A 135278-nucleotide genomic window follows, 5' to 3' on the forward strand; every position below is an offset into this window, starting at 1 on the left:
GACCTCAGCCTGTCATCCCTGTCTGACCCTGGGCCTTCATCCTGCGATGGATGCTAGCCATCATCAACATGAAATCATAGGTTCATAGAATGATTTGGGTTGGAAGGAATCCTTAGGATCATCCAGTTCCAACCCCCCGCTATAGAGAGGGGCACCTCTCTCTAGACTAGGTTGCTCAAAGCTCCATACAGCCTGGCTTTGAATCATCATACAACTGATTGAGTTTGAAGGGGCCTTTAATGTTCATCTAGTCCAATTCCCTGCAGTGAACACCCACAGCTCCATCAGTACTCAGAGCCCCATCCACCCAAATCTTGGATGTCTCCAGGGATGGGGCAGACACTGCCTCTCTGGGCAACCTGTACCAGTGCCACATCACCCTTACAGCAAAAAAACCTCTTCCTTCTATCCAATCTAAATCTAAATAGCGAGAGGTCACAGAATGGGCTGTGTTATCTTGGCCCCATGTGTCTACCAAGTGTCCAACCAAGTGTGTTGCAAAAGTTGGCCCCATCTCATGGTCCTGAGTCATTCCAGCATCAAGCAAAGTGATGTCCTAGCCCTGAGCTGGTACACAACCAAGGGAACAAACACCACAAAAGTGGGGAGCTCCTGCTGGGAACTGCTGTGTCAGGGCTTGGCCCTCCTAACATCATCCCCATCATCCTCCCTACTGCAGTGCTGGGCTGCACGTCCCAAGGTGAACAAACAACTGCCCCACAACAAAAAGGATATGAGCACCCGCTGAAAAAGCCAGGACCAGTGTTTATGCCAGAAGATGCACAAACATCTCAGATGAACTACCCTGACCTCCAGAGGAGGCTTATTTCTGCTTACCTCTGCATCCCCGGGGTAGCCCATAGCAGAGTTATTCTGGGATCCTGGTGCTGTTGTTTCCGCCTAATGCTATTTCCTTCAGTGCAGGGTCAGAGCCACCACTCTCACCATTGAAGATCCTGGGTTGCCCATGGTCCCCGGGATGTCTGGGGCTATCTGCAGGAGGACATCGACCAGAGGAGGAAGTGTTTTGACAGGAGCCAATGGTGCAGGAGCCGGGGAGGCTGGAGGGTGCCGGGCAAGGAAGAAAAACAGGAAGGTGATGGTAGATAAGGAGAAGAACCTGGAAGAGAAATATAGAGGAATCATGGAGGAAAGCATGGAAATTGAAATTCTGGCTTCTCCTACAGCAGATATCATGCTGCAAGAGGAAGCCACCAAGACAAAAGTGGTCCAGAGAAGTCTGTCATTGCATTAAGAAAATGGGCCCCAAAGGTAGGTGTGGGGTGATGTCCCTGATCTATGGGACAGGGTTTGGTGGGAACCCACAGTTTTGAATGAAACATCACATACCGTCACATAGCAAAGACTTGTGCCTACATACCCAGTCTGTTCAGCCTCAGGGTTCCCTTTGCATGTGTGCTAGTCATGCTAGAACAGAACAACCATGTTTTCCTATTGATTTCTATGGACAGCACCACGTTCCTGCTGGCCCCTCAGACCTATTCTCTGAGTATCACCTTAGAGCAGACTTCTCTTGCTTGTTCTGCATGACAAACTTGTCCTTTTTTCAAGTTTTTCCAAGTTAAAACACTGATCTGGATTAGAATCATAAAATCACACCACTGTTGGATTAAAAGTGAGCGATGCTATCATCAAATCCAGTCATCAATTAACAGTGCCAAATCCATCACCAAACAATGTCAGTAAGCACCACATCTACACATCTCCCCAATAGCTCCAGGGAATGGGACTCCAGCACCTCTCTGAGCAGCCCATTCCAATGCCCAGCAACCCATTATGTGACAAAATTCTTCCTGATATCCAATCTAAACCTTCCCTAGCACAGCATGAGTCCATTTCTTTGTGTTCTTACCATCTTACGTCCTGATCACAACTGTCTCCTTTGCTGCAGGCCTTCCCAGAGCACAGATAGGTGTGATGAGGGACATGTAGTATAGTGATCCTTCAGAATTGTTTCTTAGTCCTTGGGATGCTGGAAGTGTGTCAGGTCTAAGATCTCTTCACTCCAGGAAAGACTTTTTGGGGTGGTCCCCGGTACGTATTGATGGCCAGTCTGTGTTCCAGGCTTGTTCAGCTCAGTGCTCTATAGATGGGGTTGAAAGCAAGGACTTCATCTTTACTGACTGCTCAAAAAGACTCACTGCTGTGTCTTGGGGTTGCCATGACCATGTCATTGTAATTCCTCTCCTTGTGCTTTCTCTAGGATCCCCATCTCTCTGTCACAGGGTGGGACATGGCATGATGATAATATCTGGGTTATGGGAGCCAAAGTCTCCTAGCATTTCCAGGCATGGCATGGGAAGCCATGAGAATGGGGAACTCCAGGGGCTGTGTGGTCTCTCAGCATCCCACTGCTGCTTTGGGTATCTCTGGGTGTGTGCTGTAGTGGGTATCATGCATCCTAGTCTGGTGGGTCTGGATGTGGACGCGTGGTCCCACTGTGGGCATGACATAATTGGTGAGGTATGGGGTGATGCTGGTTGGGATGGGCAAGGGTGAGATCCCTTTTAGCCTTTCAGGTGGTAGAAGACAACCCTGAGACACGGTCTGCTCCTTGTAGTGGCTTTTCTTCTTCCTTACAGAGGGAGAAGAGAAGGTGGGGAGCAGGGGGTGGTGGCAGCCAGGTTGTCCTCTCCTGGGGGGTGGGGAGTCTGCATTTGTGAATGGAAATTCGCTACCATGTCCTTGCTTGGGGTTGTTATCTCTGCTGCTATTTTGGTCAACAAGAATCAGGCAAGCCCTTGCCAGACCCTGGAGAGAGGAGCCAGGAGAAGCAACAGGAGAGGGTGGGGAGTTGGGGCAGCTCCTCTGTCGTCAGAAGACGCCAATCCCAGCCAAGGTCTCCGCCAGTCCGGAGATAGCGGGGTCCTCTGGAGACGGGGCTCGGCCCGGGGTCATTGAGCTAAGTGGGATCGGTGACAGGCTGCACATGAGCGCTGATAAGAGCCGGATAACAGTAGCCAAACTCCCACGGCCTCGGCAGGCACGGCTGGGCACCCTGGGGACCAGTCAGTGTGGACCCCCACATTTGTTTTCACTGTAGTGGGGGAGGGAAATAGGTTCGCATCCCTCCCAGGAGGGAAAGTTGCATGGTAGGAGATTGAAATCACTTTTCTTAGACTTTCTTTTCTATTATTATTATTTTATTTTTTTTTCCACAGGAGGGTTTTCGTGCAGAATGCTTTTGCTTTTCAGTTTGCTCAAGGGAAAAAAGTAAATACATCGGAGCCACAGGATGTTTCTGTGGGAGGATTAATTCTGTTCGAGTAGGAAAGAAAGTGGTTCTTCAGTAGCAATCTGTGCCCCAAGATAGCCACTATTATTGTAAAGATACAATACAGAATATATTCTAATATATTTCTAATACATAGTGTCTGACACCCTGGGCGTCTCTGTCAGATCCCAGGTGATCTAGGTTGCCCTGGCTGGAGCTAGGGTGGATCAGAGACACGTGAGGTCCCCTCCAGCCTCATTGCTCTGTATCTTCATGAGCATTCATCTCTGGGACACTGCATTACCTTTGCCTCCATTTCCAAGTGGGTAAACTGAGGCAGGAAGACTTGAAGAGCCATTCAGAGGCAGGAACAGAAACCAGCCCACCACGTGATAGATCAAATGCTGCAGCTGAACAAGTGCCAGACCTTAAATAAAGAACTTTCCCTTGTCAACCCTTTATTGACCTCTCATTTGCTGGGATATTGGCTCAGGCAGGCACAGCCAAGAAAAAAATACTGTTTTTTTTTTTGATTCAGCATTTATTTCACTGCCTGGAAGATGGATCAGCACCAGAGATACTACTGGGCTGGAGCAGAACCCTCTTGATTTTCCTGCATGTACTTACTGATGGCATGGCTAAATGAGTCAAAAGCTTTGGTTTAAGATTTCTCAAGGAGGATGAGTCATTGGAGGAACCTCCCCTCCCTTCTCCCCATTGCTCATACAAATGATTCCTAGAGCTAATCCATGCATGGCTGAATGCTAATTTGGGATCTCTCTGCCTCCAGAACCACCACCACACTCAGCAAATGTTACCCTACGCATTTTTTGCCAATATATTTCTGTCCTGTTTCTAACTCTGGCGCAGTTGTGGGTTGGTCCATCCGAGTTGGTTGAAGTTCCTCTTGCCTTATCCTTTCCATGACACCAGAAGTTGAACTCTTACACCTGTACCATTAGCACATCATACTTCCCTGGTGCAGATACCACCCCTCAGAGCAGGTCACTCTACTTTGGTGACTCTCAAGAGAGAAAATAGTGAAGAATAAGAAGCATTTGGGCAAGGAAGCAACTGGAGGTGTCTCTGGACTCTGCCATACTCCTCCAGTCCATCTGTGCTGCTTATCTTCTGGATGGATGAGTTTGGAAAACCTTCTGGGGCCCTAAGGGAAATTCTTCTACTCTAATGTAGATATATACTCTACAATACTCTTCTAACCCCCAAAATCCCACCTATAACCTCACTCAGCTTCTTGCCCTACAGACCAACATGTGTTGCCATCACAAGCATTGTCAGCTTGAGATTTCTATTGCAAAGCTTGACAAATGTCGTACTTTCCTAAAGCTGTGGCATTGAGTGTTTACTGGTGTGGATTCTGTTGGTTTTTTTTCCTTCTCTGAAGATTGGGAAAGCTGGATTTCAGGCTCTGCTCTGCAAAACAAGACTGAGGGCCAAGACCCTTCCTTCCCAGAGCCTGACAATCCGGTCACTGCAAAAACATGATGAGACGCAACGTGCAGTTGACAACTGGGATCACACCCCATGAGGTCTTGCTAGCCCAGCCAGTATCCTTCCAGAAAGTCTTTCCGTTTCTATGTATACCCATATGAATTAAGAGATACGTTTTCAGGAAGAGAGTTTTAGGATCTTACCCAAGGAATTTAGTATAATCCCTACTGGGCCATCAGGCTGTAGGTCTGACATCACCCTGTTTGCCAATGTGCTCCTCCAAAATGATGCTTTCCTCTCCTTTCATAGGCCTGGGGAGCATGGGATGAATGAAGGATGGAGAGGGTGGGCATTCATACCCTTCCACCTCCCTGCCTTTCCCCCCTCCTCTCCATTGCCCTCCCCAGCCCCTTCCCCTCTCCTCAGCAATGCTAAGCTTGCCAACGGAAAAAATGTTGTCACACATATCTCACTTCCAGTGTGTGGGAGTCGCCGATAGCAGCCCGAAGATCTGGACAATAAAGCCTCCTGACAGCTTTCACGGCCCTCCCAGGCTTGGGGAAGGGTCCTGTTCTGCTGTGCGCAGCATTGAAAGCTTAGGGTTAGAAAAGGGCTGCTTGGTGGAGACACTGGGAAAAGGAGGATGGAGAGGAGGAAGGGCTCACCTACCATCCCACCTCTGCACTTTCCCCAGGTTCAGCTCTGCCTTTCACCCCAGGGTATCTCCAGACCAAGAGCCACAAGTTTTGTCAGCATTCTGGAAGTCAAATCCCAGCTTTGCAGCCTGGAAGCTGCCTATGGTGTTTGCCTTGGAGCTGTCCCACCAGTTCCATCCTCAGGGAACTACATTTGCTCCTGCACTGTTTTTCCTCCACATGGCCCAGAGCACCTTGCCAGGAGGATGAAGTCATTTATTTATGCCTGGAAAATGTACTTTATTACACTCTGAGACATCAGCTGTGACCAAGTGACATGCTTTTCTCTGACACAGTCAAAAACATTAGGAGGTCATGGCTCTATGGACCTGTCTCCCTCCTTGGGCTGCATCTCCCACCTCCCACCAGGCTTTCCCCTCCGTGAGGCTGTGTTGTAGAAGAGAGGATGCGCAGTTTGGTTCTGGGTTTATCTAAAAGTACCCCATTCTTTTCTGATCTTTTCTGTATGGGGCCCTGGGCATCAGGATCCACTGGGTGGCAACTCTGCCCATGGCAGGAGGCTTGGAACTGGATGGGCCTTACGGTCTCTTCCAAGCCAAGCCATTCTGTGATTCTGTGACTTGATGACTTGATGATTCAATCATTCAATCATTCATTTATTTGACAATTCTAATATTCTAAGATTCTATGATTAAACCTCATTTCTAAGGGAGAGAAGAAAAGCATGGGAGTTCACAACAGTTCCCATCTTCCCAGTACAGACACAGACAGCCCTGTATGCGTACCCCACACTTTGGGTAAGGAGCGGAGGTCGTCACCTCCCTCCCTCTGCCCATAGGGCTCATTCTCCTCCTTGGATTACACAGGGGGTCTTTTAACCCTTCGGAGATGACCACATAGAATTTTCCAGCTTGCCTGCCCCAGGATGGGAGAGGTTAACCTCAGCAGGAGCCTCATTGACTCCAGCACACAGCTGATAGCAGGCTCCATCCTGCTGCGAGCTATTTCCCCCCTTGGCTCCTGCCAGGAGCTGTTTCCAGCACACACACACACACACACACACACACACACCCTTCTCACAAGGCTCCCATTCAGCTCTCCCACCTTCTTCCCCACTCGGGTCCCCGAGATGTCATCCTGCCCCGATAAGGAGTGGAGGCGGCTGCGGGAGGAAGGCTCCCAGTTGCTCCCGGCGCCAGGCTGGGTAGAGGCAGACGTGTTGACCCTCACCTCCTCCAGCAGTGCCTTCTCCTCTACAGAGCCAAAAACAGATGACATCAGCCCCTCACTCCCCCCTTAGAATCCCTGTCGGCCTCGTGGAACAGCGTGTGCATGAAGGAGTGAGGAGGAAGAGCGGGGAAAGGAGGGAAGAAGAAGGCTGGAGCTGGAGGTTGGTTACTTTGGCAAGCGGACAAAGTTCTGCACAACCTCACCAGGCAGACTTCAAAAAGGTGGAAAACTGGAAGCTTGCTGCTGGCAGGTCTTGTTATCGAGGGGAGCCTTATCTGCTCCATGGGGCTTGGATGAGCCAGAGTGGCTGCTAACCTCTGGCTGAGCTATCCCAGCTCCCCGAGGAGCTGCACTGTCATTCAGAGGAGAAGAGAAGCATCCTGAGTCCAGGAGACATAAAGAATCATAGAATCCTTAGAGCTGGAAGGGACCTCTGAAGGCTATCTAGTCCAACTGCCCTGCAGTAAACAGGGACATCACAGCTAGATCAGGTTGCCCAGGGCCTGATCCAGCCTCACCTTGAAAGTCTCCGTGGTCAGGGCACCAACCACATCCCTGGGAAACTTGTGCCAGTGCCTCACTACCCTCACTGTGAAGGTATAAGGGCATCCTATTTGCAGCCATCAAGGGGAGTAAGGTTGGGGTATTCCCAGCCCCAGAGCATATGGGCGCCCTGTCACACACTGATTTAATTCCTCTCCTAAGTGATGCTCTGCTCCCTCGAGTCCTGCTGCAGAGCACTTCACAGTGAGCAGCTCTACTTCTTCCTGCATCAACAGCTGATCAGATTTTCTCCCTGCTGTAAATATATCTGGCCCCTTCCCATTTATACTTCCACTCACCAGATCAGCATATGAGGCAGAAATACCCCTCATGTCATGTTAGAATATGAAATGCAGGAATTTCTTTTTTTCACCCCAAAAAAACTCCAAGGCCCCTTGTCTATGCCAGCTGTCCCTCCTCAGCCATGGCTCAGGGCTCTGCACAGACCACCAGGCAGCTTCCATCCAGGCATCATGTTTAGGGATGGAAGAGAGCTATCTTCCCTTCCCTTCCCTTCCCTTCCCTTCCCTTCCCTTCCCTTCCCTTCCCTTCCCTTCCCTTCCCTTCCCTTCCCTTCCCTTCCCTTCCCTTCCCTTCCCTTCCCTTCCCTTCCCTTCCCTTCCCTTCCCTTCCCTTCCCTTCCCTTCCCTTCCCTTCCCTTCCCTTCCCTTCCCTTCCCTTCCCTTCCCTTCCCTTCCCTTCCCTTCCCTTCCCTTCCCTTCCCTTCCCTTCCCTTCCCTTCCCTTCCTCTCTTTCCCTTTCCTTCTGCAGCAGAAGCAGAGCAGCAGGCTGGGACTGCCACCTGCTGTCACCAAGCCTAACATAACTTTTTCCTCCTAATCAAACAGCATTGTTTCATCTATTTACTCATCCCCCACATCAAGTGCTTTGCACATGTCAGCACCCAGAGCCCATACAAAGTCTGGTTGGTGGCTTCAGCCCCCTTCTTCTGCCCCATACTCACATACACACACAGCCTGGGGAATTCCCTGCCAGCAAATGAGGCCGGAAGAACTCCTCTTGTTTTTATCACCAGCTGCACGGGGAGCTTCCCTTTTTATTTAACTCTCCCACTGTGTGAGCAAGATTTCACATGAGTGTGGCTCTGTGCAGACACAGCATCACAGAATCATTGAACCAGAGAATCATGGAAAGCTTGAGATTGGAAGGAATCATAGAATCACCAAGGTTGGAAAAGACCTAAAAGATCATCCAGTCCAACTGTTCACCTATTACCAATAGCTCTCACTAAACCATGACCCTCAACACAGCATCCAGGAACACAACATCAAGGAACCCCAGGTCCAAGCCCTGCCCAAGCAGGGACACCCACCAGCACAGATGGTTTGGGTGCATCCCAAGCATCCTCAAATGCCCCTGCATGGACAAACAAACCAAACCTCAAGCATCATGAAGGAAGGTCCAGATGCAGAAGGACATTGAAAACTCAGTGGTTTATTGGTGGCAGACAAAACCAGATGTGGATGTAGTCACGGTGGTGTCCAAGAGCAGCTCCTACTTATGGTCCTGGTTGCGTGGCCCTGGGGTGCTGGTCCATCCCAGTGCAGTCTGTCACCTGCAGCAGCGCAGGCGGCCATTCAGGCAGCTCCCAGACCAGGTCTCCATGTGGAAGCAGAGCCTCCGGCAGTGGCCATGGTTGTTTCTGCATAGCTGGCTGTCTGAAAAACCTTTTGCTGTGGAGGGAAAGGACACGGCTGAGCTGCTTAGGAACTCACGCAGAACCCCACTGGTGGTACTGGGTGAGCAACCAACACCTGCAACTGGAACAAGGAGCTTCATGGTAAGTGCTTGGGATCTGAACAACAAACACAGCACACATCTTAACAGCTAAACATAGGCAAGATGGGCAGCTGTGGGTTGGCTGTGTCAGGTGAGGTGGATCCCTTGGGCAACACCTTCATATGCAGCAGGAACACCAGGAGATATACACTGATGGGTATGCAACATCAGGGCAGTGGGCAAGTCGTTCTCTCTCCTTTTATCTTTAGGGCTTAAGTTAAATAAAGGAGAGAGTAAGCACACCAAGGCGATAGATCTCCTCTTCTTGATTATCTGAGTTGGTTACTATGGAAGTTACACCATCACAGTCCCTGTAACACTGCAGTGACCCTATGGCAGGATGGGACCTGAATTCCTCACATGTGCACTTGCCCAGAGAGGTGGTGGTGCCCCATCCCTGCAGTCATCCAAGGTCAGGCTGGATGGGCTCTGAGCACTGATGGAGCTGTGGGTGTCCCTGTTCAGTGCAGGGGAGTTGGAGCAGATGGCCTTGAAGGGTCCCTTCCAACTCAGACAACTCTATGGTTCTATATACAAGCAACCAGTCAAAGAGCACAGCTAAGGAAGACTTCCCTATTAAAGCAGAATCCCAGAAGAAATGAAACAAACAAACAAACAAAATGACCTTTCAATCTTTCTCCCCACTTTCCTTCTCAAGAAACTTGCCTTCTGTTTGTCACTGTGTTCTCCCTGCTTTGTAGAGAGCAGATTTGTTCCTTGGAAGCAAGAGTCAAGTCAAAAGTGACTTGACTTGACTTGACTTGACTTGACTTGACTTCTCTATCTTGTCTGCCTCTACCTGGTGATTGAATCCTGTCTCTCATCTCTCCACAGCCCTACACAAACCTCTGCAAATATTTGATCCTTACCAGGAGCATCCTGGAGGAGGAGAATGACGACGATGGCAAAGAGCAGCTGGAGGATCCTCATGGCTGAACGTGGGTGGGCTTCCCACCACCAGGAGGGCTGCAGGGAGATAGAGAAGAGGGAAATCCTGGATTTATAAGGCTGAGAGTTGTGTAACGCTCCAGGAGCGGAGGGAACTTTGTCAATCTCAGATGCATTTCAACATGACGGCAAACAGTTGCTCTGGGAACTGCCCGCTCTCGGACGCCTCACGTTCAGGGGGAGGAAAAGACACACACACACCAAAAAAAAGCCAAAAGAAAAGAAAATAAAGGAAAAAAAATAGCAGCAGGTTTCTGTCAACAAACTGCAGTGAGCACTGGGGAGTCTGCTCCTGGTTGCTGCTGGAGACAGGATGTTGGGGCTGACCCAGCCTGGCTGTTGGTGCGTATGTCAACTCCAGCATGTGACGTTGGAAACCCATCCAAGTGTTTGCAGGATCAAAGTGTTTTGTCTTCTTTTTTTTTCCTCAGTTCCAGCTCCCAGTCTCTGTACACGTTTGACAAAGTCCAGTGTGACAAAACCCAGAGTCTCCTGCTACTCAGGGCTCCCCAACAGTGCTAAGTTGGCTTGGAAAGCATTGGATCCTTAAAAACCAAAGGTCTGCTCACATTTCCCAACTTTCTGGTCTGCAAAGAGATGGTTTGCCAAACTTTTGTTTTCAGCTGCCAAGAAAAATGGCAATTCAACGTATTCCTTTATGAATTCGTTACATAGGAAAGCTGGGATATGTCCCCATAATTAGCAGGATCTTTAGGAGAAGAGTGTGTATTGCAGCCTGATGCTGGTTTGTTTTAGTTCTCCAGATCAGTTCCAGGAAATCAGCAGACGTGGGACCTGAATTTCAACTTTGGCAAACAACACAAAGCAAACAGCAAGGAGAAATCTCCTCCAAACAGCACAGAAATGAAGAGAAAACATAGGGTCGTTATAAAGGTATTTTTTTACAGCAATGAAGCAGCAGAGGGCATCACTAAGTCTTTCATTTTCCCTCTTTAAGTCACCTTGATGGCCTTTTATTCACAGGCTGGGCACCAGCCAGTGCTGGAAAATGTAAAAGTACTGTAATGTAGTGGGACGTGATGTGGCCTTTGGGCTTCTTGAAAAGTACAGGGATTACCTTCATCAAACAGAGCAGATAAGGGGCCCTTCACCAGTTGGACTTTGGGTCGTGGGACACTGTGTATTTAAACTGGGTGTCCTATAAGCTGGCCACACGCAGCCTGGAGAAAGGCAGTGGGTCTGTGTGCAGGAGGGGTGGTTGTAAGGGTGTGTGTAGACTCTGGAAGTCTTGGTGCTCTGCATACTGGTAGTAGGGCAGTTCATCAGGCTTTAAACTAAAGGAGGGGAGATTTAGGAGGGGAGATTTAGGTAAGGCGTTAGGAAGGAATCCTTTACCTAAAGCTGCCCAGAGCTGTGGGTGCCCCATCCCTGGAGGTGCCCAAGGCCATGGATGGGCCCTGGGCAGCCTGAGCTGGTGGGGGGCACCCAGCCCATGGCTGGGGTTGGGGCTGGATGGGCTTTAAGGTTTCTTCCAACCCAAGCAATACTGTGATACAATTCTACAACCCCAAAAGAGTGGAACTCTTGGATGTGTCTTTCTCTGATGATGGGACTGGAAGATGTGCATGCTGGCATTCTGGATGCGTGGTTTAGAGCAGAGCCAGGCTACCAGGTGGGCATGGTGTTCCCAATGATGTCCAGCAAAAAGCTGTGACTTATTCCTAGTTGGCCAGCTCAGAGGGTGAGCTCTATCTGGAACCATCAGAATGCTGCTTGCTACACTGGTGTGGGATCTCTCATATGCCCAGACTGTTGTCTTCTCAAGGGGAGAGAAGTTTTACATGGCAATATCCTTCAATAAAGATTTTCCTTGATCTGCAGCCAGTTTTTTTTTTCCCCTAAATTCAGCTCCCACTCTTTCCCCTAAAGTTATTCTTCACCATGAGACCATGAGCAGTGAGACCACATTCACCTTCAGCACCTTCTTCTAGACTCCTGGCATACCCCCCTAAGCCAGCTGATACCCTCCTAGCATTGCAGGGGATGCTCTGGGAGCAAGCTCTGTCCAGAAAGCTGTTGCGCCTCCTGGCCCACAAGACAGAAGAGATGTTTAGGAAATAATGCTAAAACCCTACTTACAGGCTTACAAACATCTGGTGGGTCACACCAGCCATTCCTATTCCCTGGAAAATATAGGTCTTCAGGTCCATAAGATATCTGAGTGCTGACTGAAGTCAATGGAGACTTAGCACCCACTCAAGTTGCCTTAATACAATGTGTTACCATTTGGGATGCTCTGAGGTTTATGAGACAGCCATGCTAGCTGGTAGGTGTGAACCTGGGCCTATGTTTCCAGCTATATCGGTAAGCAACGGAACACACAAAATAGGGTAGAATGGGACCGTGCCTTATTGCAGCAGCTTGTGTCTACCATCCCATTACACCACTGCAAGAGGAGCATTTCCAGGTGACACCCTGATGGAAATTTGGCCGGTTGACAGCTTCAAAACATACAGAGGGCAGAAGGCCCAGCGTCTGGCAAGGAGATTTACGGGACGAGATGATGAGCTCATACACTGCACTTTCATAGGAAAACAGGCCATAAATATGGTGGCTAACAGTCCCTCAGATAAGAGGCGTGAATCACAAACTTTGTGGATGAATCTGAGGAAGAAACTGTTTGCTTTGGAAAAGAGCCTTGATTTAAATGCCCGCTGTGTTGTGTGTGCTGGAGAGCTGGGCTGCAGCCTGCAGGGTGGGGAGGAATTTGGCTCCAGGCTCTGTTTGCAGCAGCGGTTCCCAAGCACTCCTGTCTGTTTGTGGGGATCTCCAGGGGAGGGCTGGCATTTCCCTGTGTGCCTCAATGGCCTGGACTGTGCTATGATGACCCAGGGAGAAGATCCAGGCTGCTCGTGAATCAGGAATCAAAGCAGATGATTCAGTGCCAGACCTCTGGCGCTGGGCTCTGAGCACGGTGAGGTCAATGGGAATTTTCCTGTTTGGTTCATCAGAGCAAGAATTTCATCCCCCAGGGAGGACTTTTCCCTGGCTCTGGCCAATGCTTCAGCTAATTGGCATAACTCTGTATTTACATCATTGTTTTCTTGCCTTTGCAGAAGTGATTGACCTGGAGAGATGCGGTTTAACCTGGAATCAGAGATCAAGAGCACATTGGCAAAGCAGGGGGGACCAACATTTTCTGTTGAAGACACACAGGAGGGCACAGGGTGGGTCTGGAGAGCAAGTGGAGTTTGGCTGGTGCAGCTCAGAATCATGGAATCATTTGAGTTGACCTTTAAAGGCCACCTGCTGCAATGGCCCTGCAGCACCTCCATCAGGTGCTCCATCCATCCTCACCTTGTATGTAGAAAGCTGCTAGTTGCTTTGAGGTTATTGCTGGGAGAAAAGGAGGAGCACCAGAATGCAGCCTAAGGGCAACAATGGACAACATTCATATCCCTCCTTCCACTTACAGTAAACAATTCTGGGGTCTCTCTTCCTTCTGCTGCTTTGTGGAAAAGGAGTGAACCCACAACAGTCCTGCACTGTCTGATTGAGCTCGGGAAAGACTTAATGATGGCACATGTGCTCCTGCTATGGCCTTTGCCAATGGTCAAAGGGCCGTGTAAGCATGTGGAGCATCCTCATTCCCTTTCTGTGCTATATTTCTCATACAGCCCTTCCCATTGCCTGTAGAAACCTGGCACAGTTTGGGAAGAATGAGTAGGTAAGTGCAGGGGGTTGCACTTGAATGCACTTGCATGTGAATACACAGAATGCACTTGTATTTATGTTAAATCAGGCTGCACTGAAAGCAATGAAGAAGAAGGCTGCCCCATTGCAACTCTTCTCCCCAGGATGGGATGGGAAGAGTGCTGGGTGTCAGCAGGAGTGACAGACGAGCACTTGCTGTTCTGTTAAACCTCAGGTTTATTGTTTCTGGGTAAGGAGAAAGGCAGTTTCTCACCTATGCATGACAGGTAGCAGCTGGATGCCAAATGGGACAATATATAGTCTGTGTGGCTCTGCTTTAAAAAGTCACAGTGAAAGGAAAAGGTCCACAAGTGAATCCACAGCCAATGAGAGCTGGAGCAGTTCTCCCATAGAAAGGAATTGCATGTCCTCCCAACATGGTCCTTGCTAGGGGAGCTGCTGCTCTCCATCCACTGCATTTCGGGCACCTTCAGGTCTTGGTGGGTGTCAGTGATACAGGTTTACAGCAGAGAATGATGGGTTTAAAGCAGTACTTAGCCAGGTATTCCCCGAAGATGCATTTCCCCATTCGGCACAAGCCCCTGTCGTGGTTACAGCTGTCTGGGCCTTGAGTGCTTCCTGCAAAGAGGAGTGAGCTGGTGAGTGAAAATGCACAGTGCTTCCTTGGGCACCGTCATCCTGCTGCACCTACAGCCTGGGCACACACAGCAGCAAGGAGCACCCCCAGCATCCCATGTACCAGATGCAGCCTGGAGGAAGGAGGAAGTTTTCTCTTAGAGCCTCCAAATCCCAACCCCAGAACAAGAGAGCACTGAGGTTCCCCAACCAGGCTGCTCCAAGACTGGTGATACAGCATTTCTCCAGGGGATGAAATCATGCTTCTCACTAAGGTGCCCCACTACTTCATCCAGAAACCTGAGGACACCTTCCCCCATCACCACCTATAGCATCATGGTATCATTACACAGCGAGGAAAGCTTCCTCCCCAGCTTACCACCCCCAGCCTTACCGTGAGCGAGCAGGGAGATGAAGATGAACATGACACAAAGGTTCCCCATCACCTTGGTCCTGCTGGGTAGCAGCAGGGCTGAGCGTGAGACTGTGCAGAAGCTTCTGCATGATGCTGGCAGGCGGGATGGCATCCTGGAGGAGGGAGGGAGCAGGCAGGAGTTAATTATATCCTGGTGACATTCACCGCTCAGCAATCCCCTGTGTCGTTCTGACCCAGTGCTGCAGCTCCAAACAATGCTGGTTTGCTTCACTTTGCTTCCTCTACCTGGCAGCTGGTATTTTGGGTGGGTGGGTTGCGAGGAAAAACAAGGTGCAGGAATTTCTCTGTCCTCCACCAGCAAAGTGCCCAGAGAGACGATGGGCTGAGCGGTGGCAACCTGCAAAGAAAGGCTCGCTCTTGGAGTTGCTGCAAGCTGGGAGTGATTCATTTCTATCTGAGCTCCTGTGAATATTTGCTCCAGCTGAAACCTGGGCGTGATTTTTCCTGCCAAAAAGGCCATTCAAGCTCTGGCTTCTGAGAAATTTGGGAGGTTTCGTTCCTGAGCGTAATGACCACATAGCACTGATGGAGGAGGTGGCTGGTTAGCTCAGCAATGTGCCACTCGATGGGAATTATGTGAGAGATATGATATGTAGCTTTGGCTGTAAAATCTGCGTGTGATATTCCAGCTACCCTTGCCTGGCTGATGTCCACGGTGATCCTTCCACTGCATTAATACCATTGTTCTTGTGAATACACTCTAAGCTGGACAGCTGAAAGACTGGGGCTAAAAATTTGGACTAACGTATCCTAATCTGAGGCAGTCGAGTGCCAAAACCTGAACAACCTGTTCTAGCTGTAGAAGTCCCTGTTCATTGGGTGGGAAGTTGGACTTGATGGTCCCTTTCAACTCAAATAATTCTATGATTCAAAAAATCTCACATTTTCTTTGTTCACTGATTACTCCATTGCTCTTGGTCATCTGCTGCATCAGGAGTAGGTCCAAGACCCTCTTGGAGTGAGAATTAGCCCTTTAGGAGTGGGAATGTGCCACAGGACTTGAATACATGTTGGGCAAGGTGTTGTTGGCCTGGGACCTCTTCACAGTTGGTTGCACTGTGAGCATTTGGACTTGCCCCCTCTGGGCTGTGTGGTTGGTAAACCTGCAAGGAATGTCTGGCAGAACAGCTTGCGGCTACGGACCATTGAGTCCAGAGAGAAACCAGTGACAAGCAACAGCAGACGAATGAGTGTATCTGTCAACAAAAACCACAACAGAGGAGCACTTAGCATGAATAAAAAAAGCATTTCCTTGCACCATCTCCTGTCTGCCAGCCTCAGTCTTAGGGGAAATTTAAAACATTCTTTCCAAAAATGGATGTGGGAGCTTAAATCCCTAATTCCATTGGATGGCTGAATGTGTGGGTTAGGGGGGAGGCTCCTGGATGAAGACTGCCCTGTTTCCTCAAACCATCATATGTCAACGAGGCATTCGTCTGCAGACTGACTGGGAAAGGTTCTGGTCTTTCCAGATGCAATCCATTTGCGATGCAGTTTCAGGGAACACCTCTACACTACGCACCTTCAACTACTAGCAATAGGCTTGGCAGAGGAAACCCTCAGAAATCTTCGAATTGCTCAAAGAATGTATGGAAGCATGAACATACGTGGCCTCAAATTGCACCAGGGGAGGGTCAGGTTGGATATTAGGATGGATTTTATCTCATAAAGAGAGGTGCTGCAGTGGCACAGATGCTAAGAGAGGTGGTGGGGTCACCATCCCTGGAGGGTTCAATGTGGAGATGTGGTACTGAGGGTTGTGGGCAGTGGATGCAGTGGGGGTGGGCTGGGGTTGAATGTTCCTCATCCATAAGCAGTCTCTATGTAGACTTCTTTAGAGCAATTCTCATGTACAGAATTTTCTGATCAACAGCTCTCTCCACAAAGATGAAGGAGACCTGCTGCCTCTCTCTGTGTATATATGGAACTGTTAGACCATTTATTTAATGTTTATTGCCTTTGTTATATAGATTAAAAAAGCACGTCGCCTCTAATGAATTGCAAACTTCATATGTTGAGAATGTCGGGCAGCTTCTCTACAGGACAACACAACAAGAAGGCTTGTTTGTTTTCTCGCCCATGCATTTCTGTGGCTTTCTGCAATTCTGCAAGGTCTTTTGTTATATTTCTTTGCAGCACTTCCATCTTTTTAGAGGGCAGAGTCCCATCTGTTCTTGCAGACATCTGATCTTTGGAGATACACAATGGCCCCCCTCGTCTTGACAGGTATGGAAGTTTGATGTGGTGTCTGGAATGAAAAGGATTGAAGTTAAAACAGGAAATGTGATTACAGCACCATCTGAACCACTGCTACACACCCATATGGAGAGTATTGTGAAGTTCTGGTTCATAGCCCTCAAAAACTATCAAGAAGGACAATGGGGTTATTCAGAACACTGTGTAAGAAGAGGAATTTGTGACATATCACCTTGAAAAGGAGACTGAAGGAGGGATTTTCTACAGTTATGAAGATGGCTGCACAAGGGCTATCCATTTCAACTGAGGCAGAGAATAAGATAATGAGAGAAGTGGTTTTCGAACATAGAGAAGATGCACTCGATTTCAGGGAGAAGAAATCCATTGAGCACTTTTAAACACAAGGGTATCTAGATCTAAAATCCCCCAATTCATGAAAGCCAAAAGAATGTCTGAGAAACTCTAATTGTGTTGTTGTGGAGTTCATGATATCCGTTTCACGCTCACACACAGACTGACTGTATAGAAGCATCTATTTCTGGACAGGGTCATATACTTGATGCTGGAGGAACTTTGGGTCAGGTTAGTACACCTGGCTATTAAGCATGTGTAGATATACAGACTTTAACTGATGGAGCTCCAAAAGCAAGCAGGTCCATTAGCACAGCCACAGCCAGATCCATCCGTGTAGATGAAAGAAGAGGTCTTGGACCACTTGGAGACATAAAGAGATTGTTTTGCTGACTTCAATATTCTCCTCTCCAGCAATTGCCTGCCTGGGCAAGGTTCCCACACGTACCTACACAGCAGGTTTCCCGACGCCAAGAGCAAGTTCCAAATGCAGCAAATGGTTTTGGGCAGACTTTGGAACGGATGCAGTACCCGTGGTAGCCGACACAACGTGAGGTGTCTCTGGGCAAGCCGAGACCTACAGGAAGAATGGGATTCCCAGTTGTGCTGCAGGATCAGTCCATGTCTCACGATCTTCCTCCTGCTGAAACCCCACGGACCCCTATTAGGGGTGTGACACAAGACCCCCAAAGCACAAGTACCTATAACTTAACCAACATTAAAGGCTGGGATCTGGTCCAGTTACCACTGACAAGATATTTATCTGTTTTCTTCCTTTTTGAAAGCCTTACCCTAAGATGGGGAGTTTCATGAGGCGTGAAGAAAAATTAGGCTAAAAGCAAATCAATCAGTTAATGAATGCAACTCAAGGTCTGGGGAAGGGGTGTCAGCATATTCAGAGGGCTCAAGCAAACTTCACTGGGGTAGTTCAACTTGAGTAATGCAAGGGAGCATCTCTATTCCTCTGCTACAATTCCCCAGTGAAAAGGCTGGTGACAGTGGGTAATGAATAGGCATTTCCATGGTGCCTTCTTGCAGCAGTGCCACAAAATGTCATAAAGAATCTTCACAGGATTTGAAGTGGACCAGCATGTTGTAGTGGCATCTCTAGGAATGCTCCACTTTGACTGCTGGTCATTTTTCACTTCAGTTTCTGGACTAAGGAATCGCCTCTAATGAAAAGAGCTGATTAGCACAGGGAAATGCAGTCTGTACCATTACACAACTTGTGCCTCCTACGCAACAAGATTCACTGCTTCATACAGGCAGAGTCCAACACAGGTGTTGCTCCTTACCTGGAACAGCCTGGAGGAGGAAGAGGAGCAGAGCCATGAGGCAGGAGAGGAGCTTCATGGTAGAAGGTCTTAGCCGCAGAGTGGGGACGGGGTGATAACACCAGAGAACTGCAACAGGGGAGCAAGGAGCACTCTTGTTTTTATAGAGCTTTGGGAACAGACCAGGTTGTCCAAGGGAATTTGGCAGTAGGGAGTGTGGAAGGCAGGCCATATGGTAACAAGTACAGCTTGACCGCTGCACACGGCTAAGCCTGAACAATGACAGAGGGTCACAAACGCCAGCAGAGAGGTGACCATACCTCCTCACCATGCCTGCAGGAAGGCTGCTTCTCAAAACCCACCCCAAGAGCCCCGTTACTCGTTTGTTAACTTCAATTTGTTAATTGCTAACGGGCCACATGGAGAAAATGAGCCATTGTTTTAGTGGGGGAGAAAGCATCTGGGAATGACATTGGGTTGTTGGTGATGTTGAGCGTAAGAGAGGGCCCATGCATAGGACTTCTTGTAGCAAGGGATCCTGCCCCATAATAACCCTCTGCCAACCAGAGCACTCACTATCCAGACCAACAGACCTAGGATGGTGCCCCTGCTATAGAAGAAGTGTGAATTTTTTGGCTACATACAACAGGGTCAGGAAGGTAAAGAGAGTATTTTTCCTTCAGTACTTGACAGTCTGAAAAGAAGCAGAAATGGACTTAAATGCTCCCAGGGTAAAACAAAACTGGGGTTGTGTCTCACGTATCCTAGCTACAGAGCTGTCAGGAAAGAAAAAAATAGAGTATTAATGCCTTCTTATCCAACACTGTTATATGAAACAGTGCTGAAAAATCTTTCTGCTATACCAAATGCTGCAGCAGTGTAATTTCAGCTAATGCAAGCTGCATCCACAGCTTGCACTGGTGTAACAAAAACTGCATTTATTTGTGAAGAGTAAACTTACTTTTTACCAGGAGGAGACAGCTATGTGGCCCTGTAAAAATCCATCTACCTGCACTGGTACATGGGAAGTGCATTTTGCCATAGGTAATTGCTGCTAATTGCCATGCTAATAACCTCAATCAGCCTGGGGACTCTGGAAACCCCTCTTCACCTCACAGTGGTAGATGACAAGGGAGGTATATAGAGTCATGTACGTGATCATAGAATCATAGAACCATAGAATGGCCTGGGTTGAAAAGGGCCACAAGGACCATCTGCTTTCAACCCCCTGCTGTGTGCAGGGTCACCAACCAGCAGCCCAGGCTGCCCAGAGCCACATCCAGCCTGGCCTTGAATGCCTGCAGGGATGGGGCATCCACAGCCTCCTTGGGCAACCTGTTCCAGTGCGTCACCACCCTCTGGGTGATAAATGATGATGGGCTGTCAGGGGTGTCACAGAGCATCATCCTCATTCATGCCCTACACCACCAGAACCAGGCCCAAATCCCGTACCTTGTAGCTCCTCCACTCCCGTGGAGGATACTGTGTGTTTCCTACCTTGCAAGCCAAACCCACCTCAGACACTGATCTTGGCACAGACCATGTTCCCTGGATCCTGTACTGGCTCATTTTACTTTCAGACACCTTGGAAAACATCCAGATGGTTATTTAACTTATTCAGGTCAAGTCAGCCCAGATCAGTGGTCATTGCCACCTCCACTCGTACGTCACTCAGAGCAAGATCTGAACATTAAAATATAAAGGTACCGAGAAGAACTTGTACCTTAGAGTCCTCAAATGGCAGAACCTTCCCCCAGGAACAAGGCATTACAGGAGCCTGCAGTTAATTGGCTTGGTTCATGCTCTGGGCACCAGGATTTGGCTTTCCCAGAACTTCCTGTGTTATTAAAATAGCCTTTAGATACTAAATGAGATTCGAGCTTTCTCAAGAGTCCATCCCTACAGCCCTCGCATCATTCTGCCAACAATACATTAAAACTGTCACTTATTTGAGCCTGTTTCTGTGTCTGGTATTTATTGATGTTGTTCCGACCCAGTGATCTCAATGCCAACAATGCAAACATTCCCCTTAGCCCATGTGCATTGTTTTCTGCCTTTCTGGTTCCTTTATTGGCTTCTTCCAGATTTGCAGGTGCCATTGTGTCTGCCAGGCAGCCGTGAAACTGGAGCATGGCTGTCTGTGTCCGTTTTCACACATTCCAGAGAAATGAATGAAGCAAAGGCACTGACAGGTAAATGACAACTGCCCCAAGCTCCAGCTGAAGCCAAGGGGAATATCTCAGCTCTCAGACAAGACCCAACTTTGTGCTTCATCAGACTAGAGCAGGAACTCAGCTTTCTAATACTGCAAACGTGTATGCAAATTGCAATAAAACGGCCCTGTTCTGTTTAATTCATACAGACACACACCCCTCACACACCAATGACCATTCTGCTGGGGAGCTCATCTTGCTAATCTCACATTCTACACCAATACAAGCAGCCCACGCAAACAGCATCCCTGCTTACCTCCCCCAGTCACCTTAGCTAAGTTTATGAAAGCCACAGGCAAAAAAATGTACTATATGGCTATCAACCCCCCAGCTTACATACAAAATAACTTCTGATGGGAGCATGGGAAGCACTGAGTATGTATTCACAGGTGTTTCCAGGAGCTGCCTCCATCATTGGATGAAATGTCTGTTCTCCTCCTCTAGGTAAATTCAGAAAACCAAGCATTATTCCATAGACACTCATAGCATTTGGCAGTGTGAGGAAGGGGAATAAGCAGGAGATGGGAGGATTTCTCATTCATTTACAACTCTCCTCCTGCAGCTTGTGAGCTCACAAACTGGCTCCTGGCTCCCTCTGGTGGGAATGGCTCAGTGGGAAAGGCTGGAAAAGCCACTTTTTTCCATCTGCAGCATTGCTAATTTAAGAGAAGGCATGTGATGTCTTTAAATGAGTCTGGAGATCAGGGAAGATGTTTGGTTTCTGACACTGATCCCTAGGGAGTGAGCTTCCTGCATTTAGGTTAAGTATATAACTGTAATGTGGACTTTTCTGTATCTTTATATAACTCTATCTAACATGTAATTGTATAAAATCTGGTAACTATGGTGATAGGGGGAGCTCTGCTGCCTAGTGCATAGGTAGGCACCGTCCTCCTTGTCACATTCCTAAAGCAGATCCCAGCCCAGCAGTGCTTCATGCTCATCAGTGCTATCTTATACAGTCAGAGAACAGCTACAGGATCACAGCACTATTACTTGACACTAAGCCAAACGCAGAGCAGTGAGGAATGATGTGGGTGGGGTGAGATGGAAGTGCAACAAAGCAAAGGTGGGATGAGCAGGAAACACCACTCTTTGAAAGGAAGAGGGAATGGGAATGGGAAGGATGGAGGTGATGCTGTCCAGCACTGATGGAGGTTCGGATGCAATAGGGAGAGCACAAGATCAGACAGAAACATGAGGGCAAAAGCACCTCCATGTAGGGATGCATGGGTGCTCTACCAGTGGTCACATTGGAGAGGACATGTGCACCACCATGAGCATGGGCCACACCAGGTACATGCAGCCCACCATCCGGACCTCGTGGCGCAAGGGCAGCGCGTCTGACTCCAGATCAGAAGGTTATGTGTTCGAATCACATCGGGGTCAAACGTGGGGCAAAACTCAACTCAACCCTTTTTGTCTCTGCTTTTCTGATGGTTTGCCTGCCTTTGGGGGGGTGTTTCTGACAAAGCTTTACACAACTGCAGCTGGGGAACCTGGATCTACCTGGGGCAGGTCTTGCATGGAAGTGCAGCAGGAGACAGAGGTCGATGTTAACACTGTGTCTATTATACATCTTCACTAAACTACTCAGTAATATGATGGGGTGAATCCTAAGTGAGTTAATGGGTGACACCAGTGGGTGTCAACCACCATTCAGAATAACCTGGAGTTCTAAAGGAAAACATAACATCCTTCATTTGGGATGGGGTGATCCCATACAGCACTGCAGGAAGACCTTGATGGTGGGAGCAAGTAGGAGCACTGAGCAGGTTAAAAGTGTCGAGCCAGGCAGGAGTCGAACCTGCAATCTCCTGATCCGTAGTCAGGCGCGTTATCCATTGCGCCACTGGCCCTGGTGACTTATCAGCCCTGGGGGTTCCATCACTGCATGGCATTGGGTGGGATGTAGATAAGGAAGCCTGATGATCCCAGTTGTGTTTTCCACTGTCAGGAAATAAAGATCTTTTTTTTCTGTCTATTCAAGCATCTGGGACACTGCTGGATCACAGGGATATGCTCACATCTAGCGTGATCCCTTGACTGCACTGGAAGCTGAAGCTTCATTTCCATTTCCCTCCATTCTCTCGACTGAAGGTACGATGTTCCAGTGGAGGGCAAGGTCAATCCACCCTGTCAGTGGTCAAGGTGTAGTCATTAGGGCTATAGGAGGTGCAGGGGACAGGGATGCCACTTGGAGAGAAAGGGCCAAGTCACTGCAGCACGGTGCTCAGACAAGGGTGGAAGCTCAGGGCAGGATGGAGCTGAGATGCGAATGGATCTGCATGGGTTCTGCAATGAAGAGAGCATCCTTCATCTCTGACCTCGTGGCGCAATGGTAGCGCGTCTGACTCCAGATCAGAAGGCTGTGTGTTCAAATCACACCGGGGTCAGCATGTCCCTGTCTCTGGGGTGGTGTGATGGGATGGCTGGCCTTAAGGGGCAGCTCTTTTTGCTCTCCTGCTCCAAATCCCAAAGCTTCACCAAAGGGCAGCAAATGTCTGGTGTCATGTCTGGGTTCTTTTTCTCCCATCCCTGATACCCACAAGGCTGATCCCAGATACTCTGCTATGCCAAAAACCTAGAGTGTACACCTTCCTCTGACTCACATTCTCACATCCCTGATAGAGCCTGGGCTTAATGGCTTCCCCTCACCATCCCAAAAGCTATCATTGACTCAGCAGTGAGTTGCATGAGCAGATTTCTTTGGTGGCCGTCCTCCAGATGTCGCTACCTCATTGTGTTATGTCCTCAACTCATCCAAGAGGAAACTAGCAAGGGAAAGCAGATGAGGTGGCACCGATGGTCTGAATGCATCTAGGCCATTAGGAAAGCAGCGCTGCATGAAGTCTCTTTGATTTTTTCTTAGCTACAACTCTCCACTTTGCACAAACAAGGAGATCTTTGAGGCAATATCAGATAGGAAAGTGTGAGGCAGAACAGCATTCATGACTGTCCTGCTACACAAAGCCATTTATCCGAACACTGACACACAACTGGCTTGACCAAAGGTGTACTTGAAGCCTGTCAACAAAAGTCCAACTTTTCAGATTTGGGAGCCCTTCTGCCATTATTAGGCTGGGTTCAGTTCTGGATATCCTTTCTCTGGTGGAAATGATACTACAGAATCTAGGAACTAAGTCTATACAAGCATCTGGGCCACTCTTCAAACTCACTTCAAGCATAATCCCATGACTGCACTGGAATTAAAGATTTGTTTTCATTTCCCTTCATTCTCTTGACTGAAGGTATAATGTTCAAGTTGAGGGCAAGCTCAGACTACCCTGTCAGTGGTCCAGGTGTGGTCATTTTTGTACTCCTGAATGATATATGGATAAAGAACAGTGTCAGTAATAAGTTCTAAAGCCTCTTCTTTCCTCAGTGTCTGAGCAGTGCTATTGATGGAGAGGGATGGAGGAGTCTATTGAGATCCCAGTGTATATTTTGTTGATATAAAGTGGATAGAAGTGGGCTTCTTATCCCTTATGCTTGCAGTAAAGGAGAAATGATGTGAATTTCTGCCTAGAATGCAAGCGGCAGGACTGAACATGAGCACATGGCCCTGATCAGGACACCATGCCCCTTCTCACAAGGTTAAGAGTGTGATGATATCAAGCAGTACTTACAGCACACTGGGAGGTCAGATAACACATTTACGGCTGGCTCAGACCAAGTAAGTGTGTGGGAAGCAGCAGTTAGTTACACAATTACCCAACAAGGCAAGTTCAGCAACCACTGCATCATGTGTAATGCCCTAAAAAGATTCAGCAGGTTTCTGACTGCTCTCCCCTCCTCTGTCTGCTTCTCTCTGTGTCTTTATTTGTCATCCAGGTGATACGGATAGGCAACTGAGAATTCTGCCTTGTAGGTAATTCCTGAAGAGAAACAATCCACAGGACTTGCCTGTGAAGAGATAAAAATAATTCCTTTGTTGTGAGAAGGAGGCTGGCATGGTTTTTTTTCTCTCTGTATTTCCATAGTTCTTTACCAAAGCCAAACATTTACACATGCTCTTTGTACCAACGCCCACAGAGCTATACGCAATGCACCTCCAAAGGACCAGAGGTGAGGGTGAAGGGCAGCTGAAACCCTGCTTTACACCCCCAGCAGAGACGTGGGCGTGCAAACCACAAGGGGGGCTCCTGAAAAATGCAGCCCTGCCTGCTGCAAGCAAATCCTGGCCTTTCCAAAGGTCATTGCCTGCTGGAGTCTGGGCTCATTACCCAGCAGGAATGCTGTCTGAAGCGGGGGTGCTGCTGTTACAGGCTTGGTTTCTCAGCAAAGTCATGCACAGGGGAGCAGGAACTATTAGCAGCGGGTGACTCTGCAGGTACCTTTATGCTGAAGGCTAGAAGTGACCCCCTTAGGTGCTGGGGTGACAGGGATGAATGCCTTCAAATGGCCTTGATTGTTTGGTCAACTTCAGCAGATGAAAATCAAGGAGGTACTAAAGGGGAAAGAGAAGGTAAATATAAAGGAGATTCTTTAAGGTCCTGTCTCTGATGCCTAAGGAATATCATAGCCCTATATTGAGGCCCTTTGAACCCACAAATGAAAAGTTACGGCAAGAAAGTGACCTGAAACTAGCTGCAGAGCCAGAGCCCTGAGCACCTGATTGAGATGTAGATATTCCCACCCACTGCAAGGGAGTTGGGCTACATGGCCTTTAAAGGTCCCTTCCAACTCAAACTATTCCATCCTATTCCACTGTACTACATTCTATTCTATTCTATTCTATTCTATTCTATTCTATTCTATTCTATTCTATTCTATTCTATTCTATTCTATTCTATTCTGTTCTGTCCTATCCTATCCTATCCTATCCTATCCTATCCTATCCTATCCTATCCTATCCTATCCTATCCTATCCTACTCTACTCTACTCTACTCTACTCTACTCTACTCTACTCTACTGTATCTTCCCTTCCTTTCACCAGCAGATGTAGCCCATAAGGTGTTAGAAAGCACCCAGGCCCTGCACACGTTTCACAAGGTACTGGTTTGTTCATTGGAATCTGATTATCTTCTTGATTACATCATGGGTTACAGAACCAGGTTTTGCCTATGACATTGACCTCAGGAGATGTAATCTGCTCTCCAGAGGGCTAGATATGAAGTAACCACATATACTGGAGAAACCACCTCCTTACTCAAAGGGAGCCCTTCACATGGCTTGTTTTCTTTGCTCCTTGAAGTATTGTACTTCAAGGCCTCTTTTCTAATTCCACAGGCATGAGATTCTGGACACAGCAGACTTGTCTATTATCCACACCAACCATCATGTGTATGTAGGTGAAGGTCAATCCCTCACTGACCTGTCTGATATATGTAACCCCATAGAATCACAGTATCGTTTGTGCTGGAAGAGACCTTTAAAGATTATCTAATCCAACTCCCTGCAATGAATAGGGACACCTACAGCTACAAGGTTTTGTGCTGTTTCCTACAATAACATCCAAACTATAAGAGGGGAGATTTAGATTGGGTGCCAGAGGGAAAGTTTTCACTGAGATGGCAGTGATGCCCTGGCACTGCTGCCCAGAGCTGTGGGTGCCCCATGCCTAGAGGTGCCCAAGGCCATGGATGGGCCCTGAGAAGCCTGAGCTGGTGGAGGGAAACCAACCTGTGGCAGGGGATGTGGCTGGATGGGCTTTAAGGTCTGTTCCAACACAAGCCATCCTATGATTCAGTGATACTAGGATAAGACTGGAGAGGAATTTGCCTTCTTTCCATGAGAATCAGCAGTTCCTGCCTCACACTCTTCCTCACAAACACTGCTTGTTATTCCTTCAGACTCCATCTCTACAGGGGAAACTTCATCTTGCACAGGGTTTAGGGGACATTACATTGGCTGTGTAGTGTTTTAGCACCAGCGTGCACAGGTTTATTTGACTGACTCACCGTATGGATTGCAACACGATGACAAATGCAATGGAGATCAGAGCAACCAAGGGTAGCCAAGCTGCCAATGGGTAATAATTGACCAGGTAGCCAGACTCCAGCCATATGGTGTCCTTGAACTTTTCAGTCTCCTTTTCTGCCTGTCTCAGGTTTGTGTGCCTTTTTGAGGATGCTAGGAATTTGCTCATCCATTGGCATTCTCTCATTTAGAAAAACCTGTATGCTTTTCTTTAAATTACCCAACATGTACTTGGTTATAAGAGGAATGTAAGATTCCAGACCATGTTCTTTCATCTGGTTTGCTAAATTTTGGAAGCTTAAGACAACTGAAGAACAAAGCATTGACAGATTCTATTTGCTTGCTTTGCTTTTGACCAATGAATGATGAAGCACCACAAATATCAACCACTCTGTATGTATTGCAAGGATTTGTGCCGTAATTAGGAATGTAAGGAGAATACTGAAGTATTTGTTGGGGTAAACATGGTGTTACTGGTATGTAAGTGTATGTTATTCTAAATAATCATGTGCCTATGTAGCTTTAAATGCATATTCATAGTTAAAATGGCAAAATCAAGACTTACCTGTGCCCAAATACACCTGAATCAATAAACGCTCCTCAAAGCATAACAGTTCTCAGACCCTACAAAGAGCTCATCCCCAAGTTTTACTGGTCGTTAGCTTTTTAGCTGTGCTTAAGAGAGCTCTGAGAAAACACTGACACAAAAGCAAACAACAATGCATATGGCACCCGTTATGAAGCACCTTTAGCTGGAGATAGTTGGTCAATCAAGAGAGGAAGAAAAGAGGGAGATATCCACATGGGCCCTTCCATTCATTATCAGTATGTTCAAGGAACGTCCAAGGAATGTTTAGATGTTGTGTTGAGGCACATGGTTCGGTGAGAGCTATTAGTGATAGGTGGAAGGTTGGATTGGATCATCTTGTAGGTCTTTTCCAACCTTGGTGATTCTGTGATTCTATGAACATTTCCAAGGAGTTCTTTCTGTCATATCCACATTGCAGCATTCCTAAATCAGTGAGACCCCTTAAAACCTATTTGCTTAGCTCCATTCTCTTGGGGTAGGCACCTACAGCTCCTGGAGCTCCCAGATTGTGTCTGGAAGTCAACATTCAACTGAGGCTCCAGTAGAACTCCTTCCTGGCCCTGGCAGCCATGGGAGCAGCTCTGTGCACACACCGGCATGTTCCAGCTAATGGTCACTGCAACACCAACGGCTCTGCTCTCAGGGCATTCTGTACAAGTTTGTCCTGGTTTGAAGCAACCACCCTGTACCTGTCTTTGTTTTTTGTTAGCAGTCAAAGTCATGGAATTTTCCTATTGCTCTGAATGATATTTTCAGGCTGTACACATGCTAGCAGAGCTTAAAGCATTGCTTGCTTTACTGGAGTGCTGCTCTCCCCCTCTGAGATTTAAGTGCTTGTGTCAAGATCTGTGAACGCTATGGAAATTTGCACCAGTGAGATATTATCTGTTTGATAGTAGATGTAGTTTAATTTCATATGTGGGGACCAGCACAGCCCTGAAAGAGAGCAGAGCTTGTTTAAATAGTGATAGGATGAGAGGGAATGGCCTCAAATTGTGCCAGGGGAGATTCAGGTTGAACATTAGGAAACGCTGCTTTTCCAAAAGAGTGGTCGGGCAGTGGAATGGGCTGCACAGGGAGGCGGTGGAGTCACTGACACTGGGGGTGTTCAAGGAACATTTGGACATTGTGTTGAGAGATATGGTTTAATGAGAACTATTGGTGATGGGTGGGTGGTTGGACTGGGTGATCTTGTAAGTCTTTTCCAACCTTGGTGATTCTACTGTTCTATGATTCTGCGGTTCTATAAATGCTGCATGTGGTAGCAAAGTCCCCACCAGTGGATAATTTCCAAGGCAGTGGTTTGAAAAGTACATTCTGGAGTGCTGAGCAGCCCCTGGCCATTTGATTTTATGGATGAAAGAGTAAAAACAGTCTTTACCTCATTGTTATTCACTGCATTAGGAGGTAACTCACCTGGCTGCTACCTACACGTGCTATTTAGCATGTAGATTAAACATAAGCATCAGTCGTGTTTTCATCTTGCTGAGAATTCTTAGAACAAAAATAGCATCAACCTCCACTGAAATCTAATAAATGGAGTAACAAGGAAGCAAACCACTGAACCAGAATGCCAGAATCAGGAACTGAACCAACATCTGTGCTTTGAGCTGCTTCAAGGGAGGGTCAGGTGGGGGTGAGGGAAAGGTTCTGCCCCAGAGGGTGGTGGGCATGGCACAGCTCCCAGAGCAGTGAGCACAGCCCCAATCTGCTGGAGCTCAGGGAGCACTGGGATACCAATGGGTTTGGGTTTGGGGGTGCTGTGTGGGGACAGGGGTTGAGCTCAGTGATCCTTGTGGGTTCCTTCCAACTCGGAGCATTCTATGATTCTGTGACACTCAGCACTTCAGGCAGACCTGCATGTCACACAAAGCAAATTCATCTTTGCCAGGGCTAAAGGTAGCCACTGAAAGGTCCTCCAACCCAAATGGTTCTAGGATTTTATGATCCCTCCCATACTATCTATAAATCTCTTATGGGTCCATACTGTTCTCCAAACCCTTTGGGGCAATAGGAGGGGAAATAAAAGTAGATACCAAAAGCTGGTGAAAAACACAAAGTGTTCAAGGTGGGATGAGTGAGAATTAAGGGAGGGAGAGACCTTTGTGTCAGCCCTCTGCACTGGGTGAGGGTAGTCTGGAGCTTGCGTAAAAAGCAGCAAAACAAAAATGCACCAAGACTGAAATGTTTCCCGTTGCTTTCCCTCAGTAAGAGGGATGGAGAGACAAACGTAATAGGACTCATAAGGAAGCAATAAGGCCCGGGCCAGTGCTGGGACTGGGCTCCAACAGCTGACTCCCAAGCCCTTTGCATGTTCAATGCCCATGCCCATCCAAAAGCCAGAGGTTTGGGGCTTGGCTGGTAGCCCCATTATACAACTGGCCGTCACGGTCAGTGGAAATTCACTGTTGCATATTGCAACATTTTCACCAGATATTTCACTGCAGCCTGTGATATGGGGGATAACCGACTGCTCGACAAAAGGTTGGCTGCAGTTACTTATTGACAGAGCACTCAGCCGTCAAACTTTGACAGTCCCACAACCCCTATAAATGCCAGGCACCTTCCATTGCCTCTTCCTCAAACAAACATCATCCTCCTTCAGTCTGTGAGAAATTGGGGCACACGATCCAGAACTGAGCCATGAAGATCCTATTCCTGCTCTTCTCTATTTTCCTCTTCCTCTTCCAGGCTGCTCCAGGTGAGATACAACATAAATCTGAACACCGAAAGGAGATGGAAGCACAACTGTGTGCCTAGGAGGAGAATAAGCTGTGGCCAACTGAAAGGCAACATATGATGCTGGTGCTATGCACTGGATTAGCCCAAGAACATCCATTCTCAGGCAGATTATTCTTGATAAAAAAATCAACAGCATATGATTTATTGTGCATTTCTCCTTTACTGCATTTGTCCTTTATTGCATATTTATCCTTTATGGCATATTTATCCTAAAAACTGAGATTTTAACACCTTCCTCTCCCCACAGGCTCAGCAGAGTCACTTTTCCCTGACACCGCAGCATGCAGGTCTCAGGGGAATTTCTGCCGTGTTGGGGTATGTCCCCCCACCTTCACCATCTCTGGATCGTGCCACGGGGGGCTGTTACACTGCTGTGCCAAGTAAGTGCTGCAGGGTGGAAAGGAAAGCATTTTCTTTGCCTGCTTCTCCTTTGTACAGGATGCACACATCCGTTTGGGAGGGGTGGGGGGGTAGGAGGTCTTGCAGAGCAGCTGTTTGTGAGCAATATGTGTGGAAGATGAACATAAATATATTGTTATGGAATCATAGAGTCATAGAAACACCACGGTTGGCAAAGACCTCCAAGACCATCCAGTCCAACCATCCGCCTACCACCAGTATTTCCCCACTAAACCTCCTCTTTTCATGCAGTATCTAAATATCTATTGAACATCCTCAGGGATGGTGATTCATCAAGAAACATCACTTCTTCCTCCCACAGCTGTGCATGTCTTAGGCGTGAATTTGTGATTGAATGAAAGCAATTTGTATTGCACTTTTGACCTTGGAGACCAACTTCTAATGCATGCAGCTCCCCTGGTAGCAAGACCTTTTCTTTTCTGAAGGATTTAAACACACAATTGAGGAGTGCCCTTAGGATCAACCATACTCCTCAGGCATTTACTTGCTTAGAAGCTGTCAGGCTGTGGTTTCAAGAAACCCAAGCCACACCAATGTTAGGACATTATATCAGTGACGTTAAGGAAGCATCCGTTTAGGAATTTGGGAAAACAAACAGTACAGAAGCAATCTACTATTAAATGATTTTGCAAAGGAATAACTCAGTCCCTCTGTCTTCCTAAAGTATCATTCACTTTAGGACACAAGTCCTATAGCTGCTAAATAGAGTGGTGACAGCAGATGGCAGATTATCAGCACTGAATGTCTCTTAGAACTTCTGCTAGGTCTGAAATGATATTCTGATGTACAATATCTCCTTTTTCCAACTGAGAATTTAATCTACTTGGAAAGAAATTGGGCACAAAGGATTTGATTCAATAAGCAAAACTATGGTGCTTAGTGGCATTTGAGGTGCCTTGGAGTATCTAAACAATATTTATAGGTCTGGCTGATGGAGGTTTTTACAAACTGCATCTCAAACCCAACATATATGTTTATTCTTAATGGTAACCAGAAGTAATTAAGTCTTTCAGAACCCGAGCTTCATCCCACTTCAGCAAAGTAATGAGGTTCTTTGTATCCTTACAGGATTCCGGCAGAGTAAGGAAAGGCTTTCACTGGGTCAGTGCCCTCGTACCAGCATCATTCCCACTGCCTTGAGGAGCTGATTTTGATGGATTCCTCCTCTGTCTAAACCCTCTGCAAATGACCATTCAAAGAAGCTTCCAGAGGGCACGTCCTGTTAGCACCCTGCTTCTGGAGATCCAGGTTTTCCTCTCTGAAGTCACTCCCTTTTTTAGCTTTTAATTAATACACAAGCCACTTTGGCACCTTGGCCACCTATTCCAGCCTACCTCACGGGATGTTTGGATGCTCAGTCATTTCGGGTTCATGCAGCTCTTGAAGCATATGAAGCAATACGTATAATACATGCAATAGTATTTTATTCACACACCCAAATAAATGTCTTTTAAGCCAAGAACTATGATCTCTTATTGTTGCTAAACATCAGACCTGCATTCAGTAGCGTTCATACAAGAATACAAGCGTTATGTATTATAAGAAGTGGAAAATAAAAAAAAAACCAACAAATCAAACTATTTCTAGTAGATACTGTGGGTATGGCTTCTCTGTATTCCAGAAAAGAGGGAGAAACAGACATAGCCAAGAAATCTATAGTGTTAAAATGCAAAACCTGTATGTTTTACAGCATACCCACCTATGATTACAGCCTCGCAATCAACCTTTTATCTCCCATCACAACTAGTCATGGAAGCACAAGGTCTGGTTTGGGAGTCAATTTCTTACGTCTATCATCCTGAAAGGTTGTTAGGGCAACACGAGGTTGATTTCAAATAGGTGCATGAGAAACAAAATAGGAATTTCCTCATGGCAGAGGAGCCTATTTTTAGGTAATTGACATGATTCCCACATCTCTGAATCTGGATTTATATCCAGCCACAGAAACTGCTCCTTCTCCACAATTGGAGCTTTTTATATGTCAGTATATCTATCTGTCTATCTGTCTTTATGTCCATCCTTTTATCTATTTCATTTCTCTTATGAAGAAAGGTTGAATGAACTGGGCTTATTTAGCTTAGAGATGACAAGGCTCTAGGGAGACCTCATTGTGGCCTTCCAATGTTTGAAGGGAGTGTATAAACAGGAGGGGGAATGGCTGTTTAGAAGGGTGGGCAGTGACAGGACAAGGGGGAATGGTTTGAAACCGAGACAGGGGAGGTTCAGGTTGGATCTTAGGAGGAAGTTTTTCCCCCAGAGGGTGGTGACGCACTGGAACAGGTTGCCCAAGGAGGCTGTGGATGCCCCATCCCTGCAGGCATTCAAGGCCAGGCTGGATGTGGCTCTGGGCAGCCTGGGCTGCTGGTTGGTGACCCTGCACACAGCAGGGGGTTGGAACCAGATGGTCATTGTGGTCCTTTTCAACACAGACCATTCTATGATTCTATTATTCTATCCTTCTATCAATCTACATTTGTTTCTGTGGGAAGGTAGAAGGATTTATCTCAATCAGAAACAGAAAGGAAATGCAGAAATCAGAAAAGTTGAAATCAACAGAGAGGCTGTGGTGTGGTATTTTATTTCCTTCCTGTGGTCTTAGTTTCCTCATCAAACTCACCCATTTTGCTAGTCTGAAGAGCACAACAGATTCAACTTCTACCTATTCAGTTCACTGGGTGCAGACCCAGAGGAGGAAGAGGAGAATGACCAATCTTCAGATGACTTATTATTTTCACAGAATAGATGGATCTCTCCTTTTAGATAAAACATCATAAAGAAATTACAGTGTCCTTAAATGCCTTAAAGCCTGATAATAGTTTTTTTAACTCCATTCTTTACATACTTGAGGTGACATAAGCTGTTGGGGCACCTCTTTTGTTATACTTCTTGAAGCGTGGTGACCTCCAGTTCCCCCTAAAGGAAATCTTTGTTATTAACTCTGGTTAAACTCAGATTTCTTCCTTGTCAAAGTGAAGCACATCTGTAGTGTATAAGTCGTAAGAGTTCCTACTTGTCTCTAGATGCTTCATCTCACATCCATCAAGGGCTTTTGCTTCAACCAGAATCCACCTGCATCACTTTGATGGCTTGAATCTCTCATACACTGATTACTGAGTGTTCCCCTCAAGTCATCCCTTATCCCATGTCTATTGAGAGTGTCCCTGGAGATCTGAAGGAAAGCAACTGGACCAAATCTGTTTGTCAGTGCATCTCAGTGACGATTCAAACCAGATGATACAAACCAGAGGGAAAAAAAGAGACCTCCCAAATGCTGCACACCTTTGAAAGCTAATGCAGGACCTTAGAAAGTCTCTTTCTCAACTACCTGAAGGATGGACCAGTTTTCAAAACAGTGATTGTGATATGGACTTTCCAATAACTTGCTGCTCAATGACTTCTCCTCCTCGTAGCTCGCTTCTAAGGTAGGAAGCCAGATTGGAGGCTGTCCTATGGCCGACCTTGCACAATCACTTCAGGCACTAAGACTCCCTCTGAAACCTAGTTTCATGCATGACAAGCCTCTATCAAGTGCTCTGTCAAGGGTAACGAACATCCTGCACCTTCCACCCACTGTTACCATCACTGTGTATTCAGATCTCTGAGACTCTCACTGGTTTTCCTTCCTCACCCTCTCTCATACTCTCGTACACTGACCTACTGGTTTCTCTGTGTGCTGGGGACTGTTTGCCAGCATCTCTTGGTTCTCAATGAGAAGGGAGAATCAAGGCACACGACCCAGGCTCCCAATCCCAGGCCACCTTTGTGGGTGCTGTTATTGCCTGGACTGTGTTTATCTTTCAATGGAAGGAGACTGGGGAGGGAAATGAGGAAGATGGAGCCATTCCCCTTTTCCTTCCTGCTCATGACAGTGTTTGGGTCCAAAGAGCACTGAATAGTGTGTAGCACCACGTGCTGATATCAGCAGGGTTTGCTCAGCAGCCTCACTCCCAAAACAAACATCCCTGGGACAGGCAGGAAAAGGTTATGCAAGAAGGAGACAAGTGCGTCTTCCTTCTCCATTAAATCCTGTTATTTTTGCAAACTTGATAGCAAGCAGCTTCACCCTTGATGTCTCATTTCTTGCTGGTCTGGAATTCAGTTTTCTCATCAGGAGTTGAACACAATGATCCTTATTGGTCTCTTTCAACTCAGGGTATCCTATTGACTTGCGGAATCAAACTCTATAATCCAGAGATGGGTTATAAAGCAGGTATGTTTATTCCAGCGTTGCGCAGCGCCGGGTGCAAGGGGGATAGCTCCACCAAACTTGCACACCGTAAGGAGAAAAGTGTGTTACAGATATAGGTTAAGCTAATACATAATCAATAGTCTCCTCCTCAGTTTGATTACATATTCATTACATTCCCTATGGCCCCGTTCCCCACGACCCCATTCCCTCATTCCCCCTGACCCCATTCCCCGCGACCCTTGCCGATGTTTTGGGGTGAAATTCTTCTTCTGTTTTCTTCTTGGTGTTATCTGCTGTTATTGTTCTCCCATGTCGGCATCATCTTGCCCGGGGGGAGGATCTAATCCTTCTTGTCAGAGGTCTCCGGACAGTTTCTTCTTATCTTTATTGCCCTCTTCTCTGGCTTTATTTTGACTAAGTGTCTGCAATTCCCCCTTTCCCTGCACTTTTAAATGTACAGTTACCCTTTGTCTTGGTTTCTGTGAAGTTCCCCTTTCCCTTTCTATAGCAAAGTGTTACCTTACCATCATTTTGAGGCTTTGCTCACTCTTCAATTCCCCCCTTTTCTTTAATCTAGCAGGCTTTTACCTGCTAGATTCTTAATGGGTCTCAAAATAGGCTCCGCTCTCTACCTTTTTGTCTCAGCTCATGTCTCTTCCAAACCTCGTATTCCCTTCCAGTACCTTGGTACAGACACAAAAGACATCTTATAACAACACAAGTAAAACACACCAAGAGTAGCAAGGTGATGCAGGCTAAGAAAAGCTGTTTTAGTCATCCTAAATTTGGCAACTAGTAAGTTTATCCCATGATCCAGAGAAAACTATTCCCCAATCGGTGTTATCCCTGCCTACTCCATGTTGCAATGCATCTTTGGATAAACAGGATACCTCCTTTTGGATTGTCCATCAGGCATCTGCAGCAGCATCCTCAATTGTTTCTAAGGTTACAGAAATTTTCATACAGCGATACCCCCCTTTTCTTGGGAGTTCTGTGAACTCAATTTGCCGTTGTTGCCCTGGAAGGCCCTCTCCCATGAGGCCCACTTGTGCCCTGTTCCTGGTACTGGGACTGTACTTTGTAGTGTTGGTTTGCTCAATATATTCTCTTATCTTCCCTTATAACCAATTTCCATAAAATACTAAAGGGCATAATAATGTGTCCATTTGGGCATGCACACATCTGTCAGCTTGCTCTCTTCCTTTCTAAATTATTAATTGGACTCCTGTTCTCTTTAGAATATTTTACAGGTTTTGACTTGGCTTCAGAGATTTTAAGTTTACCGTCTGGAATTGAAGCCCTCTTCAACTGCCTGTTCTGCCACCTGATCTATCATCTTATTTTCTGTTTCCTGTACAGTGTTACATTTCTGATGTCTTTTACAACATATAATAACCATTGGTAGATTTAAATCAGGCTGTTTTTCTTGTGTGTGAGCAATCCTTGCTCTTTTCAGATGGTACTATGAGCGTGTGGCACATATATAGCATCTGTCCATATGATTAAAGCTCTCGTCAAGGCAGTTATTTCAGCCTTCTGAGGGGAAGTCCCCACAGCTGGTGGTTGTGCTTCGGTCACCTGCTCAGTAGCAGTTACTGCATGTCCTGCCTAACAGTCTCCTTGTCTCATAAAACTGCAGTTGCTGGTAAACCAGGCGTCTTCTGCATCTTCTAAGGGTTTGTCCTTCAGGTTCGACTGACTGGCTGGAATGTGCAGCTTCAGTTGATTTAAAGCAGTCATGTAATACTGGTTCTCCGGGAGTTCCGCTAAGGAAAGATACTGGGTTGACAATATTAGTCACAATTATTTCTACATCACCCTGCTCTACCAGGATGGCCTGGTATTTCAGGAATCTTTGGGGTGAGAGCCAATGAACTAATGTCCCCCTTTTGCCTCCAATACAGTAAACACTGTATGAGATATTAAAACTGGTATCCTTTGGCCCAGTGTAGATTTATGGGCTTCTTGAATATTGAGCACTAGTGCAGCCACTGCCCTCAGGCACCCTGGCCATCCCTTACTCACTTCCAAGCTGTTTGAGGTTTACCATCAGTCCGTAGCTGTGTATCCATGGTCAGCACCCTCCTGTCATTCCTGGGAACGTATGGAGTTCCTTGACAGTTTGCAGCTCAGGGGCTTAGCAGATGGCTTCTTTCTTGGCAGTCCTTAAGGTCCAAAGTCCAGCTGTAATTTCTGAGTTATTTGTGCTTTCTGTAAACCAAGAAACTCAGCAAACTCTCAGTCTATTGTACACAGTCCTTTTGTCGCTGTGGCATCCACATGCTCCAGTAAAGTTCCACCCTAGGATGGAGGATCCCAGGTCTCAGGCTCACAAGTTGACCGGTTCTCAAAAATCATTAAGCTGTTCTCACAACCCTGGGTAACACTGTCCAGGTTAACTGAGTCTCTTCTCCCTTTATTAGGGCTTTCCTATTCAAAGGCAAATAACCTTAGGCTTCCTTTAGCCAAACCAGGCAGAAGAGACATCCCTCAAATCCAGAAGGTAAACTCCACCTAGTCATTCCTTAACTTGGTTGATAAAGTGCATGGATTTTCCATCACTGAGTGTATCCATTCAACAATTCTATTACTTGTCCTCATGTCTTCTACCAAACTACCGAAAATTTAGCAAATTGGCAAAACTGGAGTTTTGTACTTGGATTCCCATTCAATTAGTAATTCAAACTCAAAAAAATTATCTATTATTTCTTTTATCCTTCTACAGTCACATATCCTCAAAGGGCATCACTTTACCCTGAGTGGGTGAGCTCTTGCTTTTAACTTAATTTTTGGCCCTGATGCCCACACCCCTAAGTGTGTCTTATTTGAGATTGCTGTGGCTCCTGGGGGTATAACATTGTTTTTCCCAGTTTGTGTTAATAGTCAGACTTACAATTCTTAATCAGCCAATATTGTTTGACCCTTAGCTGTATTCCTACTTGTTTTCTTAGCTTATATTTAATTAATTCCAAAAGTAAGCCTTTTCTTGTTGGGCAGTAGCACCTACTAATGTTACAAAACCATCTATGGGTAGTAAGAAGCTCCCATATCCATCAGAAAATGAACTACTTTATCCTGCTTCCTTAGCTGCAGTTTCATCGGTGTATCTGCTAGGGTAAACTTCCCAAGTTCTCATTGTTCAGTTCTGCAATCAGAGGCAATTCCTTCTCACTCAGCTTGGTCGGATTTCTCTACCAGTGTCCCACTGCATTTGCACACTGCTTTCATTCCAGCGGGGCAGAGCCCTCCCTGGGCTCTTCAAGCCTCCCTCCCCCCCTTTCCTCGTGGGGGATGCCTGGGTCCTATGGCCCTACTCTAGCACCACAACAGTAACAGCTGTTATTATTCTCAATTTCCTGAACATCTCTGATTCTCAATCAGGTGTTTGTTTTGTTTTCTATTGTTGTTGTTGTTTGTTTGTTTTCTTCTTATTGTACTCCTCTCTTCAGACCTGACATCCCTGTTTTTATCTTTGCCTTCCTCAACCTGTGTCCTTCCCAAACTTTTTCGCTTTCCAAACTAATCATTACATTTCACCTCCTCTCCAGAGCCATCCAGTGCTGCCCAGATTTCAGATTTCCCACATCTCTGCACATGAAGGCTATTCTCACTTCCAATGCCCTGTCCTCTCCACCTCCCCCTTTGCAGTTTACAGCAGCAGTCTCTGACCCTGGCTCCCTCTCCCACTCTGAGAGTTCTGATTGCAGGGGAACGGTGTGGGGGGGGTTGTTCTCATGCTAGCACAGATAAACTCACTTTCTCTTTAACCCTTTTTCCTCTGTACACTATTCCACTATTTGTACCCTCAGTTACACTTCCACATACCCTCAACTATACTTCCGTATGCCATTAACAACTACACTTTCTTATACCAGCAAAACAGTTTGTCCCATTCCCTTCAAAACCCACAAATCAAGCAACACAGTTCTTCAGTTTCCATAAACACCCTTACTACCTTATAACTTTCCCTTAGCAATCCATATCGTTCAGTTATAAACCTCTCGCCACAGAGCCAGCACTGACTGACCCACCTCCCTTACACCTCTTCGCAGGCAGAACACAGCATCACATAAATGGCTTGATACTCATTCCACACAGACATCCCTCTATATGTTCATTGTCCCTGTCCTCTAGCTTATACATCAACCACCACTGATTACAATATTTAATCAGAATTTTTTCCGACTCAGGGTTTCTCTTGATTTCCCAGCAATATCTCGCCAATGTGCCAGTATACACCCCAGGGGTGAGCGCGCAGGGACCTCTTTGCTCTGTGATTTTCCCATCGTAACTTAATATAAACCACCGTATTCTTTTATAAGTAAAACCACTTCTGACACAACAGTATCGTTATGACTTATGACCACGTACTTTACAACAACCGGTAACTAATAATACAAAATAAACACGTATTAAAACAAAGACAAACAAGTATTGGAGACAACTTTCGCTTCGTCCGTCCCCGGCCGTTTCCCTCGCGGGAGGACGGAACCGCGGGTCGGGACTCCACACTCGCCCCGCAGCTGTGCTGCGTCTCACTCACACCACACTCACACGACAAACAAATTCAAGCAAAATTACATTTTCATATATCATTTGTTAAGCTTAACCAAAGATGTTAAGAACACCGGTGCTAGTTGTTGACTTAGGTCACCTATATAGACAGCGCTGTACGATACCAATTATCCCAGGATTACACAAATCACCCTGTACCAGAGAAAGCAGACAAGCTCTGCCCAATTAGCAATCACCTGAATGTGAGCAATAGCTCTTTTACCATGCGTACGACTTACTGGCCCCTTTGTAGGCACTCCCTAGGGAGTCCTAACCCAGCCGGCAACCTAACCTAACCCGTGAGCTCACATCCCTGGGGGGGAGCACGCCGACTCCACTGTGCCCTGCGTAGGACGTCTCCTCACGACTTACGGGTCCCCCATTTCACATACCTGGTCCGCCGATAGATGGTTCTTGTCTGCTCCTGCAGTGATCAGATGAGGGAGGGGAGTCCTTCCGAGAAATCTCGGGGCGCGCCAAAGGCGTCCCCCTTCTCAGCTGGTCCCGCAGCCAAACAGAGGTAGTCCCATCTGGGGTGCCAAATTGACTTGCGGAATCAAACTCTATAATCCAGAGATGGGTTATAAAGCAGGTATGTTTATTCCAGCGTTGCGCAGCGCCGGGTGCAAGGGGGATAGCTCCACCAAACTTGCACACCGTAAGGAGAAAAGTGTGTTACAGATATAGGTTAAGCTAATACATAATCAATAGTCTCCTCCTCAGTTTGATTACATATTCATTACATTCCCTATGGCCCCGTTCCCCGCGACCCCATTCCCTCATTCCCCCTGACCCCATTCCCCGCGACCCTTGCCGATGTTTTGGGGTGAAATTCTTCTTCTGTTTTCTTCTTGGTGTTATCTGCTGTTATTGTTCTCCCATGTCGGCATCATCTTGCCCGGGGGGAGGATCTAATCCTTCTTGTCAGAGGTCTCCGGACAGTTTCTTCTTATCTTTATTGCCCTCTTCTCTGGCTTTATTTTGACTAAGTGTCTGCAATTCCCCCTTTCCCTGCACTTTTAAATGTACAGTTACCCTTTGTCTTGGTTTCTGTGAAGTTCCCCTTTCCCTTTCTATAGCAAAGTGTTACCTTACCATCATTTTGAGGCTTTGCTCACTCTTCACTATAAAGACTCCAACACAGAAACACATCTGATCAATGCAAAACTGTCAGCCCAGGAGGTGAAAAGGGAAGGAAACACACATGCATACTGTACATACATCTGCTGGGTGTTGTGCCTATCACATATCACAGGAAGATATGAGGCTCACTTGGAGCTCATGAGGCCATGGTAGTGCATGAACCTACATTCTTATACATGGTCCTACCCATCCCAGTTTGTTTCAACTGCTTTGCCAGACATGGAACACCATTCCCTCTGTGCACAAGCATTAACTGACTTCTTGCTATTTATTTTTGCACAGAAGCAGTAAAAACTTAAGCACCCTCGTGACTTGATTTCATTAATGATTCTTGGCTTCCACCATTTGCCTAAAGAAATAGCAATAAAACATGCGCAGTTTTCATATGCCTTAAGAGTGGCATTTCTCCGTGATAAGCACAAGAATTAAGGCTGTAGCCATCAGAGTGGGGCAGAGGAATTCAGTGTAGGCAAGGAGCCTTGAAGCACACAATCTCAGCATTTTCAAGATAGGGTTTAATTGGTTGCCAAAAGGGAACTGAGATGCAATCTCTCACAACAGAGATGTTCCTTCTGGTTCTCTCTGTCTAATGACTTCATTTTCCTCGTGTGGTAAAACGTCATGGCTGAAGATGCAGATAGCAACTGTGCTTTGAACTGTGCTAGAACACAGATATTATGGACAGGGATGGGGGGAAGTGGGGATGTCCAAAGCCCTTTTACTTCTGACTCCTTCACATGCAGCCACACAATTCCAACTCAAGAGAGGACCAAAGCCCTGCCCCACTCTTCCATCCCAGCAGGAGGATCTGTTGCATCCCTGTTTCATGTAGTCTTGGTTTGCTTGCAGCGCCCCATGTCTGGGAAGAGGACAGACTGTGACAACACCATGTCCAAGAGCCACGGGGCCTCAGCAAACCTGCATGGTTTACAGTACTGCGGAAACAGGAACCCACCTCCCTCCTGCTCCAATCCTGTGTCCTCCCTGGGTGCAGCCCATCAGCTGTCACAGGGCATGTGAGCACAGGGCGTCATTTGGTCCTTGCTCAGGTCATGCATCTTCCAATGTGTCGGGTTGCAACATCTTCATGCATCACCAGTCTCTGCAGTCATAGGGCAACGAACTCTCACCACTCCTCCTCCCCCGAAGCGTCTGCACTGTCCAGACCCACAGCCTTTATAAGAGCAGCGACCAGCCAGCTTCTGCCTCATACCTCAGCTTCCGAAGACCTTCAGGTATCTTCACAGCTGCAAAGGCTATTCCACAGCAGAGGACAACCATGAGAATCCTTTTCTTCCTTGTTGCTGTTCTCTTCTTCCTCTTCCAGGCTGCTCCAGGTAAGATGGAAAATAGGTGAGAAGGAAACTAAAAGGGTACTTGTACAGAGAAGTCCTAGCCTCTATGCTCTTGGACTCTTGTCATACTGAAACTCCATTTCCTTATTCATAACCATAGTCTTTAACCTACTGAGTCAAGGTCCTTGACTTGCCTGTGGTCTCATTCTATCCCTGAGTGCCTTGTGTCTAGTTATGTGATTGGAAGGATGGAAAGAAGATGCTCTCCCTCTGTATTCAGGCAGCTTTGTGGGGTGACACTTAAGACACCATCTTGGAATATGAGAGCTTTCTCTTCTCACATTTACACTCACACCTCCTGAGTGTGTATCCTAGATCAGCAGATCAGTAGTTGCGACTATGGGGCTTTGCCTGAAATTTCTATTGTCTCTGTGCATTAAATGGGTTTGAAATGCTTAATTCTAGGCTGCCCTAAGTGCTTTAGAGAAGTTTAAGCTTTCTTTGTTGCTGCTTTGGTTTACAGTACACTTAGATCTGTACTACCTTCCCTAGCCCAGCAAGTGCCTGTCTACTCAGTGAAGGGATGTAGAGCCACTTAGCCCACCAGCAGGAGCTTGTAGGAGATCCACTTAAATAATGTACAAAGAACGCCATTTGAATTTCAGGCTGAACATCTCAGTTGGAATGAGTAATGTTTAACCTGTAGACCCTCTTACCCAAACCTGTGGATAGCATTTCACATGGGATAAACCCAAGCAGCTGTCCTGGTGATGATGGAGGAGCAGTTTGACATCACCTGAGCATGTGGTTCTTCAGTTCTGAACATATCAACCATGGTTAAACCAGCACCGTGGCTACCTAAAATCATATACAGCACCAGTGACAACAGTCACTGACCTTATTTCTAAGTATATATAGAGCTGTATAAAGAGTTCTAGTGGAATGTGTTGTATTCCCTGGGTTTGGCTGTGGTTAAGATTTACCTCCCATTATTTTTATGCCATCTGTATGAGCCTTACTACATTATATTTGGTAACACAGCTTCCCTGTGAGCATGCAGGAAGCTATTCAAATCAGAAGATAATGAATGTTAAATACAATTTACATCTGCTGAAACTTGGGCTGAAAGCCTGAAAAAGTCCAGTTAAGATATTCTAACTTGGATAACATCACCTTTTCTGGGTGGCATGAGATTAATTTTAAAGATACCCCAATCACAAACCTGCATGCCAAGTACTGTGTCAAGGTATCACATAGCATGCCTTGTAATCTTATGCTGAATCTCTCCTTATGCTCTGCCATGGTAAATGAATGTCATTTTCCCCTTGATTTCTTGCAGCTTACAGCCAAGAAGACCCTGACACCTTAGCATGCCGGCAGGGCCATGGCTCCTGCTCTTTCGTTGCATGCCGTGCTCCTTCAGTTGACATTGGGACCTGCCGTGGTGGGAAGCTGAAATGCTGCAAATGGTAAGGGAGAGGGAGTTCCTCCTGAGAAACCCAGGGGTATCAGCATAGCAGAACTAGAAGCAAGTCAGAACTCATACCTGGAATGCAATTCTCCACCTGGGTTGTTCTATTAGATGCAGAATGCCAAGTATCAGAGCAAAGTGCTGTAGGAGATCTTCCACTCTCTGGAAGTAAAACGTGTTTTCATCAGCATCAGGAGAAAGCCTCTGTATCTACAGGATATACATAATGTGGAGCAATGCTGTAGTATGCCGTGGTCCAGTTCTGCAGTGAATAATATTTCATATCAAATGAGCTGTATCACACCTATTGGACAACGTAAATCAGTTGTTTTTGTAGTCTTCAACCTCATGTGTTACCAGGTGTCTACACCAGCCTGAGATGGGAAGGTCTTGTCAGGATAGAGCAAGGTTAAATAGGTCACCCCCTGATTTCTCTTTGCAGGTCACCCAGCTCCTAAATCTGAGACCTCAATGACCAAGAGCACTGGGAATCTGAGACATCTTCTGCCTTATGACATCACTAGATCTTTGAACTTTGCTGCAAAGCCAAGGAGCCTTTCCCACCAGGGTGAAGACTCCTGGGAGCATGAGAAGATCTGAGGAAGAATTCTTGTACCTCTGGTAGAGATTTGCAGCTTCATTTCTAATAAACACAATTCAAAGTGAAACCACATTGCTGACATTCGCTGGTGTATGTCAGGGTGGTTTTGTTGTTAATACTGTCTACAAAAATCAACTTGTAAATGAAGCTTATTTAACTAAATTAACTTAATTTACATGGATGTGTCATTGACTCCTAGTAAATCATCCTTAAAGTGTGTGGGTTGCAGCAATCTGTGTGGCAACACACATTAGTACACCAAAGAGCACCAATAGTCCAGAGCAACAGGCTGGGGTTCAAAGTTGGGACTGTTCTCCTGTCCTCTGTCAACCCAACATAAAGTACTGGGAATGTCAACACAGAGAAACCCAGCATGGCAGCAGGACAAGTTCTTTAGGTCTTGAAACCACCTCATGGAATCTATGTGATTCTGGTCCCACTGCCTGCATTTTGTCTACATCAGCAGGGGGTGTTGCTTCCCTGAATGCTAAATAGTAAACTATTTGTCACAGCATTGTGCTGTCTGGATGCATGTCCATCAGCCTGGAGTCTCCACTGTTAAGAGGTATAGAAGTGTCCCATTTTGTTCCAAGGGTTGCCAACAAACTTGCTGATGTTTTAAAAAAAGCAGCAGAAAAATGAGTGAAAGTCCCCAAACACACTCTGGGATGGGATGGGATGGGATGGCATGACTTGGCATGGCATGGCATGGCATGGCATGGCATGGCATGGCATGGCATGGCATGGCATGGCATGGCATGGCATAGCATGTTGTCCCATGTGCTTAGCACACTAGAGAGCTAATGCAAAGAACAAAAAGATGTCAGATGAGCAATGGATAAAGTTACCTACACTTTCCTCCCCATGAGCTGCTATGAACTGGTTTTGGAGTGCCAAGGGCCATGTACACAGTCCCTTTGTGCCAGTCTTCTAGTAACCCATTCACAGTGGTTTGTACAAGCTGTTGTTGGACTTTGCTAGTTAATGTAATAAGGAAGAGGATCTGGCCATATTCTTGTCTGTACGTGGGTTTTTTATCACGTCACACTAACCGTGAGTGAGATGGGAGCCAGGACTTCCAGCAAAAACACAAACAAAGACAATTCCTTGACGGTATCAGGATCAGACACAAGTCTTCTGGGGAACACTTATTAAAATGCATAAAGGTCTACAAAGTATGAAACCCTCAGCTGTTAATCCAGCCTCTCCTGGAGACTCTGTCTTTTAATGTTAATTCCATTATTGATAATACTAAGTAGAAAAGAAAAATACGAGCATCTGATCTGAAGGCCAAGGCAAGAATCTGCCCTGCATCTTCTCATGGGGGATGCAGTGTAATTTTGCTAGAAACTGTTTTATTTCAGAAAAGAAAAGGAACACCAGTCTTCACTGTGTGGTTCAGTAACCACTGCTGGAGTCCCTTCAGGTCAATTCATTTGTTTGCCAAAGTGTTCATTTTCTTCCCACTTCTGTTCAGCCTTTGGTGCACTCATATGTGCACGTTAAACATGTATTTTCAGCCCCAAATTTCAGGTTGATGAATCTCTTACATCACCAGAAGAACTGCTTAGCAGGTCTGAGGTCCTGGCAAATATTAGTCATACTGCAAGAGAGAATCACAGAAGCACCAATGTTGGAAAATACCTCCAAGATCACCCAGATCTCTCTCCTATTACTACTGAGCATAGTTCAAATGAAAGTCCAAAACCAAGATGAGTTGCAAACATCTCACAGCAAGATGGAACAGAAAATTACGTATCAGAAACAGTGGAAGCAGAGTAGAATCATAGAATCATAGAACCATAGAATTAGCCAGGTTGGAAAAGACCTTGAAGATCATCAAGTCCAACCACAGCCTAACCAGTACCCTAACTCTAACAACCCTCTGCTAAACCATATCCCTAAGCACCACATCCAAACGGCCCTTAAACACACCCAGGGATGGCGATTCAACCACCTCCCTGGGGAGCCTATTCATAATTCCAGAGTAGATATTTTCATGGAAGCTTTTTTTGTTGTTATTGTTGAATTTTTCCCCCTCGTTATTTTGTGTTGTAACAAACATATGGGTGAACCTTTGAAATCTGTCGGATACCCTCTGAGTGTATTTGCTAAGGTATTTAACAAACTCATTCCCCAACAAACAGCTGATCCTTGTACAACTGTAGCTTACCACAGCCCGGCAGCACTGGACCCCTCTCTGGCAGCGCCCGAAGGCTCTGGAATGGAGATGGAAGCAGTGGTCCTTGGAGCAGATCCCACCTGCCTGCTCACATTGTGCCTCGTCGTTAGGTAAACGCATGAAACCTGTGCAAAGATGGTGACTCTTCATTTTCCTTCCCAAAGAAGATGAAGTACGAGCAAGGGTTGTGGTGTGATAGCAGCATTCCACTATTCTGCACCATTACATTCTCTCATTTTCCAATGCAAGAAAGTCAGCATTCACACCCTGTGTACCAAACTACTACAGCAGTAGCCAAGATGGAAGACCTTTCCATTTCTATTTTACTGTGTTTGTACTCACAGAATTCCCTCGGTGTTTCCTTTGGCTTTATGGAGCTCTTACCTAAAGATCTTTGGAGCACAATGAGGAGAACAGCCAAGAGAAGGTAAAGGATCTTCATCTCTGAATTCAGTGTCACAAAACTCAACAGCCACTAGGGGGAAAAAGAAATTGCCACCAAAACAATCCTGCATTTATTCTGCATGGACTATTGGCCCCAACATCATGTATGGCCCCAACATCGTGTATGGCCCAAACATCATGTATGACTTATAAGCTGCAGTTTGCAAATTGAAGCCATCAGTGATGGAACAGAGTAAATTTGCTAGAAACTGGCTATCAAAATATCACTTTTTAAGGGAAGCACATTGCATATGATCATGGAAATATGTTTTATGTCTATAAAATTCAAAATATAGTGATCTTCTCTCCATTACATGCAAAAACAACCACTATCAGTTGCACTGAGGACTCCCACATTCAAATTCCAAGGAGTTCAGGTATTTTATTTATATTTTTAAATTGTAACAGAATATAATAAGAGTAAAATAAAAATTTATTAATATCCTTCAGGTTGTATCCAGTTCTTATAATTTAAGCAACTTTTTCCTTGGTCTCCTCTCCACAGCACATTTATAACAAATAGCAGCCAAAAGCAATAAAGCATCCCCCACCACCAGTTCATTGTGCGGACTCCAATTCCATTTAGCAGATAAAACGATTATAACCTTCCAGAGTCACCATTACTGAGAATAATGATCGAATATCAAGCAGTGTATGTTTCCTTATTTGTAGGATGGGTTTTATTTTAAATAAGAGCTGTGACTTACCACTGATGACGGGGAGTCCTCAACAAACTTCACACTGTGAGGTTCCTTCACCTTCTCTTTTCCATTCTCTTCTCCTGGTGTCCTCTGTGCAAATGACCAGAAGGGAGGAAAGACCTTTGGTAACATTACCCAACACTCGTCCTCATGGCACATCCACAATTAGAAGGAACAGCATGAAATCCAATTGGGGAAATGTCCTGCTGTCAATGCTGGCCTTGGCCTGTCCCATGGAAACATGCCCAGACCTGGCATGGCCAATCCCTGCCTGGAAATCACATCTCCTGCCCAGTATTTTCAATGCAGTTTTCTGCAATGGCACAGCACACTCACAGTAAATGGGGTCTTTCACACACAGAGACCCCCAGGACACCATTCAGAGAGGATGGAAGGCATCTGAGCTGCCTTTCCTACTGGTACAGGATGAGAGAGCTGGCACTATTCAGCCTGTAGAAGCTCTGTTCTGTTCCTGCCAAATTCTTGATGCAAAGAAAGCAAAAGAAGGAAGATGGCTGTAAAGGACAAAACATTATGCAGGCAAATGGTAGCCTAGCTGCTGTCGCAAGCCTGACAGCAAAACTTCATACTGAAGACAGAAGTAGGAGCTAAGCAGCAGCATGTGCCTGTTGCCAGGTATTTCACACTGCCCTGTGGCCTAACGTCTCTCATACAAAGCGCAATGCTCTAAGATGGATTGCAGCAAGACCTGGGGATTTGTGGTCAAAGCTGTCCCAAAGTGCAGCCTCATTGGAAGGCACCAAAATGCAGAACCAATTGGGAGGCAAAAGTCTTCTTTCATTGGCCCGTGACTGCTCGGTCAGAATCCCCAGACTTCATATAAATGGATGTATTTGGGGCTGGCGAACGTGCTGGAGAAGAGAGGCAGAAGGCAGCAGTGATCTTCCACCTCCTCAGCAGGTAATCCCTTCTGTGCCTGCTTATGGACAGGTGCCTTTTGCTCCTTCCCTTTATCCACTTCTTTTGCTTTCATTCCTCTTCAGTCCATGGGCATTGGAGACACAGAAGTCTCCAGTGGTTGAGAACTGTCCAGCCTCCTACAGAGGCAGGCAGGCACCTGGATAGCGCTTGATTCACCAACATCCCTTTCTTTCTCCATACCTTGTCTAAATTTCATTTCCCTTCTGGTTGAGCTCATCCTTTTACTGATATTCATGGGTGGGTGTTGGTTTCAAAGTAACAGGTCCTATACTTTATGGATGTGGAATAGAAGTTCTCAATGAGAGTAGGCCAGTACTCAAAGCATTAATCAAAGATAGGATGCTGGTACGATTGGGTTGAAGGGAACTGAGGGAATTTCTAGTCTCAAAAGTCTTGGAGGGTCAGAGAGGAGATGGTGAGGCCTGGTTGCCTGCAGATGCATTCAGGAACATTTTGAATATCTGCAACTTAAGTTCATTGTATCACATCAGATTTTGGTTTGGGCCATTCGGGGCATTGGGTCAAAGAGGAGATGATTGGTCCTGGTTGCCTGGAGACACATTGAAGGATGATCTGAATATCTGCAACCTCATTTGAGTTCACTGTATTGTATAAGATTTGGTGTGAGTCATTTGGGGCACGTTATCAGCTGTTGCTCATCTCAGTTGGGAGACAACCATTCCATGTCTTTTGGTCTTGTTGTGTCTGTCCATTGCAGATAAGGATTTCACATCCCAGCCGTGGCCATGAGGATCCTTTACCTGCTGCTGGTTGTCCTCTTTGTGGTGGTCCAGGGTGTTGCAGGTAAGATGGAAGTAGGGCAGGTTGGAGAAATGGGCTGGCAGGGACCTCGTCCAATTCAACAAGGGGAAGTGCAGAGTCCTGCACCTGGGGAAGAACAACCCCAGCACCAAGAAGCGCTGTGGGCAACCAGCTTTAGAGGCTCTGTAGGAAAGAAGCTGGGGGTCCTTGAGGGCAGCAAGTTGGGCATGAGTGAGCAATGTGCCCTTACTGCTAAGAGAGCTAGCAGATATCTTGGCAGCAGTGGGCAAAGCCTCAGCAGCAGCCCAGGAGAGGTGATCTTTTCCTTGTATTCAACTCTGTTGAGGCCTCACCTGGAGTGCTGGGCCCAGTTCTGAGACCTCAGCATAGGAGGGGGGGAGACTCTCTGGAGAGAGCCAGCACAGGAATTAGAGAGGATAGAGAATGTGCATCCACTTTTGGTCACTTGCACTGTCAGTTACTTGTTCTGTTTTTGTTGTTGTTCACTGAGCAGGTCAGCCCAAATCTTATAGCCCTATTCGTGCTTGTCGACTTCGAGGGGGAACCTGCTTCGCTCGGTTGTGTCGGCAGCCATATCAGCGGATTGGATCATGTGCTGGAAGACTGTCTTGCTGTGTAAGGTATGTGGAAATGCAAGACATCCACATAGCAATGGCTGAAAGCTGAGAGGCACAGCTGCTGACACCACGTGTCTCTTCTCCAATAACAGCCCTGCTGGCACAGAGGGACCTCAGGGGTTGTTCACATCCCATGTGTTGTAGCAGCCTCTGTTGTGCCATGAATTACAGCAGACAAACCCTGACCCAAATGAGTTCCAACACAGAATACCAACTGGTTGTCAAGCAAAGGCTCTATTTCTATCATGCAGGAGGAGGTGAAACTGATGACTCACTGGCTTCTCCTGGGAATTCCTTCCTGCATCTACCAAATGGCCTCTCTGGCACTCCAACTCCATCATACCTGCTGGCACCACATCCTCCTCCTGCAAAGAAAAACAGAACGACTTTCAATACTTCCCTTGCTCTGAAGCCAATACCAGCATCATGGAAAATATTTCTTTCCTTGCTTCAATAAAATGACTAACACTGGTATTCCTATGGTTGAACGTTGGCTTTGTTTGTTGGGGAAGATGGGCATTTTTCCTTGGACAGCTCCAGAACAGTCAGTATCACACAGGTGGGCAGGTAGTTTTTACCGCTAAGCATTCTGTGTAAATATAGACTGAGACCTCATGGTTCTCTACAACTGCCTGATGGGAGGCTGTAGTGAGGTGGGTGTTGGTCACTTTTCTCATGTGAGGAGTGACATAAGAAAGTGGTGTCAGGTTGGGAGGTTCAGACTGGGCGTCATGAAGAATCTTTTCATGGAAATAGCATTTTGGTAACGGAAGAGGCTGCGCAGGGAAGTGGTGGATTCCCCATCCCTGTAGGTATATAAAAGACATAGGGATGGTGGTTTAGTGGTGGTATTGGTAGTGATGATCTTGAACATCTCAACAGCAAATTCTCACCATGATGTTCCTTCACCTTCCCTTTGTCAATCTCTTTTCCTGGCGTCCTCTGTGCAAATGACTGGAAGGGAGAATAAACCTGTTAACATTACATAACACTTGTCCTTATGGCACATCCACAACTGGCAGGAACAGCATGAAATCCAATCGGAGAAACGTCCTGTTATCAATGCAGTCCTTGGACACTTCTGCCCCATGTCCAACATAGCCAGTGCAATAAATATCCCCAAAAGGTCTCAAAGAATCAGGGACCAGGTAACGGTGTCCTTTTCCTCTAGTGGTACAGTTGACAAACTGGAGCACAAGGGATGCCATCCCGAGGGAGCTGGACGGGCTTGAGAGGAGGGCCCATGCCAACCTCAGGATGTTCAACAACACCAAGTGAAATGTCCTGCACCTGGGTCAGGGCAATCCCAATCACAGATACAGGTTGGGCAGAGAATGGCTTGAGAGCAGCCCTGAGGAGAAGGATTTGGGAGTGTTGACTGATGAAAAATTCAGCATGCACCAGCAATGAGAACATGCTCATTGACCAACTGTATCTCGGGCTGCATCAAGTGAAGAAGGCTGTAAAGGACCAAACATTGCAGGCAAATGGTAGCCTAGCTGCTGTTGCAAGCCTGACAGCAAAACTTCATAGTGAAGACAGAAGTAGGAGCTAAGCAGCAGCATGTGCCTGTTGCCAGGTATTTCACACAGCCCTGTGGCCTAACGTCTCTCACACAAAGCGCAATGCTCTAAGATGGATTGCACCAAGACCTGGGGATCTGTGGTCAAAGCTGTCCCCGAGTGCAGCCTCATTGGAAGGCACCAAAATGCAGAACCAATTGGGAGGCAAAAGTCTTCTTTCATTGGCCCGTGACTGCTCGGTCAGAATCCCCAGACTTCATATAAATGGATGTATTTGGGGCTGGCGAACGTGCTGGAGAAGAGAGGCAGAAGGCAGCAGTGATCTTCCACCTCCTCAGCAGGTAATCCCTTCTGTGCCTGCTTATGGACAGGTGCCTTCTGCTCCTTCCCTTTATCCACTTCTTTTGCTTTCATTTCTCTTCAGTCCATGGGCATTGGAGACACAGAAGTCTCCAGTGGTTGAGAACTGTCCAGCCTCCTACAGAGGCCCCTTGACAGCACTTGATGCACCAACATCCCTTTCTTTCTCCATACCTTGTCTAAATTTCATTTTACCTTCTGGTTGAGCTCATCCTTTTATAGATATTCATGGTTGGGTGTTGGTTTCAAAGTTATGCGGCCTATACTTTATGGATGTAGAATAAAGGTTCTCAATGCGAGTAGGCCAATACTCAAAGCATTTATCAAAGATAGCATGCTGGTACGATTGGGTTGAAGGGAACTGAGGGAATTTCTAGTCTCAAAAGTCTTGGAGGGTCAGAGAGGAGATGGTGAGGCCTGGTTGCCTGCAGATGCATTCAGAAACATTTTGAATATCTGCAGCTTAAGTTCATTGTATCACATCGGATTTTGGTTTGAGCCATTCGGGGCATTGGGTCAAAGAGGAGATGATTGGACCTGGTTGCCGGGAGACACATTCCAGGATGATCTGAATATCTGCAACCTCATTTGAGTTCACTGTATTATATAAGATTTGGTGTGGGTCATTTGGGGCACGTTATCAGCTGTTGCTCATCTCAGTTGGGAGACAACCATTCCATGTCTTTTGGTCTTGTTGTGTTTGTCCATTGCAGATAAGGATTTCACATCCCAGCCGTGGCCATGAGGATCCTTTACCTGCTGCTGGTTGTCCTCTTTGTGGTGGTCCAGGGTGTTGCAGGTAAGATGGGAATAGGGCAGGTTGGAGAAATGGGCTGGCAGGAACCTCATCCAATTCAACAAGGGGAAGTGCAGAGTCCTGCACCTGGGGAAGAACAACCCCAGCACCAAGAAGTGCTGTGGGCAACCAGCTTTAGAGGCTCTGCAGGAAAGAAGCTGGGTGTCCTTGAGGGCAGCAAGTTGGGCATGAGTGAGCAATGTGCCCTTACTGCTAAGAGAGCTAGCAGATATCTTGGCAGCAGTGGGCAAAGTCTCAGCAGCAGCCCAGGAGAGGTGATCTTTGCCTTGTATTCAACTCTGTTGAGGCCTCACCTGGAGTGCTGGGCCCAGTTCTGAGACCCCAGCATAGGAGGGGGGGAGACTCTCTGGAGAGAGCCAGCACAGGAATTAGAGAGGACAGAGAATGTGCATCCACTTTTGGTCACTTGCACTGTCAATTACTTTTTCTGTTCTTGTTCACTGTGCAGGTCAGTCCTACCTTTCTAGCCCTATTCGTGCTTGTCGAGTTCGAAGGGGAATCTGTTTCTTCGGGCGGTGTCCGCAGCCATATCACCATGTCGGATCATGTGGTTTAAGAAGCTCTTGCTGTGTAAGGTATGTGGAAGTGCAAGGCATCCCCATAGCAATGGCTGAGAGCTGAGACATGTGCCACTTCTCCAATAACAGCACTGCTGGCACAGAGGGTCCTCAGGGGCTGTTCACATCCCATGGCAGACTCTGCTGTAGTGCCATGAAATACAGCAGATAAACCATGACCCAAATGAATTAACACCAAAGAATACCCACTGGTTGGCAAGCAAAGCTCTATTTCTATCATGCAGGAGGGGTGGGTGGAACTGATGCCTACTTCACATCTCCTGAGAAATCCTTCCTGCATCTACCAAATGGCCTCTCTAGCACTCCAACTCCATCCTACCTGCTGACACCACATCCTCCTCCTGCAAAGAAATACAGAACAACTTTCAATACTTCCCTTGCTCTGAATCCAATATCAGCACCATGGAAAATATTTCTTTCCTTGCTTCAATAAAATGACTAGCACTGGTATTCCTATGGTTGAACGTTGCCTTTGTTTGTTGGGGAAGATGGGCATTTTTGCTTGGGCTCCTTGCAGCACAGGCAGTAACACACAGGTGGGCAGGTGGTTTGTACAGCCAGGAATTCTGCCTAAATATAGACTGAGACCTTATGGTTCTCTACAACTGCCTGATGGGAGGCTGTAGTGAGGTGGGTGTTGGTCTTTTTTCTCAGGTGATGAGTGACACAAGGAAATGGTGTCAGGTTGTGCCATGGGAGGTTCAGACTGGGCGTCATGAATCTTTTCATGGAAATAGCATTTTGGGAATGGAAGCGGCTGCATAGGGAAGTGGTGGATTCCCCATCCCTGTAGGAATATAAAAGACATAGGGATGGTGGTTTAGTGGTGGTATTGGTAGTGATGATCTTGAACATCTCAACAGCAAATTCTCACCATGATGTTCCTTCACCTTCTCTTTGTCATTCTCTTTTCCTGGCATCCTCTGTGCAAATGACTGGAAGGGAGGATAAACCTGTTAACATTACACAACAGTTCTCCTTATGGCACATCCACAACTGGCAGGAACAGCATGAAATCCAATTGGAGAAATGTCCTGTTGTCAATGCAGTATTCGGACACTTTGAACCATGTCCAACACCGCCATTGCATTTATAATCCCCAAAAGGTCTCAAAGAATCAGGGACTGGATAACGGTGTCCTTTTCCTCTAGTGGTACAGCTGACAAACTGGAGCACAAGGGATGCCATCCCGAGGGAGCTGAATAGGCTTGAGAGGAGGGCCCATGCCAACCTCAGGAGGTTCAACAACACCAAGTGAAATGTCCTGCACCTGGGTCAGGGCAATCCCAAGCACAGATACAGGTTGGGCAGAGAATGGTTTGAGAGCAGCCCTGAGGAGAAGGATTTGGGAGTGTTGACTGATGAAAAATACAGCATGCACCAACAATGAGAACTTGCTAATTGTCCAGTCATATCCTGGGCTGCATCAAGAGAAGATGGATGTAAAGGACAAAACATTAGGCAGGCAAATGGTACCTAGCTGCTGTCGCAAGCCTGACAGCAAAACTTCATACTGAAGACAGAAGTAGGAGCTAAGCAGCAGCATGTGCCTGTTGCCAGGTATTTCACACAGCCCTGTGGCCTAACGTCTCTCACACAAAGCGCAATGCTCTAAGATGGATTGCACCAAGACCTGGGGATCTGTGGTCAAAGCTGTCCCAGAGTGCAGCCTCATTGGAAGGCACCAAAATGCAGAACCAATTGGGAGGCAAAAGTCTTCCTTCATTGGCCCATGACTGCTCGGTCAGAACCCCCAGACTTCATATAAATGGATGTATTTGGGGCTGGCGAACGTGCTGGAGAAGAGAGGCAGAAGGCAGCAGTGATCTTCCACCTCCTCAGCAGGTAATCCCTTCTGTGCCTGCTTATGGACAGGTGCCTTCTGCTCCTTCCCTTTATCCACTTCTTTTGCTTTCATTCCTCTTCAGTCCATGGGCATTGGAGACACAGAAGTCTCCAGTGGTTGAGAACTGTCCAGCCTCCTACAGAGGCAGGCAGGCACCTGGATAGCGCTTGATGCACCAACATCCCTTTCTTTCTCCATACCTTGTCTAAATTTCATTTCCCTTCTGGTTGAGCTCATCCTTTTATTGATATTCATGGGTAGGTGTTGGTTTCAAAGTAACAGGTCCTATACTTTATGGATGTAGAATAAAAGTTCCCAGTGTGAGTAGGCCAGTACTCAAAGCATTAATCAAAGATAGGATGCTGGTACGATTGGGTTGAAGGGAACTGCGGGAATTTCTAGTCTCAAAAGTCTTGGGGGGTCAGAGAGGAGATGGTGAGGCCTGGTTGCCTGCAGATGCATTCAGGAACATTTTGAATATCTGCAACTTAAGTTCATTGTATCACATCAGATTTTGGTTTGGGCCATTCGGGGCATTGGGTCAAAGAGGAGATGATTGGGCCTGGTTGCCTGGAGACACATTCAAGGATGATCTGAATATCTGCAACCTCATTTGAGTTCACTGTATTGTATAAGATATGGTGTGGGTCATTTGGGGCACGTTATCAGCTGTTGCTCATCTCAGTTGGGAGACAACCATTCCATGTCTTTTGGTCTTGTTGTGTTTTTCCATTGCAGATAAGGATTTCACATCCCAGCCGTGGCCATGAGGATCCTTTACCTGCTGCTGGTTGTCCTCTTTGTGGTGCTCCAGGGTGTTGCAGGTAAGATGGGAATAGGGCAGGTTGGAGAAATGGGCTGGCAGGGACCTCATCCAATTCAACAAGGGGAAGTGCAGAGTCCTGCACCTGGGGAAGAACAACCCCAGCACCTAGAAGTGCTGTGGGCAACCAGCTTTAGAGGCTCTGCAGGAAAGAAGCTGGGGGTCCTTGAGGGCAGCAAGTTGGGCATGAGTGAGCAATGTGCCCTTACTGCTAAGAGAGCTAGCAGATATCTTGGCAGCAGTGGGCAAAGCCTCAGCAGCAGCCCAGGAGAGGTGATCTTTTCCCTGTATTCAACTCTGTTGAGGCCTCACCTGGAGTGCTGGGCCCAGTTCTGAGACCTCAGCATAGGAGGGGGGGAGACTCTCTGGAGAGAGCCAGCACAGGAATTAGAGAGGACAGAGAATGTGCATCCACTTTTGGTCACTTGCACTGTCAATTACTTTTTCTGTTCTTGTTCACTGTGCAGGTCAGTCCTACTTTTCTAGCCCAGCTCATGCCTGTCGATTTCGAAGGGGAAGCTGCTTCTTTGGGCGGTGTCGGCGGCCATATCACCAGATCGGATCATGTGGTGGAGGAAGCTCTTGCTGTGTAAGGTATGTGGAAGTGCAAGGCATCCCCATAGCAATGGCTGAGAGCTGAGACATGTGTCACTTCTCCTCTGGCACAGAGGGTCCTTAGGGGTTGTTCACATCCCATCTGTTGTAGCAGCCTCTGCGGTAGTGCCATGAAATACAGCAGACAAACCCTGACCCAAATGTGTTGCACCACAAAATACCAACTGGCTGGCAAGCAAAGGCTCTATTTCTATCATGCAGGAGGAGGTGGGCTTGATGACTCACTGGATTCTCCTGAGACATCCTTCCTGCATCTACCAAATGGCCTCTCTGGCACTCCAACTCCATCCTACCTGCTGGCACCACATCCTCCTCCTGCAAAGAAAACCAGAACGGCTTTCGATACTTCCCTTGCTCTGAAGCCGATACCAGTATCATGGAAAATATTTCTTTCCTTGCTTCAATAAAATGACTAACTCTGGCATTCCTATGGTTGAACGTTGACTGTGTTTGTTGGGGAAGATGGGCATTTTATCTCGGACAGGCAGTAACACACGGGTGGTCAGGTGGTTTTTACTGCTAAGCATTCTGCCTAAATACAGGCTGAGACCTCATGGCTCTCTACATTTACCTGATGGGAGGTTGTAGTGAGGTAGGTGCTGGTCTCTTTTTTCAGGTAACAAGTGATAGTAAACAAGGAAATGGTGTCAGGTTTGTGAGGAGACGGCTCCAGGGGGACTTTATAGTGAATTTCCGTGACCTGAAGAGGGCCTACAGAAAGCTGGGGAGGGACTTTTTGGAAGGGCAGGTAGAGATAGGGTGAGGGTAAATGGCTATAAACTGAAAGAGGGTATATTTAGACAAAATAGTTAGACATCTAGTTTCTAACCCTCTGCCTTAGGTGCAAATTACGTTTCTCCTTTTCCAGTCAGTGGGAACTTCACCATACTGCCATGACCTTTCAAATATGGTGGATAGTAGATGATGTTAATTACAACTTAAAAGCTTGTTCTTTGGTTCTATGATCTCACCACTCGTGCCCTGCCACACTCGATGGAAACAGAGAGGTCATTTTCCCCCTGCTCCACAGTGGCTCCTTTGTTGTGATACTCGTGCAGTGACCATGGTATCTTTGTTGGGGTTCTCTCAATGATGGGTGAGAATGCCAAACAAGCACATATTCTGCTAGTTTTTAGGCTGATTTTTGAAGGTATTTTCATACTATGGTATTTTTGTAATGAGATGTCAGACAGATTCCATACTTCACGTCTCTTTTGTCCCATCATCATTGCCTAGAAGCACAGAAAATGCTGAATGTGAACTCCACATCCTTCCTTTAATGACCCTGAAAGCATTCAAGACATTTCACACCTGAGGGGATCTCATGCGAGTGAAAACCAGCAGCATTTTACATGAATTTAGAGCCCTGATAGTGGCCCAAACTAGAAAAAAGGCACAAGGAGGGAAAGAGGAGACCAGCAAACACATTCTCCCAGCGCGGTCATTACTGCTGCCCAGTAACACCAAAGGGATGGACTTTGTTCTTCTAGTCTGATCCATTTATCTCTGAAATCAAAGACAAGAAGGAAGGTGATCTGCCCATGGGAGTTTTAAACTCATGTTATGATTCCTCTCTGGTTATTCAAGAAAAGTGTGTGATAAAGTCACCAGCTTGGTTAGGTAGTTTCTGTGTACCATTCAAAGTATATGACCATGTATGTGTTTAGTACTGACTGAGATGGTTGGTAGTCAGCTCAAGGCTCTATCTGTTAGCTAAAATGAAGTATATGCCTTAATGATGAACTTACTAATATGGAATGTGATCTGAGCACAGACTATCCTCCATTTGGTGGGTCTACTTTGACAATACAACAGCTGGTAACAACTTTTGTAACTTATCTAGAGCAATCTGAATTTCTCTACTGGCAGAATTTCTGTCCATGGCAGCTTCAAAACACCTCATTGGTTATGTCTTATGGCTCAAATTTAGTCCAATACACATGAAAGGGGTTAAGGGATTACATTATCACACAACTGAGAAGCAATCTATGGTTTTCTGGGCCACCAACCATCACTGCTGTTCATTGCAATGGGCAAACTGTCTTCTGGAGGTGACAGAGACAGGTATTCCCTATAGTAACATTTTGAACAGGAGTTACATTGCACAGGTCCTTTTTAATACTGGCCATTTTTTTTCACCCCAAAAAGAACCCATTAGATATCTCTTCTCCTTCTCCATCCTTCTGGAAGAGGAATTTCAGTTGTGACAGTGGGGATGACCATGCAGAATCTGTAATTATCAGTGTCAAGACTGCCCAGCATTAAAGCCAGTTCCTTGGCGTTAGCTGGATGTAGGACCTTGGACATGGTGAAAATCAACAGCGCATCTGTGTTTCCTTGAGGAATCGGGTTGAGTAATAATAACAGTTGGCAAGCTAACCACAAACTCTTGGCAAACTGTGAGACAACTGCATCTTATGTCACTTTGTTTCCCTCCATTTTTCTAAATTGTGGTCAGAAGTTCATGGATTAGACAGAAATCTATCTATCACTTCTTTTATACTGAAAAATACTTCTCTGAAAGGGTGGTCAGGCAGTGGAATGGGCTGCCCAGGGAGGTGGTGGAGTCACTGACCCTGGAGGAGTTCAAGGAACGTTTGGACACTGTGATGAAGGACACGGTTTAGTGAGAACTATTGGTGATGGGTGAGTGGTTGGGCTGTATGATCCTGTTGATCTTATCCAACCTTGGTGATTCTGTGATAATGTAAAATAGGATATGAAAAAATACTTGGTGTCTTTGGGTAGATACTGGGCATGCCAAAGTCAGCAAGGGACTTGGTGCAAGGGAAGATTGGTAGATTAGAGTGGACTCACAGATGTGCCTACGTTCCTCAGATTTTCACTTTTGCAGATTGAGTTTGGATTGGATTTGGATTCCAAATAGTGCCATAAAACAAAGTGAGTCTGAATGGTTGTTTGCAAGTGCAGCTGTGCCCTGAAAGTAGAGCCAGTTTCCAAGATGTTCTGGATGGCTTATGGATTTTGAGTTTGAATTGTCTACAACAAGATCCTATAAATGCACTGAGAACCCATTCAAGTATTTGACAGCCATGACTGTAAGAGGTTTTTACCTTATACCGAATTGGAACCTCAGTTATATTTTGTGTCTGATACCTCTCATACTTCCTCTGTGAACCACAGATGAGTGTGCCTCCATCTTCTTTACCATGACCATTAGATATTTATGAACAGCAATAAAACTCCCTTTCAAGTGTCTTTTCTCTAAGCATCCTTACTGGATGCTAAGCTGATGGACTGGGCACTTAGGCAGTGGTCTGGTGGTTGGTCTAGATGATCTTAGTGGCCTTTTCCAACCTTAATAATTCTCTGATTCTATGAATCTAATGGCCTTTTATTTTAATTTCCTGTGTCCACTCTGTGTTCTTCTATTTATTGAACAGAAAAGAAATGGACTGGGAGAGCAGAGAGGCATAAAATGCAATGTATATATTGCAATGGATTAAATTGCTCCTACCCAGGAACAGTTTAACTTCTGTCCCAATATGTGGCCCAGACCACAGCGGCTTAACGTACCTTACACAAACTGGTGTGTCACAAGAGGTATTGCATGAAGAACCTGGGATTCTCCAGTAGAAAGTCTTTGTAGGTTCAGAGACCAACACTGCTTTTTGACTGGGAAGTGAGAAGAAACTTCATTCTGGTTGGGTTAGAAGTCACCAAAAAGATGGGTCACTTTTTGATTGGCTTGATGTGGGCTTACTGGAAAGGGAAAACAAGTATGTTATAAAAGAGGGTCTCAGTCCCACAGCCAAAGCTGTCTGGAGGGAAGCGACCAAGAAGTGTTCTTGTTTGGCTTTTGGGCTCATCTGATATCCGGTAACTTCTCAGTTCTTTTCAGTCTTTCTTTTAATGTCTTCTGTGTCTTTGAAAATAATACATATCTATACATATATATGCATATGTGTGTGTGTATATATATATATATATATATACACATACACATAATATATATAACCATCTCCCTTCTATCCATAAGCCCAGCTGGGACATCTTATCCCACTCTACTTACTTTAGTTGGGTCAGTCACTGACTCTTTCTATGGCTTCATTACAGGATTGCTTTTCAAAGGTCTCTTTTCAGCTGGGAACAGATTTGGTTGTTTTTGGAATCTGGAGTTCCCATTCTTGAGTGATCATCTGCAGATTAAAGCTGAAGATTATGAGCAAATTGCTTTTACTAAGTTTCAGCATTGCAAAATAAAGGCGTATTTCTGTCATTTATAAACCTGGATGTAGAACCGCCTCATCATGCTCAGCAGGGTTTATCAATTAGATAAAACATTCAACCAGGCACAAAGTGATGCCTGCGTTTTGGCCAAGGAGTATTTGCAAAGCACGGCAGGATATCTGAATTAAAACAGTTTAATAAACACAAATCCTGAGATACGTGTTTATATCCCATGCTGCTCCTTGCTTTCTTTTCCCCAGAAATACCCACAGAGCATCCATGAGGTCAAGGAGGTATTTGTGAGTTTGAAGAAGATGTAATATAAATGCCATTTTATCTTTATGACTCAGAAGACTGTAGATTCCATGGACTGACTGCCACACACATTTCTTCTTCCTTTTCCCAGCAGCATCTCAGCAGATCTGAAGCCATGAGGATTCTTTACCTGCTTTTCTCTCTCCTCTTCCTGGCACTCCAGGTTTCTCCAGGTAAGATGAAAGAGGAATTTCATCTTGGTGCCAGTGCTACCATCAGAATGCTTATCCCCCTGGATATGTGTGGGGAGGATAACAGGTGGGTTATGGGGAAGGGTTTGCAAACCTGCTTCATGAGCTCACCTTTCAACATGGCTAAACCAGCAGAGCAATCCTTAAGGCACTCACCTTGACTTACAGAATGAGAGGGAACTTTGTTGCTGTTGTTGCAGGGTTGTCTTCGCCCCGGAGGGACATGTTGTTCTGTAGAAGAGGGACCTGCCACTTTGGAAATTGTCCCAGCAGTAAAATCAGAGTTGGAAACTGCTTTGGATTCCGTTCCTGCTGCAAATGGTGAGTTTGACATTCCCTGATGTTCATCCATCGCGTGAGTAGACAAATGCATTTTGCCCAGATGCTGCTGAATGTTCAGTCTGGATTTATGAAGGGTACCGCCAAGGATGCCAACCATGTGCAGTCCCAGCTCTTTGACCCCTTGTAGCTCCTCTGCCAGAGCACGTGGCATTAGGTATTTTGAGATGTATATAAACCAAGAGGAAGACATGCATGGGTTAAGAGTGAGTAGAGAAGGAATGTAAATACAAAAATAATCAGTTGGGTTTTTTTCTCTTTGTGCAGGCCATGGGATGTATAAAAACTTCAAGAGTCCATCCAAGAGCTTTGATAATTTCATCCAGGAGCCTGCTTTGGATCCCCTTCATTCTACAGCAAAGCCTCAGCAGCAAGAAGAACCCTCTCGTGTTTAATGCAGTATGTTTTGTGTCGTAAATACAAATATCTTCTGCACTGCCTTTCATCCTCTTGAATAAATTGTCACTGCATATCATCTATACTGGTGTCAGTTGTATATTAGGGTATTGGGAAATGTTTATTCTCATAAAGAGCAGTGATGCAGTGGCACAGCTGCCCAGGGAGGTGGCGGGATCACCATCCTTGGAGGGGTTCGAGGTGGAGATGTGGAGCTCTAAGGGAGGTGGTCAGTGGGCATGGTGGGGTGGGCTGGGGCTGGGCTTGGGGATCTTAGAGGTCTTTTCCAATCTGAACAATTCTATGATGATACACATGGATTGAGGGTAACAGCTCCATCTGGGTAGAAAATCACGTTTTTATATACTAAGTCTGCTTGTTTGCACTTCTTCTCTGGGAACAAACTTATCCTCAGGTCTCCCACCCTACTTCCAGTCTTCTGTGACATGATTTCCTATCCAAAAAATCACTTCCTGTTTTTTGTTTTATTTTCCCATTATTTCTCACGGGGATCCTGGTGGCAGTACTGGGGCTGTCCAGTGTTAGAGCAGTAATTGGTACAGCTTGGACCTGCTGGACATAGGGGTGACCCAGGCTGAGGACCTAGGGGAGCTGCCATCCTTCCCAACCATGGGAAGGGCTGCACACCCAACTGGGAAGTCAGAGGAGGGGAAGATGGAGAAAGAAGACCAACAGTGACTTATTTAATAGGAAAGGGAAGGTTTCAATAACAGATTGCTGAGATACTTGCACAAATGGATGCACACACATGCATAGGGCTGAGGGCTGCCTTTGCTGAAAGGTTGAAGTCATTGCTTAATGATGGGGAATCCCAGCAGTGCAATCCCAATTAGGCTAGTCAGGCAGAGAGATAAAGACATACTGCTTTAACTCCTGCATGTTTCTGGGTCAAGATACACAGGTCTCATTGGAGATTTCACCTTAAAAAGGATCTGGAAAGGCAAACTGGTGGAACAATTCCTTTCCAAGAACTATACAGGTCTCCTTGTGGGCTGCCTAAGGGATCAGGCCCCTCCATCAGGCATGTGAGGCTGGGAGAAGGGTGGGTTCTGTGGGTCTGGCAGCTGACGAGGGAGATGAAAGGCCAATCACACTGTGTGGTGGTACCACCAGGATGGAGCACGTGGGCAGCTCTGGCCTTGCTGCCCCAGGGCTGATAGGGAAGAGCATCCCTGGGCACCCACTGGCACAAGGACACACTCACACTTCCCACCAGCTGCAATGCCAAACTGCACGCCTTTATTCAGCAGGGAAAAGTAGCATCTGGCCAAACAACTGCAGGCCCACTGTGGGATGTCTCCAGCTTCTATTATCACAGTCTATACATGGGAGACTGCGGAGGTGGGATAGGGAGAGGTCAGCAGGGGATGTTTCCATGAGCGAGAAGCCAGGGTGATGTCCTGCTTGGGATGTCCGGCTCTTCATCCCCATATGCTGCAGAAAGAAAACACTCTGTGAAGTCACCTGCTTTTCTTTTCCTTCTTTTTCTGTCTCTCAGTGTGTATCACTCATCCCGGATAACGACACATTGACACTAAACGCAATGCAGGTATTAACCAACCTGCGCAGGTCTGATTTCATCCCTAATCCCCAAGCTTACTTTTTGCAGCAAACGTGAAATCTTGAGCATTTCCCACTGATGATAGTGAGGGAAGGGCACTTCAGAAATGCACAGAAGCCTTTCTGTCGGTAACACTGTTCCCTTTTTCCTAGATCTCGGGAGGATCCTGCACAGAGCAGAAGAAAATGAGTCTGAGATACCTGTAAAAACTGCTTGTGCTTCTAGAGTGGCTGACCCACGGATCTCAGCCTAACATGTGAACAAAGCATCAAAATCAAAAGCCCAGCCACTCATCTGAGCCACAGAATCATAGAATAGCCCAGGCTGGAAGGGACCTCAAGGATCACGAAACTCCAGCACCCCCACAACAGGCAGGGCCACCAACCTCCACATTGATACCAGCCCAGGCTGCCCAGGGCCCCATCCAACCTGGCCTTGAACACCTCCAGGGATGGACGGGGCATCCACAGCCTCTCTGGGCAGCTGTTCCAGCACCTCACCACTCTCATAGTAAAGAACTTCCCCCTGAAATCCAACCTAAATCTTCCCTCCCTCCTGAAACAACTAATCAGAGCCCTCCTAATCATTACCCATCCCTGACAAGCCACTTCCTGGGATATGGAGAACCCCACAGAGCTCACACCTCACCTGCAGCACCGTGAGCCAGGAGGAGGATGAAGGGGAAGAGCAGGTACACAATCTTCATGGTTTGCTCCTGTCCTGGGTTGTCACAGGGCTGCAGAGGGGAGAAACCAAGGCAACACAAGATCCGCCTTCTAGCACAGACAGCATATCAGCAGTAACACCGGTGTATTATTTGTTGTCTCTCCTCTGTCTCTACTTAATCAAATGTCAGAGCAGAGTTTACACATCAGGAGATGCTTGTGTCATCAGCCAATGCAATTCCAGCAGTTATATGAGTGTCAATAATATTCTGCTGCCTGAAAAGAGGACCTCAGGACAGAAGATCTTAGGCTGGAGCAGGTTGCCTAAAGAGGCCGTGGATGCCCCATCCCTGCAGGCATTCAAGGCCAGGCTGGATGTGGCTCTGGGCAGCCTGGGCTGCTGTTTGGTGACCCTGCACACAGCAGGGGGTTGAAATTAGATGGTCATTGTGGTCCTTTTCAACCCAGGCCATTCTATGATTCTATGATTAGATGTCTCCTCAAGCTCTGAGGTATCTTTCAGTCTCTCCTGCAAACTGGAAACCCTGTCTGTGGCTTCCACATGTTCTGGGCTCCAACACTAACATGGGTGTTCTCAACCTCCTCTAGTTCTTGTTTCTATTCGCAGACACATCCAATAGTTAGCAATGCAGTTGGCTGCAGGATAATAGGTTTGTACAGGAATGGGCAGCTTTCCTGGAAGAGAGCACCAAGTTACTCACCTGACGATGGTTTCTCAGAGTACAGCAAAGCAGTAAGAACCCCGCCAAGAACAGCGTGCATCCAGGTGGGTTAGGATCAGGGAATACTGTATTGCCCCACATCCCCTAGTTTTATATTGCCTGCGACATGGGTTTATTCTGGCTGCCACTTCTCCTGCTGGCCAATGAGAAAGTGACCCATGTGCATAGGGATGGAGCAGCTGCTCCTCATTGCTGTTGGCTGTGGTGGGAGAGGCTGAGGTGCTCACTGGTGCTGTTGCAATAGTCACAGTTCCCCTCATGCAACACATCTTGTGACATTGGCTCACATCAAGCACAATAGCTGTGGTGGTGTGCTGGAAAGTTTGGGGGGTATGCAATGCATTTGGTTGGTGTGGACAGCAAACAGCAGCCTGGTCCCAGAATAAAAGAGAATATTTGCTTGCCTCCTCCTGTCTGATTAAACAGTTGGTTTAGAAGAGATATGTAGTAACATGCAGGATATTGAAAGTCCTCTCACCTTTAGACACTGCAAGAACACCTTCACCTGGGACAAGATGGTCATGTGGCTGACATGCTAAAGGTGAGAAGCACTACAGCTTCTGTCTAGTCAAACTATGCCTCTGCTGTTAAGATCAGTGTTATCCTGGACCATGTTTGACAAAGTATTGCCTACACATCAAGGAAGGAGGCTCAGTACCTGGAGTGCTGGGTCCAGTTCTGAGCCCCCATTACAGGAGACAGTGAGGAGCCCCCACTGCTCTCTGCTCCCTGTGCCAGGGCTCTGGTACCCACCCAGCACAGTGGTGCTGCTGGTGGCAGCTCCTGGGCTCCAGGCTGTGCCCTGTTCCCCTGTGCTGCCCCAGGCACTGTGAAGCACAGCTCCATCCCCTTGCATCTCCTGCAGGCCTTTATGACTGCAGTTGGGTCCTACCTGCTGCTCCAGGCTAAGCAGTCCCAGCCTCTCCTCCCAACAGTGCTGCTCCAGGCCCTGCAGCACCTTGGGATCCCCATGTAGGGCTCTATGCAGTGTGTTCAGGTCTCTCCTGTACTGGGGGCTCAGAATTGGACCCAGCACTCCAGGTGCTGAGCATTCTCCCTTGATGTGTAGGCAATACTTTGTCAAACCTGGTCCAGGATAACACTGGTCTTAACAGCAGAGGCATATTTCTAGGGATGGGAACCAAACCTGGTCAGTCAAACTAACTTATAGCTGAGAATGTGTGATTTTTATTCCAGCAGGATGTCTCCAGCTTCTACTGTCACAGTTACACCATGGGAGACTGTGGAGGAGGCAACCCTGCAATTACCTACCTGATGAACACCTTGGTGTTCAGACATGAAGACATCCAAAGGGAATCCCTTGTGTACAGCCCACACCAGTTGTTTTTGGAGCAAAAATTACAAACGTTTTTCAGCCTCCTTGTATGCTTCAACTCAGACTACTTGATTTGAAAGAGACTTCCAAGTGTGCAGGTGCTTTATCCTGAAGGTGCAAAGGGATATGTAGGAGGCCAAGGGCCTGTAGCCATGTACCAGGCAGACCCACAGCAGGATTCTTCCAACAGAAACAGTCTGTAAAAGGAGAACTGGATGCCCACGTTGGTTTCTGTGGCTGTAGGGATGCTGAGAGTGTTCCCTCTCTTGCAGATTTTTTACCAGGCTCAGCATAAACAAGAGTTGCCCCAGCTATGATAAAGGGGAGAGGGCTCCCAGCATACGCTGCATGGAGATCACAGTCAGGGCTGGTCCCTGCTCAAAGGACCTGCTTTAAGCTGAATCTCTTGTGCTGAATCTGCCCTTTCTGCCAGGCACAGCTTGAGTCAGGGTCCTTGCAGATCCCCCTGCCTCGTGGGGCTGGTGCTGGGGCCTGGGGACAACTTGAAGGGATGGAAGGTGAGGGTGGTGTTTGCACTTGTATTTGTGGGTCTGTGTCTATCTAGAATTCATGATCTTCTCACTGTCTTGGGCAGGGAAGGAGATGATGTTCCCCATTGACCCAGTGCAAGGAGGGAAGACCCCAGTAGTGCTATCCACCAGATTCAAGCCCCCACCTTTACTAAGATCCACATATGAAACAGTCACAAGGATGAGGGCCAGGTCCCTGTCTATCCCTTTTTCTCACTCTTGCTTTCTTGGGCACCCTGGAAATGACCACTTCCAAAACAGTGGTGTTGCATCCCAAGGGAGGAATGAGACAGAGAAAGGAGACACATGCACACACACCATAAGGACAGACAGACATCTCCATAATGTTAATGCAAGCTGCCACCTTGTATTGTGCAAAGAGGGGTTCTCACAGGGCTGAGGTCTCATTTTCCAGGGTCACCACCGCTCCCAGTGATGACTGTTGCCTCTGGTGCACTGCAAAGGTACGTGGTGGCTTCAGTGTTCTGCACGGAGATCAATGTGAGGGGACATCAGAGGCCATCAGGAATACCATCGGCTGTGGGAGGAAAGGTGTGGCAGTGCTCATCCCAACTCTATGAACACAGAGCCCTCAGTTAAATTCCCATTTTCCTTTGGGACTGTTTCTGAACTACAGCCCCAGGGCTGGTGGAAGCCTGGGAAGAGTCCCCATGCTCTCTATAGGGGGTGGCTGACCTGCCAGCAGTAGTGGTGGAAGGTGCTGGAGGACACCAGACTGCTGCATCCCCAACAGCATCTCCCAGTTTGGATAATACAGCAGCAGGGACCCAGGGATGCTCACATGCCATTGGGCTGTGCGTTATTCTCTTTCTCCAGGGACCTCAGCTCCAACCCCAAGAGGAAGCAGCCATCCCACACCTGGCAGAGCTGAGCCTACCTCCGACAGCAGAAGACTTGCTCAGAGCAGAGACCAATGCGACCGATCCCTGGAGGGCATGAACTATGGGAGCAGAAGCCCCCACGGCGCTCACAGTCCTGGGGTGATGCCCGAGCAAGGGACAGCCCTGCAGAGAGCAGAAAGAGACACCTCAGCACAGTTCTGCCCAGCTGTGAGCACAGCCTTCTGCCCCTGTACAACCAAAACTGGTGCACCCTGATCATGTCCTTGCTGAACACAAGTGGAAAGCTCTCCCCATGCCCCTGGGCTGCCTATTCTTCCCTTTTTCCACCAAACTTTCCAATGGAAATCCATTGAGTAGCACAGTAACCCAAGGAGGTTGTGGATCCCTGAAAGCATTCAAGGCCAGGCTGGACATGGCTCTGGGCAGCCTGCTTTGGTGGCTGGCAACCCTGCATACAGCAGGGAGATTGAAACTAGATGACCATTTTTGGTCCTTTTCAAGCCAGGCCATTCTATGATTCTATGATTCTATTCTATTTCATCATCAAACTCAGCATTATCCCCTACAAAATATCAACACCAACCACATCCCTACAAGGTACGTATATCTCACCTGGTTCTCCCTGGAGCATCAGGAGGAGGACAGCAAAGAGGAGAGGCAGGATCTGCATGGCTGGGAGATGCCCACAGGATCACGGCTGTGGGGAGAAGAAAAAGCAGAGCAGGTTCCTTTCTTGCTGGCAGCAGCGCTTCGATCCCAGCTGGAGTCCTCCTGCCACACAGGCAGTATCCCTGACACCACCAATTGTTCCCAAAGCACCTTTTCCTGTTTCTTCCCCTGTCAGAGATGACACGGAATCACTTTCCTCCAAGGCCTTCAGCTCTTGTGTCATCCTGCCTTGTGAAAGAGAAACACGGCGCTGTGGTTTGCTGGACGCTTCTTGGGACACACTTCATCCCCATCTGTTAGCCTTGGCACTCAACCCACCCTCCCAACACAAAGGAGCTCTGTGTTGCTCTCCTCCAGCCAAGCGTGTTCTCTATGCTTCACTTGAGAGCTGCTGGGAAGACGCCACACGGGATGACATCTCCATTCAGCCCCATGAATGACTAGCTTTCATCACCATTTTGCATAAGAATTTGATGTGGCTTTGCAAAATGTTGACGGTATACTTTTTAAATCAAGATTCAGGCTCATCTTATCCGTGTGTGTAATGCATGTTTATGCATATATGTACGTATGTCATGACATGCTCAATTATAATGTATGTTCACTGGGTAGTTACAGAAATAAACCTTACAGCCCAGCAGGGAGGAGGGGGGAGAATCACAGCCTCTGTTTCAATGTAAGCTGGCTCTACAAGCTGTTCTCCAGCTATAAATGCGGCTATTTGTGGTCGAGAGAGAAAAGTCTGATGCTATAACATTCTCCATATTGCTGCCTATAGATGTTGGAATGGCTCCAGGGCTGAACATGAAATACCCAGGGTTGAATCTTCTCTGCCTTCATCTTCTTTTGCGCAAAGCCCTCGGACTTTGTGCAAAACATCTTGTGCCATTCTGGTTAGTGAAAGAAACACTCACCGTGCCGTGAGTTGTGCAAAACAGCTTAGGACATAAACTGCAAATTGCTGCTCTGGTTCCACTTGACAGCTTCCTGAGGTCTCTATCCAGGGGAATCCCTGCGAGGTGGCCGTTGGCCTGGTTTCCTGCCCTTTGCATGCTGTGGTTTCCATGCTGGCACTCTGAGTCACTTGCAGAAATATCCCTTGGCAGGGAGGCCCAGTGCTCTGTGACAAACATCAGGCTCTGGGCTTCAGGTCAGCTTTCTGTGTGTAAGCCCTTGGGTTGTTTCCCTTAAAAGCCAACCATCATTGCTCCCACCTTTGGCTGAGCATGCATGAGCACTGAGCTTCACACAGGCAGTAGGAGAATGAGCCACAAAGGTACAGATGTTCCCCTTACTACCAGATATATGACCTCAGAGCAGCTAGCAAAGCCTGACCATATCCTTTATTAACTCCTTGTGTCATAGGAAAGACTGGTTCCATCCAGGGAGATGTTTCAAAAAGGTCTTTGGTCTCAGCTAAGCCTCTGAGGCTATTCTATTCTATTCTATTCTATTCTATTCTATTCTATTCTATTCTATTCTATTCTATTCTATTCTATTCTATTCTATTCTATTCTATTCTATTCTATTCTATTCTATTCCATTCCATTCCATTCCATTCCATTCTTTTCTACTCCACTTTACCCTACTCTACTACAGTCTAATCTACTCTACTCCACTACTCTCTCCTGCAGCTGATGTGAATGTTGCAGTTATACTGCAAATTTATATAGCCTAAAGTAATCGAGAGTAAAACCAGGCTTTGAATCTTAAACTGAGATCACTTGCCCGCTTCTGTTCTTCTTAGATCCCATAATGACTGTTCTTGCCAGGTCTGAAATCTCTGGACCCAAATGGTTCAGAACAAAGAATTACACTGGAAAATACTTTCATACTCCCTGTGGAAGTGATGACTGACTCCAGCTGTGATCAGGACGGTGGCTCCTATCAGGTCTGGGTGGAACACATGCTTGTACCCATTCAACCAGCAGCATGAAAGGGGAAAACATTTTGGCAAGCTAAACGTTCCTGAATCTGATTTCAGAATCCTTATCTTGTTTGAGCTTCTGAAGATTAATACTATTTCTAACAAAATTAATAACAAAACCACACATGGCTGCCATACAATCTCCCCAGATATTGCTTTTATTAAAGGAATGTCAAATGTTTGCTTAAAGAATGACTGGTACAATGGTTCCCTGGCTCCAACAATGCAAGAAGAGTTCATTCCCAGGCTTCTGGAGATCCTGTGCAATTACTCACACTATAACCTATGCAAAGGAAAGAACAGTACAGGGTTTTCACACCTAAATTGAAGGGGAAAATCCCAACATATAGAGCTTGAAATCTGGGAAGTCAGTTTAGCCATAGTCAGGTCTTACCATCTACAGCAAGAATACCCAGTACGGCACGGCCCCAGGTAAGCGTTCCCATTAGGGCATTTCCCAGGGGTGCAGAAGGTCCCACGGTATCCACATTTGATGTGATGTATTGGAGAGCGGGAAAAGCCTGCACAATTAACAAAGAAAAGAAAAATTAAGGGAAAAAGAGGAAAGGAGAGGAGAGGAGAGGAGAGGAGAGGAGAGGAGAGGAGAGGAGAGGAGAGGAGAGGAGAGGAGAGGAGAGGAGAGGAGAGGAGAGGAGAGGAGAGGAGAGGAGAGGAGAGGAGAGGAGAGGAGAGGAGAGGATCATACAGCTCGTAGATAGCCTCACACTTTCATTTATTCCTTACCCGCAGCTCCATGAACCGCCACAAAGAGGAGCACAATGAAAAAGCAAAGGATTCTCATGGCAGAAAGCAGACTGGGAAATCCTATCGCTGCGGAGAAATGACACTGAGATGTTAATAAGTGTTGTCCACCTACAGACACAGTGAGCTGAGGAGTGAAGGACAGAAATTATCATTGAAAATCATATAGGATACAGTTTATTTATAATCATGTACTTTGTCTTAAAGTTTCCCTGGACCATGCGTAGGATCATGGCACAGGAAGAACAATACAATACAACTTCAAATCCACCTTTTAATTACCATGTCAATTCAGTAGGTTTATACTAAGTTGCTTGACATGTTGCAATGCATTGCCATAAACTCAATCTGCTTTGTGGAAATTGTTAATTTAGAAACCAAAACATGACAGTTCTTACTATATTCACACAAGGCAACACAAAGCACATTTTCAAGTCTTTCTAAAGCAAGAATAGAGAAGGAATCACTAAGGTTGGAAAGACCACGAAGGTCATCCAGTCCAGTCCAACCATCAACCAATGCCTGTGACTGCTTTTATGCTCACTTCCAGAACTATTTCCAAGACAAATTTCCTCTTACATCTCCTTCTGCAGCCTGCAAACGTTCTTCTTTCTAATCAGTATTTACCTAAACTAATGCTTGATGGACTGAGTCACTGCATGGTTACGGTTATGATGGAGTAAAGCAGCTATCCATGGAAGATCTGAAATCTCCAGCCATTTTCAGAAAGACAGAGCTGTAAAAGAGAGGCTGAATAATGAGAACGTTTGGGTCATTACCACGAAAGAGGAGGCTCTGGGTTGGAGTAGTCCTGCGGATCAGCGTCAGCCACCCAAATGCATTAAGATGGAGGAGCAGAGCGTGGCTCTACGTGGCTTCTGGAGGCTGGGAAGGATGATTGCTCTTCACAACCTTCTTGGGGCCAGTCAGGGGGTGTCTGCAGTTTTGGGGGGAGTCAAGGCGCCGTTCAACAGATCCACTCTGTTAGTGTCCCCCTGTGAGGGACCAAGGTATTGCTTTCTAAATATTGCAGCATCGCCTCAAGAAATGCACCGAGCTGCCTGCAAAACAGCTTTGGGACCTCTGTTGGTGCAACGTTAGACCGCAGAGACTTGCTCAAGGTTTCTGTCATGGCAACTGCTCAGTTCAGGTGGGTTTTGTGGTTAGCAGGAATTACTATTACTCAATTTAACTGCTTGTTTAATGTAGAAGGATGTGCACCTAGGCTAGAAAATACCTCCAAGATCACCCAGTCCAACCATCAGCCTACCACCAATATTTCCCCACAACTTTGTAATGAGGAAGCACCGTCTCCATCTATTTTCATTGCTTTCCTTTGAATTCTTTACAAAGGTAAGAAATAGGTCACCGTAAAATGAAATGCAATAATCCGGTCCCTGTCTCCATGCATGGGTTAAGATTTCCCATTGGGCCCCTCAGGTTAGAACTGCCAGTTATAATCATGTTGTCTATAGACGGGAGAGCTTTCTGAGCCACAGCTTCACCACCCATACCCGCTATTTTATTGTCATAGAATGGTTTGAGTTGGAAGGGACCCTTAAAGGCCATTTGATTCCAGCTCCCTGCAGTGAACAGAGACACCCACAGCTTGATGGATGCCCAGAGCCTGGCCTCAAGCATTACCTTGGAAGGGAAAGGAGCACACACCCTGAACATCCTCCTACACCTTCCCCATCACAACCCCCCTCACACTTTCCGTGTGCTTACAGAAATTCCTGCTTTTTCTCCAGGGATCTGTTGTAAGAGGATCCTCACCCTCCTTTTCAGGCTTCTTTCACTTCTATCTGAAGCCGACCTGCCACATTCTATGGGAGTTTCTGTTCTCTGTCAGCCCTTCGCTCACAGCTGAGCCCTCCCCTCTGTGAGCCCCCCCAGCTGCCTTTCATGCCCAGTGGGGATTTTTCTTAGACCTCTTTGTTCTCTTTTTTGAGTGAAAGCAAATATTTTACCGAGGTCTCTAGCACAGCCTTTTTTTAACAGCTTTCAGGCTGCCTGCAGGCTTCTTGCTCCTCTGGGCTGCCCCTTTTGGTGCTCTTTTGCACTCATTTTTGCTTCTTCTTGAGACTGGATATTGCAGGAGACTCAAGATCTTTCTCCTCCTCCTGGCAGGAGACCAGGATACAACGACCTTGCTGACACTTCCCCACTTCATTCCTCAGGCTCTTCATCTGTTCATGACAAGCTGAAATCCCTGCATTCCCTTTAATGCCCTTGATTTCCTCATTGCAATTGTTATACAATCACTGTGGAGTCTCATTCACAGCTATTCCAGCAAACCAGCCCCGTGAGAGTCACCACAGCTTTTTGGCATCCCACCAAATTCCTGCTTTTTGGCTATAATTATTTCTTCTTCCTGAATGAAAGGAGTTAACCTTAATCCTGGGTGGAAGAGCATGACTTAATCAGAACAGGAACTTTGTGTTTGCTTAGCTGCCTCCTATGGGCCATGCAAGGCCCAGCTCATGAGCACAAAGGACTTTCCAGCCCCTAGATGGAAGGAGTGATTAAGGCTGAAATAGCACCTCTGGGCTCAGAGAACCTGATTATTATTAATGATTGTTTCATTGGTTGTGGCAATGTGTTATACAATAACACCAAGTGCAGTGTGTGTTTACTCCAGGCCGAATAGATCTAAACTCCCCAAATGCAGAGTGAACCAAATGCCCCGTCCATCCCTGGAGGTGTTCAAGGCCAGGTTGGATGGGGCCCTGGGCAGCCTGGTATTAAATGGGGAGGCTGGTGGTCCTGACTTCAGCAGAGGGGTTGGAGCTCCATGATCCTTGAGGTCCCTTCCAACCCAAATGTTCTATGATTCTATAATCATTCCCCACAGCTCCACAGCCAACATGGGCAGGGCTGTGGAGAACATACGTCCATAGACCTCAGAAACCAGAGGGATCAAAACGCACCTCGCTGATTAATGGTTTAAAAAGCCTCATGTTATTACCCGTGCTTTATTAGATATTGACACCAATCAAAGAATTTGCAGAGTTGGCTCTTTGAATACATGTTACAGAAAAGAAAAAGAGCACAAATCACTTCTGCTTTGTAGGGCTGAGCTATTGTTCAGAGCCTGCAAGAGAACAGAAGATTTCAGCGTCCAGCAGCACCCCAAACAACAGAATGGCAACATAGGGAAAGATGATGCTACACCACTGCTGTCGCTGCTAATGATACTACCAAGGCTACCAGCTCAATGCCGACCATGGATCCAAAAGGGTCTGCAGCACTTTGCCAGTCCATTGTAGCAGGTACCTCTGGATCTCTTGAAGAGAGGACACAGCAAGAATGAACACTCGCCCTTCATCTTCCGACACGTGACAGTGTCTGACTCTGTAATGGAGGAAAAGAACCTGTGAGACTCTTCCATTGGATTTCTAAGTGCAATGAAAGCTGGTCCCCATGCTACCAAGTCAGTTCAGCAAGAGGGATGTGAACCCACTGTTGAGTTTTGCTGTGATGTCTGAAAACATCCATGAGTTACAGATTGTGAGGTTCTCCCCTCAACCCTGAAAGTGCCAACTGGAGTTTGCCTACTCAACACTCATCCACCAGACCCATCTCCAAGCATCATGTCAATGCGCCATGAGTTCATTCTTCATTTACAGAACAGTTCCCTGCTCCCCAAACATAAAAATGACCCTTGATTGTATTTAAGCTTACCTGGAGCAGCCTGCGGTACTGCCAGGAGAACAAGAAACAGGAGGAATATGCCTGTGGCTTTAGCTGACATTGTCATGTTGCCCTGAAGCTGCCGAGGCCAAGAGGAAGGAACGAACCTCACTTTATAAAGCTTTGTTCAATGTGATCACCAGGGATTTAGCAATCTTATAAATAACAGGTTGGAAGGATGATGTGTGTTGTAACCTCTAATTACAATTCCTGTGTGGACGCATAGCACAAAATTCCCCACCCCATTAAGCCTGCAAAAATAGGGCAGGCATCCCATGCCATTCCATCTCATTCCATACCATGCCATGCCATGCCATGTGCAGAGGTGATTTCACCACTGTCTGTATTTAGCCTCCTTGGAGATGTGAGTGGCTTTTTAGCATAGCAAGAGGAAAAATAGGCTGTAGGCCATGCACCACATGTTTCATTCGGTGGTTGCTTAAATGCAAGCCCTGGAGGATGCAAAGTTCTTCCATGGTTGGTAAATAATCAGCACTGAAAACAGAGATCCTGGTTGCACTCCTAAAATCAGAGAGAGTAGCTCAGCTCCCCAGCCAGCAGCATATCCCTGAGCACACAGGTTTGGGTCACTGTTCATATGCAACTATCAAGAGGGAAGCATAGGGCAGGGAGAGACAGGCATCACACACTGGGCATCTATAGAGATCTCTGGAGACTGAGTTGGATGACAGACTGCTGCTTAAACCAGCAGAGTCCAGGGTTAGTTCCAAGGGTTGCCAAGAAACTTGCTAAAGCTTTAAAAAAAAAACAGCAGAAAAATGAGTTAAAGTCCCCAAATGTGCTCATATGGGATGGGATGGGATGCAATTGGATAGTATGGCAAGGGATGGAATAGGATGCAATGGCATAGCATGACATGGGATGGGTTGGGATGAGATGGAATGGCATGGGATGGGATGGCATGGAACAATAAGATAAGATGGGATGCAATGGTATAACTTAGCATGGGATGGGATGGGATGGGATGGGATGGGATGGGATGGGATGGGATGGGATGGGATGGGATGGGATGGGATGGGATGGGATGGGATGGAATGGGATGGGATGGGATGGAATGGGATGGGATGGGATGAGATGGCATGAGGCGGCATGAAATAGAATGACATAAGACAGGAAGGGATAGAATAGGATGGGATTGCATTGCATGGGATTAGACAAGACGGCAAGGCAAGGGATGGGATAGGATGCAATGGCATGGGTTGGTATGGGATGAGATGGGATGCCCTGACATGGGATGGGATTGCACGATATGGAATGAGATGGAATGGGGTGTCATGACATGGGATGAGATGGCACAGGATGGGATGGGATGGGATGGGATGGGATGGGATGGGATGGGATGGGATGGGATGGGATGGGATGGGATGGGATGGGATGGGATGGGATGGGATGGGATGGGATGGCATAGGATGGAATGGGATGGGATGGCATAGGATGGGATGGGATGGGATGGCACAGGATGGGATAACTCCTGACATCCCAGTGGATCCGCTGAGCTTCGGGAGCATCCTGCATGACTTTCCAAAACCACTCACAAATCCTTGGACACCATTTGGACTTCAATAGCAGCCGTCTCTTCCGATGGAGAGGAGGAAAAACAACGCAATTCATCTATGGCAGCACCACACACCGTGCTCCGGCTGCCACCTAGTGCTCAGTCCCGCGGGGACAGCAGGGGACATCGGGATGCGCCAACCACCCCCTATGGTCCACGGGGGGCCCCAAAAAGCCGCCGAGAATCAAAGATCGTGACGTAAGAACCCCGCGGCGGGGCGGGGGGAGGCATCTGGGGAGGTGCTCGAGTGTTTCCTCCTCCTCTTCCTCCTCCTTTTCCTCCTCCTCCTCCTGATGCGCGCAGGATGCGCGGGGTCTTCCCGGCGCTCTGCCTGGCGCTGCTGGCGGCGGAGCGCGGAGCGAGTGAGTGAACGCGCAGCGTGCGCGGGATTTGCGCGGGGAGAAGGGAGAGAGGGCTGCGCCTCCATGTTCGCACCACCCCCAGCCTGGACCCCTCTGCTTATCCCTCCTTTCCTCCCTAAACGAGGTGTTTCGGGATCCGTGCAGCCTCTATTCTTTATTAAAGGGGGTAAAAAAGAGGGAAAACACTGCAATTTTTGAATATTTGTCTTAAGTTTGAAGCTGGGCACGTTTTATCTGAACCCATCTTTAGTTGTGTCCCTGGGTGGTGCTGGTTGTGCTGCTGCTGACAAGCCCTGAGGAGCCGGCAGCCCAAGATAAGGGTGGGACACAGGCTGTGAACTCATGGGGAAGCTGTGTATTGCATCTTTTAGGTGTGTGTGGCATCCCCAGCAGCTCCTCTCTCTTGTTTTCCAGGGCTTTGCACCATCATCCATTACCTTTCCCAAGGGCAGCTGGGCTGGTTTTGTGGGACCATCACCTGTCTGGTACCTGGCTACGTGGCTCAGCTCCTCAGCATCCTCTGGTTGAAGGCAGATGGACACCCACTGGGCTGCAGGGTCCTGGTCCTCCACATCCTACAGTTTGGCCTCTGGAAACGGTGAGAGATTTACCCTGCAGTCCATCCAGCCTCCCTATAAACCTACCCAAAATGGTGTGGACGTCCCATTCCATGTCATCCTATCCCATGCCATCCCAACAAATGCAATGCCATCTGGTCCCATGCCATGTCATGACATCCCATCCTGTGCTATCCCAACTCATGCCTTGCCATCTTGTCCAATCCCATGCCATGCAATGCCATCCCATTCTGTCCCTTCCCATCCTATGCCATTCTATTGCATGCCACCTCATGCCATCTCATCCTATTTCATCCCATTTCATCTCATTTCATCCCATGCCATCCCATCCTATCTCATCTCATGCCATGCCATGCCATGCCATGCCATCTCATCCCATCCCATCCCATGCCATCCCATGCCATGCCATGCCATGCCATCTCATCCCATCCCATCCCATTCCATCCCATCCCATCCCATGCCATGCCATGCCATGCCATGCCATGCCATGCCATGCCATGCCATGCCATGCCATGCCAACTCATCCCATCCCATCCCATGCCATGCCATGCCATGCCATCTCATCCCATCCCATCCCATGCCATGCCATGCCATGCCATGCCAACTCATCCCATCTCATCCCATGCCGTCCCATCATCTCATCATTTCATCTCATTCAATCTCATCCCATATCATCATTCCCTCCCATCCCATCCCATCTCATCTCATCTCATCTCATCTCATCTCATCTCATCTCATCTCATCTCATCTCATCTCATCTCATCTCATCATCTCATCTCATCATCTCATCTCATCTCATCTCATCCCATCCCATCCCATCCCATCCCATGCCATCCCATCCCATCCCATGCCATCCCATCCCATCCCATCCCATCCCATGCCATCCCATCATCTCATCATCTCATCTCATTCAATCCCATCCCATCTCATCATTCCATGCCATCCCATCCCATCTCATCCCATCCCAACCCAACCCATCCTGCTGATTCTTGCAGGTACTGGGATATTTTGTGGATGGAGGTGAAGGCAAACAGCAATGCAGGTACTGGGGAGATGCTGATGCAACATGCAGATGTGTGTGTGCTGCGGCTCCTGGAAGCCCTGCTGCAAAGTCTGCCTCACCTCCTGTTGCAGTTGTATGTTGTCGTGGTCAGTGAGCCAGCCAGCCTCATCCCTGGTGAGTCTTTGGGCTATGCATGGATTTCCCAGTCAGCACAGTCATGCCTTCCAGTGTACAATGCATCTCTATGGCACACAATGCCTTGGTTGGGTTTGAACCCAACATACGTTCTCTAGGTTCATCCCAAAATGTGCTGTTAGGGGTTTGGGGCTGCTTCATGGAAAAGGTGAATGCTCAGCTTGGATTTCTAAAGGGAGAGGTTGGGATGTGAACAAGGTCATATTGGTTGGTGTTAGGCTGTGGTGGGACTGGGAGTGGAATGGGGTAGGGAGATTGGGATAGGGAGATGTTAGGGTAGCATGGTTAGGTTGTGGTTGGACTTGATGATCTTGAAGGTCTTTTCCAACCTGAGCAACTCTATGATTCTCTGTCAGTGCAAGTGTGCAAAGGAGACTCAGTCTGGCAGGACCTGCTGTCTAGCTTGGATGGGTGCTGTGCTACAGGTAGCTCCTTTGAGCCCTCAGAGTTTCCCCTGTCCCCATACAGCTGTCAGCGCTGGGCTGTCCCTGCTGTCCCTCTGCTGGGCTTTGGTTTCCTACAGTCGCTCCTGCTGCCTGCTGAGACCTGGCCACGTGTGTCTGCCGGCTGCAGCCCTGCTCTGCCTGCTGCTCTGGAGGATGGGGATGCTGACAAGCAGGGTCCTGGCCCTGCTGCTCTTTGCCAGGCTCTATTCCTGCTGGGTTCTGGCTGTAGCAGGTAAGAGCAGCATTCATTGTCCCTATGCCCATTGCCAGCCATGGGGATGCTCCCACTGACCCCAAGTCGCTTGTATCTTTTCGGTGCCATCCCCTTGCAGGCACCCACTGGTTGCTGATGTCCTTCTGGCTGGTGGCCCTGCAGAGTGACATTGTGGCCCAGCCCTGTCGCTGGAGGCTGTTCAACGTCCTGATGGGGGCTGTGTACATCTTCTGCTACATCAACGTCCAGCCTGGTCCTTCCAAGCACCGCATGGCTGTGTTCTACGTGGTGAGTACCCACAATGTGGCTCTGGGCAGCCCGGTCTGCTGGTTGGTAACCCTGCACATAGCAGGGGGGTTGAAATAAGATGAGCATTGTAGTCCTTTTCAACCCAGGCCATTCTATGATTCTATGATTCTACGAATATCTATATTGCAATGTGGCAATATACATCAACTGTATATTGCTGGAAACGGGGTGGTTTGCATCATCAGAATCATATCAGAGGACGTAACCATGGCTCTCTGCCCCATAGGTAATGCTGATGGAGAACACGCTCCTGCTGCTGCTGGCCACTGAGTTCCTGCAGGCAGAGATGGGGCACAGCCTGCGTGTGAGCGGGGCTGCCATGGCGGGGGCTGCCCTCGGTGAGAGCTGCTGCAGGCTGCGGTGTGGGCTGCATGTTTGGAGAGTAGCTTTGGCAAATCCCTGTCTTGTTTTGCTTTATTTCTTCAAGAGTTGATTGGTTATTCGTGGGCATAAGTAAAGAAGTGTTGTGATATCAGAGCGGTGAGGTTGGGAATAGCCTCCCAGCAGCAAAGGTGGGAAAGAAGTGTCTGATGAGGTCCTTAGAAGTGATGATGGTGGGGGTTTGGGATGTGAGAAGGACCCGTCCCATCTCAAACACACACACACAGGCTCCTGAACTGGATATAAAGGTGTTCTCGGAGCTGATGTCCAGTGGGAATGGGAGGCTGCTATGCAGGAGGAACAGAGGGTGCCTGGAAGTGAGATGTGGATGTGGTTGGAAGGCCAGGACGCTGCAAGGTATTGCTGTATTGCAGCAGTATCTTTGCAAGGAGGAACCTGTTCTCTCCTGCACACCTCACTGAATGCATTGGATTCATCCCTTGATGCTTTCCTGTTCTTTTTGCAGGTGTTGCAGCCATGGTGCTTTATTACAGCCTGTTCCATCCCAAATCCTCCAAGATCAGGCAGGGCTTCCTGGAAACCTCCAGCTGTGCTGGTAGCAATGACCAGGCTGCTGGGAATAGCTCCTGCATGGGGCAGAGCTGGGGAACTTCAATAGATGGAGAGTCCTTGGCTGCAGAAAGGACCACAGTAACTCCCCAAACTGAGAACAGCCCATCGCCCCTCCAGCTCAGGGCGAGTTCAGAGGATGGATGGACAAATCACCACCATTGGATGCTGGTGAAGCTGGCCTTGAAGACTGGAAATGTATCAAAGATCAATGCAGCTTTTGGGGATGCTGGTGTGGGAGAGCTTTACATTGACGGGAGGGAGATGGGAACACCCCAACATGGAGCAGAGCCTTCCCTCCCCACAGTGGAAATTGCTCCTCTGGGCCTTGGGTTGGGTCTATTAGAGGAGAAGTCAGTGGTGGTGAGGAACAGAGGAGGCAGCAAACATGAAGTCGGGGCTGGAAGGGACAGAGGAGGGCAAGAGGCTGCTGGTCACCCTGCCACCCCCCCACCCCACTGCTCCTCTGCATCCCTACCTGAGGGATCCTCGGTGTATTTCAGTGCCAGCACAGGCGGCATCACCTCTCCTGGTTCAGTGATGGTGACAGCCACCTCCACGGCCCCACTGCAAGGGGACATAGAAGCCCACTCTTCCCCAGGATGTCTGGCAGGAGGAAGGGGAAGAAGAGAAGATTTCTCCCTTGAGACAGCGAGCATCAGCCCCATCCTGGCTTCTCATACCCACAGACACCTGCAGAGTGGTGTGTGTATGGGGACAGAGGGAGCCCCTGTGGGGCGGCATCACCTGCAGGACACCCATCCCTGTGGCACGCAGGGATTTGTTGGCCTGAGGAGCAAGCTGAGGCCACCACGCTTTACCTCCACCCCTAAAGCTGATTCCAAATGTTCCCAGCGAGGACTGAGGGATGTGGGAGAGGGGAAGGATGTGTCATGACAAACCGGGTCACCAACCAGCAGCCCAGGCTGCCCAGAGCCACATCCAGCCTGGCCTCGAATGCCTGCAGGGATGGGGCATCCACAGCCTCCTTGGGCAACCATTAACCTGGCGCACAACCACAGCTTTCACAAGCAGTTTCTCCCCGCTCCTCCGCCACCAGAGGGAGGTGGTGCTCAATGCTGCCGGAGCTCGCTCCTTCCAGGGGCCGTGCTACATCCCACACCCCACACACTGACCGTGGGACGGGGCTGGGGTTGTGGGGCTGCTGACAGCTGCAACCCCCCAGTGGGAATGAGTGAGGGAGGAATGGGGGGCTCTGTGATGCTGGAGGTGGCTGATGCTGTGCACAGCGAGTGCCTGGGTGGATAGCGACGGGACAAGGGGGAATGGTTTGAAACTGAGACAGGGGAGGTTCAGGTTGGATCTTAGGAGGAAGTTTTTCCCCCAGAGGGTGGTGACGCACTGGCACAGGTTGCCCAAGGAGGCTGTGGATGCCCCATCCCTGCAGGCATTCAAGGCCAGGCTGGATGTGGCTCTGGGCAGCCTGGGCTGCTGGTTGGTGACCCTGCACACAGCAGGGGGTTGGAGCCAGATGGTCACTGTGGTCCTTTACAACCCAGACCACCCCATGGTCCTGTGATTCTATGACTCCATCCCACCACAATCAGGCTATGGTTCTCCTATGCTCCCGCCTGGCCTGGAATAAAGGATTTCAGCTCATTTGCCTCCGATGAGCCCTTTTGGTTTGCATTGCTACCAATTAAACCTCCTGCAGCTCTGCAGAGAGACAGAAGGGACCTGAGCCGTGCTGAGCTATAGCAGGAACAAGGAGTGTGAGCCCAGGGCCGGGGCTGGACAATGCAGGGAGTGACTGGAGCTGCCCAGAACAGGCTGTGCCACTCACTGCTGGTCTGGAAGGAGGAGCAGGAATGGAACCTCCATCTCCTGCCTCTAACAAAGCCCGGGTGGGCACACAGGTGCGGCTGGCACCGTTTGGATGTCCCCCATCCCTGCAGGCATTCAAGGCCAGGCTGGATGTGACTCTGGGCAGCCTGGGCTGCAGGTTGGTGACCCTGCACACAGCAGGGGGTTGGATCCAGATGATCATTGCTTACCCCTTTCCCCATTACAGTCTCCCCGCACCCACCCGCGGTGCCGGGGCAGCTCATCGGCCACGCGTGGGGCCGTGAATCCCGGGGGTGGTGCCGGGGAGGCTCGGGGAGGGGCGGCGCCTGCGCGGGGCGGCCGCGGAGCTCCGCGAAGTTGTTGCGGGGCCCGGAGAAGTTTGGAGCGGGGCGGAGGCGGCTCCTGTTGGGGCTCCCGGTCCCCCAAAGCAGCGCTGCCGGGAGCGGCCATGGCTTTCCGGCGGCGGACCAAGAGCCACCCGCTCTTTAGCCAGGAGTTCCTCATACATAACCACGCCGACATCGGTTTCTGCCTGGTGCTCAGCGTGCTCATCGCGCTCATGTTCGAGGTGAGGACCCCCCCCCTTTTCCTCCTATCCTCCCCCCCTTTTCCCTTCCCCACGCGTGTCCGACCCACTCGTGCCCTGCCCCATTGGCTCCGCCCACCGAGGGCAGCCCCGCCACCACCGCCTGCCCACGACCCCCTGTCCCCCCCCCACCGTGTGGGGCCCTTCTGTGCACCCCTAGTGGACGGGGTGTCTCATTGGCCCCCCTATAGATGAGCAGCTCAACAGTTGGGGGAGCTGTGGGGCACACCCCCTCCATCCTGTTGCACCAGAGCCCCTCCATCCTTTGGAATGAGGCCCCTCCATTCCTGGGGTACCCTCCGTCCTTGGGGTACCAATCCCCTCCATCTATTGGGGTGGGGTCCGTCCATTCTTGGGATACCAGAACCCTTCCATACTTTGGGATGATGTCCCTCCATTCCTGGGGCACCCCCTGTTCTTGGGGTACCAATCCCTTTAGTCCTTGGGGTACCAACACCCTCCATCCTTGAGGTGCCAAGTGCCACCACGTTCATTTGCCATCTCTCTCAGCAGTGGGGTCCCCCCTACTCTAAAATCCCTATAAAGATCCCAACTTATGTGCTGGCTTTTGGGACAAGCCATCCCTTGGCCTCCCCCAACCCAACTGGGGTTCACCAGCTGCCAAAGGGTCTCAAGCTGGAGCAGTGCTTGCATACCTTGGTGCCCACCACAGCTGGGGATGGGATGGGGGCACATCGCTCACCCACCCCACATGCAGAGAGAGGGAAAGGCAAAAAGAACCAAGCCCTGGTTCATATTTTCCCCCATTGGAAGTCTGTTTTGAGGGCTTTTTCTCAACACCACCCCCCTTTCCAGCTGTTTTCTCTATGGGATGAGCACTGGGGTTCCCACTAATAGCAAAGCATCCCCTCTCCCTAACTCTTCTATGGGAATCTCAGTTGGGGTTGAGATGCTGGCTCTCAGTGCTGCCTCTCCTGTTCCCTCCCAGCTTCACTTCTTCCTTTCTTGCTTTTTGAATTGGAATTGCTTTCTGCATTTCCTCTTTAGGGAGGAGATGTGAGCAGGGCTGGAGGCCTCACTGAGCTCCTTCTCCCTCTCCAATCCTCCCCGACGTGGAACCACATCGGGTTGCCGATGCGGGGCCGCTTCTTTGCAACCTAAAAGGACCCCCCTTCCCCCCTCCCCATCCCCGCCCATACCCAAACCCTCCCCTTCTGCCCAGTGCCACGTTTCAAAGCAAATCCAGCCGGGAAAGGGGTGGCCGGGGGGCCTGGCGGAGGAGGAAAGGCTCCTTCTGCAGCAAATCGCAGCCGGAGGAAATCCATTTCCTTCATACCCTCCCGATGGCAGCACAACCCCCCACCCCCTTACCCTCCCCTTTTTGCTTTGCTTTCTTTCTTTTTTGCCTTTTTTTTGGCCTTTTAATCCCTTCTTTTTTTCCACACCGATGGAGCGAGCGGCTGGTGGGGGGCACGGAACCCATATGGGTTGTATGACGTGGGTTTAAGGCACAGCTGCTCTCTGTGTGCAGCGCTCCGTCCCGAAACCTCATGCAAACAATACGAGTTTCGTTGCCTTGCTTTAAAAGCAAAGCAACCCGGTGAGGTTGCTGTGTTGGTTCCCATCTGTGTTGGTTCCCATCTGCAGCTGTGTTCATCAGGCACGGGTGAGGTTTGGGTGGCCGCAGTGCTATGAAGGAGCTGAGCCCCCCACGAGGCTGAGGAGCAGAGGAAGGGTCTCTTCATCCCATAGCTTTCAATTCAGTCTCCTGCTGGTGCTGGTTGCCTGCAGTGTCCTCCTCCAAGGTGGCTGCGTTGGGCAGCATCCATCGCCATCCTCCCCATAGCAGAGGGTTCTTTTGGTCCTCACTTCTTTATCTAACTCATCTTCAGCCTCCCCTCTGGGCTCCTGTGCCCGTTGGTTCCATCCCACTGTGCTTTTTTAGGCATCAGCTTGGACATTTCTGCCTTTGGATGCCTTTTCAACGCCTGGATGTCCTCCCCATCCTCCTCCACCTCCTCCTCACCAGGCTCCCACCTTCTCCATGCGGAAGCAGCCCAGTGCTGCTCACAATAGGGCTGTTTCCTGCAGGGGAGGGCTCTGTAGATGGGATTTTTAACCTTTTCCCAGGCAGCCCCATTCCAGGCAACACAAGCAATGAAGGTGATGCTCAAAGGCCACCGAGCATCTCCAGCTTCAGAGCATATGGGTGTCCCAATGGATGTGGCACTGAGGGATGTGGGCAGGGTGGGGGTGGCTTGGGTTGGTCTTGGGGAACTTGGTGGTTGTAGGATCATAGAATGGCCTGGGTTGAAAAGGACCACAATGATCATCTGGTTTCAACCCCCTGTTTTGTGCAGGGTCACCAACCCCCAGACCAGGCTGCCCAGAGCCACATCCAGCCTGGGATGGCTGCTTCCATGGCTGATGGGTCATTTGCAACCACGATGATTTAATGGCATTAAATCCTTCTTGAGCATCCCTTCAGTTCACAGCCTCACCCCATCTCAATGGGTTGATAGCAGAAGCAGCCTGCAGCTGCCACCTTCCTTGTGCTCACATTGGGGAGCACGGGATGGGGTCAGGATGTGCAAATTAAATTTGGGGGAGATGATGCCATTTTAAGGGCTTATTTAATACATGAGCTGGAAAGGTTACCCATGAGCGGGGCTTTGTGCAGAGCTGACTTTTCCATGCTGCTGTGGTGCCCTGCTGTGAGGTGAGCAGAGGGGCTGCTCTTGGAGGAGGGCTTTTGGTATTTACTTTCCGAAGCTCTGGTCCAAAGTTTGGCCTTCAGTTTACATATAGAGCCTGTGTCAATCCCTACCGTGGATCAACATGGCTTTCTTTACAGCAAACACTGTGGCTGGTGGAAAGGGGAGGGGAAAAAAGAAAGAAAAACAAGGGAGAAAAAGCCTTCTGACAGCATTTTATCTGTAATTACCAGTTGTTTTTCAAGCACTGGAAATATTTTCCCAGCTAAGGCTGCTGCAGCTCCCCCAGCCTCCCCCGCCAGCTCTGCAGTGATCAGAGGCTGTGAGAGATGGGGCTGTTCAGTGCAGAGCTGGGGGGTCTCAGGGAGTCCCACTGTGGCCATAAATCCCTATAGGAGATACAAGGGGATGGAGCTCTGCTCTGTGGTGCCCAGGGCACAGCCTGGAGCCCAGGGGTTGCCATCAGCAGCTGTGCTGGGTGGGTGCTGGAGTCTTGGAGCAGAGAGCAGCAGGGGCTCCTCAATGGGTATTTCCCAAAGCCAGGTGGATGTGGTTGAGCATAAAGCACTTCCTATATGATATCTCATCCCTTGCAGGCAAATCCCACTCCCCTTGTGAAATTCTAGTGTGAAGGTCTCATTTCAGTGTAAGCACAGTGAGTGTCTTCCAGCTGCAGGTCTTGTGCCTCTGAATAATCCTCGCCTCACTCACCAGCTTCTGCTTCCTGTGGCCTATCCACGAGCTGCTCAATGGGAGCTTAGAAGTGTCTGTTTGCTGAGCTAAGGAGCCCTTGCTTCTGCCTTCATAGGGTCTTTAAGGTTGGAAAGGCCAGTAAGATCATTAAGTTCAACCAGCAGGGCTTACAAGAGCCAGGAGCATCTCCATAAGCCAGCCAGGCAATGCATTTTTTCCATAATCACCCCAAATTCTTTTCTCCTCCCCCTTCCCAAATACCTGGTCCCATTGGGAGGTCGCCTTCCCGTATCGATGCCTACACGTTTCCCATCTGTCCGCCTCACATCCCCTTTCCCAGCACAGTAAAAGCTGGCAGAGGAAAGAATTCAGCAATTAAATTTGCTTTATGCCCCCTTTGTGTGTCTTTGACAGGTTACAGCCAAGACTGCCTTCCTCTTCATCTTACCTCAGTATAACATCAGTGTGCCTACAGCAGGTAAGAGATACTGCTGCCCCAGGGAGGAAACATCCCAAATCCTTATTGCTGGCTGCCGTGGTCTCACCTCCCAGTGATGGGTCTTCAGATGTAAGAAATTTGGGGTAAAAAGGGTCTGCACACTGCTTGTGTTTTGGCTTCTCATTCATACCTCCCAGCCTGTCAGGGCTGTTAGCACAGTTTGGAGGCAATAAGAAGTGGTTTGGGTAAAGAATGAGGCTCGGCATAGGGCAGACACTTGGGGAATATAAAACCTGGCCTGGCAGCAGGATGCTGTGACTCATTGAGAGGAGCTGAGTAATCCTTCAGCTGAAGGGAACGGTGCAGTGAGAATAGGATGGAGCAGACACAGGGAAAATGGAAGGGCTGCCCTCAGAGTCATGGCTGAAGGACTCGCCCTGCTCCTAAATTGAATTGTGGTCTGAGATCCTCTACAGCAGAGTCCAGACAACTTCCTCCCTTGTGTCTGAAGTGATTTACTCGTTTTTAGCCTTGCAATTTTATCACATACTGTGCTTATACACCGTGGTAGAGGTATTAGCTCAACGTCTGTTTTTGTACAGAGCCCAGCTATAGGGACCCTGCAGACACGGGCATAGTCTTGACCTCTCTCTGCCTCCAAAATGCATGTTCCCATACAAGCTATGTTGGTTATAGCCACCTCAAGGCTTCAAGTGAGCCATAAGCCCTTGGAAATCATTGGCATTGAGAGGTCTTACCCACAGTTTGGTCTTTTTGCAGATGGGGAGCTGGTCCAGTATCACTACGGTCTGAAGGATCTGGTCACCATCCTCTTCTACATCTTCATTGCCATCATCTTGCACGCAGTGGTGCAGGAGTACGCCCTGGATGTGAGTGCAGTTTGATGTCTTGAGTAGATGGAGTGTCTCAAGTATCATGGATGGGACACAGTCCTGCTGCAATTAAATGTGGCTGTGGTGTGGTCCAGAGGCTGGAGTGGCCACGTGTGAGCTGTCATTTTTGGGTGATGCTTAAGACAGGGAGGACAGGAGAAAAGAGAGTTGCTGACTTGGTGGCTCACGTTTTCCTTTCTCCTTTCCTTCTGCTTCATCCCAGAAAATCAACAGGCGTCTCCATCTCTCCAAAGTCAAACACAGCAAGTTCAATGAGTCAGGGCAACTGGTCGCCTTCCACTTCACCTCCTTGATTTGGTGCTTGTACGTTGTGGTGACGGTAAGGCATGAGGATGGCTGGACTTTGGGTTTCCTGGGGGGAATTTTGGGTTTCTGCATTTTCCACAACAAAATCTCTTTGCAAAACCCAGTGCAGACCCCTGTGGCAGGAACTGTGCAAATGTGAGTGCAGGGGAATGCAGGCAGATGGAAAATTAAACTATGCGATGCATATTTAGTTGATTTTGTAGGTGTTTTCTGTTCCTCTTTCTCCTCAGAAGCATTCCTTTTTGCTAAGTGGTAGTTGGGCTGGAAATGCCGGTGGGGAAAAGCCCCCCAGCCCATGATTCTACAAGTCACCATGCACATGGTTTCTTGCAGCTGCACTACTGATCTCTCACCCCAGTGTTTCCAGGGCATCCTCCTTGCGTTGCCCAAACCCCAAAGAATCCTATCCCTTATCTCAGGGCCTTTTGTGCAACCTCAAAAGCAGCTTTTGTTACCCAAACATGAGGATGTCATGAAACTAGAGACTTGGGAACATGTCTTAACTTGGAGAGCTAAGTCCTGGCTCATGCAGGGGACTTAACCTTGCCTCTTGTAACCACGTGCTGCCTTGTTCCTCTATCTGAAGGCTTGCCTCTCTTTTTCAGGAAGGATACATATCAAACCCCCAGAGTTTGTGGGAAAACTACCCGCATGTTTATCTTCCGTAAGCACTCACATTTTGTTCTCGGGCTGACCACTTCCTTCCCCCATACTGTTTTCCATGTGGCTGGGAGCTGGCTGCTGGCTGCACAGAGTATGCAGCGAGATCCTGGTCAGGGGTGGGCATCTCCTCTGGGGCTTTGGGGAGGGTGTTCTTGAAGGGCTTCCTCACGGTTTAGTTGTTCATCACGTTGGGTAGGTTGCTTTGCTCTTGGTTTTCTATGGTAGAACCAAAGAAGAGGGAATAATTCTCCCTTCTTGGGGTTTTGAAAGAGTGAGGTTTGCTGGGGACATGGAGACCACAGCACAAACATCTGGATAAAGGCCAGACTCAGCTAAATGTAGCCCCCTAAATCCAGTGGCATCTGAGCAGTGAGGGGATTGCTTGGGGCCACAGGAGCCCACAGTGCCCAAGACTTGTTCCACAGCTCATCCCTGCCTTCAGCTTCCAGGTGAAGTTCTTCTACCTGTGCCAGCTGGCCTACTGGCTGCACGCATTGCCAGAGCTCTACTTCCAAAAAGTTCGCAAGGTAAGAGCTGCCCAAGGGCTCCGGGCTCCTTGGGGCTTTGGGGGGAGGAGAGAACAGAGTGAGGGGATTAACACCACTTTCTGCCTTGCCAGGAGGACATCCCACGCCAGCTGCAGTGCATTGCGCTCTACCTGGTGCACATCGCCGGCGCATACCTCCTCAAGTGAGTCGTCTACCTCTGTGTGTTGAGCTGGGGCTTTTGCAGGGTATTTCATTCCCAAATTATTTGACTGGGGCTGAGAGACAGAGGGGATAAAGTTAACAGCCTGAAAGTTGAACTCCTAGCTGTAGGATGGTGGAAGAGCTGTCTTTGTGAGTGATAAACTACCAGTTTGTTGCTTTGATGTTTTGGGATCATGGGTTTCACCATTGCGATCTGATGGTCTGCTGTTGTGGAGCTGTCCAGCTTTGGGCTGGTGCTTACTGCAGCTTAGGGATTAAACATTCTGGATGTGAAGAAGGACCGAAGCTGACCAGCCTGGTGATGCTTGTTTCTTCTTTTCCCTCCTAGTTTAACCCGGTTGGGGCTGATCCTCTTGCTGCTGCAGTATTTAGCCGAATTCTTCTTCCACATGGCCCGGCTGGTCTACTTCACAGATGAGAACAATGAGAAGCTGTAAGTGGGCCATGGCATTCCATCTCTGGTGCCATTTGGGCTTTTACTATCACCTTGCAGCTCAGCACTAGGGGACACTGAGAGTACAGCACACAGTGTATCTCCAGAAGTTGGGATGATGTGGGTAGAATTGGGAGCAAAGAGGTTATTGAGCTGCATTGTGCTAAGCATTGGAGCATCTCCAGGTCAGGAAGGGGGGATGTGCTAAGGGAGATGCCTTCAAGGTGCTTCTGCACCATGGTACATGCTGGCAGTGTGACATTCTGCTGAGGATGGGGCACTTCATACGGCCGTGGGGCCCAGAGGCTGCTCTTGTCCACATCTCTACTTGCCTTCCATCAGGTTTAACGTCTGGGCTGTTGTCTTTGTGGTCACCAAGCTCTTCACACTAACCCTCTACATCTTGGTCATCGGCTTTGGGCTGCCACGTGTGGAGAACCAGGCTCTGGAGCCAGAGAAAGGGAATCTCTTCAGCTTTCTCTTCAACCATATCCTCTTCAGGTAGGAATGTCCTGCACCATTTCTGTTCCCTCTTTGAATCCTTTCCCATGAATATCTTGTGAAAATCTTTCCCTCATATTTGTTGAAGGAAGTAACCAGTTACAAAGGATGAGCTGAAGCAGACACCTTAGGGAAAGACTTACGTATTCTCCCTTGTGGACCCATAACTGTGTATTGATGTGGTGAATGAAAAAGGAGTTTTTCCATCTGCTTGTATGTGTTTGGATGTCTGTTAACATGGGAAGCAGGGGATGGGATGGGTTCCCTGGCTGAGGTGTTTTGGGCAGTGCTGATTGAGATGATCCCTATTGCTGTCCACAACTCCCTGAAAGGAGGCTGTGGTGAGGTGGGGGTTGGTGTCTTCTCCCAATGATGGGATGGGAGGTGATGGCTTCAAGTTGTGCAGGGAGGTTCAGGATGGATGTTAGGGAACATCCATCTGTCCAGGGGAGCCCAGGCCAACGGTGCGGGGGGAAGGCCGGGCCAATGGTGGCCTGGCTCCTCTCTTCTCAGCCTTGCCTCTTCTCCACCCCTGCCAGAATGAGTGTGCTGCTGTTGGTGTGCCTCTTCCAGGCTTCGGTGATGTGGCGCTTCATCCACTTCCAGCTGCGGCGCTGGCGGGAGTACTGGCATGAGCAGAGCAGTCGGAAGCGGGCTGCAGCCTGCGCCAAGCAGCCGGCCAAGCCGCTCAAGAGAGATTCAGGTGAGCAGGGAACACTGTGAAACAAGCTGCCCAGAGAGCTGTGGGTGCCCCATCCCTGCTGAGCCTGAAGGCAGGCTGGATGGGGCTGTGAGCAGCCTGGGCTGTGGGAGGTGACCCTGCCCATGGACGGGCTTTAAGATCCCTTCCAATCCAAATCATTCTATAATTCTGTGATTCTGGCCCATGCAGGATGATGTGGGTGAGGTTTTTCTCTCTCCATCCCCAGGTTACCATGAAAACGGAGTGGTAAAAGCAGAGAACGGCACCTCACCACGAACCAAGAAGCTGAAATCACCCTAGAAGCAAGGCCTGGGCTCCTGGGGAGGAGGGCGAGGTGCCAGGACTGAGGGCAGCCCTTCCTCCCGCTCCTCACAAGGTTGTCTTGAGCAGCTTGGGAGCAGGTCGTGTGCCTGAGGTGTCTCACTCTCCTCCCTTTCTTTCTTACTCTCTTGAACCTTTTGCAATAAAACCAAAAAGGTCCCTTTCCCCTGCTCCTTTCCCCCTGTAGGAGCCTTTTCCAAGCCTCCTGGTTTTGCCTTCCTCTGTTTCACCGTAAATCAGCGTGCAATTGTATTATTTTTTTTTTTCTATATAAGTGTTTGGTTATTTTGGACTTCTGTTACAAATGCATTGTAGATGGTTCTGTAATATTTTTTTGCTCCTACAGCACGTTTCTCCTCTCCCTCTGTGTTGATTGCCCCTGGGTCAGGGCCGTGGCAGTTTGAAGGCTCCATGTGTCAGCTATGGGAACAGGCTCCAGGGGAAAAGCATGGGGACTCTGAGATACCATGAGGTGCTCATGGCTGATGGTTTCCCCTCCTGGGGCACTCCAGCCAGCACTCGGCATGTGTTGCATGATGTTGATGCTGTAAATAGGGACTGGTATCTGAGGGAGGAACCTCTGCTGTTTCTTGCCTCCCTCTGGTTGATTGGGGTTCCCCCAGCTCCTTGCTTCCAGCTAATTTTGGTGATCTAGGAAGCAGAGAAAAGAGAGGAGTTCCCTCTTCCTATAGGACCCACATCCTAGCCTTTGCTTGCCCCAGCTTTTCTGGTACAGCTGGGTCCCCTATATCCTCTGGACTGCCCTGTAGTTGTTCTGCACCCCCAGCACCGAGAGCTGAGCTTGGGGCTCTGCAGCTCATCGTGCCTTGTCATGGGGCAGTGGCATCCTCAGGTCCAGGTGAATTCTTGAGTTTTGCCCCTCTCTGAGCCCTGCCCTGGCTCCTGTCAGCCTCGTGTGCCTGTGACCTGGTGTGCTCATGGCTCATCACCACCTCCAGATGAGCTAAGTGGCTGCTGCAAAGGGTTTTGCATTAATGGGACTGTGCCCCTTGTGCATAGCCATCCTTATTCCTACCACGCCAGTCCAGCTGTGCCATCTGTAGCCACCAGCTTCTCTTTCTTTCCATAGGATACATAGCTTGTATCCACCCAAGGTGCTATCAAATGTAGGGTTTCTTCCAAAAACCCTAGCCCCTTCATCCCTTTCTGAGCTGTGAATGAGATGACAGGGAAGGGGAAGGAAGCAAAGGGCTGTGAGGAGTAGCTTGTACATTAGGAAAGGCCTGTGAGGCATAGCTGTTGGCAGATAGAGTTGTCTTAAATCTACCTCAGAGGCCGTCTTTTGCTACAGACCACTCTCCCTCTTGCAGCTCCCTGACCTGAGGTTTGGGGGAAGCCCCCTTGGCTCACTCCCCTGGTGGGCAGCACCTCCTGCCCAAAGGTTTCACAGGTCACTGGGCTTGCTTGGGGTCTGTGCACCAGTCTGGATTTGGATTTGCTTCTCACCCCATAGCTCTGGGGTGGTTTCTGTAGGCAGGCTTTGCTGTTGGTGCCTTTTGTGCAGCAAAGTCAGCTGTAACCCCCAGTGTGTGGGGTTGAGGAGAGCCTGGCCACTCTTTGATGTGCAAGGCGGGATGGAAGCCCACCTTCCTCATGGGTGACGGGATGTGTGGTCTCATGGCATGTCACTTGCTCAGCCCCTCCAGGCATGATTCTAGCTTGGGCTTTTTGCAGTGAGGCTGGCATTGTTGTCTTTTGTATCTTTCATCTTCTGGAGTACGAGAGACAGTTGTTCATCTGCCACTCTTTGAATGGAGTTGCTTTCCCACCCCTCTTTTTGTCAAAGTCTTTTCTTCCTTCCTCCTTTCCTTGCAAAGCCTCAGCTAATGCTGGGCACAGGAGGGAGAAAATGTGTAGGGATATGAGTACAGTTGGTCAGATTCCACTTGTTCCTCCGTCCCCGTGATCTCTGAGTGTCAAACAAAATGGCAGCAAGAGTCTGGGAGAAGGATCCCCTCATTTTGAGGGGAACTGAGGGAGGAGATTTTGAAGCCAGCACCTCACAACAGCTGAGGATTGGCTCTGTTAACAGATGACACATGCAGTCCCCTCAGAAACTGGCTGCTGAATAATTCCTCTTCCTGCCTGCTTCGCTTCAGGCAGCTTTTCCACTTGCACAATCCTGTGTCTTCATAGAGTAGCTAATTATGCGTTGTATCCCAAGTGCCTTGTGTTGCCATGTAGCATCTCGTATGCTTGATCTGTGTACTATAGCAGCAGCTGAACACCCTTCCTCCTTATGACATATGTACAACATATGCTACGTTTATGTATTTTTTTGTTGTTGTTTAGATTTTTTTTTGGTATTTTGATAGAGCTACCAGTAAAAGGGACAGTTTGTTTTGGAAATATTTCTTTCTGTTTGTTGTTGTTTCTTTTCTTAAGCCCAGAGATGATGTTCTTTTTTTGCCCTCCTCTGTCTTTAATCCTCTGAAATCCCCATCCTTCTCCTGTTATGCCCAAGAGTGGCATGACTTCTGTTGGTTATTTAGTGCTGAGCATTTGCTATAAGGCAATGAGAACTCTCATCCCCGAGGTTCCCAATCTGCCGCCCATTGTAGGGGCTGCCCCAAGCTGCTTCTGTCTCTGGTTATTAGAACAAACACCATCTCTGCAGTAACTGCTTTCATGTCCACAGCATTTCTCAGCAGACCAAGCCTTCATTTTAGCCCAAAGAACTTTCACTGCAAACAGTTAGTGGTCAGTCTCCCCTTGACTGCTTTGTGTTCAAAGATGCTGAGAGCCCTCTGTCATCGAGTGGATGCTCTTCTTGAATCCCATCTTATCAAGCCCCATGTCTTCTGCAAAAAAACCAAACCACAACCACACCAACAAACTCAACCCGAAGCAGGAGCTCTTGTCTGCCACAGTGCAGAAACTGGTAGAGACTATGCAAGTTCCTACTTTGTGTAATTATTGCTTGCTCCGTGCCCTTCCTGTGGGCTTGAGGCTGATTCTGTCATCAACGTCTGTTACCAGCGTAAGGTTGGGACTGAGTAGTCTGTGATTTTTAGTGTGCAGCGTAGTGTTCTCCTGTCCCGGCCTAGAAACCTTTGAAATACTGGCAGTAGTTCTCTCTTTTTGTTGCTGAGGGTTGAGGGACGGGCTTGGGAAGAGGGTTGAAGAAGAACAGATGTAGCATTTCACATATAATTTTTGAGTGACTCTTACTTTGTGGGGCATTACAGTTATGTTTTTTGTTTGTTTGTTTGTTTTTGTTTAGGATTCTTCTTACTCATGTTTGAGTTAGTGGTAACGACAAGTTCCAGTTACCCTGTAGGACCCCTTACCCTTATCTCATTGTTTTAAGATGTATTTCTGATATGCTTCCCTGTTGGAGGGGAGAAGGATCTTCCTCTGACCCCCAAGTTATTCCCAAGGCCTGTGGGTACCCCAGCATTGCTGCAGTGCATGGGGATTTGCAGCAACAGCTGCTTCTTGCCTTGGATGAAGTCTTGGTAGATGGACCGTGACATGCGCCAACAGTAGGTGGAGATTTTGGGGTCTGATTTACAGCCTTCCTGGAAGCTTTGTGAGCGTGTAGTAAAAGGTTTGTTTGGCAGGCTTTGTACTCAAGCTGTGAAGTTTGTTACGTAGCCTCGGGGCTGTGGGTGGGGGTTTTGCTGGCAGAGAGGTAAGGGTGGCTGTTATGAAAGCCAGGCGGAGGCACGTAGCTTTCCTTCAGGTATGTTGAGCTCCATGGACCAAAACTTCAGCAAAAGGAACTCGAGGAAAACGTTTGTTTTTCCATATTGCATAGTTTTGAGCTTTGGAGAGGGGTGGTGGGGAAGTGTCAGTCTCCAATATTTTATCCATATCTTGTTTGTTTCGTTCTTCCTGTCACGTGAATATTTTTTTGTACGGTTTACGTTCGTGGTCATTTATTGTTCAATGACTCTTGTGATAAACTCAACAGAAGTATTTTCTGAAATAAATAAATAAAAGGCATAGATTCTTCCATTGCTGCTGCTTGCTGACACTTTACCATGCTGCTAAGTTTACAGAGCAGGCTGGGATGGGTCGTGCTCCTCTCCCTCCTGCCATACTAGATGTATCTGTACCTTTGGTCCTCATATTCCCCACAGCTGGGGCTCATATTCTTGAATTTCCCATGTCTGCAGCACAGGCAGCTGCTTCTGAGTTAGTTATCAGCGACTGCCTCGCTTGCTGGGAGTGGAGGATATGGGCATTTGTAGGATATGATTCATTTGATGTGGCTTAGGTGCATAGTTTCTGGTGAGCTCAATTGTATGCTTTCTGCAGCTGGCCCTGGGCATGCTGCATGGTTTGGTTAAGTATTAGGTTACAGCTTCATAGCATGTGCAGAAAACAAATTCTTACTTTCTTTTCTACAGCCTGTAGCTCCCGTAATTTCATCTGCAAGATCTTGGGCCTCTGGAAAAGCCGTTCAGGGTGGCTGTTAGAGGTTAGTCTTTTGCAGCTGCTGCTTGGAAGGTACCTCATACAACGTCAAGCCATGCTTTGAAATCTGAGATGGACCTGAGATTGCTTCAAAAACTCTCAGTCAGAGAGAATACTGAGCCCAGTATAAAATGGGCTCAGAAGGGAAGAGCAGTGACCTTTCCTGAACAAGGGGAGGCAGGGGAAGTGGGATCCCACAGCACAAAAAGCTGAGTTAAATAAGCATTTTGTTCCGAAGGGCTTTGTTCTCTGTGTGCATGATAGCTGCCCTTCGTCTGCGCTCAGTGGCAATACCTGGCAGGTGTCAGCTGGGATGAGAAGGTTCCTGCCTTGTTTCTCTTCATGGAGAGATGAGAAATCAGAGCAGAAATGTCACAGCCCTATTGCTATGCCAACGGTTAGTTTTTCCTTTTCATTAGACCTATCCTGTAAGATGACAGGTTGCATGAGATGGGTTTAGATGCAATCTCAGTTCTAAAACCTTTCTCCCAACCCTTTGTTAAAATAATGCAAAGCTGCTGTCAGCACAGCTGTGTGCAGACCCTGCAATTTCCATGAGATATGTGAGAGCTAAGCTACTATTCCATTTCAAGTAAAGCCAGAGTCAGAGTTGGCTTTGTGGTGGTGGTGGTGGTGTGTTTTTTTCCTTACTTTAACCCTTAGCAATTCCTGGCATTGAGGTACATTTATTTAAAGCATACTTTTTAACACTTTTATAGAAGCCATGCATCAGTTGCTTATAGTCAGACTAGCTAGCATGCATTTATTGTGGTTTCTGACAGAACTCTTAGGTTTTCTTGCAATGCAAATGAAAATTTAAACTGGCAGTCTTCACTGCAGGCCCCTTTCAACTCTGTATGAAATTGAGATGCTTATCACTCCAGGCTTTAGCTCTAGCAAGCCTTGCCGTACTGCACTAAAAAGTTGAGAGATCAATAGAAGAACCTGGCTGTGGTTCTCCAAACCATTTTTTGTTTTCCTTGTGGGTTTCATTTCAGTATTCAGCAGTTATGGGATTGATTTTGGTGGCAGCAAAAACAGCAGGGGCAGGTTGGGAAGGTAAAAAGTTATCCAAGCAAGTGTGCAATTAGTAAGGAAGGGAGAGAGGAAAAGACTCAAAGGTAAAAACCAGAGCATCCTTTTTAAAGTGTGAGGTCTTACAGTCAGCTCAGCTAAGGAAATCATTGCTGGTCTTGTGCTTCAGCTTCTAGGCGAGGATCACAAGGGCAAGGCTCTAAGGAAGTCACGGTAGTTTATCTGGTCACCTCCATAGGTGCACAGGTCAATCAGCTGGGGGGAAAAAAGAAGCAACGTCAGAAAGAGTTGAAGGAACCTGCAAACATGTTTTTATAAGGAAACGTGCCCACAGGTACTCTCTACATGACAGAGCAGAGGAGCAGACTGGCTCCATAGTACTGAATCACAGGTAACTTTGAATGCCTATAGATGACACCAACCTATGCAAGGACAAGAGTTAAAGTGTTAGGGTTAGGGTCTGCCCTCTAAGTGTCACCACAGTGACAACAGAGCCACAAAAAACTGGTGGCCAGAGACTGGCAAAGGCCACAGCACATCTTTCAGAAACCTCACACAAGTCCCTGACCAAAGCAGGATGGAGGCCCCGCATCTCAACAGGCACTGTTTGGTGGCGTCTCTTCGGTATGTGCAAATGGCATCAAGTGGAGACACAGATAATTGAGCTCAGTGACAGCCCTGCTAATGAACCAGTTCTGGTATCCATGCCTCACCCTGCATTGCGTTACAGAGCTATAGCCTTCGTATGCTTAAGGGGAAGAAAGAAGGCTTTTGTTTCCTTAATTGCATAACTAATCTCCTTCTGACACCCAGGGAGATGGAAAAGGTCTAATATCAGAGCTCCTTGAAAGGATTCTTCTTCCCCTTGTCGCCTGGAGACAGATTTACTTGGTTTGCTCGTGAGTGACTGACAGCTGTGCTCCTCTCCAGGCCACACAGTAGTTAACCATCTGCTGTATGTTTCATTTACAGTGCTGTCATGCTCGTATGGGCTCTGAGCACGTTCTTATTAAGATTTCAAGAGAGATGCTTTTAGCGCTAAGGTCATAGATGGAGGCTCTGCTTCAGTTGGGTTAACCTGATGGCCATAGAGGGCCTGAAATATGGCAGCAGAGGAAGCTATGTTGCCTTGTGAGCTACAGACTTGCTGAACACAAATGCTATAACCTGCAGAAAGATGGATTGTAGGCTGACTTCCCACAGCATGATCAGACTGCCAGATAACCATTACAAACTCTTTCCACGTTTATGATTACTTTTTTCTTTGTAAAACACTTAGTTCTCAACTCTTCAATTCAGCTGCTGTTAAATTCACAGTGTGTCTAGGCTTTCATAGGGACGATCCTCTAAGCATCTCAGTGTCATCTCTACTCATGCCCAGGTGTGCCTAAGTCACAACAGACACTCAGTAGCTCCACAGGAGCCAATGCCTCATCTCCATGATTTACAACCCCCTCTTCTGCTCATCTCTAAGGCCTGACCAAGCAGCCACTTAGAATTTTATAACATGCTGGGGTCAACACGCATTACATAAAGGACAGGAATTGTTACTTCCTCCTTTAAGAGAAAGGTTCAGTCCAACAGCACAGAAGACTTTCTGAACTGGGATTCTTTCACCCTTTTCGTGGAGCTGTTCCCCTTTGTAGGACAGAATAGCTGTTGGTTGAGCTTGGTTTGGGTTGGTTTGTAAAAGAGATCTTTCAGAACACCTATGGGGGGAGTGAATTTCAATATGCACAGCACCCCTTCCTTCTGACCTTGTTAACCAGAGCGGCGCTGGTCGGCACCTTCAGGCTGTCACAAATGGATAAAAATTTGGCTTTGTTGAGGAAACCAGACTGATCCTTATCACAACGAAGTAATGCCTCCCGAATGCTGCTGAAGTTCAAGTAGTTATGGAGCTTCAGCTCGTCCTGAACCCGTTCAATTAGTTCATCCAGTTCCTGCATGCTGGTTCCTGGAGCAGGAACATTACTGTAGAAGGGAAGAGAAAATAGAATTTAATGTAGAAGTTACTTCTTACAGTCCTACTGTGATGCTTGTGTGGCTGTCTGGGCTGTATTTCTGAATACACTGCAGGCTTCTGGGGTGTTTGTTTTTTATGGCAAGCTCATCTCAGATTGAACTTGCAGGTGGAGCTAAGTCCTGATATTGGACATTAGGGAAATTGCTTTCTGTCTGCATGACATTTGCCTTGTGCACCAAATACTTTGGGCCAATGAGGGTTTGCTTGTGTGTTTCATATGGTCCCAGGAACTGCATGCAGCTCAAGTTTCAACCAGAGCCTCTGAATTTCCACAAGCTGACTCTAAAGGGCATCCTGTGGTTACAGGGCTGTTACTGGGTGGCCTAAAACGGGTCCAGACAGACAGCTAAAACGGGGGATGATGTCCAGGCTCTGGCAGTCTGAGAGCCAGAGCAAATGTGAAAACAAACCCACCATCCTTTCTCTGAGTCTGCAACCAAATGAAGACTCATGAAGATACTGTTAGCAGCACCTATCACAGTTTACTGCTCCCTTTTGGGAAAAGATGACTGCATTCATTCACCTCTAGTTGTCTCTGCCACTGAGCCAGAGCTGTCCCACAAGGTTTTGGGGTCAGCGACACCCATGACATCATACACTCTTGATCCCCTGCTATACCTGTTCAGACACATCTTTGGAGCTGAATAATCAGCTGAGCAGCCACTAGACAGCAAACTGGAGCCCATGAGAGCTGCAGGAAATCCCCTTAGTTGTCAGCCCTGAGTCTCACTTAGCTCCATATGCCATCCTTGGAAGCCTACCTTTTGGCAGTCTCCTCCACCACCTGCCGTGAGCGAAAATGATCCCTCATGGACTGTAGTGTTGATGCAGGAAAACTCTCTGCGTTGCTTTCCATATAATTGAGCACATGTTCATCAGCATCAGTGATAATAAACCTGTGGCCGAACACTGTGGGAGAGGTATCAAAGGAAGAATGTATCTGTTCTCCTAATTATGTCTAAGGTCCACACACATAACAGAGTTTAATCAATTCACACCAGCAGGTGATCTGGAAACCGAGCAACAGTGAAATCCAGAAGGTACAGGTCTTTCAAATGATACAATAAATGACGGATCAGGCAGTTTAAGCCAATGCTCAAAGAGTATCACCAAGCCAGACTGGCTCTTACCTTCAATGGTAGAACCAATGGTGAGGTCAGAGGGCCCATAGTACACAGGATTGTCTGTAGTAGAGCCTGGTTTGGCAACTCTGGTCTTTCCTAAGTATTTGCCTCCGATGATGCCAGAGTTACGGACTGGTGGTTCATAGATGCTGATCATATCATTGGAGAGGAAATAAGAGAGGATGAAGCGACGCTTTTCATCCACTGGGTTTGGCGATTCCTAGAAGAAAGGTAACAGCTTTGGAAAAGAACATTTGAACCATGCCCAGAGTTCATAACTTTTCATTTCTAGCTGAGTAAAACTAAGCAGATGATTAGGCAAACATTGCAAATACATTGTCATAGGGTAACAGCATGAAACACCTGGATTTCAAAGCTTGCTTGCTCTAGTCAGGCTAACAGAAGCAGAATTTGGGCTGCAGTGACTAAGAGCATTCAGTATTTCCAGACTGAGTAATCCAAGAGAAAGGAATATCCTATATGGAATGATTCATCATGCAAAGGAAGGCTGGCTGTAAAGTTTAGTATTAAAGTTATATATTTCATTTTAATGATTGCCTGAGAGGGGTTGGTGCTGCTTTCAGCTCTTACTCACAGGAAGACACTCCCCTGACACACCAGTGGGTTTACTTACTTAGTTTAAAATAAAGTTGGTTTGAACTCATCAGCTGTGCCCTTTAGGAACTGCTGCACAATAGGGAAAAGAAATCAGCCCTTATTCACCCTGAGTGTTTGGAGAGGGCAGGCACCAGGCAGCACAGGAAATGCCATCGCTGTTGCTAGACGTGCCAGAGGTTCCTTGCATAAACCAGCTGCAAAGCTGACACAAAGGCCAAAGCCCAAACACTGTTGCTGTGGGTGGAAAGCACCGTCCCTCCGGACTCCCCTGCTTCCACACTGACACTTGGCTGCTCTGCCAGCACAGCCCCTTGCTGGCTGCTGCAGCTGGGACTAGCCTGGAGAAGGACAGGTGCTGGGAGCCAGAAGCAGAAAGACAGCAAGCTCACGCTTGTGGCAGCAGCTGGAGGCAGGCAGAGGCACAGAGCCCAGCTGCAATGCTGTTTCAATTAGGGCCATCTGTCACGTGCTGATGTCAGTGGGAGTTTTTCCATAAATGGCTGTGGTTTTGTAGCACATCTATTTTGCACTGCCTGGTCTTGCTGGGTTTTGTTGGTTGTTTTTTTTTTTCCTCCTACCTTTGTGTGCCACTAATTGTCGCAGCAAGCACACAATAACCCAGTGGGATTTCCTAAGGATCATACGCTTTTCATTTCTTGCCCCACCAGCACAGAAGAACATTTGCTACCAGCCTTGTCTGAGCAGCGTGTTCCTTCCATTCTTCTACCTCTACAACATGAGCTGATACATGCACAGTATCAAGAAAAGGACTTACCAGGGCCACCTGGTACCGCAGCACTTTGTGGTCATTCTCTAGCATTTTAATGATATCTTTCCGGGGAGGCTTTGGAAATAGAGAATAGCAGTTCTGAAGGGAGTCTTCAAGGAAGCCGTAACCATTATATGGAGGAATTACCTGCAGCCAGAGGGGATACCAAGTAGAAAGAACTGAAACAAAGAACAAGAAAATGTTTGCAGGGCAGCTTATAAGAAAACATCTGTTTGGAAAGACCAGGTGGCAACAGCTGTGACATCCTGCCCAGCAGAGATGCCCTAGACCAGCCATGTGCTGGAGCCCTCATTTATAGAAATATTATATAAGAGCTAAGAAAATCTCACTGTCAGAAAGCCAGGTAGTTTTTCTGAATAAAGAGATCAATAACTAACCCTTCCTGTGTACAGGAACTCAATCATCTGTGTAGTTACACTATATAATACTCCATTTCATTCCATGGGAGGTGACATGGGCAGTGACCATCTCCAATAGGCATGTGGGACTCAGCAATTCTTTTTGGAGAAGTGAGATAAAGTTCAGTGGTATGGCTGCAGACAGACCATTCCAGTTCACTTTGCAGCCAGAAAACAAACCCTGACATGTAATTTTCTAGTATAGGCATAGTCAGAGTGTTGGTTCTGTCCTTTACATTACTAAAAATTGGCATTATGACTTAAATTTCATATTAATTTGACCATCCATCCTTGGCTTGCCTTCCTTGAGTACTGCATCTCGTTGTAGAATCCATAGTTCTGGAGAGATGTGGATCTGTTGGAGAGAGATCCCCAAAAATGACCCCAGGGATGGAGCACCTTTTCTATGAGCACAGGTTGATAAAGCTGGAGCTGTGCAGCCTGGTGAAGGGAAGGCTGTGGGGAGAGCTGAGAGAGGCCTTCACTATCTCAAGGGGGGTAGTGAGAAAAAAGAGGATCATCTCTTTAGCAGGGTCTATTGTGATAGGACAAGGGGAAATGGTTTCAAATGAAAAGAGGGAACATTCAGACTGGATATAAGGAAGAAGATTCTTATGACAAGGGTGATGAAGCACTGGAACACACTCTCCAGAGAGGTGGTGGTGCCCCGTCCCTGCAGAGAGCCAAGGTTAGACTGGACGGGGCTCTGAGCACTGATGGAGCTGTGGGTATCCCTGTTCAGAGCAGGGAATGGGAAACATGGCCTTTAAGGGTCCCTTCCAACTCAAATGGATCTATGATTCTCTGATTCCTCAAGTCACTCTTTTCTTTAACCTTTAGCTTGCTTTGACTTACTCTTTGACTAGCTCTTTAAGATGAAACTCTCACTAAGCTGAACCTATACTTTACTACCAGAGCATACATGGACTGCACATTTCCCTCTCTCCCTTTTCAAAACTGCTTACAGTACCTGTGGTACTTCCTCAGGTGGTTTCTTCTTTATCTCCACTGGCTGGAAGTCTGTGATGCCAAATTTGTCACGGTAGAAGTTACGTGTGAATTCATCGCAATCGTAGATGAAGAACGTGCGTCCATAGAGGGTGGTAGGTTTGCCAACAGCAAAATCTTTAGCTGTGAACCACTCAAGTACCTCCTGATCAGAGATTTCCATCACACAGCTTGGGAAGGTCTCTAAGGACAAGAGAGCAAAAGGAAAAAAGCTAAGCAATCAGGTAAATGTTAGTATTTCTCAGTGAAAAGGTATACAAAAGAAAGCTGTATAAAAATCTCCAGAGAGCTGTTGGTAGCGCTCTGCTTCCCAGAATACAAAGGCATTTAGTGATCACTGGAAGAATACTCCTTTGGACAAAAACTGATGACACCTGCAGCTCTTGAACTGATGTACCTCTAACACGGTTTCCACATCTACACCCACCCACCATGGTGCTTTAGCACAGATGTGCTGCCTGCTCTAAACTTACTTTTCTTGTCCACAAAGGTTTTTGGCAAGCGTTGGCGTCTTATGAATACTGGGAATGGGTCTCTGCCATCATTGGGCTCGTGGACTTCCCGAACCTCCACTGTGTCATCTGCCAAGTAGTAATGGATGATGTAAGGCCGATTCTCACCAAACATGCTGTTTGTGTTATCCCACATGGCGTAGAAGCGAAGGACCTGAGGCAGGTAAAAAAACAGGCAGAAAAAAACAAACATGGGTTATAATTACTAAGTGCTTTGTCCAAATGATTTTGGCTAAAATAGGTTGGGTGACTGGAAGTAACTCAGCAGTCTTCTCTGCCAACTATAGAAGAACCAAGCTCTTGTATTGTGAGCATAGGGATTTTTATATTGAAACTTAGTAAAGCGAGGCAGAATCTAATTTTGAATGTTTCATGGCAAATACCAAGGTTTCACGGCCAATTCTCTACCAAAGGCAGAGGGATATGTCTGTAGTTGTTCTGAGGATACTGCATTCACTCTAGACCCCACCTCACTTCTTTCTACAGAAAATGACTTGTTTTAATGGCACAGAAATCAAACACCTCGCACTGCAATGCTTCCAAGTCCATCACCTACTGTTTTGGGATTGCTGCAATAGTGGAAAAGCTCAAAAGTTCTGCAAGATACAGCTCCTAATCAGACCATCCAACAGCTGTCAAGGAGTTGGCTCAGATCTGAGTGATTGAGGCTGAACTATCAGTAATACAGCAGGCACAGCCCAGCTTACATCCAAACAGTAAAACTGCTTGCCTTCCTCAAAACAAGGCAACCATATCCAAAACAGTAAATTGATACAATTCTGGCCTATGTTAATACCCAGCTGATATCCAATAACTGTTTGATTGATAGTCAGGAACCATAGAATCATAGAATGGCCTGGGTTGAAAAGAACCACAATGCTCATCCAGTTCCAACCCCCTGCTGTGTGCAGGGTCGCCAACCACCAGACCAGGCTGCCCAGAGCCACATCCAGCCTGGCCTTGGATGCCTCCAGGGATGGGGCATCCACAACCTCCTTGGGCATTGTTCCAATGCATCACCACCCTCTAACACCTGGCTTCAATATTCTGGGGGAAAAAATGTGTGAATGTAACATCCCCATCTGTAATAGAACAACATCTGGCCTGGTCTGCTAACTTCCCAAGGCAGGTATCCTATGTCATAGCAACAGAGAGCAAGAAAGAAATGGAGGATCTTTAGAATAGGCTCTGCAGTCCAAGGAGAAACTACTTGCAAGGCACAAACTTGAACAATAAGATGAAATATTTTGTTTCTCACAAATTCCAAAAAAAAAGAAAAAAGGAGCAAATCTGGAGTCTGTCTAGTGGACTGAGATCTTTTAGAATGAGTAAAGTTGCAGGCACTCACAAGATCCAGGTTTCTATGACACATATAGGTGACCATTGACAGATCACTCACCTGCTTGTCATAAGTCAGGAACTGTTTGAGTTGGTCAAAATCTGATGGCGTGACGTACATTCGCAGGGGCATCTGACGCCGTTCCATGTAAGGATCAGAAACCATCTTCTCTGGAGGGTTCAGTTCAATTCCTTGGCTCTCCAGGAATACCTAGGAAAGTCATTCTGAGATATTAATTGCTGATATGAGTTCTGAAGATAAGAGACGGGCTGAAGATATCTGAAGATAAGAGATTACAAATGGGCTGAGTGTTGCCAGAACACTGTAGATTCATTCTGCATAGCTCATCAGGTTGCAGGGGTTTTAGTTCTTTGCAAAAGCAAGTACAACAGGGAACAACTAAGATGTTCCTTTTTAAGCTGTTTTTTAGCTTTATCTGCCCTTCCAGTATGCAGGACAGTCCTGCCCCCAACATCCTAAGTCCTATTCTACTTGAGTACAGTTTTCCTTGCATTTGGGGCATTAAATGGAGGATAATAATCAGGTTGTTCTCTTCTACGTATATTAAAAAGATTATGTTAGTACATAACCAGGGATGTAAGCAGTCTGCAAGAGCTTCAGTGTTCTCCATTCTGTCAGACACTGCAAGTTTGTGTGACTCACACCAGGCCCTTCAAAGCCCCTCTGACCAGGAGGATATGTGTCCAGATTAGCACCTTTAGTTCATCTGCCAGGAGGAGCACATTTCTCACAGAAAGAGGACAATCTATTTGCTTATAAAGGGATTTTTTACTTACCTTAGATGCATAAACAAACTCTAGGGCATTACTTGTGCATTCACCTCAGTCATTCTAAACAACCTCAGAAGTCAATGGACTTCTTCCCTATTTGGCCTGTGAAAATACTCAGCCCAGGAAGCACCTGTGCAAACATCTCCAATGGGCATGTGAGATCAGCCTGAAGACTCACAGGGCAGGTTTACACTTTCAGACTCTGTTCTAGAGCATGTCAGTTGATGATAAATAGACTGGCGGCCTTGAGAATTAGACCCACATAGCTCATGCCATGTTTTCCATCAAATAACCAACATTAGCAGGAGAACCAGATCTTCATCTGATGTCAACTGACTTTAACGGTCATCTAGTTCCAGCAGAGCAGATCCCACATGCACTCAGCAAATACGTATGTACTAACATATTACATGATTGGGAACATTCCTGGGCACTGAGGCCAACTGGCAAGAATCAGCCTGCATCTAAACTCACTCAGCCAAGTTGGCTGCATAGAACTCATCTATTGGGAATGGTCCCTGGAGTGCTCAAAGTCTTGAACTGATCCTGGGAATTGCTTGAAAGAACAGTGATTGGCCAGGGCCCGGGATGCACTGGGGACAATCTAAAAGAATACCGATATATTGGTATATGTTACTATTAGTTACAGTGTGTTGTTGTGATTTAATTCAACCGGTACAGAAATAGCTAGGAATAAAAAACAGGCAATGAATAAGCAGTCTTAGGTCAGTTTATATTATGATTCTAAATCCACTGACTATGTCTGGTTTGTTGCAGACGAGTGCTGAGTTACTAACAGCATTCTCATCCCCCATTCTTATCAGAGGAGCACTAAGCTGGAAAATAGTTCAGTAATTTCCCTTTCATATATGCACAATGGTTCATCAGGACTCTCAGCAGCTAACCTGCTACACACAGACAGAAGTTAGCTTAGACCAATTCTCTTAACCTAATAACAACCTTAGAATTTGTTTTGTAGGGTGTAGTCTTCAGGAAAGAGAATGGTCTAAAGTACTAAACAGTAGCTGTGCTCACTGCAAATATTGTACCTTGAAATACCTATTGTTATATGAGGAAAGAAGTTTCCACAAAACACAGAATGAAAGATCACAAGCAATCTCAGTGTGAAAGCTACAGGTATAGAATACCAGACTGGATGGTAACAAATCTTTCCACCTGTAACTCTTGGAATTCCTCATGTCAGTTTCTCCATACAAGGAACTCACCTGCGTGAATGGGTCACAGTCAACAATGCGGTATGTCCTGCCATACATGGTGATGTTGATACCTCGATTCAGATCCTTCCAGTGGTAAGGATCCCCAAGGGCATTCTTGGGCACGCGATGACGTCTGATAAATGTGCCTTGACGAAAACCGCAGTTCTTCACAACAGGCTCCATGACAGATATGGTGTCATCTTCCAAATAGTAATAGATACCCACTTGGCGAATACGGTAATGCTCTTCTGTAGAGAGAGGAACATCTTCCTGGAAATAGGCATCAAACTTCAAAACCTGCCAGAGGGACAAGATACCAAAGATAGAGGGAAAGAAACAATTTGACCACCACAGTTAGTCTGTTAATACAAAGTTAATACAAAGAACTGTACTTGCAATGGGCTTTGGCAGTGAAAAATGACTGGATTCTAATCTATAAAATCATCAAGGCCAACTGTTAGCCCAATCTGTGACTGATGGTGGAAGCTTCAATAGGGCTTTTCTAAGTTTGGTTACACAAGATACTTGTAATAAATACAGCACTTTCTTTTCTCCATGATCATCTGTTATTCTTCCTACTAACCGAGTGCTTGGTTACTGTCAGTAATCTAATTTACAGACACATCTGACTTTCTTTAATAATCAGACCCCCTGAACAAGGGTCTGAAAAATGATCTGGTGATTTTAGTTAACAGTTTGATGACATTTGTGGTTTTTAGGACCTGCCTCATTCATCTGAACTCACATCTATCCAGCATATGCAGGAAGAGGCAACTTGTTCTGAAGGAACAAGGAGAGAAATCAGGACACAGAGGAAACTCAGACTGCACACCCTACCAAAAGCCAGTCAGTCTCAGTCCCATGAATGATAGAAGCATGAGGAATATTGCCTCCAAGAGCATTCATTGCTCCTAAGAGGATGTAGGTGGGTAATCAAGCCTTGCATACCCAGCCCACTGACCTACGTAATCAAGTAGCTACTACTACAGTTTGAATGAAGGGACAGGGAAGTATCTGACATTAAAACAGCACCATCTACGTTACTCTGAAAGAATGGCCCCTGAAGCAGTAATTAACACAGGACATTTGTCCCTCATGCTGTCTCCCAGGAGGGCTGCCTTTCCAGACCTGTCAGACAGGGTGCAACCTCTGCATGTGCTCAGGACTGCCGAGCCTTTCATGCTCTGCAGGGACTGCTCTGGCTGCAGCTGCAGTCTGTGCAACCAGCACGTTTAAAAGTGAGGGTCAGCTCAGGATTGCAGACCCAGAGCCACCTCCTAATCTGACAGGATCACCAAGATGTAATGCAGGAAGTACAGCTGGAGCAGCAAGCTCTAACATGCTGTGGTGACAAGCATGAGCTTATATAGATAGACCAAAGCTAGACAGTCTATCAGGGACTCAAATGCAGAGAGACTTAACTGTTCAAGCTCAGTTACAACCTCAATAACCTTTTGGAAATGCAGGAGGGCAGGCTGTGTTTTACAGGGCAGTGGTTATAAACTGAAGCTTTTCAGAATTAATCAAATTTCTTTTCAAACTCCTGCTGGAATTGCTCCGGCGTAACTCGCAGGGAATGTCTTACATCGTTTATGTATTATAATCCTCCTCCTGAGCAAAGAAAGCCTCTTTCAGACTGGGGTTCAGCTGTCTCTGACTAAGGGCTATGGCATCTGAAAACTGCTGTACGCTGTCCCATGAACCCTGGAGCTGACTGTTTATGTCTCCGAACTTGGCCAGCCAATATTCCTGGAATAAACTTCTTTATACCTTTTTGTCAAAAGCCACGTGTGCTGGAACGAAGCCTGAAGGAGTAATCTTCTTGGCTTGCCCGTAGGTCAGTGTGGGTCCTGTGTAGCATAATTCATCTAATTCAGCTTGAGTAGGCTGATTCACGTACAGTCGCTCCCCGCCGAACCCCACTGTTGGCAGCCGAGAAAAGGCAAACCCATTTTTGTAGCCCAGCGTCTGCGAGCGATGAAAGGATGTTTTCTGTGGAAGAAAATCCAGCTGTTAAAATCCTACATGCACTTAGTAGATATTGCTACTAAAAGCACAGAAAAACAGTGACAGTTTGATAGCCAGAATGCCTCCACAGTAATTTATTATAACCTACTGCAGCCGTTACTTACGCTTAGATCAAGAAGGCTGAATAAACAGTGAGTGACTGGAGGAACAAAGCATCAGAGTCAACTCAAATCCTTGCACTCGCACAGACTTACCACAAGCCTCAGCATCCAGAATGGGGCAACTGCACTTGATCTGCCCTAGTATTTATCTCACAAACCTTTTCTTCCCTACTCTGTGCTACAGCAGTGCAAAGCCCCAAGGGACTTCACTCTCTTATGCCCTATGGTGCTCCCTTGACTATTGCATGTGCACCTTCTTTCTGTTACTTCTTTGTTATATATTCCTTGCAATTTCAGAGGATTCCCCTTGCTGGTCAAGATGCGTCACGTCTTTAGAACTGGAATTAGGAAACACATCAAAGCATATCATTTGTTTCACCACCTCTCCCCATAACTTATGTAAGGGTCTGCATGTAAAAAACCACAGACACAGAGTAAAGTCCTATAGCAGATCTATGGGGAACCCATTATGACAAACAATTCTGTTTATGTGAGCACTGTATAACGTTGGCGATAGGATTCTCCTGTTATTTTTAGCTTTGTTGGTTTATTCTTAGTTTTGACCTTCTTAGAGGCCTTTCCTGCCTTTGCTATCTGCTTCGTGTCAGCTATCAAACCGTTCTTCGAGTGAAATAATTATCCACATGCTACAGGAAGGTCCCCACTTTGCTTAAGGGCACAGAAGAAAGCATCTGAGCTGTGAATAGGATGTCAGCTCTGTCTGCCCAGTTGCGTTCTTCTCCACTGAAGAGGAGGATTGGACTTGGCAGGCAGGAGGCTACTCAGCTTGCAGTACAGCCCACATCTGCTGCTGAAAGCATTTGGAACAACACGTGGCTGGCTGGTCCCACTAGGCTTTCGACACTTGTAACAAGGAAAGGAGGAGAAACTGTGAGTCCATGAGCATGACCCCTCCATGGAAGCATTGCCCCCTCCCTGGAAGCATTTCAGACCAGGCTGGATGGGGCTGTGAGCAAACTGGTCTAGAAGGAGATGTCCCTGCTTCGAGTAGGGGGATTGGAACTGGATGATCTTAAAGGTCCCTTCCAACCCAAACCATTCTATAATTCTATGATAAAGTATCTGCTTTTACCTTCAGTTTTGCCAAATCAAACAGAATTGTAGGCATTTCTAGCGCCAAAGGAAAAGGCTTCAGCTCCTTTGCCAGACTTACAATCAGCCCAACCTCAGGCATGTGAACCACTTCTCCTCCTCCCCCTCCCTCACCCCCCATGGTTAAGCTTCTAATCTTATTTATACCTTCAAGGCCTCACTTGAATTTCACGTAATTGCCTGTTTTCTCTCTGAGCTGGTACTACGCATCTCGCAGCGCAGTTAGGAAAACACATTCAGGTGAAAACAAGATAGTTTACTGGAGACACGTTAACAGAATGTTTCATCAACAGCAGCCCTGCCACAGGATTGCCATTCCTTCCTGTTCAATAAATACCAAGGGAAACATTCAATGAAAACCAAGGAGTTTGTCCTTAGATTGGCAATATCAGCGCTTGTCAGAAGCATACAGGCTTTTAAGGGCATGAACGCCAGGCTACATCTCACAATATCAGGTGAGTAATGCAAAACTGAAAGGGAAAACCCAGAATGTAAACTCCTAATCTCAGTTGCTGCCAGCCCATATTGGAGAAATGCTACTGAATTAAGTATTTCTTGCCATGTCTGTAAGCTTCGTATAAACACTGCTTCTCCTCCCAGGGTCTCAGTTCCTTTGAGTGCATCTGAATAACCAGTAACTAACTACGTTATCTTATCTGAATGCAGAGGTTTTTTTACAGCATGTCTCCAAATTCACATAGAAAACAAGTATCTTGCTGATCATTTTATAGGCTGGAACACAGAGGCAAAGTGAGGTGATAACACTCACTGAGCAACATTGCAAAGACATTTCTGGAGTGCAGATCGACTTAAACATCACCAGTAGGGCAATACTTCCAGTTACTCTGAAATAACAATCTGCTCTGCTAAATCCTGTGGGTGTTTCTTCTGCACACAGCGCCACTGATGTCAGTAGAAGCACGCACATGACTAAAGCAGGTGGGGTTTTGCTGATAGAAGAAATAATATTTTGCTAGGGGCAGAGATTTGCATTGTAAATTTCCAAGTGGTTACTGAGAATAATGCTGAGATAACCTTTATAACTGCACGATTGAGAGTATTTGTTATGAGTGAATGACTCCATTTACTGTTGAAAACTCAGTCGTCACTGACTTAGAAAACAGTGTGACTGTTTGTGCTGGAAGGCACCGCTGGGGTTGGTACAGTGGAAGTTAAGAGGCTCTGTGATATGGATAGAACTTTGACTGACCTGCAGTGGGGCTCACCATCCCTTGAGAAGGTTTATCCTATCAGATCCCAAAGCGAGGGTTGTGTTAGTGTAATGTCTTTCTTTTGTGGAGAAGGATCTACAAGAGGTATCAGGATGACATAGAAGGTCTTGCCCTGGAAGGGTTAGTTTTCAACAGGAATATCAAAGACATGCCCCAAGATTTTTGTCTGTTTGTTTTGCAGTGGAGCATGCCCCATATAACAAGGATCAGATGCAAGCGCATGATGTTCCTTATCCTGCAATACCAGAGCATAGTGAGGCCTTTCTAGGTACTGGGAGCCCATTCTTAAAGCTATTAGGTTCCACAGAGTCATCAGGCATGCCCTGCTGTATCCATTTCCTACCGAAGTTTGTAAGCTTCTGAGCAAAGCAGTCAGGAAAATTCAAAGACTTTGGCTTCTAAAACTGCAATTATAGTAGCACTGAGTTGAAGATGATTAACAGTATCAAGATCTGAGATATTAACTTCCCATGGAGAAGGAAATGCAAATTGTCAGCTGCTCTAAACCATTACTGGAAGGAACTCAGGGTGTATTGCTTTTCATCTTGCTTTTGCAAGAGGATATTGGGAGGATTTGAGGTTATCAGATCCTCACCTTGTTGACCATTGTGAGTGGGGAAAAGGAAAGGTTGCTTCCTTATTTAGGTATCTATTCAAATGCAGAGGATGAGTCTACTTCTTCCAACGAGTGTGAGTACAGCTGAGAAGTTTCACTTCCTTGAGAATTCTGGAGGCTGCAATGGTATCAGCTCAGTGGAGTGATACCAGTTCTCTGAACAGACTCTCAGTTCTCAGGTTCCAGAGCATCAGTTTCATATGGTCTATCAAGCATTAAATTCTCCAGGCAATACAAGGAAGGCATCTATGGAAGAATCAGGTGACTGTATGGGTCCTGGTTCAGGGCAGTACCAGAATGAGAAGTAAGTTCATAGAATCATAGAATGGCCTGGGTTGAAAAGGATCACAATGACCACCTAGTTCCAACCCCGCTGCTATGTGCAGGATTGCCAGCCACTAGACCAGGCTGTCCAAAGCCACAAAGGAAACATAACACATAACTGAGGTGGTTCAGAAGTAGTCTGCCTGTTTATAAAGTCAGTTTTAGAGTGCTGCTCCCCTTTTTGTACCATATGAATTGGCAGGGCAACTAAAGAATGGATTCAGGAGTACTAGATGCCCAGGGTTAAGTCTGCAGATAGTGGTTCTGTTTTGGGAAACCTTACCCTCCAAAGCTATCAGGGCAGTTTAAGGGGACATCAGATGGGTGCAAGATGCAATGGCATCTTGGGGATGGATTTAAAAGCACTAAGGAGGCTGGGCTCAACCATATCTGTTGTTCTGGGAACTTGTCTTGACTTGAAATTGCCTTGGGACAGCTCAGGGAGCTCCTGTGGATGAGGTTAGGGGAAGCAAGTGGATTCAGAGAGTTCATTCCCCCCCCAGGAGTGAGTGAGCTCAGCAGGCAGCTGTTGGCTTAGGGAAAAAACAGCTTCCCTGGGCAAAGAGTTCAGTGGTTTTCAGCTCCCTTGGGTGAGTTTATAAGGATCCCAAGTCCTTTGAGAGTCAGTTTGGTGGATATCCTGAGGGGCATCAGGTGAGCTGGGGTGTCAGGTTATCCACAGGATACCAGCTCCCCCAGGGCTTTCAGATTAATTGAGGAAGTACCCAACCTCTTGTGGGGATTAGGAGGTGATCTGGGCAAACCACAGGCTGACTAGGGTAGGCCTCTGAGAAGATATAAGGTGAATGTGGAGATACCAGGTCCACTGGGGAGTTAGAGGAGGGTCTGAGAGAGTACCAGGTTCCCTGGGAGCGTGAACAAGGACACCAGGATCCTCCAGGAACCACGGATCAGTGAAAGGCCCCCATAGCATCTGGGCTGTGCAGAAGCCTCACAGGGCTCCTTCAGCTCCTTCAAGACCAGGAGGGGACTGGGGGCACCCCGGGTAGATGGGGGCTGAAGGCACCGATGCCGAGGGGTCCCGAGAGCTGTGCTGAGCAGGGGCTGCGCTCACCGTGGGGTCCCTGAAGGAGCAGCCCGGGAGGAAGGGCAGACCCGGCCTCGGCTCCGAGCTCATGGCGTCTGCTTTCACCTCCCAGCGACGCTGTCTCTATGGCAATCACCAGGCCCCGCCTAATACGCACGTTCAATAGACTTAACGGCGGCTGCGGCCTTGTCCCGGCTAAGGGACCTGAGGGGCTGGGCCTCGGCTGTCACCACCCCCGTTGTGTGTAAAAGCAGCTGCCTTGAGGCTGTGGAAAGTGTTCCTCCTCGTATTTCTTTCCCTGTTGCAGGATGTAGTTGTGCTGCTCTCACAGCTGGGCCTGTGTATGTGAGACTGAAAACATGTCCAGGCTGTGGGCGGCCTGCCCTCTTCATAGAGAAAAGTAGCTGTGAGACTCTACCCGAGTTCTCAAAATACCCCACAGGAGAAGAGGTTGTGCTTATTAACCATGTTATATACATATATACTTATTAGCTGTGAAATAGCCAGTTGCAACACTGACACAGATCCCCCACAGTGTGAGATTTCACGTATAGGAAGGAGGAAAGCCTTTAAATGTAAAGATCCTGTGGGAAAGTTGCTCTTAAATGTAACAGATAAGGAGAGTCACCTCGATCACCAAGGAGAAAAGAGGGTTTCGTGTTTCTTCTTCCCTTTAGTGCCTTTATGTTGGTGTGTAAGACAGAGCAGGCTGTGATTCATGGGCAGGCAGCAGGATCCGAGAGTCTGTAAGCAGAAGTCAAGCAGGAACACAGAGAGACTAAAAGCAGCAGGGAGAGATAAAGGTGTCTGATGAGCTCAGAAAGGGAAATAATAACTTGAAGGCCAAGCGGGGCTGAAAGGCAGCAAGCAGACAGTGAGGAACTGGCTTGGATGTGGGTGTTGTTGGGGCTTAAGCAGTCTGTCTGATTGCTCCTGGTGTGGGATCCAGCAGGTATCCTAAGCACAAGGGCCAGTAACTTCCTAAGGGAAGGAAACTTGCCTTTTTGGCTCCAGATATGAGCAGGGACTGGATCGGAACACTTCACTTCCTCTCAGTGTTTGAAGGCAGATGGGGATGTATGATTTAGGAAGACCATGGAAGAAAGGGGCATCTTTGACAGCAAATTCTGTACGTGCAAATCAGTCTTGGCAAGGCTAAGACAAGGCTTGCATCTCTACAACTCCTCCTGAAAAGCAAAAGGATCAGTGTTTTCTGTATCAAGATCTAGCTCTCCTCTGCTTAAACCTCATGTATTTTGGAGGAAAGGCTGTGCTGTTATGTGTATTTACACCACTGTAATGCATAGCAATAAATAAGCCCAACCTGTGAATCCCCGTGCTACAGGAATAGTTGATGTTTCAGTATGCCCTATCTGTGCTCCGAGGGATCCAAGGACTACTTACAAAGGGTTTGTTAAAGAACACTTTGAAGCCCAGGCTTGCTGATAGTAGGCTGAAACGTGATACTCTTGAGCCTGGTAAAATCAGGGATTCATAAATCAGACTGCTCTCCCACAGTGCTTTCTACACTGCTTTGTTGTCGTATCCAGCATTCGTACCATTGCACGCTTGGATTTCTCCTTTCTTCCACACACCATCCACCCCTCCAGCTCCAGTGGATAAATATTTGATAAAGGTATGTTAGGGTGCTGCTTGAGAACAAGCTTAGTGCTCTTCACAGCTAGAGAAACTGCTTTTGACTGAGAGTAGATCTTACCTTCAACCTGAACAAAGCAAACAACGTCGGGATAAATAAGCTATCACTGGGGACAGCTGCAGAGCTTAAGACCCAGCAGGTGGCTTAATCCCTTATATTTCAGGTACGTTCAATCCTCATTTTCACACTGGGGCTCCAGTTCTCTCTCTGGAGTCAGCAGGAGCAGCAGGCAACGTGGGGAAGCATTCTTTCCCTGACCTATTTGCAGAGCCCAGCATCAACAGCTGCTTAACAAAAGAAAGAAGGAAATATCTCATTTGGAGCTGCTTGCTAAGGCTCTGCCTCATGTTCCCAGAGATCTGCAAGGATAAAACCAGGCAAAGATTGCCATGGGGTAAAAGAACCTCTTCTGAAGTAACTCATATATCTAATGAGTTACTTCATTATATATAATATTTGCAGCAATATCAGGTGCTTGGGATCACACCTTCTCTCTCATTCTCTGCTCTGTGACATGTGAAGGGAGCAGATCAAAATGCTTTGTTCCTCTGACATGGAATCATTTGCATTTGACTTCATCTGCTTGGGATAAGCCCATTCCCTCTCTTGCTAATAACTGTCTCTAGCTTTCTAGGCATCGAGTAGTCGTTTGTGTAAAATCAAATAGTAAATGGCATGTAGGAAGTGTGTTCCCTAAAGCAGTATTGCCAAGCAGCATACCACAAGCCTCTATTTTTATTTCTCGTTAAAAAAGGTTAACAGCCTTGTTTTGGTATTTTTGTCCTGTTCTTCTTCAGTTTTTACTTCATGGAAACAGAAAACCTTGGCCTAACTCGTCTGGCAAAATCCCTGTCACTTACGCAGAGGGCGAGACGTTTGCAGAGCACATCCCTGGCTCGGAAATGCATCTCTTTGCAGGGCTGGCTGCACGCCCGTTTGAGTGGGAGCATTTTTTCCTAAGCCTGTCTTGCAGAGCTCCAGCAGAGCCTGGAGGCTGTGCTTTCGTGGCACTGGGGCCTCTGCAGCCATGGAGGTGAAGGCATCTCGCCCTCTGCTGGGTGGAAGCACGATAGTACAGAGGCCTTGCTTTGCATATGACATTAGGAAATAATGATTGAAATGAGTAGCATAGTGCTAATAGAAGAAAAAAAAACACAGACTTCTTTAGTGACTGAAATTCACGCCGATGTATATCCTAGAGGTGGGGGTATGTATGTGATTATGTGTGAACCCACTGGGCTTTAAATCAGGAATGATGGGAGTGAGAGAGATACCAACAACCCAGTGAGGGAGTAATGGACACAGCTGACAAGCAAAGGGCCTGGAGCTGTTGGAGCCATGAGGATGCTCAGAGGGTGGGATCCCTCTGCTACAGAGACTGGCTGAGAGCTTGCAGTGTTCAGCCTGGAGAAGAGAAGGGAAGAGAGGGGAAGAGAGAAGAGAGGAGGAGAGGAGAGGGAGAGGGAGAGGGAGAGGGAGAGGGAGAGGGAGAGGGAGAGGGAGAGGGAGAGGATGTATAGCAGCCTTCAGATACTGGGAAAAAACCAACCCTAAATGTTAAGATGGATATGGACTCTTTGCAAGGGATTTGAAGTGACATGACAAGGGGAAACTAAAAGAAGGTGCATGATAACATAGTTGACTATCACAGTTACTATGAAACCTGGAAGGTGCCTTGAGATACACAGCTAAAACTACATCCGATTGTTGATTATCGTCTACTCCTACTGTAAGGCCAAGCTTCCTTCCTAATGATTCATAACCTTCTGTATTTGTGCATTTGGGAACTTCACACCACACCAATCACTTTACTTTCATTGTTTGTTGTTGTTTTTTTTTCACTAAAGGTTTTTAAATAATGATCAGTACAGTACAAAGCTTAAAATATTACCAATGATTTTCAACAATACAAAGTCAGCAGGTGGGAGGTGGGAAGGGGATGGTTAATATCTAACACCCGTACCCTTCTCTACTTCCCAGGGGAAGAAAAAAAAAATACAAACTCTTTTGTTCTGTTTAGTAACAAACAGTGCTTAAAAATAATCTTGTCAGTAAAAAATGTCAATTGCAAGGCACATGAGGAACCCGTCCTTGCCCTGCTACACAAATCACTAGGCAAAAATCCAAGTTTAAGGCAAGTTTAAGGTAACTCTCTCCATCCTCCCCCCTTCTGTTCCATACACCGGGGAAATCCTGTCCCATTAAAAACAACCACGGACCAGCAGATAACAGAAGCTGCCCCTGGTTCCTTCGGTATAAATCCCAGGAGGTAACAGCATAAGGCACATTGGGATGACTTCTCAGCTGACCTGTGCAGATCCAGGTTGTGAGATCTGCTACAGTACTACTGTAGGACTGGAGATAATCTTGAGGGTGAGGGCCTTCAGGATCCAAAAAGTGCTCAACTCCCAGCCACCAGGACACCCAGCCCAGCCATGCCTCCTCAAAGGAGCACCAGGATGGATGAAGCCATGCTCCAAGCAGCAGGCCCAGAGGAGAAGATCCTGTCAGGCTCTCAGTTTAGCACAGCTGCACTTCTACTGTCTCAGCAGCTCTGGTCTCCTCTAGATCAACAGCACGGTTCTCAGGAGGGCATTGGCAGCAACTTCCCAGTCCCTTCCCTCTCGAGGTGGAGCAGAGTGCTCAGCATGTTGAGTTTGCTCAGGTAGGCAGCCAGGTGCGTAAGGCATAAGTCCTTGGGTGAAGGAACCTCTTTGCTGGAGGAAGAGGAGGAGGATTGAGGCAGAGACAGAGGAAGCTCCAGTGTAGACAAGTCCCTTCGGACACCGAGGGTGCACCCTCACAGCAGCAGCAATCTGGGTGGCAGCTGCCTGCAAAATTGACCCATCATAGTAATGAGGAAGTCAGCTCCAGGTCTGAGTGCAGGGCCATGCGGGCACGTGAGTGGCTTCATTTGAGGACATGCAAAAACACCACTGCCGTCACACAACAGTTGACTCAGAAGGAGAAGTTCCATTTCTGCTGTAGCACGGAGATGACATTTGACCAGAAATACTTCTGAAAATTCATGAAGCACCTCCTACTCTGCTGTGAACCGGACAGCATTACTGTAACCATCCTTCTTTAGCCAAGGGCAGGACGTCACATATTTTCACAGCCTTAGAGAAGCCAACACCTGGGTGTCCCTTGTCTTTTGATACTAGTATTACTAAGTGATAACAGCACAGTATGCTGTTAGCAGTGATGCTCACCCCTTCCATTTTAGTTCAGAACAAAACTGTGGACCAGCCTGTAACTGCTCCATAGTCAGATAAACCTCTGTGCAAAAGACGCAGTGTGAGGAGGTGTAAGTCAATAAGCAGCGTAGGAAATGAAGTCATTAACAATTTCTAAGTGCTCTTAAGCTGGGCTAGATGTGAACAAGGAAGCCTACGGTGATGGGAAAGGGGGGACTAGATGACTTCTCCAAATTTCTCCCGTGATTTCTTCTCTTGTAATCAAAGATTGCTCTCCTCATCCTTTGCACTTAATTTATCAGTTAGGCCAGTTTCAGGTTTGTGCACAAAACCTCTTTTTTTTCCTTGCTGCAAGGTACCTATTAAACGGTGAGTTTTCAGAGATGTTGTTGTCTGGCCCCCATGCTCCTCCAGCAGCATGGAATTACTTCCTTCAAGCTAATCTCGACCCAGCTAAGAGGTTCTGTAGATAAAAAAGCCAAAGGCAAAACCCTTCTGGATATTAAATCAGGCATGTATGCACATACACAAACACATCTCAATATTAAAAACCAGTTCAAGTGCAGAAATCAGTGCTTGTCTTGACAAATCATATCCCCAACCTTAAAGTCTTCCTGCTCGGTACCAGCAACCACCATTCATTTGCCTGCCCTTGGATTCTGCAAGACAGATCTCTGGCTGGAATAGATCCCACACCTTTCTTGCTTTCAGAGAAGATTTATATATCGTGGTATAGGTGTCGTGGCATTTGAGGCTTCAGGTCTTCTGTAAGAACACAGTTGGAAGGACTCAGAGTTAACTATGAAAAGAGAGCAGTACGTTCAACAGAAGGCACATAGTCTGAATGGAATCTATCTGTATGGGCACAGAGCATCCAGTCCTCTAAGTGCTACCAACTTCAGTGCCACAGCATGGCTCCACACCTCAAATATCCCTCCAGCAATTACAGAAGAGATTCATCTAGCTGTAAAACAACACTTCCTCCTCTCTGGACAGGAGTGACCCACAGACACCAAGTGTCCCTGACCACTGTATTTGCCACTCCACACAAGAACCTCCAAGTTCCAAGGACAAACCCATTCCAAGGTTAGAAAAGACCTTAATTCTGTCAATCTGCTCCTGCCTTTTGCCATTCTACCTTCATCTAATGCCGATATAAACATGCCAGATTCAAAGCCCCATAGGTCAGAGAAAGCAACCCTCCAGATTCATGGCCATCTTTCCCACAAGGCCCACCAAGGATTTCTTGGCATCCTGAAAAGAACCATTAAGAAGGGAATAAAGACTTCACATCCACTTTCATCATCTTTTGGCCATGACCACCCCTGGAGCCCTAGGAGGCCCAGGGCCCACTGGCTTTCCCATACCAGAGAGGTCACATCCAAGTTAGTTCTGCACTGCATGGTCAGAATTGGAGGCCTGTCAGACTCCCATGGCAGGTGACTGGGGATCGAATGTATGAACATGTCACACAGGCAGAAAAAGAGGCACTTCTCTCAACAAATATATTTCCCCTCCCAGTGCCAGCATCTTGAATGCTGATGGTTGCAGGGGTCCTCAACCTCTACTACCACTCCTGAGAAAAGCTATAGAAATCAGCTCAAATCTGTAACAGGGCCAAGTCTTCAAAGGCAAGTAAGCATTTAAAATGGAAGGCAGGAGCCTTTGAAGAGCTGGGACAACCTGCTTAGCTTTGCTAAGCAGTTCCACCACAGATGGTGCAATTGTGCAGAAAGAAAAGATACAGATGACCTAACATCCCCAACTACGTCAGGGGTGGCTGGACCACAGCAGTGCCTGGCAGACATGGTTCAGTTCCAGTTGATTCTAGAGGACTCCAGGTCAAGTCTTGGTCTGTGAGCATGCTTTGCTGATGTCAGCTCAGCAACCTGCTGTTGAGATACTTCAGGGGATCATAGATAAAATCTGGTTTAGCCGAGCTGGAGCTGGAAAAGGATTAGTTCAGCCGCTGTAACACACACCCTTGCAAGTGAACCGTAGAAATGAAACCTTACAACTGCCTTTGATGTTAGCAAGTCTCTACTCAGCCAGAAGAAATGGCAAAACCCAAAGGTGTCATCATGTCCACCCAGAGGCCTCGTGGTGGGCTCCCTACTGTGCTGTGTGCCCTAGAAAACCCTTCTGCAGTCGCACAGCCCTCAGACTACCATCCTTCACATTCAGCGAGGTATCTCCCACAGGTTTACTAGAAAGAACAAGGAACCTCTGCCTATTCCAGTATCCTTGGTTAAGTGACTTTTGTGGCTTAAAACACCCCATGTCCCCCTGCATGGCAGAAGGCAGCTCCCGCTGTGAGAATGCATCCAGCATGAAGTGTCCAGCCCTCCACCCCAGTCCAAGGTCCAGGTTAGTCACGGTGTGTTAGGCAAATAAGCCAGTTATGCCTCTAACATGCTATGCCCCTTTTCTTGATTATTACTTTTTTCCTTCCGTGTGGTGTCATGCCCATCACCTTCACCATTCTCAGGAGTCCTTTTTAGCCAGGATGGCCTTGATCCTGCATCGCAGGATGTAAGCTGTGATGGCACTGCAGGCCACCAAGCCAAAAAAAGAGACGCAGGAGAGATAGATGGAGAAAGGCCCGTGTCTTTTCAGGAAAATCTCCTGCCTGTTCTTGTAATCCAAACAAATGGCCTCCAGCTGCGATAGGGTGCAGATAGCCAGGAAGGCGTGGAAGATCTGGTGGGCATGGCCGACGATATCACAAGAGCCAGGGAAATACTTCTCAGGAACTGGGCAGGAGAAGAAATAAGCACTGATAAGGAAAAACAGTATCTGGTACGTGTGGTACCAAGCAGCATCTTCCTCACAGCCCCCCAAGTGACACACGACCACCCTGTGAGCGACTGGACTGATATCCAAGATGAAGGCCAGCCCGGCTGGGATCACCTGGCACATCTTCCTCATGATGGGGTAAGGCCGTCGGTAGCGGTATTTGGCGTAGCAGCAGCCAGCACACGACAGCCAGCCACAGAAAGCAGCTGCCGGGAGGAAGAAAAGCCAGAATTTGTCATACCACGCTTGGTCGGAGCTGTAGTAGAAGTGGGCCAGGGCACTGCCGTACTGGTAGGTGCTGACCCCGACATAGTCCACAAAGTAGAAAGTGTAGTGGTACAGCTCTGACTTGGACTGCAGCAGGTGGGCCAGGAGACTGCAGGTCAGGTAGGTGACAGAGGAGAGGACGAAGATGAGCAAAGGCAGAGACCACGCATCCAGGGCCAGCTGCTCGCCCTCCACAAACGCCTTGAACCTCAGCAGCACTGCCAGCGCCGCCAGGAGATGAGTCCAGACGTTGACCACCTCGTTGTGCTTCTGGAAGAGGCTGAGGAAGTAGTACCGCCAGTCCTGCCCAGTGGGACGGTACCCGGCGTGGATGTACGGCTCACGGAAGAGCTGTGGCACCTCTCCCTCTGGGACGGTGCACGGCATCTTGGGGAAGCCATCTTCCAGCAGGCGAGGCAGGCGGCTGAGCTGTGGCCCACTGAGGGACAGCGTGCTGAGGCGCTCCAGGATGGCCGTCATCATGGGGGAACGTCGTCCTCGTGCCCTGCAGGGAGGGGAGAGGGAGGAAACGTTAATGGGAATGCACTGGGAGAAGAACCTTCTTGATTCTGTGGTGATATTGAGATGCAGACCCTGCCTGTAGAGGCGAAGGGCTTTTCTTGACTTGGCAGACCTGAATTCAGCATTGAGGAAGATGTCTCTGTGGTTCAGCCTAGATTAGATAGACACAGAAACATTACATCCTGCCCTTAGTACCCGCCTCCTTGGCAATCTCATGGGGCACGTTTAGGGCTAGTTGCCAGTAAGGGGGTGCAAGAAGCAGTTAGGAGAGATACCAGAAGAAGAAGAAAAAAGAACTCATCACACATGACTGTACTTAGACTGAACTCAGTGCTGATGAACCAGACTCTGTACTCCTGTCCACCCAGCACATGCATATTTGCAGGACTGGGGCTGGACTCCTAAGCTCATATACACCCAAGTGCGTAGACGTGACCAGAAAATAAGTAAATGGTAATGAGTATTTTGCATCAGTGTGGGAAATGCTTTATTTTTCTTTTGTAGCATCTGCTGCGAGAGGCAGAGGACCAGTCTGAGCGGATACACACCAGGAGGCCCTCAGCAAGCTGGTGTCACCGTATGATGTTAACAATCAAGAGGAAGTGAAAGCAGAGATGGGAGCTGACAAACAGTCCCAGGGTGAGATAGCACAAAGAGCCAAGTCTGAGCAGACTCTGCACTGGCTTGCATGTCCCACTTCCCCTCACAACTCTGATAACAGACAAAGCATTTTCACTTTACTTCCTTGTTCTTGGCGGATGGGGGCTGTCATAACTGACATTACTGCATTTTCCAGCCAGTTCTTTTTCCTTGTGCTTTCCAGGCTTTCTTCATTAGCATCTCTCAGGGCTGTTGGTTTTATTTCCTTTGCCACAGAGAAGGTGGCTGCTGAGTCCGCTGGAGCTGCCCTACAAGAGCTGGAAGGGAAGGTGGTTCCTAAAATGGGGTGATTTAGTGTCAGAGATGTACAAGGCTGAATGCAGGGCCCTCACTGAGGGTCTGACGTTGGCAGATTCTCTTTATTTCTCTCCTAAGGGGGCAGAGCTATGACAGGACACGTGCTTCATTCAGAGGCCTGTGCATTCCCAGGGGATAAGTGCCAAAATTTAGGAAGGCAGATTTGAACTGTCTAAATTGGAAGAGACCTTTAAGGAAGGGACCTCTGGGTCCACTCCCTGCACTGAACAGGGACACCCACAGCTCCATCAGTGCTCAGATCCCATCCAGCCTGACCCTGGCTGTCTGCAGGGATGGGGCACCACCACCTCTCTGGGCAACCTGTGCCAGTGCCTCACCATCCTTATTACTGACAGCTTCTTCCTTATATCTTCACCTCAACTGATCCCAGCACAACGCTGAAAAACCCTCCAGGAAGGTGCATGGGTACCAAAATCAGTCCTGGGGCTTATGAGGACAAAGTGCAGGGCTCCCAGAGTTCCCCAGATGACAGAGGAGACAGACAAACACTCATGCTGACACTGGGACATCAGAAACTGAAAGACCACTTGGACATAGCCCGGATTGCACAAAGAGCAGGATGCAAGGATGCAGATGGATTCAAGGGGCATGCTGTGTTTTCCACTACCCCTGGCATGCCTGCTTTGCATTCTGATGAGCATATGAGAGGAACAGCAGCATCTGTACCAGGCACAGGCTGGCTCTAACTTGCACACCAGGATTTTGCCACAGTCTCATCTCGGATACAACAAGCATCACCCTTGAGCAGAGCTAAGGGAAGACTGGGCACTGAACTGAGAGCAGAGATTCTTCCCAGCTGGGAAACACCAGGTTTTAACATGCAGAAGGAAAGGGGGGCAGACATTTTCAAGCTAACAGTCGGAAATCACAAGAAACGCATGCGGTGCTCAGACAAACAGTGAGTAAATCAGGAATCTGGGCAGGCTTATTTTAAACCAAACTTGTGACACCGAGGAGCGAGAACAAGTTGGCGATTTCCAGTGATCATGTGATGGACAAAGCAACGAGCAATTAGAGAAAAGGGAGCGAGAAGGGGAATAATAACAAAAAGAGAGAGAAACCCCAAGGTCAGCACTGGCTGTTTTGCGTTCACAGAGCCCCTATTCTTTCCCTCCCGCGGGGGTGTTGGAGCAGCTGAAAGCCACATTCATCAGCAGGGCACCTCGCTGCCATCCCCTCCTCACCCCCATCTCCGGGGGATTCACTTCTTTTGGCTGCTCCCAATTAACGGCAACCAAGTATCGTTTGTTCAGGGATGGAGCTGCCAGGAGGGGTGGACGGTGTCCAGGCGGGATCATGGCAGTCACAATGCAAACCGTGGCCCAGAGGAGGAACGATCCCGTTCCAATTTCTCCTCTCCCTTTCTTCAGAAGTAATTGGAAACCCGAGCTTTTTCCCCAGCTCTTTTGCTTTTGGTCACAGTCTAATGGAAGGGTTTGAATGAGAAGATTTCCTGCAGGGTATGGCTGATTTTCCCACCAGCCCAGCCTCAGCGTTAACTCTGTAAGTCAGCCTGTAGCAGCTCCATGTATTGGCTCGCAGGGTGCTGTGCAGACACTGGGCTTTACACATGCACATCTGCTTCCAGACAGGCAGCAATGCCTGGGAAACAAAGCAGAAGGCACTGCAGAACTTGAACCCCGGGGAAGACTTTAACAAATGCACTGCATTTATAAAGGAAAGTGGTTGTGTACGGCGTGGAAGTAACAACTAATTCCTGAATTCCACTCTTCTGTGAGCTGTGCAAAAGCCCATCAGGTGCACCACAGGTTGCTGTTTTGGAAAGGTCCCACCATAAATGGGAAATGGAGGTCCTAGAATGGCAGGGGTTGCAGTGACATTAAAGCCCATCCAGCTCCTGCCATGGGCATGGATACCTCCCACAGCCCAGGCTGCCCATAGAACCATCTATAACCTTGGGCACTTTATGGATGGGGCACCCACAGCTCTCTGGGCAGCACTGCCACTGCCTTACCTCCCTCATTGTGAAGCATTACTTCCTTACATCCAATCTAAGTCACCCCGCCTTTAGTTTAAGGCCATTCCCCCTGGGTCTATCACTACACTTTCTGACAGAGTCCTTTCCACCTTCCCCCTTTAGGTATTGGAAGGACACAATGCGAACTCCCCAAAGACTTCTCCAGACTGAATATACCCAGCTCTCAGCCTGTCTCTATAGGAAAGATGCTTTACTCTCTGGGCACCTTCATGGCCTCCTCTAGATATGCTCCAGCAGCTCCTTGTCCTTTGCTGATGTCCGGAGCTGTATGCAGTGCTCCAGCTTGGATCTCACAAGGCCCCACCACCAAGTCCAACCACCAGCCTGACCTACTGAGTCCGAACACTAAACCAGGTCCCTTCATGATGTGATGGTGGAGTCACCATCCCTGGAGGTGTTGAGGAACGGTGGAGATGTGGCACTGAAGGATGCAGTCATCAGGCGTGGTGGGGATGGGCTGACAGTTGACTTAGGGATCTTAGAGATCATCAACCTTAATGATTCTATGATTCACTGGAGACTCCCCCCCACGTCTCTGGTCAGCCTATGCCAGTGCTTGGTCACACAACACAGTAAAGTGCCCACATCTCTGAATGGCAGCACAGCCTTCTGCTGTGTCAGCCACTCCTCCCACTTCTGTATCATCAGCAAACCTGCTGAGGTTGCATTCTATTCCTCCAGCCAGGTCATTGATGAAGATGTTGAATGAGACCAGACCCACAGGTTTTCCTTCTGACCTCACTATACCTTTGTTCTTTGCCCTTTCTAGATTTGCTCACCAGTTTCTACCCCCTCCCCTCCCCACACACACCCAAAAGCTTTCAGGTAGGTGTGTGATACCAGTGAGCAGCCTGCACCCACCAGGTGGAGCACCCTGACCTGACTTGCTTTGGGCTCACCAGCACAGAAACAAGAGCAAAGCCTACTCCCCATCAATGACCTGTGTCTGCCAGGTTGTTTGCACACTCCTAGCACAGTTTTGTTGCAGCCACCCACACGCAATTCGAGTAACTCCACCTTGCTATGGAGCAAACGGGGTTGAGGCATGCAGGCAGCCATCCCCTGCCAGCAAGCTGTCATTCAGCCACGCAGTGATGGAGTGGGGTGGCTGACCTGACCCGCTTCACACGCCAGCACTGGATTGAGCTGAATGGTGCCACAGAAATGCCCATTTTTTTTTCCCCTCCTCACAAGCTGAAAAGGCAATTTGGATTTGTTTCAACCGTGTCTTGCTTTCACAACCCACATCTCCTCCCATGATGTCTGTGCAGCATCCTTCCATCAGTGTGCACGCAGCATCCCTGGGCCCTCATTGCACCAAAAGTGTTGCTGGAAGATATCTCAGACTGAAACTGCTCAGCTTTCCTACAAACAAACCATCACCCACAAAAAGCCCGATGCCCAAAAACATTTTGAAGGCAGCAGATTTTCAGGCTTGGGTCATCAGAAAAATATGCCCATCCATCACGTGCGGCACAGGGAGCAGGGAGAGAGGGAGGGAGGCAGCAGGCAGAGCATGCAGCTGTGTGCCAGCCCTGGAGCTGCAAGCTGCTGTCCTCCATGCACTGCAAGTCTGTATCCCCAGCCTTCGAGGTGAGCAGAGCTGCACGCAAAGCTCCCAGAGTAGATGGCTGATTTCCCCCTGCAAATATGGGATGCTGAGGATTTGCTGGGGGGGAAGATTAAAGCACATATGCCTGAAGGACACGAGGTATGGCCACCAGCTTGCAAATCTCTTACGCAGCCCCATAAATTACAGCTTCCAGGACAACATGCTCTTTCTGTGCTTTGGGTTTGCTGCTCAGCCTTTCATGCATGGAATGACACAACCATCTCCTCGGCTTCAGGCACAGCTTCAATGTAAATACATACAATCAGCCATCCCACAAGCCAGGGGCCGTTAAACAACACCTTGGTGGGAGGAAGTGTGCAAAGGCGGTTGGGCTCAGCAGGGCCGTGCTTCTAGGAACTGTTTGTGCTACATTGCACCCCTCGGAGCTGAGCTGAGCTGAGCGGTGCACTTGGCAGCTCGCCGTCCCCTCCCTGCCCCAGCAGCGAGCACAAACAGCCCCGCAGCCCGCATTCCTCTCCCGCAGGGCATCCAAATGTCCTTTCTCATGACCTTTCCATGACTGCAGCATCACAGTCACCCACGTCCCCATCCTCAGCCCTTCAGGTTGCAGTGATCTCTCAGTTAAGCGCCCCTCCAGCATGGAAGGGATCGTTATAGAATGGCTTGAGTTAAAGGGACCCTTCAAGGCCACTGTCTGCACTAAGCAGGGACACCCACAGCTCCATCAGTGCTCAGATCCCATCCAGCCTGACCCTGGCTGTCTGCAGGGATGGGGCACCACCACCTCTCTGTGCAACCTGTGCCAGTGCCTCACCATCCTTATTACTGACAGCTTCTTCCTTATATCTTCACCTCAACTGATCCCAGCACAATGCTGCAAAACCCTCCAGGAAGGTGCATGGGTACCAATATCATTGCTGGGGCTTATGAGGACAAAGTGCAGGGCTCCCAGAGTTCCCCAAATGACGGAGGAGACAGACAAACACTTATGCTGACACCAGGACATCAAAAACTGAAAAACCACTTGGACATAGCCCGGATTGCACAAAGAGAGACTGCACCCTTGGGCAGAGCTAAGGGAAGAGCCCATCCAGCCTGACCTTGGCTGCCTGCAGGGACGGAGCACCACCACCTCACTGTGCAACCTGCACTTCGCTTCTCTCCCTTCCCATCTCCAACCATCCCACAGCACCCACCAGCCGAGCTACACCTCCACCCTACAGCGCACAATAAAACCACCTGCAGCCTCCATGCAAAGCGAGATGCTCACGTAGGGAAAACCCAACACCCACCCACAGCAAACAGCCCCAGGGGAGCAAAACCCCCAAACCATCACCATGGACACACAGACTGAACCCGGAGCGGTTCTCCTCGCTGTCCCCTCTCCCTGTCCCCGCAGCCGCCCGCACTCACCGCACCGCAGCGCCGTGTCCCGCAGCCACCGCCTCCAGGCACCGAGCGCATGCGCTCAGCCCCGCCCCGGGCTGCCCCACCGGCCGGATCTCGGGTTGATCAGCGGCTGTTCCGTCTCCTTCTGGTCTTACAAATGCTTTGCGACCGAAGCTTTGTGGGCATCGCTTTGTTTGCTCGCCCCGTGCCCTGCTACGTGCCTCCCCAGATGCTCTGATCTGTTAAGCTTGGGGTACTTTACACCCTGAAATGAATCACCCGCTTTATTCCCTCCCAGGTGTGGTTGTGTTTGCTCCGGAGATTGATCCCAACAGGTTCCGACTCAGCTGGGCCGGGTTGGGCTCTCCCTGCCTGTCCCCCACCCCTCAAACAGGGGTAAAATGGATGAGAACTGCTTATTATAGGGGTGGGGGGATGTGTTGGAAGGGCCCCTTTAAGGCCATCAGTCCCACTGCACAGGGACACCCACAGCTCCAGCAGTGCTCACAGCCCATCCAGCCTGACCTTGGCTGTGTGCAGGGATGGGGCACCACCCCTGGGCTGCTGGTTGGTGACCCTACACATAGCATTGGGTTAAAACCAGATGGTGATTGCGGTCCTTTCCAACCCAGGCCATCCTATGGCTGGGTCCTGTGACTGAGGGCTGGGGTCACTCATGGTAAGTGGGATCCCATCCCTAATGGGTGCAGATCAGCAGTGCTTTGTATGCAGATGGGTGATAGCCAGGCTCGTAGCAGGGGAGAAAACCAGGAATAAAAGGAACCAGCTGTCACTGCCTTTAGTAACAACCAGAACTCACGATAACAGATGAGCAGACAGAAATAGCAACGCGAAACCTCCAGCCATCTATATTTGGGCTATTCAGACCTCCTTGGAAACACAGTATTATTCATTGCTTTATTTTGCTTTCGCATGACAGGAGAAGGGAGCAACTCAGCATCATGGAGGCACTGAGGGAGCTGAGCATCGGGTGCAGGACCATAGGAAGACACTGCAGCCCTTGCTCTACATGCATTCAGGTGTCTGATTCCTATTTAATGTTACCCCTGTAGGGTCCCCATAGGAAGAGCTGCCTCCATCCTCGGCCTTCCCCGACCTGTAGCAATGAATTATTCACTCGGCGTTCTCCGTGCCGAGGCTGTTGCTATAGGGCAGGCTCATGAATAACAACAGGCGCTTATTTTTAGCCCTAACTCTCGTTACCGTGCTGCTGCCCTTGGTTCACAGCCATATCTTCAGCGGGACGAACCCCGCAACGCCGCTATGGGCTGGGGCTCCCTTTGGATTTACACACAGCACTTCCTTCCCAGTTTATGGGATGGCATATATGGCCACCTACGTTCTCCTTGCTAAGATCCCCTTAGAAAAGACATCCGTTACCCCATAGGGAGTCTCCGCTTTGCTATCTGCAGCTACAAGGGGGGGGGGGGGGCAGGGGAGATGCTTGAACCTGGAACGGGGTGTTACCCCAGTGATAATAAGGAATCAGCAATAAATACACTAATTTAGATCCTCATCCCGCTGCTGACACCCAAAGCTCAGCCGGGACCCCAGACCCCAAACGCTCCATTCCCGCCCCCGCCCCGCCTCCTCCGCTCCCATTGGCTGCCGCTGCTGCGCGTCAACTCCCGCCACTTCCCCTTTGCCTCCCATTGGCTGACGCCCGGCGGCGCCGCCCAATGAGGAGCGGAACTCCCCCCGCCGTGGCGGGAAAGCGCTCGGTTTTGGCGCCAAAGAGAAGCGTGGAGGTTGCTGTGATCCGGGCCGGCGTTTGGGGTCTGCTGGGGATCTATAGGATCTATAGGACCCTTTAAAGAGCAACCCGGTCCTTGCCTGTTTACTACCCCCTCCCTGCAGCATGGCAGCCCCAGCGGACGGACTGGACGATGCGGAGCTGCGGGAAGCGCAGCGCGATTACCTGGATTTCCTGGACGATGAGGTGAGCAGAGGCGTGTATTGCGGGATGCAGCCTCCCCTTACAACCGGGGGTGGTCATCGCTTCCCCCCATCGCTTCCCTCCACACCCAACAGGAGCCATAGCGCTGGGGCTGCTTATTCCCCAGGGCGGAAATGGCTTTGCATGGCTCATGTGAAACTGAGGGTTGTGTTGTTACCTATGTGTGCAGGAAGATCAAGGAGTTTACCACGGCAAAGTGCGCGACATGATCAGCGACAACCAGTATCGCCTCCTGGTCAACATCAACGACCTGCGGAGGAGGAACGAGAAAAGAGCCAGCCGGTACGTGGGGAGGGGGGGGGGGGGCTGTTGTGCCAGCCAGCCCTTACGAGCTTGCAGCCCATTGATAGAGCAAATCCTGTTTGTTTGAATCCTTACAGGAAAATTCGGGTGTTTGCATGGTGTGAGGTGTCTCAGCTTTAGGGTTCTGGGGTCTTTTTGCAAGAGACTTGCAAATGGTTTAAGTACAAGTTGAGATGTGACAGCTGCGAGTTGGAGGTTTGGGTTGGATATTAGGAACAATCTCTTGTCATGAGGAGCAGTGATGCAGTGGCACAGCTGCCCAGGGAGGTGGTTATGGAGCACCCCCATGGATGGTGACCCCACCATGGGGATGTGGCACTGAAGGACACAGTGGGCACAGGGGGGTTGGGCTGGGTGACTGTAGAGGTGTTTCCAACCTTAACGATCCCCTGTGAGGTGTTTCAGATGTAATTGGGTTTGTTCACCTTCAGGCTCTTGGTTTCCATGAGCTGTGGGATTCTCAGTATTCTTTCAGAGCACACCGAGGCATCTGGAAGGGATTTCTTAGAGCTGCCAAACAAGGTTGCCAACAAGATGCAGCTCTCAGCCATCACCTCCCTCTATTGCAGGCTTTTGAGCAATGCCTTTGAGGAGCTCATCGCCTTCCAGCGTGCTCTGAAGGACTTTGTTGCCTCTGTTGATGCCACCTATGCCAAGCAGTACGAAGACTTTTACATTGGGCTGGAGGGCAGCTTTGGTTCCAAGCACGTCTCACCACGAACGCTGACCGCCTGCTTCCTGAGCTGCATCGTTTGTGTGGAGGGCATCGTGACAAAGTGTGAGCCTGGGGGCAGGTTGGGGTGCTGGGTGGTGTGAGGAGCAGAGGGTCGGGGTGTTTGGTACAGCAGGAGTCCTCCAGAACCAATGGGAGGACAAGTGGAGTGATGGTAACAGTGGACTTGAATGTTGGGAGCTGCACAGTCCTTGGCACTCTGGTTATCAGCACTTTTTTCCTGTGCATATAGTGGATATCTTTTTGGAGTTTCATGGTGACAAACAAGTGGGACTTTTCTGCCCCTAACTCTTCTTTCTTCCAAACCCAGGCTCTCTGATTCGTCCCAAGGTTGTCCGGAGCGTCCATTATTGCCCAGCTACCAAGAAGACTATTGAGCGCCGATACACAGACTTGACATCCCTGGATGCTTTCCCTTCCAGCTCTGTTTACCCTACAAAGGTGAGGTGAAGCGGCCTCATATGGGGAATATCTGCATGTTCCTCTGGGGAGAATATGCTGGCTCAGCAGGCAACATGATCAGCTGGTGGTTGGCATGCTTGTATGTGGCAAGGGAATTGAAACTAGATTGTCTTTAGGGTTTCTTCCAATGCAAACCATTCTAGCATCCCATGGTTGCTGTCTGGAGGGTATGTGGACCATTGTGTGCAGGGATTGCCCTGTGCTTGGGAATGGAGGAAGCTTGACCTAAGCTATGTCTGTTGAACATGCATTCTTTTGCATGGCCTGCCTGCATTGGGAGCAGTGCTTGGAGGGTTCTAATGTGGCAGTGCTTAATGCTGGCAGCATTAGATCAGGGGGAGCTGTATTGCTGGTGAACTGCAGGATCTGGTAGTCCTGGTAAAGCAGCCCTTTGCAGTGCTCATGTGTGTGTTGGGTGATGCTCTCTTCCCAGTGCTGCTAATCTCTTTATTGCTGTGCCTTCTTCCTTAAGGATGAGGAGAATAACCCCCTGGAGACAGAGTTTGGCCTCTCAGTCTACAAGGACCATCAGACCATCTCCATCCAGGAGATGCCTGAGAAGGCACCAGCAGGGCAGCTGCCACGCTCGGTGGATGTCATTCTTGATGATGATCTGGTGGACAAAGTGAAGCCTGGAGATCGCATTCAAGTGGTTGGGACTTATCGTTGCCTGCCGGGAAAGAAAGGAGGTTACACATCAGGGACGTTCAGGTGAGCCTTCTGTTGGCCTGAAGGACAACATCAGCCCTGCCACTCCTTTTTAGCAGGGTCCCATCCCTCTAAGATGAAACATAGGGCAGGTTGGATGGGGCTGTGAGCAACCTGGTCTCAAGGGAGGTGCCCCTGCATATAGCAGGAGGTTGAAACTGGGTGATCTTAAAGATCCCTTCCAACACAAACTGTTCTATGGTTCTATGAAACTTCTGCTGTTGTTATGATGACCCTGAAAGCTCTTTGAGCTTCACAAACATCATTGCAGCTGTGTCGCTTTTCCAGGACTATCCTCATTGCCTGCCATATTAAGCAGATGAGCAAAGATGCTCGGCCTCTTTACTCTGCGACTGACGTGGCCAAGATCAAGAGGTTCAGTAAGAATCGCTCCAAGGTATTTATGTAGGTCTTATTTCTAAGCTCGCCTTCCATGATTTTCCACTTGCTTTCCCTGCATTTTCTACGTAGCTTTTTGTCAATTTCTATGATATATGTATATATATTTATACAAATGCATTACATGTAGCTGTAGCAGAGTTTCTGATGGCTCTGCTCTGTTGTGCTGTTGAAATGGAGCTCTGTCTGGGCTGTGTGTGCCCTGACTGCTCGCTGGTTGTTAGAGAAGCTCCTCTGCAACGTTCTACTTTTCCTCCTCAAACCTAAGAACGGAATTAGATGACAGCCTGGATTTCTGAAAGGAAACAAAGCAAAATGCCAGTTCTTTTGGTTGGGGGAGGGAATGGGGGCCTGCCCCCCAGCCTGGTCCTGTGTTCAGATCTTTGTTCTTGTGGGGGTTGCTGCTTCCAGTGCTTGCGAGGTGGTCTAGGACTTCAGAGCCCCCATGGAAAGAATATTCCAACAGTATTCTCCCATCTAAATAACCTCTGTCAGTGTAGTTCTGTGATAGGAATAAGTTCCTTTTCTGGTGCTGTAATGGGCTTGTGAACTTGTTCTTCGGTCCACTTACAGGCTGTGCTTTGCCTCTTCTGCCTTAGGATATCTTTAACCAGCTGGCGAGGTCCCTGGCACCCAGCATCCACGGGCACGAGTTCATCAAGAAGGCCATTCTGTGCATGCTGCTCGGAGGGGTGGAGAAGGTCCTGGAGAATGGGAGCCGCATCCGAGGAGACATCAACATCTTGCTGATAGGTGTGGAGAGGCAGAGCAGAGGCAGCTGAGGCTGATGCTGTGGGAGTGAGATGAGGCTGTTCAAACAGAACTTCCCATGATCCATGTCACCTCTTCTCCTGTCACTATATGTATCTTAAAACCCTGGCTCCATCTTCTCCCCATCAGGATGATGGAGAACGTGATCCACTCACCTTCTGCTCTGAAGAATGAACGACCCAATTCTTTGTCACGTGTATTCATTTCCCTGCTGACACGGTGTTTGCTAAACATATTCTTCTCTCTTCCAGGTGACCCTTCTGTTGCCAAATCCCAGCTGCTGCGCTATGTGCTGAGCACTGCTCCCCGTGCTATTGGCACTACTGGCAGGGGCTCCTCTGGTGTTGGTCTGACTGCTGCTGTCACCACTGACCAAGAAACTGGTAAGGAATGTTCTGGTTCCCAGTGGGAGCTGGTGGAGGGATGGTAGTTAATCCTTGGGATGGACTCTGCAAGGTCCAGGCCTGTTTGTCCTTCTTGTAGAGGCAATTACAATTACATGTCATTTCTTCTTCAGTGTTCTCCTGCCATTACATTGGGTGGGAGATCATAGAATCATAGAATGAATCACAGAATGGCCTGGGTTGCAAAGGCCCACAGTGCTCATCCAGTTCCAACCCCCTGCTGTGTGCAGGGTCACCAACCAGCAGCCCAGGCTGCCCAGAGCCACATCCAGCCTGGCCTTGAATGCCTGCAGGGATGGGGCATCCACAGCCTCCTTGGGCAACCTGTTCCAGTGCATCACCACCCTCTGGGTGAAAAACTTCCTCCTAAAGTGGATGTCCCTGAGGCTGATGATCCTCCTCACAGGGATGCTGCTGCAGTGGAATGAGACAGTAGGAGACACCCAGCGCTGCAGAACAACACTGACCTTCTTTTCTCTGCCCTCCCATCCCAGGTGAACGGCATCTGGAAGCAGGGGCCATGGTGTTGGCTGACAGGGGTGTGGTGTGCATCGATGAGTTTGACAAGATGTCTGACATTGACCGCACGGCCATCCACGAGGTGATGGAGCAGGGCCGTGTCACCATCGCCAAGGCTGGCATCCACGCTCGCCTCAACTCTCGCTGCAGCGTCCTGGCAGCTGCCAACCCCGTCTATGGCCGGGTGAGTGCTGGTTTCTGCTGCTTCCCCCCATATGGGGGCTGCTAGGAGCTGTCCTTGATGAAGATAAAATCCAAATGATCTCCCAGACTTGCTTCTTAGTGGAACTGAGGTGCTGAAAGACTTGGTTTGCTTGGCTACTGCTGCTCCTCATGGGTATCGTGGAGGTTGTGGGGGCCCTGTCCACATGGCCTTGAACACCCCCAAGGATGGGGCATAAAATAAGATAAAATTGCATACTTGCAAATGAGAGCTACGCTTATCTTCCTGAGTGGAGTAAAGAGGCTTTACTCCTTGAGCAGGCTGTGTTTGGCATGGTGTCTTTGATGTTCAGCTGTCTGTGCATCTACCTTGAAGGCCTGGCTTGAGAGGGTCTTTCCACCCTCCCTAGCAGACAGCAGTGACCCATGAGATTCTCTTGTAATCCCCTTCTTCAACCTCTTGTAGTATGACCAGTACAAGACTCCCATGGAGAACATTGGCCTGCAGGACTCCTTGCTCTCCCGCTTTGACCTGCTCTTCATCATGCTGGACCAGATGGATGCTGAGCAGGACAGGGAGATCTCAGATCACGTCCTGCGAATGCACCGCTACCGCAACCCCAATGAGCAGGATGGGGATGGTGAGCTGTTCTTGCTGTATATAAAGCCTAGGAGTTACAGGTTTTCTTTGGCTGTTGTTGCTTCCCTTTCCCTTCAAGCAAGGGTAAAGTCCTTGGCCTGGACCCTATGGCAGGTGGGGTTGAAACAAGGTGATCATTATGGTCCTTTTTAACCGAGGCCATTCTGTGATTCTGTAATTCCCTTGTCCTCACTGCTGAGCTGTGACCTTGAAGCAGTGTCCATCTTTCCTCTGTAGCTGGTGCCCATCTGTCCTGGGTAGCTGTGGTTGAGGTGATGGGGTAGTAGATGGGGGTGGGCTTCTTGCACGGTGACACTGTGACACAACCCCAGGCTTCCAGGTTGTCGCTTGTTAGCAGCTGTTTGGGTTCAGTTGTCCGTGGCTTTGCTGAGTGCTGCCAGTAGGTGGCTGTGAGAAGCTAAAATCCTGTTCTTGGCAACCCTTCCCTCTCCAGCCATGCCCCTGGGCAGCGCCGTGGAGATGCTGGCTACGGATGACCCTGATTTCGCACAGGAGGAGGAACAGGAGCTCCAAGTGTATGAGAAACACGATGACCTTCTGCATGGGCCCAACCGACGCAAGTGAGTCTCCTGTCCTTGTGCCGTGAAGCTCTCCGGGGGTTTTGATGGTGATGAGCTGATGTTAAAATACTCTTGGTTTGGTTGGAGCAGCAGGGTGTTGGCTCATTTCTGGGGACAGTGATGCTGTAGATTGTCCAGCAAGGTGTGTGGGTGGGATGCAAAGGGGGCCTGCTTTGGATACGCTGTTCTCAAATGCCAGGCAGATGGGAGAACATCTTGAGCACAGCTCTGCATTGTAACTGGATGCTCCTAAGAATAGCACTCTCCCTGGGTGCAGCCTGTACGTGCCCTCTGCTTATCCCCTTGATGTTCCCATCAAGAACATGGGCATGTGTGCATCCCCTGCAGGGAGAAGATCGTCAGCATGGAGTTCATGAGGAAGTACATCCACGTGGCAAAAATGATCAAGCCTGTCTTGACCCAGGAGTCAGCAGATTACATAGCAGAGGAGTACTCACGCCTGCGCAGCCAGAACCAGATGAACTCAGACATTGCCAGGGTGAGCTCCCTCTTCCCTCTGATCACACCAGGAAGGAAACTGAGGCACATGCTTCTCTTTCACATTACAGGTGTTTTCCTCCCTCAGTCACAGAGTGGTTGAGGTTGGAAGGGGAGCTGTGGATATGAGCTCTCAGTGTTACAAACAAGGGTGAACCAGATGCTGGTGTTAATGCTACAGTGGGGGTCCAGCATGGTCTCGTGAGCTCCAGTGTCTCACCACCATCTTTCTGCCCTCCAGACTTCCCCTGTCACAGCCCGTACCCTGGAGACACTGATCCGCCTCTCCACGGCCCATGCTAAGGCCAGGATGAACAAGACAATTGATCTGCAGGATGCGGAGGCAGCTTTGGAGCTGGTGCAGTTTGCCTACTTCAAAAAGGTGGGAGAAAGGTCCCATTCAACCCCCTGCTATGTGCAGGGTTGCCAGGCATCAGACCAGGCTGCCCAGAGCCACATCCAGCCTGGCCTTAAATGCAATGTCTTATGCAGGTGCTGGAAAAGGAGAAGAAGCGCAAAAAGCAGGCGGAGGATGACTCAGAGACCGAGAAGGAGGAGGAGGAGACGCAGCCTCAGAAGGAGGGCAGGAAGCAAAGGTAGTCATGGCAGGC

General features: G+C 48.1%; 16 protein-coding genes and 3 non-coding genes across 30 annotated transcripts in view; 8 read left to right on the forward strand and 11 right to left on the reverse strand.

Annotated features, from left to right (window-relative positions):
- Nucleotides 1-8551: 8551 nt before the first annotated feature.
- DEFB125 (defensin beta 125) lies at nt 8552-9892 on the reverse strand. Its single transcript, XM_085544280.1, has 2 exons — nt 9786-9892; nt 8552-8810 (listed from the first exon to the last, which is right to left on the reverse strand). Exons 1-2 carry the CDS (start codon nt 9844-9846, stop codon nt 8689-8691), a joined length of 183 nt encoding a protein of 60 aa, XP_085400406.1. The 5' UTR covers nt 9847-9892; the 3' UTR covers nt 8552-8688.
- A 2324-nt stretch (nt 9893-12216) lies between these two features.
- Nucleotides 12217-15048, reverse strand: LOC107312343 (uncharacterized). 2 transcript variants are annotated; one of them, XR_014944986.1, is made up of 3 exons: nt 14549-15048; nt 13793-14157; nt 12217-12972 (listed from the first exon to the last, which is right to left on the reverse strand). XR_014944986.1 is itself a non-coding variant. In XM_032443938.2 (2 exons), exons 1-2 carry the CDS (start codon nt 14976-14978, stop codon nt 14009-14011), a joined length of 579 nt encoding a protein of 192 aa, XP_032299829.2. In that variant the 5' UTR covers nt 14979-15048; the 3' UTR covers nt 13738-14008. The 2 variants fall into 2 exon arrangements, 1 of the variants encoding a protein (XP_032299829.2); XM_032443938.2 differs by lacking the exon at nt 12217-12972 and having other exon boundaries at nt 13738-14157.
- Nucleotides 15049-16520: 1472 nt separating this feature from the next.
- Nucleotides 16521-18540, reverse strand: LOC107312339 (gallinacin-11). The gene is made up of 3 exons (XM_015859649.3): nt 18433-18540; nt 17586-17714; nt 16521-16838 (listed from the first exon to the last, which is right to left on the reverse strand). Exons 1-3 carry the CDS (start codon nt 18488-18490, stop codon nt 16711-16713), a joined length of 315 nt encoding a protein of 104 aa, XP_015715135.2. The 5' UTR covers nt 18491-18540; the 3' UTR covers nt 16521-16710.
- Nucleotides 18541-21941: 3401 nt separating this feature from the next.
- On the forward strand, nt 21942-22013 carry TRNAW-CCA (transfer RNA tryptophan (anticodon CCA)). Its single transcript has one exon. It is a non-coding gene; the product is annotated as a tRNA-Trp (tRNA).
- A 397-nt stretch (nt 22014-22410) lies between these two features.
- On the reverse strand, nt 22411-22483 carry TRNAR-ACG (transfer RNA arginine (anticodon ACG)). The gene has a single exon. It is a non-coding gene; the product is annotated as a tRNA-Arg (tRNA).
- A 465-nt stretch (nt 22484-22948) lies between these two features.
- Nucleotides 22949-23020, forward strand: TRNAW-CCA (transfer RNA tryptophan (anticodon CCA)). The gene has a single exon. It is a non-coding gene; the product is annotated as a tRNA-Trp (tRNA).
- Nucleotides 23021-29715: 6695 nt separating this feature from the next.
- On the forward strand, nt 29716-31760 carry LOC116653208 (gallinacin-10). Its single transcript, XM_032443794.2, has 3 exons — nt 29716-29837; nt 30126-30258; nt 31367-31760. The coding sequence occupies exons 1-3, from the start codon at nt 29780-29782 to the stop codon at nt 31380-31382; spliced, it is 207 nt and encodes a 68-aa protein (XP_032299685.1). The 5' UTR covers nt 29716-29779; the 3' UTR covers nt 31383-31760.
- A 9630-nt stretch (nt 31761-41390) lies between these two features.
- LOC146761609 (gallinacin-9) lies at nt 41391-43618 on the forward strand. Its single transcript, XM_085544281.1, has 3 exons — nt 41391-41521; nt 42819-42948; nt 43393-43618. Exons 1-3 carry the CDS (start codon nt 41464-41466, stop codon nt 43406-43408), a joined length of 204 nt encoding a protein of 67 aa, XP_085400407.1. The 5' UTR covers nt 41391-41463; the 3' UTR covers nt 43409-43618.
- Nucleotides 43619-44889: 1271 nt separating this feature from the next.
- On the reverse strand, nt 44890-47054 carry LOC107312428 (gallinacin-8). Its single transcript, XM_015859863.3, has 4 exons — nt 46885-47054; nt 46118-46208; nt 45725-45858; nt 44890-45154 (listed from the first exon to the last, which is right to left on the reverse strand). Exons 1-4 carry the CDS (start codon nt 47035-47037, stop codon nt 45146-45148), a joined length of 387 nt encoding a protein of 128 aa, XP_015715349.2. The 5' UTR covers nt 47038-47054; the 3' UTR covers nt 44890-45145.
- A 12463-nt stretch (nt 47055-59517) lies between these two features.
- On the forward strand, nt 59518-61297 carry LOC107312329 (antimicrobial peptide THP2). Its single transcript, XM_032443924.2, has 4 exons — nt 59518-59622; nt 60383-60461; nt 60680-60800; nt 61086-61297. The coding sequence occupies exons 2-4, from the start codon at nt 60404-60406 to the stop codon at nt 61099-61101; spliced, it is 195 nt and encodes a 64-aa protein (XP_032299815.2). The 5' UTR covers nt 59518-59622; nt 60383-60403; the 3' UTR covers nt 61102-61297.
- A 1155-nt stretch (nt 61298-62452) lies between these two features.
- Nucleotides 62453-64372, reverse strand: LOC146761610 (gallinacin-1-like). The gene is made up of 4 exons (XM_085544282.1): nt 64184-64372; nt 63445-63532; nt 62836-62962; nt 62453-62669 (listed from the first exon to the last, which is right to left on the reverse strand). The coding sequence occupies exons 1-4, from the start codon at nt 64283-64285 to the stop codon at nt 62657-62659; spliced, it is 330 nt and encodes a 109-aa protein (XP_085400408.1). The 5' UTR covers nt 64286-64372; the 3' UTR covers nt 62453-62656.
- A 2040-nt stretch (nt 64373-66412) lies between these two features.
- Nucleotides 66413-67816, reverse strand: LOC107312440 (gallinacin-5). Of its 2 annotated transcripts, XM_085544284.1 has the most exons (4): nt 67753-67816; nt 67546-67630; nt 66969-67095; nt 66413-66608 (listed from the first exon to the last, which is right to left on the reverse strand). In XM_085544284.1, the coding sequence occupies exons 2-4, from the start codon at nt 67601-67603 to the stop codon at nt 66593-66595; spliced, it is 201 nt and encodes a 66-aa protein (XP_085400410.1). In that variant the 5' UTR covers nt 67604-67630; nt 67753-67816; the 3' UTR covers nt 66413-66592. The 2 variants fall into 2 exon arrangements, with proteins under 2 accessions (XP_085400410.1, XP_085400409.1); XM_085544283.1 differs by having other exon boundaries at nt 67546-67816.
- Nucleotides 67817-69919: 2103 nt separating this feature from the next.
- Nucleotides 69920-71211, reverse strand: LOC146761611 (gallinacin-4-like). Its single transcript, XM_085544293.1, has 3 exons — nt 71071-71211; nt 70274-70360; nt 69920-70050 (listed from the first exon to the last, which is right to left on the reverse strand). The coding sequence occupies exons 2-3, from the start codon at nt 70329-70331 to the stop codon at nt 69920-69922; spliced, it is 189 nt and encodes a 62-aa protein (XP_085400419.1). The 5' UTR covers nt 70332-70360; nt 71071-71211.
- A 2180-nt stretch (nt 71212-73391) lies between these two features.
- Nucleotides 73392-74184, reverse strand: DEFB1 (defensin beta 1). Its single transcript, XM_032443218.2, has 2 exons — nt 73976-74184; nt 73392-73645 (listed from the first exon to the last, which is right to left on the reverse strand). The coding sequence occupies exons 1-2, from the start codon at nt 74049-74051 to the stop codon at nt 73506-73508; spliced, it is 216 nt and encodes a 71-aa protein (XP_032299109.2). The 5' UTR covers nt 74052-74184; the 3' UTR covers nt 73392-73505.
- A 1592-nt stretch (nt 74185-75776) lies between these two features.
- Nucleotides 75777-80573, forward strand: XKR5 (XK related 5). 3 transcript variants are annotated; one of them, XM_085544288.1, is made up of 8 exons: nt 75862-75922; nt 76337-76520; nt 77496-77542; nt 77635-77677; nt 78167-78376; nt 78477-78646; nt 78894-79005; nt 79515-80572. In XM_085544288.1, exons 3-8 carry the CDS (start codon nt 77537-77539, stop codon nt 80513-80515), a joined length of 1542 nt encoding a protein of 513 aa, XP_085400414.1. In that variant the 5' UTR covers nt 75862-75922; nt 76337-76520; nt 77496-77536; the 3' UTR covers nt 80516-80572. The 3 variants fall into 3 exon arrangements, 2 of the variants coding, with proteins under 2 accessions (XP_015715125.2, XP_085400414.1); XR_014944987.1 differs by having other exon boundaries at nt 75777-75922; nt 77496-77677; nt 78055-78376; nt 79515-79921; XM_015859639.3 differs by having other exon boundaries at nt 75777-75922; nt 77496-77677; nt 79515-80573.
- Nucleotides 80574-81783: 1210 nt separating this feature from the next.
- TRAM2 (translocation associated membrane protein 2) lies at nt 81784-94349 on the forward strand. 2 transcript variants are annotated; one of them, XR_014944988.1, is made up of 11 exons: nt 81784-81992; nt 85793-85856; nt 86598-86707; nt 86934-87050; nt 87643-87701; nt 88143-88227; nt 88320-88390; nt 88739-88843; nt 89186-89344; nt 89433-90047; nt 90274-90604. XR_014944988.1 is itself a non-coding variant. In XM_015859799.3 (11 exons), exons 1-11 carry the CDS (start codon nt 81873-81875, stop codon nt 90345-90347), a joined length of 1128 nt encoding a protein of 375 aa, XP_015715285.2. In that variant the 5' UTR covers nt 81784-81872; the 3' UTR covers nt 90348-94349. The 2 variants fall into 2 exon arrangements, 1 of the variants encoding a protein (XP_015715285.2); XM_015859799.3 differs by having other exon boundaries at nt 89884-90047; nt 90274-94349.
- A 1128-nt stretch (nt 94350-95477) lies between these two features.
- Nucleotides 95478-126591, reverse strand: EFHC1 (EF-hand domain containing 1). Of its 4 annotated transcripts, none has more exons than XM_085544285.1 (11): nt 126534-126591; nt 107440-107661; nt 105679-105966; nt 103722-103871; nt 102284-102476; nt 101773-101993; nt 100390-100530; nt 99003-99216; nt 98634-98781; nt 97604-97820; nt 95478-96101 (listed from the first exon to the last, which is right to left on the reverse strand). In XM_085544285.1, the coding sequence occupies exons 1-11, from the start codon at nt 126582-126584 to the stop codon at nt 96030-96032; spliced, it is 1917 nt and encodes a 638-aa protein (XP_085400411.1). In that variant the 5' UTR covers nt 126585-126591; the 3' UTR covers nt 95478-96029. The 4 variants fall into 4 exon arrangements, with proteins under 4 accessions (XP_085400411.1, XP_015715283.2, XP_015715284.2 ...); XM_015859797.2 differs by lacking the exon at nt 126534-126591 and adding an exon at nt 112159-112315; XM_015859798.3 differs by lacking the exon at nt 126534-126591 and adding an exon at nt 110739-110765.
- PAQR8 (progestin and adipoQ receptor family member 8) lies at nt 115596-126576 on the reverse strand. Of its 4 annotated transcripts, none has more exons than XM_015859845.3 (2): nt 126534-126576; nt 115596-120553 (listed from the first exon to the last, which is right to left on the reverse strand). In XM_015859845.3, the coding sequence occupies exon 2, from the start codon at nt 120529-120531 to the stop codon at nt 119470-119472; it is 1062 nt and encodes a 353-aa protein (XP_015715331.2). In that variant the 5' UTR covers nt 120532-120553; nt 126534-126576; the 3' UTR covers nt 115596-119469. The 4 variants fall into 4 exon arrangements, with proteins under 4 accessions (XP_015715331.2, XP_085400415.1, XP_085400416.1 ...); XM_085544289.1 differs by having other exon boundaries at nt 126468-126576; XM_085544290.1 differs by having other exon boundaries at nt 126457-126576.
- Nucleotides 126592-128259: 1668 nt separating the features above from the next.
- The window catches only part of MCM3 (minichromosome maintenance complex component 3), an 8780-nt gene continuing 1761 nt past the window's right edge, over nt 128260-135278 (forward strand). The window contains exons 1-14 of the mRNA XM_015859861.3: nt 128260-128469; nt 128657-128769; nt 129360-129568; nt 129834-129964; nt 130458-130696; nt 130982-131090; nt 131692-131845; nt 132115-132246; nt 132762-132970; nt 133415-133589; nt 134043-134169; nt 134518-134668; nt 134909-135049; nt 135160-135263. Coding sequence (XP_015715347.2) covers nt 128389-128469; nt 128657-128769; nt 129360-129568; nt 129834-129964; nt 130458-130696; nt 130982-131090; nt 131692-131845; nt 132115-132246; nt 132762-132970; nt 133415-133589; nt 134043-134169; nt 134518-134668; nt 134909-135049; nt 135160-135263 — 2075 coding nt within the window. The 5' untranslated portion in view covers nt 128260-128388. The remainder of the gene's footprint in view (nt 128470-128656; nt 128770-129359; nt 129569-129833; nt 129965-130457; nt 130697-130981; nt 131091-131691; nt 131846-132114; nt 132247-132761; nt 132971-133414; nt 133590-134042; nt 134170-134517; nt 134669-134908; nt 135050-135159; nt 135264-135278) is intronic.

Source organism: Coturnix japonica, chromosome 3 (assembly GCF_054131305.1).
Source record: "Coturnix japonica strain WE chromosome 3, WE-NBRP24, whole genome shotgun sequence".
Taxonomy (NCBI): Eukaryota; Metazoa; Chordata; class Aves; order Galliformes; family Phasianidae; genus Coturnix; species Coturnix japonica.

Coding starts and splice junctions, on each gene's coding strand:
- DEFB125 (XM_085544280.1), bottom strand. CDS start 9,846: ATGAGGATCCTCCAGCTGCTCTTTGCCATCGTCGTCATTCTCCTCCTC. Junction 8,811..9,785: donor CCTCCTCCAGGATGCTCCTG/GTAAGGATCAAA, acceptor TTCCCTCCACAG/CAAAAGGTTTTTCAGACAGC.
- LOC107312343 (XM_032443938.2), bottom strand. CDS start 14,978: ATGAATCACTCCCAGCTTGCAGCAACTCCAAGAGCGAGCCTTTCTTTG. Junction 14,158..14,548: donor CATCTCCCTGCTCGCTCACG/GTAAGGCTGGGG, acceptor TCCTCTTTGCAG/GAAGCACTCAAGGCCCAGAC.
- LOC107312339 (XM_015859649.3), bottom strand. CDS start 18,490: ATGAAGCTCCTCTCCTGCCTCATGGCTCTGCTCCTCTTCCTCCTCCAG. Junction 17,715..18,432: donor CCTCCTCCAGGCTGTTCCAG/GTAAGGAGCAAC, acceptor TTCTTCCTGTAG/GTCTCGGCTTGCCCAGAGAC. Junction 16,839..17,585: donor TCGGGAAACCTGCTGTGTAG/GTACGTGTGGGA, acceptor TTTTCATTCCAG/ACACCACATCAAACTTCCAT.
- LOC116653208 (XM_032443794.2), top strand. CDS start 29,780: ATGAAGATCCTATTCCTGCTCTTCTCTATTTTCCTCTTCCTCTTCCAG. Junction 29,838..30,125: donor CCTCTTCCAGGCTGCTCCAG/GTGAGATACAAC, acceptor CTCTCCCCACAG/GCTCAGCAGAGTCACTTTTC.
- LOC146761609 (XM_085544281.1), top strand. CDS start 41,464: ATGAGAATCCTTTTCTTCCTTGTTGCTGTTCTCTTCTTCCTCTTCCAG. Junction 41,522..42,818: donor CCTCTTCCAGGCTGCTCCAG/GTAAGATGGAAA, acceptor GATTTCTTGCAG/CTTACAGCCAAGAAGACCCT.
- LOC107312428 (XM_015859863.3), bottom strand. CDS start 47,037: ATGTGCCATGAGGACGAGTGTTGGGTAATGTTACCAAAGGTCTTTCCT. Junction 46,209..46,884: donor AGGACTCCCCGTCATCAGTG/GTAAGTCACAGC, acceptor TTTTCCCCCTAG/TGGCTGTTGAGTTTTGTGAC. Junction 45,859..46,117: donor TGTGCTCCAAAGATCTTTAG/GTAAGAGCTCCA, acceptor ATCTTTGCACAG/GTTTCATGCGTTTACCTAAC.
- LOC107312329 (XM_032443924.2), top strand. CDS start 60,404: ATGAGGATTCTTTACCTGCTTTTCTCTCTCCTCTTCCTGGCACTCCAG. Junction 60,462..60,679: donor GGCACTCCAGGTTTCTCCAG/GTAAGATGAAAG, acceptor CTGTTGTTGCAG/GGTTGTCTTCGCCCCGGAGG.
- LOC146761610 (XM_085544282.1), bottom strand. CDS start 64,285: ATGTGGGGCAATACAGTATTCCCTGATCCTAACCCACCTGGATGCACG. Junction 63,533..64,183: donor CTCTGAGAAACCATCGTCAG/GTGAGTAACTTG, acceptor TCCCCTCTGCAG/CCCTGTGACAACCCAGGACA. Junction 62,963..63,444: donor CCTGGCTCACGGTGCTGCAG/GTGAGGTGTGAG, acceptor TGCTCTGTGCAG/GATCCTCCCGAGATCTAGGA.
- LOC107312440 (XM_085544284.1), bottom strand. CDS start 67,603: ATGCAGATCCTGCCTCTCCTCTTTGCTGTCCTCCTCCTGATGCTCCAG. Junction 67,096..67,545: donor GATGCTCCAGGGAGAACCAG/GTGAGATATACG, acceptor TGCTCTCTGCAG/GGCTGTCCCTTGCTCGGGCA.
- LOC146761611 (XM_085544293.1), bottom strand. CDS start 70,331: ATGAGAATCCTTTGCTTTTTCATTGTGCTCCTCTTTGTGGCGGTTCAT. Junction 70,051..70,273: donor GGCGGTTCATGGAGCTGCGG/GTAAGGAATAAA, acceptor TTAATTGTGCAG/GCTTTTCCCGCTCTCCAATA.
- DEFB1 (XM_032443218.2), bottom strand. CDS start 74,051: ATGACAATGTCAGCTAAAGCCACAGGCATATTCCTCCTGTTTCTTGTT. Junction 73,646..73,975: donor AGTACCGCAGGCTGCTCCAG/GTAAGCTTAAAT, acceptor CCTCCATTACAG/AGTCAGACACTGTCACGTGT.
- XKR5 (XM_015859639.3), top strand. CDS start 75,865: ATGCGCGGGGTCTTCCCGGCGCTCTGCCTGGCGCTGCTGGCGGCGGAG. Junction 76,521..77,495: donor CAGTTTGGCCTCTGGAAACG/GTGAGAGATTTA, acceptor TGATTCTTGCAG/GTACTGGGATATTTTGTGGA. Junction 77,678..78,166: donor GCCAGCCAGCCTCATCCCTG/GTGAGTCTTTGG, acceptor GTCCCCATACAG/CTGTCAGCGCTGGGCTGTCC.
- TRAM2 (XM_015859799.3), top strand. CDS start 81,873: ATGGCTTTCCGGCGGCGGACCAAGAGCCACCCGCTCTTTAGCCAGGAG. Junction 85,857..86,597: donor CATCAGTGTGCCTACAGCAG/GTAAGAGATACT, acceptor GTCTTTTTGCAG/ATGGGGAGCTGGTCCAGTAT. Junction 90,048..90,273: donor GCCGCTCAAGAGAGATTCAG/GTGAGCAGGGAA, acceptor CTCCATCCCCAG/GTTACCATGAAAACGGAGTG.
- EFHC1 (XM_015859797.2), bottom strand. CDS start 112,221: ATGAGCTCGGAGCCGAGGCCGGGTCTGCCCTTCCTCCCGGGCTGCTCC. Junction 105,967..107,439: donor ACGTGGCTTTTGACAAAAAG/GTATAAAGAAGT, acceptor TCCCTCTGGCAG/GTTTTGAAGTTTGATGCCTA. Junction 101,994..102,283: donor AACCTTTGTGGACAAGAAAA/GTAAGTTTAGAG, acceptor TCTTGTCCTTAG/AGACCTTCCCAAGCTGTGTG.
- PAQR8 (XM_085544292.1), bottom strand. CDS start 122,283: ATGCTTGTTGTATCCGAGATGAGACTGTGGCAAAATCCTGGTGTGCAA. Junction 120,554..122,155: donor GCAAAGCAGGCATGCCAGGG/GTAGTGGAAAAC, acceptor CCCTCCCTGCAG/GGCACGAGGACGACGTTCCC.